The 121,896-nt window shown below is 40.1% G+C and overlaps 4 protein-coding genes across 21 annotated transcripts in view; 1 reads left to right on the top strand and 3 right to left on the bottom strand.

Annotated features, from left to right (window-relative positions):
• Positions 1-419: 419 nt before the first annotated feature.
• Positions 420-67,736, bottom strand: phldb1b (pleckstrin homology-like domain, family B, member 1b). Of its 13 annotated transcripts, none has more exons than XM_086036453.1 (25): positions 67,658-67,736; positions 67,530-67,557; positions 53,020-53,121; positions 51,664-51,787; positions 50,429-50,599; positions 36,910-37,035; positions 27,535-29,000; positions 21,168-21,485; positions 20,387-20,524; positions 19,490-19,627; positions 18,534-18,662; positions 15,971-16,126; positions 15,163-15,273; positions 14,929-15,018; positions 11,665-11,826; positions 10,222-10,362; positions 8,670-8,762; positions 8,460-8,562; positions 6,862-7,195; positions 5,765-5,855; positions 5,278-5,424; positions 4,447-4,666; positions 2,019-2,104; positions 1,845-1,874; positions 420-719 (listed from the first exon to the last, which is right to left on the bottom strand). In XM_086036453.1, the coding sequence occupies exons 1-25, from the start codon at positions 67,681-67,683 to the stop codon at positions 579-581; spliced, it is 4,671 nt and encodes a 1,556-aa protein (XP_085892579.1). In that variant the 5' UTR covers positions 67,684-67,736; the 3' UTR covers positions 420-578. The 13 variants fall into 13 exon arrangements, with proteins under 13 accessions (XP_085892579.1, XP_085892582.1, XP_085892583.1 ...); XM_086036456.1 differs by having other exon boundaries at positions 21,225-21,485; positions 67,658-67,734; XM_086036457.1 differs by lacking the exon at positions 11,665-11,826.
• Positions 67,737-80,813: 13,077 nt separating this feature from the next.
• Positions 80,814-91,169, bottom strand: arcn1b (archain 1b). Its single transcript, XM_086036244.1, has 10 exons — positions 90,947-91,169; positions 89,942-90,205; positions 87,867-88,046; positions 86,237-86,442; positions 85,948-86,109; positions 84,724-84,889; positions 84,258-84,405; positions 83,804-83,912; positions 83,479-83,683; positions 80,814-82,244 (listed from the first exon to the last, which is right to left on the bottom strand). The coding sequence occupies exons 1-10, from the start codon at positions 90,947-90,949 to the stop codon at positions 82,155-82,157; spliced, it is 1,533 nt and encodes a 510-aa protein (XP_085892370.1). The 5' UTR covers positions 90,950-91,169; the 3' UTR covers positions 80,814-82,154.
• A 1,266-nt stretch (positions 91,170-92,435) lies between these two features.
• Positions 92,436-104,969, top strand: LOC147144677 (porphobilinogen deaminase-like). The gene is made up of 14 exons (XM_086036694.1): positions 92,436-92,975; positions 95,341-95,394; positions 96,423-96,495; positions 96,779-96,828; positions 97,988-98,043; positions 98,287-98,364; positions 98,933-99,010; positions 99,099-99,174; positions 99,380-99,493; positions 99,948-99,986; positions 100,077-100,196; positions 101,540-101,593; positions 102,068-102,154; positions 103,011-104,969. The coding sequence occupies exons 1-14, from the start codon at positions 92,952-92,954 to the stop codon at positions 103,182-103,184; spliced, it is 1,077 nt and encodes a 358-aa protein (XP_085892820.1). The 5' UTR covers positions 92,436-92,951; the 3' UTR covers positions 103,185-104,969.
• A 326-nt stretch (positions 104,970-105,295) lies between these two features.
• ubash3bb (ubiquitin associated and SH3 domain containing Bb) overlaps positions 105,296-121,896 on the bottom strand; it is an 18,500-nt gene continuing 1,899 nt past the window's right edge. Inside the window, exons 1-15 of one of the 6 annotated variants that reach the window (XM_086035125.1) lie at positions 117,246-117,333; positions 116,028-116,084; positions 115,868-115,921; positions 114,580-114,766; positions 114,288-114,486; positions 113,384-113,553; positions 112,925-113,133; positions 111,795-111,936; positions 111,192-111,318; positions 110,402-110,521; positions 110,223-110,315; positions 109,992-110,136; positions 108,226-108,332; positions 107,805-107,914; positions 105,296-106,891 (exon numbers count right to left, since the gene is read on the bottom strand). In XM_086035125.1, coding sequence (XP_085891251.1) covers positions 106,754-106,891; positions 107,805-107,914; positions 108,226-108,332; positions 109,992-110,136; positions 110,223-110,315; positions 110,402-110,521; positions 111,192-111,318; positions 111,795-111,936; positions 112,925-113,133; positions 113,384-113,553; positions 114,288-114,486; positions 114,580-114,582 — 1,563 coding nt within the window. In that variant the 5' untranslated portion in view covers positions 114,583-114,766; positions 115,868-115,921; positions 116,028-116,084; positions 117,246-117,333 and the 3' untranslated portion in view covers positions 105,296-106,753. Of the gene's footprint in view, positions 106,892-107,804; positions 107,915-108,225; positions 108,333-109,991; positions 110,137-110,222; positions 110,316-110,401; positions 110,522-111,191; positions 111,319-111,794; positions 111,937-112,924; positions 113,134-113,383; positions 113,554-114,287; positions 114,487-114,579; positions 114,767-115,867; positions 115,922-116,027; positions 116,085-116,813; positions 117,075-117,245; positions 117,334-121,896 lie in introns of those variants that run through there. The other 5 variants (XM_086035124.1, XM_086035123.1, XM_086035121.1 and 2 more) reach the window with 5 other exon arrangements.

The raw sequence follows: 121,896 nt of genomic DNA, 5'->3' as shown, positions 1-121,896 counted from the left end.
TCCATATTGGTCAAATCCGACCGCTGATTGAAGCCCTGAGCTGGAATGACTCCAAATAGTGTACCTGGAAGCAAACATGCACCGTTGTCAATGCCTGTGTGTGATCTGGATGGAGCATGCATACCTTCAAAGCCAACACAGCTTTCTCATGGAGCAGCACATGAGCAAAATAAGGAGGAGGATGCAGAGCTTTGCTTTACAAGTGTACCTTTTCACTGAGCATATGGCAGCTCAAGCAAATACATTGGTTGTTGACATTTGGCAAGATTTCAACAGAGTAAAAAAAAAAAACAAAAAAAAAACAAGAATTGTAATACAAAAAGATATCCATTTGGCAATATAGAAAGGCTTTCTAAAGTCTTTGAAAGGTGTACATTTTGGTTTATATACAGAGGTGTGAGAGTATGTGTGTGCTCCAGGAGCTCCCTTTTTCAATGAGTGGCGGTGAAGACACGGTGACATCATGTGATTTAAAAAAGAAAACAAACAAACAACAAAGCCGCGGACTACGAATGAGGGGGGGGGGGGGGGTGTCTTCAGAGTCCCTGCCGAAAATGAGCTTGTCACCACATGCATTGTCAGTTCAGGAATTGAGTGTACCCCTCGGCCCCTGTGACTATTACGTCCATCCAGATCCTCATGGCCTCTGCCGAGGGCGCCACTATGTAATAGAGGCGGTCGTGGGTCTTCACGCAAAACGTCAAGGCGGGGTTTGGGCTCTAAAGGACACAGACGAATGGAAGAAAAAAAAAAAAAAAAAAACAGACTTTACGTTAAATCCTCTTCACAATATTACAATAATACATACAGTATGAGAATAAAGTTGTAATGCCTCAACTGCAACGTGCTGGCCATTTCACATTTCAAACACATTTCAAGTGAAACGCAGAGAGAAAACAGCTCTGTCTCTGACAAATTCAATCAAATCAAATACCATGCAAATGTCTTGTGCAACTGCTCGCTTTTGTTTGAATAACCTTTGACCCGGCCATAAACAGTCAAGCAGATACATCGGAATGACACAAAAACATACAAAAGCAAAATGCCAACATTGGTCAAACATTAACCCAATAAATGTTGGTGAGAATATGGAAAAAATGAAGATACAAAAATGTATTTTGAGATTAAAAAATACAAAACAAGAGAGCAATACTGTAACTTTTACTTCCAGGTAGGCATTTTAGAATCTGACACATACCTTTTGAGATTATTTGAGCATTATTTGTAAGGAAACGCCACATTTTTAGGTGAGCAAAAATATTGGAACGGATACACTTGTTGTTTTTGGGATTACTCCCATTGGTGGTTAGCGACTCGTCGACATCACGCGCAACATTTTCAACCCGTATCCCACTGAGCAGCAAAGGTTAGCCGGTGTTTACGAACATAGTGAATGTTGATTGTCTCATATTCATCTGATGTCAAACACAAATAATTTCTATATTCTACAGCAAAAACTACCTTTAGAGGGGAGCGTTTATGATAATTATACAGAAAAGAGTAGCGAAAACAAAAATTATAATAGCGCTTTGAATTTTTGGACTGTACTGGACTTTTGTTTAGAAATCAAAGTCAATCAAAACATGTATCCCGCTTCATAAATGTAGGGAAATATCTTGTGCTTCATGTAAATAAATAAGAACTGGTATTCTACATGACATTTAACCGGAGTCCGGGGGAAATGGGGAGGGCCGGGGGAAACAAGCAGGATTAGCAGATCAAACAAAACACACTGGCACGGACTGAAGATTTCAGGTTTCAGTCATTCTCATTCACTGGTAGCTTTCGAACCACAGGGATGAGTGCGATTAGAAAGGTGAACAGGCAGTATGGTGGATACATACACTCGTCAGATTCAAGTTGAAAAAGCTCCTCTAGAAGCGAGAGCAGCCGGCCAAAGCAAATGTGCCAAAATAGAGGAAAAGAAAGCAAAGAACGATGTGTGCAAGACCAAGTTGAATTGAAATAATTACAAAGATAAATGAGGGGATGACATTGGACTTTAGGTAACAGCCTACCTTTGTGGCACTGCGGAGGTGATCGTAATAAACCTCTTCGATGGCCTGGAAGTATATCACGCCCTTCAGCTTGGTCTCATGTTTGTCTAAAGGAGGAAAATGGCATTATGCTTTGATCATAAGCTAAAAAAAAAGAAAAATCACATTTCAGCGGAGTCAGTCGCACTTTATCTTCTCTCATGATACATTACACGTGTTAAAAACAACAAGTCCAACTTTGATGACAAGCATGGTTGCGGTGATGGATAAAAAATGACAAGCACAGCACTTTTGGCCTTCTCTTTTCTAAGCAAAGCTGCTCTCATTGTATGTTGGGATTTGACTGGCTTGTTACGCTACCCTGGTACATCATTGCACTTTGTTTCATCAGCCACTGCAGAACTGCAGTAAGGAACCGGTGGGGAGCTCAACACCCCGTTTCTACCTCCAGGCACAAACACCCCACGAGCCAACTTAAAGGGTAGTCGGTAGAGATGCAGTACTTCATTTCGAGGAATAGTTTAACGCCGCTATTATCTGCTAATGACCTGTTTAGCATTCAAATAGCCTCGCGTTTGCATCTCATTTGATTGAGACCAAAATGCTACGTTGATTAGCTTGATTAGCGCGAATGAACAGCCCCGGCGACGCGGGCGTGTCACTTCTGCTTACTTCTCGTTCGAGGTCGAGAGATACGGGCACCTGACGCATCTCAATCAGCCTCCTCGGAGAGCGCCGCCGCGACGCGCATTTTAACGACAGCGCGAGTAATCTCTGTGCCTCCTCACTTGCAACAAGGTGCGCTTTAAGAGGCTTTAAGCGGAACCTTCAGAGGACTTCAAAGGGCTGAAAGTGAACAAGGGTCCCATAGCTCACGCCGGCACACCAATGACAGCACCGCGCACTGAAGCTCTGGATGGAGCATACATGTTCAGACATCATTCTGGGGGGAAATAGTCTGACATGTACATGTCTGACATACATTGAAACGCTTAATGTACATATTTGAAGGCCTTTTGTGCCCTGTGATGCACAAAACAAAGTCTTCAATTGAAAAGCTACACTATATGCTCTATCATGAGGCTTGTTTTTTTTTTTTTTTTTATGTTGCAGTTGCTGCCTCACTTACAGTTGTATATGCAGTGTGCATTATTATATTTATTCATTTAATCAGACTTTTATTTCTGCAGTTAGATTCAGCACTTGGGGAACATAATTACATAGACTATTGTCATTTCACGAATGTTTGTTTTGGGAAAACATTGGAAATTCCATCTAGAGCAACTGACCACAATATGTCCTCTGGTACAACCACAGTCATGAGTGACTTCTTTTTTTCTTCTTCTTTTAGCACTATGTGACCGAATATAGATAGAAATAGAATATCTGGCACCTTCCTGGGTCACAGACTCACTCAAAAATAATGTCTTATTACGCTGCTAAAAAAAATTAACATACACAGTCAATATTACTTATAAAAACAACAAACTGTATGACAAAGCACGTTAAATGCGGATCTGCATGATAGCTTACCATAGAAAAATGTGTCTGCAATCTATTTGTGGTTATGACCATACGTTAGATAAACTATTTAGATTAAAAATTCACAATAATGCTCAATTTTAATAGTTTTGTAGCGGATATTAACAGGTGGAAATAGCAGCAGCCCCTTATGATATTACGTTTAAAAAAAATAAAAATACATACACACTTGGGCAAAATTGTTGGTTCCTTTCCATTAAGGAAAGAAAAATCCACAGTAGTCACTAAAATTTCTGGCAAATAAGATGACAGTTAAAAGTTAAAATGAACAGAACATAAAAATGTGCGACTGGTCAACAGATTCTAAAGTCTTATTGAGAGTTGAAAGAATTTTTGGGTTGTGATTCCCTCTAAAGGTTTTGCAACAAAATATTAGGTTACTATTTTTGTCCATTTTTTAATTTTACTGTACCAAAAATGAAATATCTGATCAATAGTTAATGTATAGCTACTTTCTTAACAAAAATATTAATCATTTTGTCGGTTCGAAATTATTTTTGTTGTTGTCTTAAACGGGAGGGTAGTCCAAATCTTTTTCGTACAGTTTATCCTGTTTAGTGTCACAGGAGGCTGACATTTGGCAAGTGACAAAACAAAAGCAGCGAGAAGTGTGTGTGCGGGTGTGTGTGTGTGTGTGTGTGTGTGTGTGTGTGTGTGTGCGGGTGATCAACTTGTACTTATTTCTTGGAAAACTTGGTTGTTCACATTGTGTGGTGTTATTGAATGGTTACAGATGAACAAGTACCCATTTTTGAAACTTTGATTAATCTGTATGAATGGTTATTTTAGCCAAACTGGTAAAGAAAGACAAAAAAATAAGATGTGTGAAAGGAATAAATTAAAAGCATTTTGGAGTGGCAAGGAGCGACTCAAACGTACGATGAGTTTTAAAGCGAACGCTTCTTACCGACATAGTACGAGAAGGTCCTTTTGAGGCGGTCAAAGACGAACCAGCGTTTCTTCCACGACTTGATCTTGCCTCCCATCTTGACCAGGTAGCCCTTGCACATCTTCTCAGTCAGGATGATGTGGTAGCAGGTGTCCACGTTGTGGCCTGATGTCTCAATGTGCGCGCAAAGGTCAAACTCCTCCTTCCTAATTGGCAGGTAGCGTGTCATCGGACGGGCCTGGACGAATGGACAACAGAAGGGTTAAAAGTGGTGAACAATGCTTGACGGTAGCTCATCAATTGCTGGGCTTGTGTTTGTAATTAAATAACTACATGATTCATATTTTCATGTTTGCATTACTAGTGTATTAGAAACATTTTATAAAACCCACAACAGAGAAGGGGCAATACAACATATTTGTCCTTACAGGGAGCTATTCATGATATTCATCACAGCTAAAAACAGTCAACTGATAAGAACGATGATGACAAATATTCATTGGTTCTTGAGATCGTTCAATGCAGTCTGATTTGATGGATCGGATGCAGTTTGAGGCAGTTTTTAATTAGTGCTCAATAGATGTTTGAAACGGTGTTGTGTCTGGTTTTAGCCCAAAAAATGTTTTTTATATATTACCTCTGTGGGTTTAAATTAGGGATACTCTTATCTTGCAAACATGCACCAATGCGGAAAAGGTCATATGCTGTTTTTTTAAGTGACCCAATCTCAAGCGGCCGAGACTTCATTGCAGACACCTTCAGAAGCCCATGTCTGTAAAAGTCAGCTATCACTTTGGAGGAGAGGTCATTTCACGCTACACGTCTCCAATTATGTCTCCTTTGACTGACCTGAGAGAAGTTCTTGGCCCTCAACTTCACTTCCTTCTCCACCAGCTGCTGTCGGTGCAGAGTTTCATCCTGCAGTCTTTTCTCTGCTTCTTCCCTCCTTTTCCGCTCTTCCTCCAACAACTGATGGCGAGTGTAGCTCTCCTGTTCCTGAAAGAGAGCAAAATTCATTCAAGATTTTTCACAAGAGCACGTGTTAATCTTTCACCCTGCTGTCTTTGTTCTCGTCACAACACTATATCTGCATACTAGCTGACCATTCGGATGAGAATTGTAACACTGTATAGAAAATCCGTAAGGCACAGAGTGACAAAAATCAACTGATTAAAAAGGCCAATAAAAAAATGAATGAAAGGACTTATTTACAGTGTTCAATCGTTGTCCCTGATTGATCTCGTCACTACAAAAAGTCATCAATCACCCAAATCTGATTCCAAACAATCACATACGTGATTTCATAATGAGGCGCCCCTATTGTAATGACACTTACCCGAAACTCAATAAGTCTGGCTTTCTCCATCTGTGCTTCCTTCAGCATTTTCTCCATCTCTTCCATCTTCAGCGAGTCCATTCCTCCAACACTTGTGGTGGAAACAAAAACACAGCATCGTCTGCATTCAAATTGATTCTCACATATTTATGATTTTACACAGTGACGAGCAACTCTGTTACAGTGTCCTCATCAGGGTGCTTTTTCCCTTTTAAATCAGAGTAAAGGTGGCTGTGTGTGAATATGTTGATGTTTGTGCAGAAGAAATTGCATCTTCACTAGGATCACTTTGATTTTACAGTGATGCAACATGGGGTTGGAAATATGCACATTTTAATAACAGCACATGCTGTAGTGAAACATTTAACATGAACCTTTGGAATGTGATGAACTGAATTAATTCATGCATACTTTTCTTCCTATCGTGTATGAGACGATCGATGTGTCAGAAACTGGATTAGAATAAAGGCTGATACTGACTGAGCAGAAACACACAGGTTTTTCCTCTCTTGATCTTGTCCCTTGGTCTCCAGTGTGCACTTTTAATTAGTGCACGAATGCCATTAAAATTGTGTAAAATATTTTACCAATAGAGTTTTGTCTCTTGTGAGCTACAACAAAGCTGCCAACAGTGGCTTCAGCGGAGAGCTTCCTGCGGTGAACACTTTTGTAACTCAGCACACAACCTGGTTCCAACAGATGGTCCCCAAATTAAAACGTGCAGAGAAAGTCTTTAACTGGTGGGGAGCAGTCTGGGAAACGGCGCCTGTGGGTGCTTTTGTTTGTGTGCCTGACTGAAGTCGTCGTAAAATGGCTAAATGGGATTATTCCCAATCTTAGGCCCGTCTCTCGTTATTAAGAAATGAGTTGCTATAGCACTGCCCGCGAGTGAGTTATACTGTATATTGATGGCATTCACGGTTCACTACTCAAATCCACCTATTTGCAGATATTTTGTCTTTTATTTACTGAAAACCTGGCCCACTTGCCGTTTTGTGCGCGTTCTGACCTTTCATGCCTTAATTAAATCAAGAAATACTTCTATTTTGGATGACCATAACCAAGCAGTGATGTGTGGGTCAAGTTGTCATGGCTACCTGGTGAAATGCTCTGGCGAGCAGGCGGAGTTGTTGCCTGTGGACACGCTGGTGTCCATACTGTCAGAGCTCTCCAGGCTCAGCGTGTCGTAGGGCTGCTCTCCGGCTGACGCTGGATGGTGGTGTAGGATGGAGTGCTGGACCAGGGGCGGGGGGCCTGCAGACTTGTGACTCAATGTGGGACTGTAGGTCACGACCGGCGAGTAGGAGGGCGCGGAGGTGATGAGGTGAGGCTGCAAGCCATGGAGCGCCTCCCACTGGCACTGAGCCTCTGCTGCCGCTCTCTGCTTGAGCTCGGCCAGACGACGTCGCTGCTCCTCAATTACTTGCTGACCTGAAAAATGGGACATCTAAATCGCGTGCTTTTTGTTGCTGTCGAGCAGTGTTAATATACAACGATTAGCATAACAGTCAAGAAGTCAGCAGGCGCCCACGAAAGGTCAAAGGCGGCTGACTACGTTGAATTAGTTCAATACTGGCAAAATACAAGCAGCAGAAACACCAGACCAGACTAGAACCACTGCTATAAATCATGCAGCACACACCACATCTGTCTAAATTCCATCAGGTGTGATCACATATTTGATATCATGTTGCTGTGTATTCATTGTTAGACACATCTGAAATCAAGAGGCATTTTGGCCCATAACCCCAAAATATTCTAAACATGCATGATTTATCCCTCACCAAAGAAAGGCAGGGCAGTCAAGAGAGAAGATGCAAAAAAATACATCTTTGGGAGTTAATGACACACCAGGCATGGAAGAGATTGAAGGTCAGAGGCATAAATTAACACCCACCAACAGACTCGGTATGGTTAACATTGCCGGATAAGACTGTAAACGTAACAACCATGGTAGTTTTGAGGTCACACTGTTTCAAAGGCTACCTGCTGCTCTTCCCTCTATGGGTGGCTGACTGGAGGCCTGAGGTTCTAAAGTCCGCAGACAAGACAGACAGATGTCAAGAATCTGTTCATGCTGCTCTACAGTGCATACAAAATGTCTACACACCCATGTTCAAAATTCCTTTTTTTGTGATGTTTTGTGATGAAAATGAGACCAACAAAATATTTCAAAGTTTTTCCACCATTAATGTGACTTATGATGATCTGTGAAACTCTTGATTTTTTGTTTTAGTCTTAGAGAGGGAAGTAAAAATGAACAACAGAAAACACAGACCATAAGGCAAAGCCAGTAAACATTGGCAAGACATCACGAATGCCATCACCTACACTTGTGTCTGCAGAGATCGAGCCAAATGTCAATGTGCTGTAGTGACAATCAAGTATTTTATTAGGATACATTTTGATGTCATCTTGACATTCATTTATTTTCATCAAAGCTAAACTAAGGGACTGTTGATTTTGCATATCCTCCTGTGATTTATAAACAGCCTAGACATAACTTGAAGTTGTTCATTGCTAAATATTGCAATAAAATATTGTTGTGCAATGTTTCACAGACGCACTTATAAAAAAAAACAAAAAAAAAATGTCTTGATCCATAAGTGTCCAAGGAAACAAGCGACTAGAGATTCACAGCGTTTTTCTTGTAAGGTATCGTCAGATTATTGCAGTCTGTACAGCACATCTTTACCTTTCTGCTGCAGAGCGAGCTGTCTCTTGGTCTCGATGCTCTGCAGGGTGGCAGCCAAGTTCCTGGGTAAGCTGTTACAGCTTTTAGGGGTTAGAAGAGGGCTCTAAAAAGAGGGAGCAATAGGTATGTTCAGAAGATTCTTTAGCATGAGGGAGAATTGGGGAATCACTGATGAAGATTTCCCTCCATAAAGAAAAAAAAGGAGTCTACCTTGGAGCTGGTGTTGCGGCCCAATGTTGCTGCTCCCTGCTGCGGAGTCGATCCGGACTGTCCTGGATCACTGTCAAGCTTGGAGCGGAACACCTGAAGATCGGGCACAAAACAGGGTGAAGAGCTGCCGTTTGGCAAGTTGAATCCACTGTAATGCATTGGGAATCAAGTGTGATGGTCGCTCCACCAGGGAGGAGATGTTTGCACCTGCTGCGAAATTGCTGTGAGATGTTAAATAAAACAGTGCCGGCACTTTCAATCAGTGGTGCGTTTCAGGATCAAAGACGCCCGCTGACATTAGTCTGTGATTTAACAAATGGAACTTTGATGCTGCAATCACATATTGCTAAAGTGAACAGTAGAAGCTGAAGAAGAGGAAAGCCTTGATCGAACCTGACGTTTTACTTAAGCTGGTGAAAGCAGCAAAAAGCAAAAGCTTTTGATTATCACATGAGAGGGAATTTTCATGCTTTTTGCTTGCTTTTTATTTTCATGAGTGGGTGGAATGCAGCATTACTTAGCATTTGACACTAAGGGCTCTATCTGTGCGGACATCTGCAGCGGGGTGCAAATGTTGGCAGATACGGATTTCCGCGCAAGCGCCAGACTTGCTGTTTGCCGATTTGGCAAGCTGGCTGTCGTGGCGCAACAAGGAAGTGTCCTGAGAGCGCCTAGCAGAAAGCCACTTTGGTGCAGAAAGTCGATTGAAATGGAAACACCTGCTCGGGCCACATCTAAATACTGGCACAAGGTAGACCACTGGTTAGGGCTGGAACGAAAAACAATTCAAATCCGAAAATCGGTTTGGACTTGAACGATGTGAGTTTAAAATATATCAAGATACATATCGAATCATCGCTTATTGGAGAGACGTAATGCATTTACAGTACCGTCAAGTTCATTCATATGTATGTAAAATGAGAAAGTCAATGCATCATAACCTCTCAAATTGAGCCATACCATGTTGGATCGAATTGTAATCCCACTGAATCGAACTGAATCTAATCGTTCCACTTTAAAACCGAACCGTCCTTGAATCGCGTCGTGTCGCATGTATTGAGATACTATTTTTATCGTATCATCTTTTATTGCCGAGATGCACACCTCAACCGCTGGTCTAATGTGATTTTGGTGAATTCGATTGGGATAAATACTGAAGCTCTCCGGACATATTTAAGTAGCCAGCTATTAGCATCAGCTCATTCTGTATAATTGCTCACATTGTCTGTTGCCACATCATGGCTAGAGCAGTGACAATGCTCCACTCACACACGGAACGCAGAGAAGAGCCACTATGATTGCCAGCGACTAAAGTTTGCTGTAAATATTTCCACTGCGTTGCACACCAACCACCGTCCACAAAAATTTCGCCCCTGGCGAACAGTTTCTCCGCCCACCAAGCCAAATTCATCCCGTTCAACGAAAATAGGGCCTTATGTCTTTTACTAAGGGATTAAATTGCAAGGGAAAGCTGCCGGGTCAACCTTGCAGTGGCACCATAACTTCTGCAGGAAAGACACGATCAAAGGAAAAGAGAAAGAAGACCCTCTACCTGCAGCGCGGGCCTGCGGCCTGACAGCGACTTGGCTGGCAGAGGGTGAGACCAGAGCTGGCTGGAACCCGCCAACAGCTCCTGGTACCACTGTTCTAAATCTAGTTTGGGCAGTGGAGGCCTGATGCCCTCAGAATGGTACTGCAGAGCCCACCGAGCATCAGCAGCAGCAGCAGCAGCAGCAGAGACAAGGAGGTGAGGCATGCAAAAGACAGGCAAAATGAAGAGAAAACAATGCAGAGATTAGAAAGCATTTAAACCGCGAGAAGTAAAGATGAAGCATTTTACTTATACTTTGAAATGTGTTTCTTGAAGAAGGGAGGTCAACCCAAACATTTTCTTTACAATATGCTTTTTGCGCTCCGACTAATCTAAACACAGAATTATGATTACAATTGTGTTTGTGAAATATGAGTTTAGAAGCAAAATCCACCCATTTTAATCCATCTCAGGGGGCGGCCATTTTGTCACTTGCTTTCAACTGAAAATGACATCACAGTTTCTTAGGGCTCAGGTAACAACCAATCACGGCTCACCTGTTTTGTGAAGGTGACAAAATGGCCGCCCCCTGAGATTGATAAAAAAAGGTGGATTTTGCCCCTTCACTTGTAGTCCACAAACACAATATTAATTAGAATATCAAGTTTAGACTAGTGAGGCTGCATAGAACATATTATTGTAACGGAAATTTTGGGCTTGACTTCCGCTTTAATTATCTCTAGCACATTGTTCCTATCAACTGCAGAATGCTTGATACCCTCCATCTATATCCCTGTTTTACATTTCTGTATATTAATTCTACGTGTCTACTGCAATGGCCCAGTTTCTCACATGTTCTCACATTAACATGACATCTTGTTCTGTTTTACCTAATCTTTCCTTTAGTCTATCTCCCCTACAGTTTGAATTAAGAAGTGACATCCCTCCATGAGCAAAATTACAAATCACTGCAGACACACTCACTTGTTGGAATGACGGATTTTCTTACAATGTTCAGCAGAAGACTTTGTTTCTAAAGCCCCCCAAAAATACACAAAGTTGAGGATGTTGAACCATATTTGGTAACTTAAGCTGAAATCAAAATGGACTCTTCCTGCTTGTTAGTTCTCCCAACTAATTATCAAAGTAAGATAACAAAAACAAGAAAAAATCATATATTATTGTGATCTTACATTATTACAAATGTTATATTGTTTTTTCTGGGGGGAAAGGTGTGAACGTAAAATGGACTGTACCATTGGCTTGATACAAGCAGTCGCTAACATGCACCAATAATAACCACATTCATGGTTGCACCTTTACTATTCATCAGCGGGAAATGAGAAACTGATACGAGATTAAGAGAACAGACTGACATATCTAACGTGCCAGACACAGAGGATGTAGAGGGAGTTGCGCGTTCAGAGGTTATGTGAGGAGTACAGGGGGAAGGACAGCACACACCTCCACGGGGAAAGACCAGGAGGAGCCGGGAGAAGAGGGGCAGCAGGAGAAGGTTGTATCTACAGCTTCAGACTGCAGGGGATGGCGAAGTGGAGAGGTGGGGGAAGACTCCACCTTAGGCATCCCATACATGTGACTCAACTGGCTCGCTGTCACATACTCCTTCCAGAACACATACATATAAGGACGCACAAGAAGGAAGGCAGAGGAAGAGTAGAAACATCAGCAGAGAAATTTGCGAGGCAGGCCCAGCAGGGGGAGAATGCATGTTTGATATGCAGTGCTTGGACTGTACATTTACGACAGACAAATACAAACAATCCATTTTCTACCAACGCAGTAAAATATTCACGGTGCGACTGCATTAGAGTCTGTTTGCACTCATTTAAAAGTCTCTGGAATTTTCAGATTGAGATTTAGTTCAGCGGGATTAGTTCATTTCTGGGTTGGGACTGTAGAAAATGAAAAACACGCAGAAAGAAGAGCCAACATTTTTGATTTACCAAACCTATTGGTAAATTTACAGGCAGCTATCACTTCATATAGATGTAATGGGGTTTTCAACACTGACTCATTGACCGACTGATAAATTCAGTATCTTGCTCAAGGACATTTCGATACGGTCACAAGGGGATCGAACCTACAATCACTGGGAAGGGAGATGACCACGCTATCATTGGAGCCATGCCTCCCCATAATGAGATGATTATGGCTAGTAATAGTATGAGATTGGTGTCATAGATTACGAAGAATTGAGGAGAACAAGCAAAATATGACTTTATATACGATATGATTTTGTTTATTTATCTATTTGTTTGTTTTTATAACGTTGTTGTTTTGCTGAAGCTAGTCAAAAACAGCACATATTAATCACTGTTATGGTTACCTCATTTTAAACTTCACCAAATGTTTTCATTACATTTGTCACATAGAACAATACAGGCAATGACTGGTGTCTCAAATCTGGCAGTGTAGTTTGATTAGCAGCTGACCAGCAGAGGGAGCAACATCAAATGAAAGTTAAAGAGAAAGTGAAGAACGGTACAAGACAGTGGTAGTGGAGAAACCTATCGCACTAAAGAGACACGGGAAGTAATGGTACCTCACAACCGCAAGCTAAAGCAGCATCTACACTAAATGTACGGTTGTGTAAAGTGGCATGCTGCTTTCAAGGTACGCGCTACCGTTAAATCTTAAAGGCATCAGCCATCTTGTACTCCTGAACACCAGCCACAAGACGGATGAGAAGCTACAGTATGAGTGCTGCTTATGTTAAGTATATAAACAGTATATAAACACATACACACACACAAAGCTTTTCAAAATCAGGCCCATATTAGGTCACTTGTCCAGGAACACATTGTGACAAATGACAAATCAGCAGGCTAACACACATGTAGGGATGTGACACATCATTCATGTGGATAAAGTGTATTGAAAAAAACTGTGAATACGTCCTTACGTGTATGACAAGTGAGCAGTGTGAGATTATATTGGGCATAATGTTGCAATGATACTTGTGTCACTTTCATAATACTCTGCCAGGTCCAGGGCTAAACAAAGTTAAGAGAGTCTTAGTTTCCAAGAGTTACTGTAGAAATGAACAGGTTTCCACTGACATAAAGTTATTTAACCCGAACAGATGCAGTGGGTAGCTGCTAGCTTCTTAAGCCACGTTGTCAGAAGGCAACTTCCTGCAAAAGACGATGCTTGTGAATCATTGTTAAGAAGTTTAAAATGAGTCGAGTTTCCTGTCCGGGGTTAGAGCAGGAGACTGTCCCGTTAGGACAAAAAAGGCAGACCACATGCTGGACTGTCTGTCTCTGCTATGTATAATCAGAAAGTATCCTTTCCATTAAAAAATGTGAAGAAAACTCAAGAGACAAAAGTATAAAGATTGGACTGCGCAGTAATGGAAACATGTGGATGCGGTCATGAGACCAACTCCTGGTTTCAGTGTGATCAAGCAAAGAAGAGGCGAGGCTGATCTTGTTATGACGTTATGTGTGGGGGAAAAAAAAAATCACGGCTATAGCAGATGCCATTATTATTTAAACTGAGGTTTCCATCACGTGATCTTTTTGGGCACAGTGTTGGAATTCATGGCACTAATACAGTAATGAAACATATGCTATTTACACATAAATTAATTAGCATACATTTACTTGGACCCCCTATTTAACTCTTTGGTAGGTGTTGTAAAAGGCATTTAGCAGCAGTAAGACCCTCCCACCATTTTATAGGATATAATGGGGAAAGCTATCCAACTATTGCATTGCTGGAAATTAATGGAATTACTCTACATGCTGAGGCACTGCACACGTTTATCGAAAAAAACTGAAATGTGTGCCACAATTAAAGGGGAAGTCAACCCAAACATATTTTTCTGATTCTGATTAATATTGCGTTTGTGGAATACGAGCTAAGCAGCAAAATCTAGCCATCTCAGGGGGCGGCCATTTGGTCACTTCTGTCGACTGAAAATGACATCACAGTTGCTCAGGGCTCAGATAACGACCAATCATGGCTCAGCTTCAGACAACGGGTGAGCTGTGATTGGTCGTTACCTGAGCCCTGCGCAACTGTGATGTCATTTTCAGTCGACGGACGTGACAAAATGGCCACCCCCGGTGATGGCTAAACATCGGATGGATTAAACTCTTATTCCACAAACGAAATATTTATCAGAATGCCTTGTTTCAACTCTCGGGCCTGCTAGAACAGATTCTTGGAAAAAATATGGTCGGGTTGACTTCAACTTTGAAGCTGAAGGCAATAAAGTGTGTGTTTTTATCAAACAGGCAGGGAAGTTGTTGTTTTCATTATTTATGTTCGGCTTCAAACCAAATAGACACAATGGGAGTGGTACTGCGAACAGGACATTAATGGTGCACAGAGTAACGAGAAGAGCGGAAGCGTCACGCAGGGATAGTTACACTGGTTAACTGTGTTGAGCTGCTGGGGTGCAACGGGCAGAGAGGGGAGGGGTGTATATGCAACTCCTTTTTAGACAGTTAAGTTAAAGGCAAAAGTCATGACATTTTTTTAAGATGCAACGAGAAATAAAATTGGCAATGAAGTATAAAAGATGAGCAACCTCTTCAAAAAAAATCTACAAGCAATGAAAAGTTAAGACTGCACTGAAAGCGCACTAACAAACCGCACAAATGCTAGAGTCAGTCATTAGTCACCAAAGCAAGGCTGCCTTGTGTTTATGGGCATGAGTGTATCTTTTCACTGGATAACAACAGTATTAAATCTTACTTCTCTCATGGCTGTAGGGGACTTTGGAAAGCTCTTTCCTCCAGTTAAACTGTGGTACCTCTGTTCCAAAGCAGACAGCCTCTCCTTCTCCTGTATCACAAAGACAACTCTTATAAATCTATACTTCAATACATTCTACCTGTGTGTAAAATGCATTCACATCTGTATTTCTGCCAGATCTGTAGAATCCCTTCATTAGTATGAGCACAATTAGCAAACAATTGAATTGTGAACCTTTTGGAGCATTTGCAGCGTGACGGTCCTGTCTTTGGCTAGACGCTCACATTCCTGAGATGCTTGGAGGCCCAACTGGTTGGCCTGGTTCTCCAAAGCAGCCACTTTCTCCTGAATAAGCACAAATAATGTCATTTTAAGCCAAGTGAGGGCACAGTATGCAATTCTATGAAGCTCTGGTGGGAATGAAAAAAAAACGTCCTAACCAGATGTATGAGAAAAATGCTCATTTAAATATGCATAAAATACATGCATACAATGCAAAATACATGTTGGTAATATATTTAATTTTTGATAATACCTGTATGTTTTCACAAAAGATCCCCTACCCTAACGTAACAACAAAGGGTTTTAAGCAAACAACAAAATAACCCCATACTGTTGTTTTTTTTCCCCATACAAAGGGCTCTCTTCCATAAAACATTAAGACTCAAGGACGGCACAAAACTGCTGAACAAGAAACCAACGGAAAGTGCCAGTTGCCCATCCCTGATTTAAAGTATTACAATAATAATGCTTGATGGTATTGGAACTCACTAACTTCAATGTGCACATAGTCTAAATTTAAGATGTGAGGCAACTGGTAAACTATTATGTCCCTTTTTCATCAATGATTTTGGGCTAATCTAGAGGAAAGGACATTGATGTTTGCAGTACCCAGTGAAAAAACTAGCAAATTAATCCACCTCGGGAAATTTATCAGAAATGAAGGAGACACAATTTGTGACTAATTACACAAAGTGTTCACTGTTTCAATGAAGCAGTGTCCCTCCGCGATAAAGGAACGGCTGTTGTAGGGCTTCCATACCTTCCTCTTGGCCACAGTGCTGTGGTACTCGGCTCTCTCCTGCAGCAACTGCTGGCTCATTGTCTCCCTTTCCTCCTCCAAGCTGCTTTCCCTCTCAAGTTGTTGAAACTCCAAATCCTCAAACTTCTTGGTTCCTGCTTCCAGAGCTTCTCCATCCTAACAAATGGCCACGTGACAACTTGGGTTAATTCACCACCAAGCCAACTTAAAGTCATTTTAAGACAGCTTGGGTGCCAAGTGCAAAACAAAACACTTTGACTTTTACATCTGGGTGGCATGTATTAAAGAGTTAGAATTAAACTAATATTGGATAGCTATTAAAATCAATTGATATTTTGCACGAGGGAAGCCTATTAATCCATCTATTTTCACTGCCACTTGTCCCCGTCAGGGTCATACGTAGATGAGCTGGAGGCTAACCTGGCTAACTTTGGACAAGAGATGGGGTACACCATTTAGTACATCTACCTTTACTCTCTTTGTACCCTCTCTGTACTGTAGTAGGTATCTGTACTTTTAATGCCTACAACTGCAGAAATATTTCTATTTTGCAGACAGAGTCTAGAAATTGCAGCCGTGGACCTGCTGGACAATATTGCAGAGCATTAAAGTGTCAAGAGTCAGTAAACAAAATGTCACTGGCACAATATTTGTTATCATTGTAGCAAAGGGAAACACCAATGAACTTTTACTTTTGAACCAATAGTCATTTAAATAACGGGATGACGGTGAGGTAAGACACAGAACGTCTTTAGTCTTGGTCCATGTTAAAGGATTAGTGTGCGGTTAACATACGTGAGCCAGCCATGACAAATTGCTGAAAAAACGCAGATCAGAACCACACATGCAGTGCAGAGCGCGAACATGCACATGAGGCAGATTTTCCCAGGGGTGACCAGGAACCATTTGTGGGATTCCGTGTCGGCTTGCAGAAACATGTTTGTGTGGCATCGAAGGGGAAACATGTTCATCTTTGTGAAGGCCACTACAAGGACTTCTCATGAAGACAGTTGTCCATTGTTTGCAGCCAGACTCTGTCACTATGCTACAGTGCATGTTACAATACTAGATCAGTCAAAGCAGGCATTACGCCATCTCACAGGACCATGAGCATGTCATGTCATCCTAATTTATTTTTAGGCCCGCATTTCTTCAGCACCGGTGCAGCACAACAAGGGCGTCAGCAGTTGAGGTGACTTTGAGGTCAACGCAGAAGAGCGTGGCATTTTCAAAAGGATATGTCAAAGTTGGCGGGTGGGTTACTTTGTCAACTTTGCTTCAAAGTTCAGCATTCAGACTACAAAGCCAAAGAATTCTCTCAGATTTTAACCTTTCATGTTAATTTGTTTTCCAATTCCTTTTTAAGGGTGTAAGCATTTCTTTTGAAATTAAAAAGTATATATAATGAAGTCCGAACTGAGCAGGACTGACCTGGAAACTTTACATATGCAAACATAACCATGTCAACCATGTTAAGGTAATGCAGAATTTGGTTTGTTTGCATTTTAATAGATAACTGTACTGTTAGCAGTTGTGATCCAAAAATACATTTTGGGGAGGTATTTTAAAATTTTTTCATGACTTCAGATTATTGACCCCTTTGAGGCAATTTGCTCCGAATCTGTGATCAGAAACTCTGACAGCAAGGCGTGTTCCGGAGTTAAGCATTTTCAATTTTCAACAATTGCATGGTTAAAAAGAACTAATTTACACTACAGTTAAAGAAATCGAGACAGTTGGATATATACATGCACGGACATAAATTATGCAGAGAAGCCGCGAAAAAAGCATAAATCAAAGCACTCAAAATTCTCAAATTATAGAAAGTGTTTTGACCAAAATTGACCAATTTCAGAGAGAAGATGCCAGCGAATTAATTTTTTTAAAGTGTTTTCAGAGGCTTTTTGGTACCTCAGCATTTTTTTAATGTAGTGAGTAGAGGTGAGCATCTTTCCAATAAAAGACAATTCGATACGTATCTCGGTGCATTGGGTGCGATACGATTTTCACGACGGTGCGATTTTAAAGTGGAACGATTCGATTCGGTTTGATACAGTGGGATTACGATTCAATTTTATGTTATGGCTCAGTTCGACAAGGTATGATGCAATGACTTTTTTTTGTTTACATACATATAAATGAACTTGTCAGTATTGTAAATATGGCATTTACTTCAAAGATATATCTCTTGAATAAAACACGATTCAATATGTATCTCGATATATTTCAAAATGTAACGATTCGATTCGATGCACTTGCATCTTTTAAATCCAACCCGATTTTGCGATTGAAATTGTTTTTTGTTAAACCTCTAGTAGCGAGCATAAACTGTGTAACACCACTTTGTATTACGCATGGTTGGGTTATGATGATTAGTATTTGTGTAACTAAGCTCCGCTTTATATGGGAGGCAATGCCATGGACGGACTTGGGCTTTCAAAATCAGTGTTTCGGATAGAGTCCATGATTCCACTAGCGGTTTTGGGAGTGATGGCTTGCATCCAGCAGGGGGCTGCTGACTGAACTGCCTTGCTTGAGTATTTCTGCTCTGCTGACGACCCACCCTTTTGAACTGTTCCTGTAACTGTTCGCGCAGGGACTCGGGACAGTTATGCAGCTGGTTCTTCAGCTCAGCATGGCCCTCCTGGAGTCTCCGCAGGGCCCGGCGCTCAGCCTCAACATTAGCCCTCTCCTAGAAAGACAGTGCACACACCCACACAGAGTATGGACGGTGGGAGACGGGTTGGTGGAGGGATGGAGAGAGAGGGTGAGGAAAATGAGAGAGAAAGGGGACGGAAAGGGAGAGGGAGAGAGAGAGAGACACACTGCTCAAATTTCACGCCATGCAAATAAAAAGCTTAGTATGCTAGCAGCAAACCAACTGTTCTTGAGGTATCGGTTTCATTCTGAAAGTAAGTTCTACGGATTAAAATTCTTGCTAAAGATGACTTGGACATAAACAAGGAAACGGGAATTTGAGAATAATAAAAACACTGGTTTTCACCCCAAAAAATTGTAATCTTCCAACCGTTGGGAAGATGTGGGCAGAAGATGTTGTTTTTCTGTAAGCTTCTAGAAAACCCTCCTGAACCCCATTTGCAGCACAGGTGTGCAACAGAATAAAGGAGCCACCAAAGGTTAGGCCTACAAGGTCTGTTTCATGCAGGTTGTAGAAATAAAACAATGAAACACACATCAGGCAGGCAGAAAGTGAATTTAAATAAGCAGGGAAGAAATTAGAGGGTGTTAAAAGATGTCAATAAGGCAGCAGAGTTCAAATCAGAGAAACTGACCACTGCCTCGAGGTTATGCAAGCAAATTTTGACAATCCCTTAAAAGCCTTGAACATCTTACAGTTACAATGTCTCGTACTGTGAGATTCTTGCAACATCTTATACAAAGATGTCAACAGTATTGAGCCAACAGGAACTGCAGATTTATGTGATGTGAGAAATGCACAGTGTGTCTGTTTTCTCTTTCCTACAAGCAGAACAATCCTCTCTCTGAAATGATCCGTACCTTGTCTTTCTCTCGCTGGATGGCAACTTCCAGCTCATCGAGCTTGCGCTGCAGCTGACTGATGATGTCTGTCTCCGCCTCGATCTGGTCGAGTTCTGCCTGTCTCTCTCCTTGCAGCAAGGCACGCTCCATCTCAGCCTAGAGGAGTGGAAAAAAAATCACATCAAGTAATGAAGTTTGATTTTTTTTTTCCAAACATGCAAACGAATTACACATTATGTATGAACAAGTAAAAGAATAACAGTACAATAGCATAGACAGAAAATCGCATTGTAACTTTACTTACATGTCCAAAAAGGGGTCTGAAGAAATACAATGTATTTAATTCCACTCATTCTCCATAAATATTAATCATACAATAAAATAATAAAAATAATTAATAGTCATCTACCGCTCCATTTTATATTGCTCTTATCTTATTTATGTATTGTACTGTCTATATGTTATACATATAAAGCATACCAAGTATTTTTAAATAAATAAATAAATAAAGTAAGTTGAACTAAATAATTTGGGGTCCAACACTGAACAGGGGTGTGTAGACTTTGACTACAACATACACAAAATGGATAAAGGTTTTGAGAGACACCTCTTATCAAAAGAACAATCAATCAGAGTTTGGCCATCTAGTCTTGTAAAAATAATAAATAATATTCATCCTACCGAGACATTTTTGCACAATTCTTTGCTTAGTGAGAAAAATGTATCGTCACAAATTAGAAGAAGCTTTGAGGACATCAATGGTAAGCACAGCTACGTATTTCCTTTTACGTTTAGTTCCCTTACGTATTAATAGTCATGTGTCCAATGCCTTTGTCCATATTGTGTCTCATCTCTTTACACATGCGATTTCGAGGTCAATAGCATCATTTCTTAGTAGTGCTAGCTTCACGCTACCTCTTGTTTGGACTCTTGGTATTGTTGCTCCACCTCCGTCAGCCGAGTTTTGAGTTCATCAAGCCGCGAAAGAACACGTACCCTCTCCTCTTCCAGGTAACCCAGCTCCATTCCATCTGAACTGGCCACATCGTCATGCTGCAGGGAAATGAGGCAATGTCTGATTATGCTTAGGTTAAAGCGACAACAAACTTGCAGTGCAAATTGTGGAAACCAGTTAAAAAAATGGATTTGAATTGAGTATATACTACGGATGGAGCCCACATGAATATAAACATGCATGGCTTTAGTTTCCTATGCCCATGTACTTAGTAAACCCTGCTATAGAGGGAAATAATTAAACACAACAAATGTGTTTATGAATAGAAAGAGTTGGTGAACACAACATGGATTTTAGAGAAGCGGCTAGTTTTAAGCTGTGCTGTGAAACAGCTGTTGTGATCATGAGTACACTAAATAAAGTGCTGCAAGGATATATCTTGATAGGATCTATGAATCCAGGCAGTTAGCACACAAGCTGAGGATCTATTAGCTTTGTGGCGTATCCTGCGATTGAACAGTGTCTATGATGGAACATAACCAACACACGATACCACCACAGTTGCATTAGTCCTCAGTCTGCGTGAAGTAGAAACCCCAATAAAGAATCAGATTAGCCTTTTGCTGGCATCCAGCAAAAGATACCAATCGTGAGCTTCAGTAAAGCCAGGTATCATTTTTGCACATGCTGGGTCGTCCTGCGGCATGCCGGCCTATACGTGAACGAAAAATTCCGTCTGACCTGCTTGTCTCCATTGAGCACGTCTGTTGCTGCGCATGGAGCCGGAGATGTCCTCACCTCCTGATGAGTGCTCTCTGTGCTACTACACTCCTCCTTCAGGTTCTCCTCATCGCTCTCCCGCTGTCTCTGTGCCAGATGCAACGAGGCCGAAGTCGACGTTCCCCCAAGGACGCTCTCGACGGATGCGCCCTGCACTGAGCCGTTTGAAAACCCCCCGGGGAAGCTTGTTTTCCCAAAGCTGAGTGGGTCCGGGCTGGTGCTCTCTCCTTTGTTGTACTCGGCACAGAGATTTAGGATTGTCTCCAGTCGCTGTCTCTCCTGGGGTCAAGGGAGAACACCACATTATTTATATCCAAGTTATTTCATTGATTATACGATTGGCAATAGAACCTCTGTAGTTAAACACCCGTCAGGTGAGAATTGGACCATCCCAAAAAAAATCAATGGGAAAACATGTGAGATTAAACTACCATCATGCAAGATGTCAGCATGTCACATGAGATGAGACCTTAGTTTAAGTCACAAGAAGGCAGTTCAGAAAGCATGAATGGTTACATCATGTGCGCACATAAGTGTGTTCTACCTTATTCGGTCAATTATACTAATAGTCAATGGGCAGAGTGTCCTCAAAAATTTGAAATTATTTCACAGGCCAATAACTTTGGCAAATTGCTATCCATCCTCATTTATTTTACTTAGGGTTTTTTTTCCCTTCCTTTAAATCCACATCAGCCACTGCTTCAATGTCATGTTTTCATTGTTAGGTGCCACTGTCTTGCTTGATAATTAATATTTGATATCTGTACTTGGTTTCATTCGGATTGAGCCAACAAACCATTGGACACCAACACCACCCACATGTGGAATTGTGTAATAGTAAAATGACAAAACAAAGATAAGTGAAACGATTTTAGTCAGTATACATGTATTTTTTTTTTAATCATTTTTTTATCAATGCAGTTCAACGGAATTCTCTCAAGGCAATCTTTATGGAATTGCTTTATGTTTAGGCTTGGAGTTCTTTTCTGGTCAATATGCGGAACACTGCAACACTTCATACTTTTCCAGCCAGATTTGTAATAATAACTCATTTAAAATCCGTCCTGACCACAGGACAAAATAAAGGTTAAACACTATATAGATCGTGTTCTCGGTTTTGTTTTCATTTTACATCACTCCCAGCCAAAGTGGAGCGTGAGGTCCAATTGAATCTAATGACATATCATTAATTTCTGTTATTAGAGAGAATTAATTGCACACTTCAGCTGAAGATGAATACCTTCCCTGATGCTTCCTTACTCTCTCGCAGACTACACAAGAGTTTTCCCACTGAGAAAATAGCTCCATCTGAACCTATAATCTTGGATGAGTAAACTTTGTTCTGAGTGGATGGGAGGAAAATACCCCTTTGTGCTGTAAATTGTTGCATTCGAGCAAGAAGAGCCAAGCAGCTAACATTTACTGGCAAGTCAACAGCTCTTGAGTCCTCCCACTCAACATCTGCTCGCAAACAGATTAGACCCCTCAGAGCTGAAACCTCGCTTTTTTTGTGTGCGTGTGTACATGTGTGTGTGCGCGCGTGTGTGTGTGTGGAGACACTTCATCAAGCCTGCGCATACATTGTCTTGACTAGCAGAATATCTTGAGGGTGTAGTAACAAAACATGCAGGATATGAGGATCAGGCCGATTTCTATCACATTTAAAATAGACCAGGGCAAAACATAATTGAAGTTGCCGCATCAAATTTGACACACTTGTTTGATAGCTGACTTATTCGAATCCCACATTTGCTGCGCTTTCTCTAATAAGAATGTGCTCAAATGCCATTTGTTTTTTTGGGGGGACCAGATTGTATTGTTCTATAAATGCAAACATTTTGCAAACCTGGCAATTGTTGATACTTTCATAATAAACATCAAATGACAAATGAAACCCATTGTTCCTGTCCATGCGGTGAAAAGAATAGTCAACTGAGTAATTTCTTAAAAGTTATGTCACAATGATTTTTTTGGAGCATGGTGGGAGCGAGCATATCAATAACACTTTGCTTTGTGTCAAAATCTACATTTACAGCGGAGGAGCCATAAATACTGTATTAATGATCCATTCAAATTAATCTAATTGCATCCTTTTGAAATCACAGTTTATCATGAAAATGTAAATCACTAAACAATTGATATTCACAGGAAACAAAAGCCAATCAATTCCTTAATGAACTAAATTAAACCTGTAATTGTATCTGCTTCATTTTTCATTGACATAAAACCTTCATGGTTTGGGTACTATTTCATGATAGTGTCAATAAAATTAAACTTGAGCGGCAAGATCTTTTCCAAACTGTTGTGCCTTGCGATCATTACAAGTCTTTGTTTAACCGTGCCAAATGTATTGAGAGAGGCAATCCTGGTATAAAGTGTCTTAATGCATACGAAGCCCTATCAGAAATGTATGGCAACTACAAGTGAACCTCTCAAATATGAAGAAAATGCATTAAGCTGTCTATAAACAGATCATAAAATAGGATACTTTAGCAGTAACAGCAGGGAACAAGCGAGTTCTCTTAATATCCTAGAATAAAAAAAGTGAAGCAGGACAAGCTAGCTTCTATTTTTATACACAAACTTACCTTAGTTTGCCATGAATGCTTTATTTTAGCGTGATGTGCATCTATCTATCTATCTATCTATCTATCTATGATGACTTGACAGTTTTATTTGTGTGCCAAAGAAGAAGACATGACAGGACGGTTAAGTGGCAAGGACCTTGTTGATTGATCAAAAACTAACTTTAATCTTAACTCAATTTTGGTATTATGTTTTACAAATTTACACTGTCATGGAGACATTTGTTGTGGAGAAAAAGAGTCAGAATTAGAAAGAAAACACTGTCTAATGCGCTATAATAAAAGTTTATAAGATTTCTTTGTGTTTTTTTTTTTTTACTTTACAAGGCCACTTTTATCTGAAATGCTTTCAATATAAATTGGCTATAAACCATTTGTAATTCAAGAAACAGGCAATATTCTTTGCACTGTGATAAAATATAACTGTTGTATCATCTTTGCAATAATTTTAGAATATGCATTAAAAAAAATACAAAATGTTTTGGTCAATGAGGAATTCTTTTAAATATTCACTCTTGTTAAGTTTTCATGTACAGTCGCTGCTGCAGTGCTGCAACTGGCGAGTGTGTGAACAGGAAGCCAACCCCCTCTAGTGAAGAGACTCCCAAACAGCAGCTTACATGGTGACTCCCAATACTTCTGCAGCCATTCCAAACACAAGAATGAAACTTGAATAAATATGACTACTGTATGTGCAAATGTATTGGAAAATAAGTGACTTATTATGAGCCAAACTGTACAATAAATGTTAAATAACGCCTACAAAAGTGAAAATAACTCTTAATACGCTTTTGTTTTCAACAAGAAAAGTCTACACAGGACGTTTTTGAAAAAGGCTCACCGCCACCACCAATGAATTTTATTTTCAGGGAGAGGTTTCACACAGAGGCTATAGATATATTTATCTGCCAGGGGTGGCAGGTTCAGTGTGCAACATGAGCTATTTATATGTGGTTGTGTTCAGGAATGGGCTGCGATGCATTTTGCTGATATATTTGGTTTGCTAATCTTAATGGACGCCATGCCATCATTTGTGACATCCTACTGGACTGGGAAACTGACAATAGACTGGAACTGGAAGCAAAGAGATGAGTGGAGTCACACAAGTTCAAGATGGTTGTGCAAGATAAAGGTTGGAATTATTTTTAGACCCACCACAATCTTTTTTTTTTTTTTTTTTTCCCAAATTAATCTATGAGCTATTCCCTTTTTTATTTTATTTTTTTACCCCACAGTGTTTAGTAACAACAGATGTCCTCCTCAACAGCGCCCTTGCTCAACCGTCACAAATATCCCATAAAATATTAGGTCATCTGTGGTGCCCAAACAGAAGGTGAGTTCACATGAGTGTGAGACTTTATGCCGCAGCCTCGCCGTCTAAGCCAACAGTCTCTGCCAGGTCAGGGTGTCAGTCAGACGGTCATGTGGTGAACACAGGAGCAAACAGGACAGTCTGGATCTGGTGGTGGACTTAATCTCAGATAGTCTATTATCAGAGAGGGATTACCTACAGGTCGAAAAGGAAAACACCTATTTAATGTTGTTTCTCTTTTCCTTTGCTGTTATCCATCATAACTCCTCAAATGTTCAAGAATATGGCTGCCATTCTCTGTTTTAATTAACTTAATTACACGTGAGGGCCAAAATATTAGTTCTGTAATACTGCTCTCGGGTTGGAGATTAGTTATATATTAGTCAGTAGTAACAACTAATCATGGCTGAGCTTCAGAAAACAGGTAAGCCGTGATTGGTTGTTACCTGAGCAACTGTGATGTCATTTTCAGTTGACAGCAAGTGACAAAATTGCCGCCCCTTGAGATAAAAACGGGTAGATTTTACTACTTAATTCATATTCCACAAATGCAATACAAATCAGAATACCGTGTTTACTAGTGGCGCTGCATACAACATACTATTGTAAAGAAAAAAAAATCATGTTGATTTCCTCTTTTTAGCCATGCAGGTCCAAGTACACACGGCTCATAACCTAAACTTGTAACCTTCCAAGCGTTTGTATGATCGCAAGGCCTCACCATTGTAGTTCTCCCCTGGCACTTGATAGGGATCTGTAATATTCAACATGTCCAGCTTTGCACATGTACGTCATTATGTCCTTTTCATCAAAGTGAGATGTGAATTAACTTTGAAAGAATGTTAACAGATAAACGCTCATTTTATCACTGCTCTCCACTGTAAATCCTTCGCCTGCCGCCGTGACTATCCTGCCAACATGCTGGCGTAAATACACGCAGGGATCAGTCACGTGACGTCAGGAGCTCTATATCCCTTGGTGCCACTCATACTCAGTATTGTTGGCCTTTTCATAATTTATTAAGGACTTCTTAAATAAGTTAAAGTTGATTAAGTAAAACCTGAATGCAATTCAAGATACATTAAGTGCATCCTTTTAAGCAGAGCCCCCTGCAGTCCTGCTGCCTCTGAGCTGTGTACTCACCATGACTTCCCAATAACAATAACTCCTTTTTTCTTCAGTAAACCTTTCTGAAACACTCATCTTGATGTTTTTTCTAATCGGTTGTGTAGGGAGTCGCGAGCCTGAGTGAAATGACTAAAATGCATATGCTTTGGGGCGAGAAAATCTCTCTTGACAGTGAATCAACTGTGGCTAATTACAGGCCCCGCAGCTCCATGCCCTGCTTTCCCAAAGAGCTGCGAGTGTCTGCGTTAGAACAATACATTAACAAAACATGCTGTTGAGAAATCTTGACTCTTTATCTCAAGCAGCCATTGCTGGTCCTGTTATCCATCTATACATGACATGTACAGTACTTAACTTTTTGCACATATCTATTCTCAATATTTTTGCTTTGATTGGTCCTGGGGTAAAGTAATGGCACTTTTCCTGGTGCTGGTGCATAAAACAAGATCAATGAGGGGATGTCTGAATGAGTTTCGTGTGCGGGAAAAAAAAACAGACTGAGCCCTAGCCTCAACCTGAGCAAACACATTTGTCACATTCTTCAGGATGAATATACTCTAATTCTTGCAAAAACAGCTCAAAATGATGTAAAAAGTATTCTAATTAAAGTGGGATAAATTTCAAAGAGAGGTGGAAAGTGTATTTCCTTCAATGTTATCAACCCTTGCTGACTTCAAGCGAAAGGCAGACAACATCCTAGTCTAGTTGGGAACTAGTAATCTAGTTGCCGGTCAATTTTTCCCAAAACAACCTTTCACACTCACATTCACACCGCCACTGAGTGGGATCTGCACCCACAATGCCTGCACGAAGATCAGCCGAGTGAAAAGCTATACCATCAGGGATTATACACAATCACGTTCGCACAAATAATAACATTCAATTGTTGCTGTTGGTTTTTAATCAGTAGCAGACAAGTTCAAGATGCCTACTATCCCTGCCTCCCCCTTTGCAAAGCTTAGGAAACAACAATGTGGTTACTATGGGAACATCTTGCCGCCCTGAAGCCCGAGGCTGCATGTCAGCAGCAGTTTGGATAGCCAACAGCCAAGTGGCAGACATTACTAAACTTCTGACTCATCCTCTTTGTAAACCCAACAGATGTTACCTGCAAAATTTACACTCTCCTTCGCAAGGAGATCAGACACGACGTCCAAACTGACTGAAAACAAATGCTTAATTTAATTAGGCAACTATGGTTTAACGGGTGAAGAAGAGCATAATTCCCAAGCACTGATAATATATGCTCTTGTTGAGTATGTCAGAATTACAGAAATTTCCTGAAAATATGATTTGCACTCACCAGTCTCTCCATTTCCTGCTCTCGAAGTCGCTCCTCCCTCTGTCGGCGATGGTATTCCAACAGCTCATCTTCATTGTCACTGATTTCAGAGATGCTGTTTTTCCTCTCCCTCATCCCTGGTCGCCCTGTTGATATCTTCCTGTTGCTTCTGGGACTGGACATGGGCGATGAGCCAGGCAGAGAACCAAGACTATATGCAGATGAAAGCGAATTGCCAAAGGTGGCCTTTCGAATTCCTGTGCCACTTTCCATCATCATAGATGTGGGTGAGGGACTACGGGCTCGTATTCCCCAGCCGCCAGTCAAATCCACAGTTGTAGTTCCAGTCTTGCGATGAAGCCTGGGACTCTCTGTGACTAGCGTGCCCAGACCTGAGGTGCTATCGGGTGTCTTTAAGGTTGTACTTGGTACCGTTCCTGGAAGTGCCCCTGGGAGTACTGGTACGCCTCTACGAGCAATGGAGGGACTTAGAGGTGGAAGTTCTCTCATATTACCTCCTCCACCATTCAGTTCTATGTTTCGCCTAACCGTGCGAGGGCTTCCTGGAGGCTGCTGGCACGGTGAGCCTTGAATGATATGTACAACAGGATCGAGGGGAGGCTGAAAGGTCTTAGTAGGTTGGGAAAGTTGCCTGGATGGGCTTGAGTTGATGGTACGATCGGCTAAGGTTGTCTGCTCTCTAAAAGGGCTAGAAGGCCTTTCATGAAGCACTGTGGTTGTCTTGGTCCTCATACTAGTGGCCACGGAAGGACACGTTGGGAATTTGGGATTGAAACCAGGGCTACTTGGCACGATATTTCTGCTACTGAGAGATTCGTTCGAAGACAAAAGTGAGGTCTGTCTGGGACTTTCTGACCCATCTTGGCATATTCCTCTGCGGCTGGGCTTAGGGCTTGGAGGCGCCTCCCCTAAGATCTTCCTTTGCAGTCTGGGACTTTCTTGAAGCTTCTGACCTACGACGCCACCATTAAAGTTAGGTAGGTTGGTCCGTGGCTGGGCAATAAATTGCGAATGGCTGGTGAAGTTATAGCTAGAGGAGCGTGCAGGCACTGGTGGCAGAGAAGAAATCTGGTCCTGGGGTGCGCCACCAGGAGATGGGCTAGTAAAGCTACCACTGCTGGCTGCTGAAGGGGACGAGAGAGGAGAAAAGGGTGGGGATGTATTCTCATAGCTGGATCCCATGGACATGGCCCCAGGACTTGTAGGAGGGGACAGCAAATACCTGCCCCCACCATTGACCATGGGTAACCGGGCCGAATGAATAACCGGTTGGCCCCCAGGAGGCTTTTTGTCTTCAGAGGAGCAAGGTTCAGGGTCATCCATGACTAAGGAGTCCATGATGTCCTGCAGGTCCTTTTCAATAGAACTTACAATTGCACTGTGCTCAGACTGGACCCTCTCACCAATTTCTTGGGAAGACTGCGCTGGACTGGCCTGATGATTCCCATTGATTAAGCTCTCCGTGTCTAAAATAGGACAAATGAAAAAAAGATGCCATTAAGCTTCACCATCTAAACAAGACAATGTCTTTTAGAATTTACATCATTATAGCATTTTTATTTTCACACTCTGACCCAATATACCTTTCCAGTATATAGCACTGTAACAGCCATTGCATAGGCATGATGACATTCAACAAATTCTGTACAACCTGATATTGGCTATTAGACTCATACAAGACTGTTTCACATACAGTACATGGCTTGATAGTCTTACTATAGGCACTTTGGCAGGTTGAATTTTATACCTTAGTTTTATATATATACACATTAGGGCTGGGAAAAAATATCGTATCATGATACTTTTTATGCCCGATAAAAGTATTGATCCGTTGATGTATTGCGATACTCTCAATACCTTATGTTATATTTTGCACGTACTTTAACACACTTTTGGAACATTTGAGGTCCTTAAAGTTGAGCTTTGTGAATGGAGTTTTATTTTCCAAAAATTGGATATAGTCAGTCATCTTTATTTCTCTTGTATTAAACAAAACACAAAGTACAGTGTACACGCTAATGTTTCTACCGCAGATTTGCCTCGTTTTCTTGCCACAGGGTTCTGCCACCCACCTGAACCGCAAGGAAGTACTTTGACCTGTTTTACTGAATGCGAAAGTTGGTTGTGCATAACCTCTATTATCCAACCCCCAAAAATGTGGCTAGTGAAAATGCTGAGTGACTAGTACCTATGGGAAACCACGAGCCACGTTAGCTGGTGAGCCAAAAAGTTAATGTCAAGCCCTCTTTATATAGCTTTAATTTCAGTCTTTGGCCTTATAACTTCAATTGCCCTAAGGTTTTCTTTGCACCCAGGTTTCAGTTACGGTTAGTCGAGTGCCGTTGCGTAAACCCTGTCAAAGGTTTTGTTAATCAAGCACATTTATCAAGTTCATGTAAAAAAAACGTTCAAGATCATGCCTAAATGAAAGGTTGAGAGAAGATAGATAATGGATTAGAACTGAGGGGGGAAAAAGGATAGACAAGGAGAGGAAAACACCGACAGCAATATACATTGGACAGGGATCAGGAACAAAAATGCTTGCATAACCTAATTACTGGATCAAACACGACATAGGACACAGACAGTGTAATCTATTCTTGACAGTCTCACTTTAATGTCTACACACAGGGGTTCCCAAAGTTTTTCCTGTGAGGGCCACATAACTTTTTATTCTCTGGTGGTGGGCCGGGGTCAGTTTGTAACAGAAAAGGTGTAACGATAGCAGGTGTGCCTCAAGGTAAACATTTATTGTTTTCCAGAAAGGCACAGATAACCAAATAATAATTTCCGGAATCTTCAAAGAAAAAGTCATGAAATAAATAATAACACTATTATTTAAATAACACTATTTATGAAATAAATAATAACCAAATAACTCTCTCTGGGATTGTCACAGAAAAAAGTCAGGAAATATATAACACTATCATGTGAAATAAAATTACACTATTTATCAAATCAATAAATATCAAATAATAATTTCTGGGTTCTTCACAGACAAAAAATAAAGTTAGGCGCTTGTATTAAATTCTCACTGGGCCTTTTCCTCATTGCAAAGAAACTTTCCAAATATGTCTGTTTATTTTACTCATTTGCTAGCTTGTGCATTTAATTTTAGCATTACGTGACAGAAGAGTCAGTCGTAGATGGATGTAACGGAGGAAATCCGGTCATAAATAAATTGGAAGTACTGTCCTTTTTTTTTTTCTTTCATCTGTGCAGCCCGCCGCGGCCCGGTCCAAAGTGGCCTGCGGCTCGGTATCGGTCTGCGACGAAGAGGTTGGGGACCCCTGCATTATCTGAATCGCTTCCTTCAATATAATTACTATATACTCAAACGAATTATTACCAATAACTCTTCATTTCAAGTCAAAGGGAAAAAGGAGCGCATTGAAATTAATGTAAACATTTAAATAAGAGAAGAAGAGCAAGGTGAATCCATTGAATGAAGTGCATACATTCCAGGCAGTGCAGCGGCTACACACTGTGCGCCACCTACATTGAATTGACTCGAGTGCCTGCCTTGGTTGCTGTATATTTCTAAATTCATGGTGGTAGTAGTTGCACTTTAAAAGGGAAGTCAACTCAATAAAATTATTTACAATATGTTCTATGTTCTATCCCCACTAGTCTAAACATGGCATGATGATTACGTGGCAAAATGGCAGCTCACTGAGATGGATAAGAATGAGTGGATATTGCTGCTTATTCATATTCCACAAACACGTTATTAAAGCAGAATACAGTGTTTAGATGATTGGGGCTGCATAAAACATATTATTGTAATAAATAAACAAATTCATTTCAGTTGACTTTCCATTTAAATAGCATAAAAAATAAAAGGATTCTGTGGTTGAGTAAGAACATTTGAAATAGTCAATTTTTTTTGTAAAAATATTTCATTCTAAAGGGTAATAACAACATGAGGTAGTGTGACATTTCTGGAGACATGAGAAATCATAAGGATAAGGTAGAAATGCATAACAAATGATAAATTCCGTTTCACGATTGTGTCAGACACACAGTATCGCAGAAAGAAATATTGTTCTAAAATATAGAAGCTCCACAAATAATGCATTAGCTTGTTCTGGCACCGCAGGGAAGGGAGTAGCTTCCTGTGTGCTACCCTTATCTTTTCTTTAAGATCAATTACAGTCATCACAGTTGAATCGAAGCAGGTTGTATTACAGTGTTTAAATGATGATTATGTATGCACGTGTTACAATAACACATTTATACTCAGACCCCTGCATGGACGCTATGTCACGTCGTCGTTAGCACACAGCAAGGGGTGCAGAAGCAGAAAAAGAGAGACTCGGGAGGGGGACAAAATAAAAGCAGCCCTTCGCTAGGGGGAAGCTCGTGAAGTGATGTCATGGTCGTGGGAGCTGAAGGGCAGCATTCCTAACTGTAACTTCATTAGGGAATCTGGCAATTACGCACTAAGTGACCAATATACCCGCACTGTACTCACACTACGAATGCTAGATTCACTTCGTTAATGTGAAGATCGCAAGATATCGGCTTCGGTTTTGCTGTGAGGAGAAAAAAAACTGTAAAAAACGTCTGAAGTGATACGTCTTTTTTTCGGGAGAAGACTACTCACGTGACTGAATTAAAGCTGGTCAGCCTTTCGCGCTGTCCATTTGCACTTTGACAAACTGACGGGTACATCCTCCGGGTGCCAGTGGCAGACCAGCTGTGACTCAGCCCGGAGGACGCGCACACTGACGAAGGCTGTAGTTTACCGGTACTTGGGTTTTTTTTGTTTTTTTTTAAGTGATCGAGGGTGCTGCCATAGTCACCGGTGATGGTTGTGGCGCCACTAGCTGTCAAGTTAGGAAAGTGAAGTCGTATTCCGGTCCAAACATTCTCCCATATATTTAACCGAATCTCATTTCCACATGAAAAACACACTATGGAATAATCTACCCTCTCAGCAGGTACTAACGCGAAAACTATTAAATGGCTGTAGTGTTACGCATGATCGGAATTATCGAGAATTATACTATTAATGCGTTCATTTTATTCTTTTATATTGAAGGTTTACCTTCCTCGTTTCCGGCTCTGCAGACGTGGACTTAACTGTACACGTTATGCAGTCTGTTTTGTTGTTGTCTATATACAGTATTGTGTTTGACAGTTATTGACCCCATCTTCTTCATTCGTCCGTTTCTGTTTTTAAGGCCATGAAAATATTATTTAATTCACCCACAATTATAATTCTATTTATTCTTTAAGTAAAATTAACACAAATAACTGCCCTCCCACTCCAAACGCTCTCCATTTACAGGTATATAAAACAGGCAAAGAGAAATTCATGCCATCGGTGTAAAATAAATAAATAAATAATTCATTATTAAAAATAAATTATACAACTTAATATTTGTTTTTCATGAACTTAGTTTGAACATTAATAATGCATAATACATTAATAAAGTTGAGTTGAGTATTCATTTTCAAATGAAATACGGGGGTCAGGCCAACAGTAAATATGGCAGTAGCTCATCTTTCTTTCTTGTGCCGCAGGATCTAAGTATTGTTCATTGTGTGTGTACCGTCGTAAGCCAAGAACCTCCTGTACAGTACAGTACTACTTTTGTACAAGAACATATTAGACATGTTCTTGTGGTGTGAATTATATTGTAGAAAATGAGAACTGAAAACAGTATAAAGTACTGTACATACAGTTTTACATTTCTTTTTAAATCAGATACGCCAAATTAACAAAATTAAGAGCACGAAGATGACAAGAATTACACTGTGTGCTATGACTTGTGCCTGAACTGCAAAGTTGGAGATCACAGACCTTATTGATCCAATGTGGTGGAATATTAGAGTAAATGTGGATACAGGGATGGAAAATGTTTTTTTTTTCCTGGTATGGAACTAAAAATGAGGATTGCAAAACATTTGTATCAATTTCAATTTTATTGGCTGGCAGTTCTTTTTTATTTCCTTCTGAAGAATTCATTAGGAGAGGACAACAATGCAATGTCGTGGTGGCATGCTGAAAGTGAAACCATAACTGTCTGATTGAATTTCCCTTTGAAACCAGTAAGATTTACAGTAGTTATTCTATATTATTCTATCATCCAGCAGTCCATTTTCTACACGTCCTCATTAGGGTCACAACAGGTTACTGGAGTTTATCCCTGCTGACTTCAGGCAAGATGCAGGTTACATACACGTGCAAGCATGGCAAAAACACACAAACAGAGATTTGAACCGGCGTCTCTTGGCTGTCAGACAAATGTGCTATTACACCATGCAATTGAGCCATATCATATTCAAAAACGCTGTTTTAAAAAGCAATTGATTAAAGAATGATTTCCTAAAAAGCGAGGAAACTCAAAATCGAAAAGCAATAAGTGCGCAGGCTAGATGGCAGACAGCAGAATAGAAGTGGAGGTTTATAAATAGTTTTTTGTAAAAAGATATGGTAACACCAGCCTAGATTATAAACACATAGCCGCAAAGCCACCTGCTAGCCTGACACAGAGGAACAGGAAATGTCCATTAAGAACGACAAAACTGGTGCAGCTCATTGGGTGAGAAAGGTGACGTGGCACAGCTTTGTCAATCAAAACAAGCTAAGTGTTACCATAATTACAGAGTGTATTAGTGCAGAAAATGAATGGGGTGAAGTTTAATCTTATATAATGCATGGATTTCACAGGTGAGTTCACTGGGTATCACATCACTTATCACATTGTTATGGCATTCAAACTAAGAATTATACAGTACTTTCCAATTGGATTAGATTCTCTCACTGAAGAGAAAAAAATGCCCTTGCAAACCCACGAAGTGCAATTGGAACACTTTCTTTTATTTTTTTGTAAATTTTTCAACAAAGTGGGACATACTACAGAGGCCTGGGGAGACCTTGAATGTGTCTACTGCATTGTGATTGTTGTTCCTTTTTTAACAAAAGTGAAGACCACAGCCAGTTTCCTGTTTTCCCAGTAATGAATCACTCAGCCCAAAAATATGTGAAAACGTCTGCATACACAGCAGAGTTTTATTTTAAAAGAACAACTTTCCAGCGACAAAATACTTTCCTAAGGGCTACAGGAGATTCTTGTCTGGAACCAAAAAGAAAGCCTGATCACAATCCTGAACACACACTGCCCGCTTCTTTACAGGATTTCGCAAAATAGTTTGCTGCACCAATCCATTTGAGAAATTGATTTAAGGGTATTACTGGTAACACAAACACACATGTTAGTATTAACATCCTTATAACTTTAAATTAAATATATTGTGCAACGCATTGCACCCTGTGCAGTATGCTTACTGCAACATGCTGGCCAAGTGTTGCCGTGTTCTACAATATGTTCATTAGTGTCACCAAAAAAAAAACATCAAGAAAGTATGCTCTGTATGTGCCCTGTGATGTGTGATATTGATTATTTTTATTTCATTTGGTAATTCGATTTCATTCTAATTGGACTACAAGGCTCCAAAATAGGAACTGAATCATAATTTGTTTGTGCATTTTCTTCACTGTCAAATGTTTTTAAATAATAAAGAATGTTTTTAAATAATAAAGGGACAGAAATTCAACAAATGTTTTTAAAATCAGATTATGTAGACATTTGTAACATTGGATATTACTGTATTAGAATGTAAGTACATCTTTTTCACAACCCCTATGTACTGGCAAACAATGTGACTTTGCTTGTACTCATGTATACTGATTTTTGATGATTTATTTTGTACCAAAAAAAACAAATTATTTTATATATATTTGTTGTCTTTGTCTTGGGAACACAACATTATAATTCAGCCTATGTAAAAAAATCAAACATCCATGGGGACTCTCTAAAAGACTTGTCTGGTGCACTTGGGATTCTTTAATTTACTTTACTTATAAAGGAGCGGTTAAGATGAATCACAATAGTTAAGGAATTAATCTTTACCCTTCAAACCAAACTCATCCAAATGTGCCAGTGCAGTCACACAACCAATCTATTCATTCCCCCAAGTCTACTGTCTGATAACAATCAAGTTAAAATAGTTTTCTGGGCTTGCCCTTCTCTAATAGTTGTGGCCAACATATTCGTAAACAGATGTAATTTCCGTAATTTATTTATAAACAGACAGAAGATATGCTAGGATTATCCTGGGAGTGGTACGCTATGCCTTCATCTCGATGCAACCTAGGAATGTATAATTAAGGAAAAATGGTGCTTCTCTAAACAACGGAAGGCTTTCATTACTGGATCAGGAAGTCCACACCAAGCACCCTGCACGTGTGCTATACTTACACCACAGTGGCAACCACTGTCAAATGAAGGGACATAACAAGACGCTGAGACAAGGCCCCGATAGCGGAGATAGCTAAGAAAAGATTTGCTTCAAGTGACGTGGTTACCAGCTGGAGCGCTCTGAATGCAAACACGCAAGTAGCTGAAAAGTTTGCCTGGAGATGCAGAGGAATGAGAGGCACATAAAACAAGCGTGGTGTAACCTCTGGCACCAGGTCGGAGCTGAGCGCCTTTCTAGCGTCAGAGTTTGACAGCTACTGCCTTTTCAAGGACAACATTAACAAGCGGTAACAGAACTACAGGCAGCCACAAATGAAAACATTTTCAAACGTTTCGCCACAATAATGAAAATGACTTTGTTTAAATTTTACAGGCGCTCTCCGCCGACCGCCTTTTTGAACTTCCAGTTAAAAAGGCTCCATATAAAATGGAACACTAAAATGAGGACAAAATAATCTTTTGAAATTTATACAAGCCCATTATTGTTAGCCTGAGCAGCAGACCCCCTTGTGCTGCCGTGTAACCAACAACCTATTAAAAAGGAAACTAGAGGCTAGAGGTTTACTGCTAGACAAACAGTCACCTGTAAAACTTTTAACTACCATCCTCCTCAACTGTTGGTCTTTGCAACAAACTAGCCTATTCAAGAATAGGCCGTTCAGTTTACATGTGTGAAGAAACGGTGTTCATCTCTACAAACCAAAGCTAAATTGCGTGAATGTTCAGGAGCGAAAGACTCTTTGAGGCCTCATGATTGATGAAACAAAGAACCAATGTGTTTCTAATCACAAACAGTCCCATGCAAATGGAAGGAAGACGCTGCACAGCTTGTCACCAGCCTTGTACACTCTGGACAGGGTAGACATACTGACAACATAGCACGGCTTGAACGGAAGTATGTACCCAGAACCTCTGTGAGGCAGACGTGCTAACCCACTACTGTGCTGCCATGTAATATCATGTATGAGAGCTGTACACATCCTGACCAAAGTTGAATGATTTCTTCCTTGGTCAATGCTATACCCTTACACAGAATGCCAGTCGATCATCCAAATGGCCATTGAGTCATGGTAATAGGGAGAAATTTGTAATTGGCATATCATACCTGCATATTGTCTGTAGTCCCCTGTGGAGACGCTGCCTCCCGGAGGCATCATGCTCTTCATCCTTAAGGCTTCTTCGGGGTGGTTGAAGCGAAAAAAGGCTGACTGACCAAAACACAGCATACAGCCTGTAAAAGAGCGCACATGTCATTGGAATTCACTTAATTTAAGTCCACAAAGACATTGAACGTTAAGAAATCAAGGCAAAATATGCTAAATATGTACAGTATATTATACACACACAATAACTAATTACTTATAGTTAAAAATTACTTCTTCCAAAGAGTAACTGCTCAGTATATGACATATTTTTGACACATTTTTTTCCAGAATATGTTCTATGCAGACCCACTAATCTAAACACAGCATTCTGATTAATATTATGTTTGTGGAATATGAGTTAAACAACAAAATGCACCCACTTTTAGCCATCTCTGGGGGCTGCCATTTTGTCACTTCTGTTGACTGAAAATGACATCACAGTTGCTCAGGGCTCAGATAACGACCAATCGTGGTTCACCTGTTTTCTTAAGCTGAGCTTTGATTGGTCGTTTTCTGTCGACACAAGTGACTAAATGGCCGCCCCTGGAGAAAAATGGGTGGATTTTGTTGCTTAACTCATATTCCACAAGCGCAATATTAATCAGAATGCTGTGTTTCAACTAGTGGACCTGCATATTATAAAAAAATATGTTTGGGTTGACTTCCCCTTTAAATTAGCTGAATGAAGAATAAAAACTATATATTTTAGAACATTACGTATTTATTCAAACTCAACAGATTGCAACATGCCAAATGCATAGAAATGAATAAAGTATAAAAAATAAATGCAGAAAATAATATTCACACACTGCATTTAACTGCAAAAGTAAGACACACGTAGGAAGGAACATTTAAATGTAGAAAGATATAATGGAAAATCTGGCCACACTTAAACACCATTATTCCCACAAAACATAAAAACAGATAGGCAGAGATTCAATTAGCACTCTGTAAAAGTGAGGACTAAATTCATTTTGATTTGATTGGGGAGAAGCTGTTTTTATCAAAGAAAGGACAGAAGGCAGTCGATACTCAGATGACTGCATCATGTCTGTTATTTTCAAAACTCTTCTGAAAGAACAGAAGCTGCCTAAGGCATATACGCTGAATTTTTAATTCCTATTTAAAAAAATAAAAAAAACTGAAACAGAAACATCCTCTGACTGCTCCCTAACAAAATCCCGCTGGTTTACAAAGCTGAAGCTATCTGATGCCCCTCACCACAACAAACCTCTCCTACAGCTAATTCACCCAATTAGAAAGATAAGATGCAATTTCAGAAGTACTTTAGTTTCAGTAAATGTAAGTAGCCTTGAGGTAATTTTGGGTTAGGAGGCAATGGCAGTCTCTATAACTGCCCTACTATCACCGTTATGATTGTCAATGTTTTTTATAGACCTTTCACTGTTTTCTGATTTCTGACAATGAATATACACCGAGGGACTAGGAAGGGTACCCAAGCTGCAGACGGATGACAAATAACTTCTTAAATACTATTGCATTCTCCAAGTTGTCAAAATCATTGCACAGATGCATACCATGTCCACTATCGACACATATCACGATTAAAAGCAAGTACTTCTACGGTACAGTATTGCTAATAACAGCGTTTATGTGTCAACCTCATCAGGCCTGCCTAAAACTACATTGGCCAACTCGTGCCTATTCATCCCCATGGCTACACAATCTATGTTTGAAATGTCAGACATGACGCACATGACTAATTCAGTCCAATCATGGTCCACAATCACCACGAGATAAGCTTGTTTATTGCTTTCTCAATATAGCTCCATTACGCTGCAATGATTGCGAGGTGAAAGGACTTCCGGTTGCAGCAAAGGTGGGATCCATGTCAACAGATGGGGAAAAGAGACTCTCCGTCACACTTGAGCCGCACGTTACACTGGACATTTTTGAAATGTCATTTCTTTTCTCTGGCTTTTTGGTTCATATTTGACAGATCATGTTTTTTAGAATTGTACTACTACATAAAAACAAGAAGACAGAACAACATAATAATATGTGATTATAATAGCAATCAAATGTAGTATCTACTTTGAATTTTGTGTGCAAAAAACACTATTGGAACTGTGAATCCCAAAAGGTTGGAGAGAATCATCATGATCCAGCAGTGGGTAGCAATCTTAGCGAGGTGGAATTGCTTCTGCGAAAATGTAAAAGAAAAAAAAAAAAAATAGGATGATAGCTAATGGTGTTCTATATCGCTGGCGTCGGGCCAAAACCTCATACGTTTTTTTTTTTTTGCCAACAATCTATACTGTTGGTCAGTCCACATGCATGGGTGCTACTTTTACATATTATTGACCAATCTAAAGTGTTGAAAATGGCTTGCTCTCTTTCACAATGCAATGCTAGTTGAAACTTGCCATTTTTGGGCTCTCCTGAAAAGTGACTATTTTGCAGGTACAAGGTTTTGGCTCGATGCCAGTGATATTTTACACATCAACTGTGTATTGTGGTGTACATGAAAAATGTCCCATTGTGAAAGATGGACATATTCAGGTGGCCTCAGGTAGTACTTATAAACTTAGATGTTGACAACAGGACACCTCATTATGTACACGTATACTAAGAGATCAAATAAGTTTTATCCAAAACTGTCATTATTCTGAGTGGCAAAATACTCAACCCAACTTCTAGTATGACGAGTGCAATTCCTCATGATTGTAAAGCACAATTGCAACATTAAAGATATGTTCATATATTTTCTACACTTAATACACCACACGCTTGGAGTTATTTAACTCATATACAAGTCATGCTACACCCATTATGCAGGTTTAAAGGTGTTTTAAAAAAAAATCGGACAAAAGAAGAGTGTGTTGAGTTCAGCTCCCAACGCTAACAATAAGCTCAATTATTGGCAGTCTCCGGCTGCCAATTAACGCTCGTCAATACTGCTGTTAGGAAGCAGACGAACATCCATCATCATGTCATCATGGATTCTCCCTCAGTGATGGGGAGCATCACATAACTGATCTGACTATAATGAGATGGTGTCTAGTGAGTTGCGAACCATGTAGCACACTCAAGGGAGGGACATCAATCATCGAGAGTTCTTCATTATAGAGCACTCAAACAAATGTCGACAGTGAAAGTGCGGTGGTTCATTTTGAAGACACTGACCATTTAATGGCGGCGCTCGATGGAAAGATGAACAGGAAACAGACGAATTAATCAAGTCGTTTTTTCACATTTGCGAACATAAAAATACTTCTAATCGAAGGATATGAGGCAGGAATCTGTTTCAAGGTTATGGCAGCCGTTAAGATGATAAAAACAGCGTCTGTTCAGCCGTCGGATGGCAGAATGCACACAAACTGTGGGTGGTTCACTCCTTATCTTCAGCACAGACAAAAGTCAGACATGCCATTGGCAGACCAAGCAGCTCGTGAACCTTAACCCTCACCTCACCTCAAAATACACACCTACTTTTAATTTTATGGCTGAAAGGAATTTGTGTCAAAGATGTCCGGACGGAGGTAAACTTTACCACCCAGAGACATAAAATTGCTTTGAAATATTTCTTAAGATTTGGAAATGGATCGACTGAATAAATTCGGAGAAGGTCAAATGAAATCTGTTCTGGTCTGCCTTGGATTTATTTTAGTCCAAAACCATTTTTCCATTAGAAATAACAAATATATGTCGTAAATTTAAGGGGCTGTATGGTATTTTGACTTCATATGAAAAAATACAGTGAAAAAAATCTGAAGATTATATGGAAAATAGAGTATGTATAGGACGGAGTTCCAAATGTTTTTTCCTGTTTTTTCTTGGTTGGCTTTTGACACATTCCAATTGAAAATACTGTATGTCATTCAGCCAATATTTATGACATTTGGGCCTTACTATTAAAAGATCAGACTATGGCCACTGTAAAATCTTTATTAATGGTTCAGGCAATGTTTTAGCATTGTCATACAAGTATAAAAATAGGTTAACGTCTAGTATAAGACAAACACAAGAGGCCACCACTTAAATATAAATGACAAAGGTGTAATTAGATGCCAATGTAATAATCATTCTACGGTATATTCTTCTCTTGTGTTTTCTTAACACACTGTCAAGGCTGGTATGTCATTTGGAATAAGTGTGGCAAAAAAAAAAAGGCATAAAATCCCAAGTAAATAGCTAAATACACATGCACACTTAAAGCGTTTGTGTTGTCAGGCAGTTTGTGAATGTCTCAGGCTTAGTCCTCTCAAAAGCTGAGCTCAGCAAAACGAGCTGTGGTACAAAATGAAATCTGTCTAATCAACAAATTCTCTCCCAGCACTTTCCAACAGGAAATTTGACACACTGCCATTTTAATAATTACACTGCATAAAGTAATATCACATTGGACATGCACTGTTGGGATTGGCATCACAGAGTGGAGGATGACTGGAGATGTGCGTGCCATGCAATAAGATCCTACCCAGTAATTAAATGAGTTGCCTGACCAGTGTGGTGGAGAGCAATGTCGTCCTCAGCACTCATGAGCAAATGATTCATCTAATCTCCCCAGCCTTCATTGCAGCGAGTGCATGCTGGATAACTTTGAGGAGCATCTTTCAACACCACGACGTTCCACAGACTCTGTTCATGTGAACCAACCAAAGCAAAATTCTTCCATCAAATAAGTCAGAGGTTTCCACTTGGCAGATCTCAAGGACTAAGCACACATGTAGAGCAAAATTGTTGCAGCAAGGGTCGATCCTCCCACAAGGACAGTACAACCCCACTCTAATAAAACAGCAGGACCATCTAAGTGTATTACAGAACACACAAGGTTGATTGAGTCAAGGTGAATACCCATTACCCATATATAGAACACGGCAGCCAGCAAAATAAAAATGTGCTCTGTTTGCCTTTGAGGGACGCTTCAGATGGGAATTTAAGAGGACGTTCTTTAACGAAAATAATGATTGGTGATTAATTATGTACCCAAACACCAAATGTCGTTAGAATTTGTTGAAAAACTACAGAAAGATTGTGGCCAAAATACATCGTGTTTTGTGTAGAACGTTTGGGCCATGTCTGTCATCTTTGTGGACTGAGTTGTATTGCTACCCACTTTGTGGTTTGTTTTACCATATGCACACAGTCATTGTCAGTCAATTGACTGTCAATCAAAATTTTTAATCACGCATTCTGTAACAGCTACCAAACAATCACTATGAAACATTTTGCTGTTTGTCTATTGGTAATAACAAACACAATTTAAAAGATGTTGGTTCTGTATGATTAATTGACTGTATGTGTAGTATTTCACTTCAGTCCAACCTTTTTCTTATAGTTCAGCACTACCCGTGTAAAGAAACCATTTCGGATTTTCAAATAGGACATGTGATTCCATTATACTTCTTTCTCTATTGATTATGCAAAAGTGGTGATTGAAAGAAATAATACCATTGTATTTGGATTAATAATTGACCAATTACGATAATAGAATGGATTCAACACTGCTAATAAAAAAAACTAAACCATTAACTGAAAGTCAAAGCTGACAAGATTAATAGGAGGAAGTATTCCTTTGGGGCCACAAAGGCATATGAGCGTTTAGGCCACCTTATGCCAAGAGCTCTACGTGGCATTAAAAGAAGCAGCGGGAATGTGTCTCTGGACCACAGTTTCCATCATTTCTCAAATAACGTCTCTGTGCTCCAACCACTGGACCAATCTTTCCAGCACGTCGGCTTAGCCTCTAGAATATTTGCTTGAAAGATTAGATGTGAGGAAGCAGAGGTGGTTAGCAATGGAGAGCTTCAGATTCTAGTACAATGAGCTCACGGCTAAGTCAGGAGGTTCGTCGCAGTGTTATATGCGTATGCAATATTACATAAAGATGTTGTTACATTAAACCATGCAGGTCATTGCAGACTATAGGGCTTTGTAAGATGTCTCTGTGCCTTGTGGTCAGGCCATGACTGCGGTCACAAGTTATTCCCTCTGCACCATGCTGCCTGTCACATGCTGTAAAAAATTTTCATCCGAGGCCAGCGCGCTCCCTTTCTGTAAGCGATCCTTTTTGTAAGCATCTTCTACGGCAGTCACCTCATGTGGATTGTCCAAGTCCTGCTAATGCTAAACTGGCCACGGTCATGTACAAGATGCATTCTGTATGTCACCTAACCATGCAGGGCTTTGTTAAAAAGGTCTAAAGGGAATGTGGGTTGAGTCAATGTTTCATCCATTAAGTGCAGTGATGAGCTAACTGGGACTGGAGCAGCATCTGCGGTGATCCAGACTCTGCATTTTGTCATAATGACTCTCCACGTACCGGTTGATCTACATTCCCATTTTCACTTATAGTCACGCAAGCTGTGGGTCATGACCAAAAAACATGATCATGGATACTAGCGGTTGAACTGGGTGACCCAACATATTCAAATATGGTTGCGGTATGTAGTAGGTGAATTTAAAAATTCCTGGTTTACTACAATGAAGTCTTTAAACCGCCAGCATGGGATGTCGCTCAAGTGGCAGAGAAGTTGCACAATGGGGAGGCCATAACTTTGGTTGACAGTTGGAACACTTCGGTTATGGAGGCTAGACAAAGGTCAAGAAGTCAAGCCCCCCAGTTAATCAATGGGTGTTTTTCAACAAGCCGGGGGCCATCCAACACATGCTCAAATACCAGAAGAAGACGGCAGTGCAAAGGGCGGGTTGGTGTTTGACTCTCTATTCATGAGAGTAGAAGTTCGAATAAAACACATTAAAGCGAGAAAAGAAAGAAAGTTATTGGCGGTGGTTACATGTTTGAATCCCATTTCCAAATTTCACAGTAGTACCAGACCACCTTACCATTCTGTTAAACTAGTTCATATAACAACGATATGGTGTGTAAAATGGTACGGCGCAACTCCTTTTTAAAAAATGTGCATGTTTTTTTTTTGTTAATAGAAAATTGGATATCTGAACCAATACTGTACCACTTGGTGGCTTTTGTGCACGGCGGGAGGACTGCACTTAGCTAATGAATGACAGCATCTTGTGAACAACACTTACATCATAGTGACCAGAATTGTCTAGTTGACACCTCGCAATCACTCGGTCAGTGGTCTGAACAGATGTCCCCTGATCACCCCCCCCCCCCCCACAAAGCTCCCGCTTCCTTTTGTCACAACTAAAGCCAATCCCCCGATGGTAAACATGCACCTGAAGGTAAATGGATGCAGTTCCATTCATAGAAACCATGACAACAGTCCATCAATTTTATTTCTACAAGTGGGCTGGGGTGATTCAGCAGCACAGTTTACCTTGATGTATTTACCCCATGTGGGTCACAAGATCATTTCATAACATGTTCAGCTAAAAGTGCACTTACGATCTCAAAATCCATTTGATGATCTGCCGCTAAATCAATCAGTTAGTTTCACAAATTTCTCCAATTAGACAATTCAAGAAATTGTAATAATTTTCAGTATTTATGTTCGAATACACCTTAAATGCCACTTTTTCGACCACATTGCTCCAGTTTAGCTTGGATTAAAAAAAATTAAAAAAAAACACTTCACAGCTTCCATAAAGTATGAACCTCAAAAAAGGCTTTCAGAAGCCACAATCATTAAAAGTGAAGCTTGTTTCTACTTCTGTCACAAGGCCTGGTTGGGTCACAGTGGCAACCAGGAATAGCAATGTAACAGTAGACAGAGACAGTGAGGTCTGCTTATGTCAGTAGGTGGTGGTGGGGAGGTGTCTGCAAAACTGGACCTGTGCGTGCTGACTGTCTATAAACAGAACTTGCATACATGTGGGGGTAATGTTTGAGCTGGTGTAAATGGTGCATTTACACAGACCAAGTTTTTTTTTTCAAACTTGTTTTGGACTGGAGGGAAATTGAAATGTGTCTGTGAGTGCAATTGCTGAGTTGAAACTAAATGTGGACATTACTGTTTCATACATCGCAACAAAAGCATAACATGGCTATTCAACAAGTGCAGTATCGGGGATGCGATGGGAAAAGTATGAACAAGCATCTGTAATTAGTAATTCAGACCAAATTGATACATGCACTGTTGTTTGATTGGGTTTTATCGATGAAGAAACACAACACTAGTACAGGCACCGGAAGAAGAAGAATTAAAGACAAATCAATATTATGAACACACAGATGGGCTTCTATTACATGACATCAATCAAGTAAAAAGGAAGCTTGTTATCTAGTAAGAATTTTGATTACAATACAACTAGATATCCACAATGTATCCCACCAGGCAACTTGCAATTTTTCAGTATAGTGCACCATATTACATAGCTTTAGTCATCAAAACTTTAAGGCCAGCAACAGTTTCAGTTGATTTGTTGGATTTTCTTTCTGTCTTCATACATACACAGTTAGGCCTACAGTCAAAGCCTGTACACTCGTGGTTCGGTAATCATGATTTCACCCATATGCTGATTTTTTTTTTTCAGCACGTAGACCCCAGAAAGGGGTTTTCCGCCTGTCCTGCCTACTCATGATTTTCCATGACACGGTAAAAGATTGGCAAGAACAGTTCTGAAGTTACAGTTCAGGCCTGTTGCTTTCAAAGCTTGGCGAGGAATTTAGTTTTGTGTCTTATTTTTGTAACACATTATCGGAAGTACAGAAGTGGAGAGTGGGAGGCAGAGACTTGACTACACAAAGTAAGCAAAGCAGACACTAGTGAGAGATGTGTGGTTTGCCATAAGCTCTTTAATGTACTGCACAGTAGGCTACTGCATTTTTAAGAGTACATGCATTCTGATTAATATTGCATTTCTGGACTATGAGTTAAGAATCAAAATCCACCCATTTTTGTTTGATATGAGTGAGATTTGAATGAAGGACCAGGCTGTGAACAGGCTTCCAAAGTGCAGTGAGTCACTATTTCTGTTCAAATATCATTCAGCGGGGCGGGGGGCTAGTGAAAGTTTAGTAGGACTCGCCGACGGACGGCCGTTTAAAATTAGAGGCAGACCGGCCTATGGACGGGCACTATTTTTTTCCCCATGGAAAAAAAGCCGAATGATGGATGAAGGAAGGGTATCCACGCTGCAAACGGATGACTCTCAATTTTTAGTAAAGTGTCCAGCTCTGGATTTTACTGCTTAACTCATATTCCACAAACGCAATATTAATCAGAATGTCGTGTTTAGATTAGTGGAGCTGCATAGAACATACTCTTGTCAAGAAAATTTAGGGGTTGACTTCCGCTTTAAGTATCATAGTTTGTGGTATATTTGTGGTATATGCTATTAATATAGGCAATTATGGGGTAACTTTATCCACACAAATTGGGGTGCGTTCAAAAATTCACTCTGAAATCCTAACACCACCTCAGAGTGGAAGGCAGAGTGTGCACCCCTTTCTATGACTTTATGGCAGCACTCGTGAGTTGTTGTTGTGGCTAGCGAGACTACTGTAAACATTAGCTACAGTGGCTCCGCTAAACAACCACCAACTTCAGAAAAGAGTTCACAACTTAGCAACTTGAGTTGTAGCCACGGTACAGTAATGATGAATGAAAATCCCCCGTCAACCCACCACCCTCACATCTTACTTGTCCAGTTTGTATCCGTCCTGATTGACGCTCTGGCTACTTCTGTGTCTTTAATCAGAGTGGCCGAAGTGTACTCCAGCAAACCTATTTTGTGGCACTCTGAATAACAAAATGGAACATTTCAACTGTAAATGTATTTTGAGTCACTAATGTAGAAGTGGTAGGTTTACATGATTTCGGTGCAGTGAGGGTGGTTTCAGTCCCCAAACAGTGACTGTAAATTTGAAAGTGAATGGTTGTCTGTCTCTGTATGTGCCCTACAACTAGTGACCTGAGAACCCTGAACACGATAAGTGGTTTAAAAAATTGGATAGATGGATGGATGGATGGATGGATGGATGGATTTGGACAATGATACAATATTTATGACTGCCTTCATACAACAACACAATGGATTTAAAAAAAAAATAAAAGAAAGTGAAAGAACGTGTGCTTTTAAGCGTGCAGTTATATTTTTGGACCAAACTGAACACTGACAAAACTGGTACAATTCTTGAATGGGTTCCTGTTTAGGAGCGTCGGAATGAAAATTGTAATTGCGCTAACTTTCGTCTGAAACTGTCAGGGAGATATTAATTTTACAGCAGGTTTTAAAATATGAAAGTTTCAATTTCAAAAGTGTAGTTTTCATAGCTGTATCCATACTATACAGAGACAAATTACTGGAAGTACAGCATTCTCCAAATCAACAACATACAGATTTCTGACACTGCATCGGAGAAATATAGACTACAGCAAACGAAACAACTCCACTTACGTACTTTAGGTCCAATGGCTGTAAGCGTTCTCTCTCTCCGCTGTGTTCATTACCTCTGCAAATTTTCAATAAAAAAAAAAGCACGTGTCTTCTGATTTAGTGCGAATAATTTACGCAACAACAGCAGTGTTTATGGGCTTTGTCCTCACGTCCTTTTGTTATGATAATCCCACTAAAAAAAAAACTATTGACCAATATGCTGCAGATATCGGAGCAGATCCCAACCGCAGCTGTTTTCCTGTTCACTTGTTACGCGCCGAGTTTACCCACTGGTGCTTGCGTGGGCACAACACACCGTCAGTTTGACACGCTTCAAAGTTCCTATCTTCTTTTAGTCCAATGGGCAGGAAAACGTTTTCTCATCCAAGAGGAGCTCCTGTGACTAAGTGCCAGCTTTCAGCACTCCCTGAGTCCGCACAGACTCGAGAGAGCCGCCGGGTTGTCAGGGGAGGAGCAGAGGGAGGAGCAAGAGGAGGATACCGGTGGGCGGGAGACGAGAGGACGGGTGGGGGGGGGGGTGGGGGTCGGAGGGGGGGCACCACAAGAGGAGACCCCACAAGAGGAGACTGTCTCCTCTTGAAAAAAAAGCATAGCAACCTACTTTTCAGTTATACTGTATTTTGTTTCATCATTAATATTTGTACGACCATAAACGAAATGCATGTACCAAATTGCTTTTCAGTTTCACTCGGGAAATGTATGAACGAGATGTAAAATCAACATGAGTGATGTCAACACTGATTTAGTTATTGTTGTAAACCACTTGGTGTATGCAACACAGCACTGTCCTTAATTTGTTAAATGAAAGGTAGGATATTTATAAGTTATTTGAACTTCAACCTACTTTTTGGAGTATCAATTGTAACCTTATTTTGAAGTTTGTCTAGTCTGTTTTAGACATGACACCTGATTGAAATGATCAGGATCATTATCAGGCTTCTGCAAAGTTTGCTTATGAGATGATCATTTGGATCAGGAGTGTTGAACAAGGGAGACCTCTAAAACACGCTGGATAGGTGCTCTCGAGAACCGGACTTGAGCACCCCTGATTTAAATGAATACAACGCACATACTAAATTGCGCTACTCATCCCACAAATGCCTGTCCCTTACAAATGGGGTATCATAAGGGAAATAAAAAATGCTTTTTAACTGTACAAATCCAACTGGACAAGAAGCAAAGCAAATCAATTCAGCAAACACATATTTCCAAACGTTTTGTTCTGTTTATTAGTTGTATTTGTTGTTAACATATAAATACAACATTGTTTACCCAGTAAAGTATTACATTGACATTATCATTTAAAATGGGCATTCGGCAGTATGCCTCAAAATTAACAGTACACACATACAGTACACAGATCACATAATACTAATAATACGTGCCTTGTCAAAAAATAGATACTGTAATATTTGTTCTCCAGTCAGTTTTGGCCTTTCTTAGTAAATCACCAGCCAACACTGGGAGAAGATGAAGAAGAATTAGGTACTGAATTTTGGCTCTCTTACTGGGTAGTAGCCCTGTAACATGAACATGTATAATATTTTCATTCCTTATCACTGTAGTAGTTCATCCATTGTAAACTTGCCCTCTTGAGTATAGCACCCAGTTTCAGTGCATTGGAAGAATGTCCCAGATTCCAGAGACCGATCTGATGTCTCTATATTATTAGCAATGTGTTGGACCGTGATGTGTTGGTTATAATGATGCATAAATGTTCATATGCAAAGTAAAGAAGAAAATAAAAACTTCCAATAGTGTGAGATTTGGCCAGAAAAAAGAATTGCTCTTTACACCTTCACTGAAGCCAAAAGCCAGAAATGCTTTGTGTGAGTGTTTTACACTAAGTACTCATCACAATATTGAGTAACCAATAATCGTCAATGTCTGATTTTACATCCTGTGCTGCATGACGCAACCATACCAATAACATAAAATACTGTACCTCCTGACACTCCTTCCCCCATAGCACAAGTTTTGATTCGGGCAGTGTCAGTGAGCCTAAACACTTCTGTAGAAGCAGTAGAAGTAGCATTTTTTTCCTCACTTTGTCAGGGACCAGGGTGAAAGTTACGCTGATCGCTGAATTGTTCTTTTAGCCACATCTCGCTAGTGACTAAATATCAGTTGAAAAAGGAGAAAATACAATAATGACAAGAAAGCTTTTGTGAGGGGGAATATTTGTACAGGATCACGGGCAAATCCACACCCTGCAAAGAGAGTGAGTAATGAGTGACTACTTGCGTTTGAAATGCACTGAGCTCTGATGTCAGTGTCTAAAAATGTTTCACGTCTAAGGTGAAACTATGTTTGCCTTTCTCTCTTATTCGTGAAAACATTAGTATGCTGACACCGACAAAGGCCGTCACCTAAACGTTGATTAACTGTAAAATCTATACAAATTTTAAAAATGTACTGTACTGTAAGTCAGTAGTTAGTCTACTACTGCTGGTCATGTTATACTCTTTACTTTTTTCTGCCTCTATTAGCTGCACTTTTTTTTTAACAAGACCGTCAGAAGTAGGGATGGACCGATTATCGGCCGGGCCGATTACTGGCTCCGATATTTGGCTTTTTGACGAATATCGGCATCAGCCTTTTTTAAAACTCTGCTGGCCGATAATAAATCAATTTAAAACTGTGAAAATCAAAACAAAGACATGTGAAAGTTTAACATTTCTGTCATTTTGAAATTTTCATTTACCATAGAAAATTACATGGAGCTATTGTTTAAGTTTTCATGTATTCTTTTTAAGACATGCTGACAACTCCGGGTGCTCCCTGAACTTTTTGTTAGAACTTTATAACATAGATGTATATTGTCAGAAAACTATTGAAATAACAATTTTTAAAAAATCAACATTATGCTAAACTGAAAAAGTGTTCAATAAACATGCTTAAAGACATTGCAACAAAGTTAAGAGTAAATTTTCCTTAGATTTGGATGCCAATATTTTCCCTTTTACCAAAAATGAATATCGGCTCCGAATCTCGGTTATCGGCCTCCTTGACTACTAATGATCGCTATCGGCCCTGAAGTCTAGTCAGAAGCTCGCAAATTTGCAGGTCACATTCAAACCCTCCTTCCAACATTGGTGCCTTACATACAGGGCAGTGATCCAGGAAAAAAGTCATGCAAAACCTGACTAGATGGCCGGCTTCGTAGCACCTTACGTTAGAGTGGAATCTTACCTTGTGACAAGCGGATCGGTTGTGTCACTTGGAGTCCATCAACAGCACACAGGTTCCCGCAGGGGTGTAACATGATGACCCCTGACCTATTTTCTATGTAGCAATGTTGAGCTTCCACCCCGGGGCCTTGGATGTTGATGTCCATGGGACCATGACCTACAGTTGTGCGGCCTGTGGGGAAGAAGGCAGCATTGAGTGAAGGTTGATGTGGAAGAATGTTCCGGTAGCATACCGAATGTGATGAATCTTGACTTTGAATTTTAAGCATGTAACTCAATAGCCAAACTATTTTGTAAAGTATTGACATGCTTGGCCATGTGCATTCGGCTTATTATAGTACCAGCTACAGATACATCACAGTATAACGGCTGCGGATATACCGTATATATGCACTTTGACATGTTTAACAAGGGGGCACTTTTACAATCTTGACAGCTTTGCTACACCTTCCCTATGGCCTCACACCCTCCCACACTCCTCTAGAGCAAATCAAAACAGACAATAACTGTCACTGGAGGTCAGAAATGTCAAGCTACAGTCTGTAAATCTCCTGCAGTACTGTCTGTAATACTGAGAGGACACCGTCTTGGCTCTGATGCCAGTCCTCTTGAGAGGGGTTGGACTCTTTTCCACTCTGGAGTTGCCCATGGAGAGAGGTGCCAAGTAGCTATGGGCATACTTATTGTCACCCATCTTGGTGCCTGTACATTGGGGTTCACCAATGGGGGGGGGGGGGGACAAGCCCTGACTATTGTTTGTGCTTATGCACCAAACAACAGTTCAGAGTACCCACCCTTTTTGGAGTCCCTGGAGTAGGTGTTGGATAGTGCTCCTGCCGGAGACTCAATGCTCACATGCTCACTTTAAGGAGAATGGCTTTTTATTTTGCAGCGAAACCAAAATAGAGAAGAGTAATATTGTAGGGCTTTGGCCTTATGGCCTCATAAAATGTCACTGCTATGTGTCAAGAAACACACCCTGTGTACCAGCCTGAATAGACACAGACACAGACACATAAAAGAAAAACAGGTGCGGACAAAGAGACATACAGCAGAGGTATTATAGTGAAAAGCAGACAAGGCCAAAAGGTTACACATGCAGAAACCTGCCAGCAAACACTGAATGTAAGAAGACAGTGAGGTGAAAACGAGCATGCCACCCCAACGTAAATGACTGGAGTGTTGTGTAAGGGAGGAAATTTACACGATAAAGGCAAGGTAGACCAAAACACTCACCCTCAGGCAGAGGCAGCAGAGTGATGGCAACACTCAGACGTCCACTACCTAGGCTGACTAGATGTGGGCGCTCAGCCTGGAACTTCAGTCCCTTTCCAGTCTCGATCAGATCCAGTGGAGTGCTCTGTTGAGGAAGACCAAACGAGAAAACTCGATAACCTATTCATAATTGTACTTACTAGGTTTTAGTTTAGTTTAAAGGTCATTTTTAAGATGAATGAATTATTTCCCCTTTAAAATTTTTAACGTATACCATATCTCAGTGGTACATCAGCTAGAGCATCATCATTAATATCTAATTTCTGCATACATATACAATGCAATATACGTCCTGTAATTTGATGCAGTAGACACAAAAGGAGCACGCAATTAAATAAAAGCAGCTAGTGACACGGGTTGGGGTTGGGGGAGTGGTGGGACAACAGGAATGCAGTTATTATTGTTCCTTCCACGGAGTGCTGCTGCTCCCATGTGGCACACTTGGCATTATCTTATGAGTACAACTGAATAGTGCGCACTATTCAGTTGGGGTGTCCAACCACTGGACCTCAGCCTCGTACCGTGTGTGTGTGTGAGCAAATAACATTACATTTGCATGATCATATGAACTCAAATCCAATCATATATCATGCCATGTATTATGTTTGTTATACATTGAATTGAGGTTAACACTCTGCTTGGACCCATTCAAAACTCATCATCTAAACAGTTCAAAATCTCTACGCACGATTTTAAAAAGAGATTCATAGGAGCACTATTGTCACCGATGAGTTAATTTTGTCAGAAATGTGTCGTAAAACCTGAGTTCGGGACATTAGTCCTATTCTGAGATCTGATTTCAATGCATGACACTGAAATTTAATCATGACGGACACAACTCCTCCCCCTCTAATCACTTCTAATCACATCTTCTATTAATTAAGTGTATTGTGTCAAATTAAATAAGAAATGACTTAAGTGAGAATTAATTAACTGTCCTATGCGTAATCCTTTCAAGAGGAATCATTAAAGTCTAATCTCCTCTCTGTCAGCCACACTCACTTCACCCATGAAGAAAAACAACACGTGTGAGGAATAGGAAATGACACATTCTGTTTCTGTCTTCAATTAATCACTGACTCTATTGGAAGATTCACGTTTTACAAAATGTCCTTAGCTGCTCTGATTGGCTGGCCATTCGGGGTACCGGTATTAATTCAGTTAGACTAGGAATAGAGAGAATAGAGAGCCCGTGTATGAATGAAGACACATGTGCAATACTGCAATCAAAGAATATTCTTCTTTTTATTACTTTTTTACGCTCTAAACTCACACCTATATTTATCTCTCTGACACATGCCCCAAACACACTCTCACCTTTAACACCTGGCGGGCTTGTGCGCCGCTCTCTGGCGCATTCCTGTTCAGGCGGTCCATGTCCATCGAGATGTCTGCAACTCCCTGACTCGCATGAATATCCTGAGTGAGGAAATGAAAGTTGTCTTTTTCATTAAATGTTTTTTGTCCAGAGAATAATAAGAAAAAAGAAAACTTTTGGAAGGGTGACTCAGGTTGGAAATCACATGTTTTTCACTTATTCCAGAAGTGTAATTTAACTGAGATTGAGAATAAAAATCATGTTCCTTCCTGGACTATCCTTTCCTCTAAAATAAGTTCAAATGGAATAGCATTACCGGTAGGTTTCATTTTTTGGGGGTGAAATGATTACAAAACACTGACTCCACAAATATTGAACTGCGGCCGCTGATAGCACCTTCAACTGCATTTCATTTACACCCGCAGTTTGCTCCCTCTTAACGTGTTATTCACAAGGATATTTTGTTAATGATATAGTAGCACAAACACACCCACAAAATTCGACAGCTGAGTGTGATTTGCACCGGGTTACCACACATGCATTTAGCATATTTTCAGAATGCGAGTTTGGGCTCCTGACCAAAGCAGTGCAAACAGAACTGTCAGAAAACTATTAACAGAGGTCGCCAAAATCCACACGCACATCTCTACACATGCCCACACAAATCTCTGATAATATCAAAATGATTGCCTCTTTATATTGTAGTTTATGGACATAAGCGTTTTCCTCATTGAGCGACATTAAGATGTAGTGAGTGGCAACAAGACAACATTACGTATAGTCATTCACTCATTTAATGTCAATAAAATCCCAAATATTGGTGCGATCGTTTGGAGATTTTCAGAGATTAATGTGGGCATACTTAGAGATGCATGTGAATTTTCATAACGTTTTTTAGAGTAAGCGTTTTAGACTATCCCGATGCGAACCCATTCCGTATGCTGACGTTATTTTCTTCACTCAAACTGGTGTGGCTATCAGCGTTGAAGTTAGTGAATTCGACATTGTTTATCAATGAAGATCATTTGCACAGAGGTGGGCTATTTCTCAACCAAATATATGCATATTGCCTCATCTAAATAGGCGCAAATACCACCGGCGCACTAAGACACATTCTCAGCACAGTTAGTGAAGCATTTCACCCTTTCCACATGCTTTGTGAATTTGACATGATCTGTTTGCTCTGCTTTTACCGGTTAGCAACACACACAAAAAAACCACACAATCCTTTACTGAATCTGGTCCTGATGTGATGAGGGCAGGGAAAAAAATTCGACCAACTCGGTTGTGTCAACCACAAAAATCAGTCGACGCATTTAGTTTTGTTTTTGTTTTGTGTTTTTTGTTGCTGACGGACGCATTCTTCCAGCAGCAAAGCGACACTGGAATAAGATAATCTAGTCTAGTGTTTGTGGTCGCTTTAGAGCAGATATGTCCAAAGTCTAAAGTGATGTGATTATTGTTTGAAATAAAGAGCACGCGAGAATGAGAGCCGCGGCTGGATCTTTTATTCTATTATTTTTAATTCTATTTTTTCTTTTTTTTGCAGTAAGTATAAAAAGAGAACCAAGAATAGTAACTGTACATGTTTTTAAGCTTCCTTCACATGTCCCATTGCTGTTGCTGAAGTGATTCGTACTTCTTGCTTCACCTCTTAAGCTGTGATTCATGCTGACAGGACACACACACACTCACGCTCCATATGGTAGAGAGTATTTAGCTGCATGTTCTTTTGGCCACTAAGGAGGTAACACGTCGACTCATTTAAATCCCCTTGTGCTAGGTCACACATTGGAAAGCAGACATTTTGGCCTGCTATTTTGACTCCAAGCTACTATGAAAACACCCCAAAACTGAAACTACACAAAAATCCCTTTTGCGCCATCACTATATTTCCATAATGTCAGCGTAGAAAAAGTGGCCATTAATAATCCTTTCTAGTACTTGTTAAGTGGTCTGATTCTGTTTAGGACTGATTTTATGTGAGAAAACGTTTGTTTTTGTGATTTGTGGTTGAAACTCAAGTCAAGAAAAGACATGATTCATACAAACAGGGATTGGAAGTACTGTATTTGCGTGCCTAAAATGATATGCAGCAGGGTAGGAAAGAATGTATCTAATATTCTCTGCCCTCGAGATAACGAAACCCTGCTGTAACATCAACATATTTCCTCTCCAGACAGACCCAATATTCTGTTGATTCAGCCTTGACAGTAAATCATAAAACAGGTATAAAGGGTCCCATAAGTCAAACTACTTCATGCAATAATGAACCAGGAAAAAAAGGGAGGTGGGGGGGGGACCATGGAAGTTTCATGTGGTCCTAACACAGTCTTCTAGTCTAAAGGTGATAATTACCTTCTTCCAATTGTCCAGCAAATGCAAAGTCGTCATGGTTGACCTGTTGCTAGCTCAATCCTGTCAGTGTGACCTCGATTCAACTGGATACCTCTAAATAAACTTAGTAGAAATTCAGCTACGCTTCTCCTTTCCCATGAAACAGAGATTGTCTGTTTGTTAATGGAAATGCCTCTTCTTTGTCTCAAACGGTTAGCAGAGCACTACCCTCAAACTCTCAGGAGGTGGACCTGTTGCTGCTTGCTCCACTTTACTAAGACAACGTACATTCCTGGCTGGAAGCTTCAAGACGACAGGAAGAAGGTGACATATGTGCGTGTGTGTGCGTGTGTGTGTGCCTGTGTGGGAGAGAGAGAGAGAGAGAGAGAGAGAGAGAGAGAGAGTGAGGGAGAGAGAGAAAGAGAGAGAGAGAGAGAGAGAGAGAGAGAGAGAGAGAGAGAGAGAGAGCAATCAAAATTGAGAAAGAAAGGTAGTAGGATGCATTCAGAAAATATATGATGGACATGTGAAAGTATGAAAACAGAGGTGTGAAAATAGAAAATAAAATAAGCCAAGCTCTCTAACTACAGGGCAGACAAGATAGTTTCATCCATTGATCCATTTTCTGTAGCGCTTGTCCTCATTTGGGTCCTCATGAGGGTGACATTTAGGCTGTAGCCTATCCAGCTGACATTGGGCAAGAGACGGGGTACACCCTTGGCTGGTCACCGGTCAATTGTAGGGCACCAAAACTGTCATGTCATGTCATCTTCCAAACCGCTTATCCGAAACAGGGTCGCGGGGAGTTGCTGGAGCCTATCCCAGCCGTCAATGGGCGAAGGCAGACTACACCCCGAACTGGTCGCCAGCCAGTCGCAGGGCACACATAGACACTGTCACTGAGCGGGAATCGATCCCACGCTGCCCGCACACAACTCGGGCGTGTGTACCACTACACTATCAGCGGACGGCACCAAAACTGATTTGTTAAAAATAATAAATTTCAGGGGAAGTGAATTAGGGTTGCCATGACAATGACGAAGCCATTAGTCGTTCTTTTTTTTTTTAATTGTCAATAGTAACAGCATTTGCTTTTCACCTATCCACAGTTTTTTTGGAGGGGCTGGGGGGGCTATCCGTCGTTATTCACAAAGAATCCCACCTATTGCAAGTCAGAATTTTCTTTTCATGGCAAAATACTGTCTACACTATGTTTGTAAGGATTTGAAATGCTATGAGCCTTTTCCCAAATGTCAGGGATGATAATTGGTGGTACATATATAGTTTAAACTATTTATTTGGGCAATTAAAACGCAAATACCCCGCTTTTTGCGGAAATACGCTATTCACAGTTGGGCTCGGTCCGTGCGAAGAGCAGGAGTCCACTGTGTAATCCAGTGCAATTAAAATTATGTGGTAAGGTAAAGTAAGGTAAAATGTGATTTGAAAATTTCGGATAAATTATAGCTTTGTTCATTTCGGACTGTTCCTTAGTACTGCGCTATCAAATTGCAAATGGATGCTGAGGAACAAAACATAAAAGTTTCCAAGATGAAATTTCAAAGCAAAGTATTGAATGAGGAATTTAACACTAATAAATAAAACTACACTGACAGTTTCCAGATACCACACGGAAATTTTGGCTCAATCGCGCCCTTTGATGAGAGCAGAAAATGCATCGCTCGCGTACATTCTTGGCAACCGTGACTGCACGCTTCACTATTAATACCATCCTTCAGTACATTTAAAACGCAAGACAGATAAGTATTGTTGTAACACACAGTACAGAGTTTGGGGCTTTTCTGCATTTCCCACAATGCATAACCGGCGGACATATTGGTGGGCAAGCCAAGCCGAATTACTGCGCACCTTTTTGCAGGTGATGCAATTTTGCATCAAGCTACAAAAAGGTCCGCAACCAATCAGCCATTTTTCCTGAGTTGAGTGGGCATTTGGCAAAAAAACAAGTGAGCAGGTACTTGAATTGAGCAGCAAATCTACATCACAATGACACCAAAATCGGATCTGCTCGTTTTGCTTTTATCGCCTGTAGGAAACAATCGATGAAGGATGTCATAGATATTATTTATATTTCTATTAGTCATATTTTACAGACTAATTTTGACCAATGTGATGCACAAAACAGTGGGAAAAAAGCTTTAATAGATCCTTCAAAGTATAATGATAACAATAAAGGATAATATCAATAATAGTGCATAAAAGTGTTTTGTAAAACGGTGGCTTCAATGTCACATAATCATGCAAGATATTAATATTATTAATAAACAAGGCAATCGTCAATTGTGTGCTATGTGGGAGGTTTGTTCCCACCACACCAAAGCTGTTGGCTCCCAGACTGTGGGAGTTGACTTCGACAGCTTGTCTCTCCCTCAGAAACCCTCCATCACTATATTCTTTTTTTTCTCTTTCACTCTCTTCTCTCCCTCACTCCATCTCTGCTCTCATGCCAGCCAAGAAAGCCTCGCATTGTTTGCAGAGTTAGGCCCGTCTCTGCTCTCATGCATGAGAAAACCTTTTTTTAATTTGGATTATGAAAGCGAAGGGAAGGCTCAGCATTTAGCTGGAATGCAGAGGAGAAGAAGAAGGGAGGGAAAGAGGGAGGATGCGCTGCCAAAAATGTGGACGGGCTGATACTGTGGATACAGCTGATACTGACAGGTTTGCCACCAAAACAATTTATGAGTTACAAAAAAGGCTACAGTACAGTCAGTCTACAGTCCCCTTTACAGTCACTATGCGTTATTCATGCTGGTTGTTAGGCAAGCCCCCTCTCTGTCCATTTTGAAAACTCGTTTGAATGCACATTTTTATTCTATTGTATTGTTGCCTTGATGTGCATAAGAATGTTTCTATAGGCAAATGCATCCTGGCGTAACTTCAAAGTGATCTGGGACAACAAATTTTACTTGAACATGCTTTTGGCCAAGCCATCTGTCCTTTGGAGACACTTTTATGTGGTCGTTGAAAGATGGCCTGCAAAATGTCACATTTTGCACTTGCGTTGATGCTTTCACTTCATACTATTTAGCGACTGACATTTAATTGAGTTCATATACAAGAAATTTAGTGGGCTGGTGGTACATCTGGTTGACGCGTCCGCCTCGCAGTCAAGAGGTGATGGGTTAACCCTAAACCTAACCCAGTAAACTGTGACAGATTCAAGCTCACCAAAGACTTTGAACAGGCTAATATGTTGAAAATGAATATATGAAAGACAGCAAATAAATGACCCTTATGACATTCAACAGAAATTGACAGTATTTTTAAAATTTATTTTCTGGCAATATTTTGCTAAAAATATATAAATATAACATCATTTAATGTAACCTATTTAATCTCATTTTGTGCTTCAATAAAATGGACATTGTGCCACACTTTCTGATGTGTGCACCTTGGCCACCTGGTGGCAGTATAACAGAGACCACACATAAACTGTACATGGAGTTGGTCACACCTCAGTAAGCAGCAGAAATGTTACCAGCGTACCAAGAGTATATGCCTGTGTGTATTGTTATATTATCTACGTGTGTTGCGCCACCATTTGTATTTAAATATCAGTTGATTAAAGGGGGAATAACACCATAACACTGATCCTATTGGCGAACCTGTCTATGGCGTTTTTCAGTGTTAGCTTTAAGCTAAAGGGACTTTATTAAGGCAAAGTGTTGCGGTGGCTTGAAATACACAATGAGTAATTATCTTTGTTCTATGTTTAGTTTGACAGTAAGCCTAAAAAAGTCTACTAAGTTACATACATTTATGGAGGTATTTTTTTATCAAATGAGATGTCAAAAAGAATTTCTTTCAACACATTTACAAACTGTTCTAAATGACAAATCTTATAGCTGTGTTGAAAATGTGAAACGCCTGTGAACAAAATAGAAACAAACAAATAAATTACCATTGGAACGGATGATGAGGGACAAGCAGAAGTGCTGTGTCTTTGCCACAAAAATTTGTCATTTGAGACACATTTTTGGTGGCCTCCTGGAACAACACATGAGTCATGTAACTCGGCCGAGTCGGTCCCTCAGCTTCGAAACCCAGCAGTGGAAGATTTCTCTTTGCTGTTTTGACCGAAATTATACATTGTTTTTAGAGAGCAACCGCAAAAACGCAGTAAACATCGGTCAAAGGGTGAATCGACATAACCACACGTGACTCTATGATGTAGGGTAGATAATGGTGTCCATACACTTCTACTAAATAAAGAACATTCACAGTTCTATTTTACACAAAAATTTTAAGTATGTGAGGATTGGGGGTGGATAAACTCATCTACCTCATCGGAAGATCTTTATAACTGATGAAGCATCAGTAGGTAACGTGTTACTCTAATACATGAATATGTATTAGAGACCAGACTCACCAGAAACACGCCAAATTCCCATTTCTCGCTTTTTAAAGATGGAAAACAAAATGTCTCTAATGATTTATTGGTTTTTTTCCAAATATGCTAACCACTTACTTGGCGACATCTGTGAACCACAAGGCAGTGTACCACAAGGGCATTGTGTGTGTGCATGTCTGTTGTTTCATGTCAAATCAAATCAAATCAAGTAAAAAAAAATGTATTCTTGATGTACCAAAGAAATTTCACGGATAAAAGAAGGATTTTCTAAAAGTAATACTGGATTTAGAGTGCTTTAATTTTTCGTGGCAGAACACAAGATGGAGGTTTGGGCAGACAGGAAAGCCATAAATGCTCTCCATTACAGAAGAGAGTACCAAAGCCCAAAAAGAATAAAGCATTTAAGAGTTTTATTAATAGAATTCATAAATGTAGGGAGGGGGGGGGGGCGTACCGATGGAATGCAAGAGGGAAGCGCTTTAAAAGGACGAGGACGGACGGGGTCGGGAGGGCGATCATTTTTATGAATAAGGACGGAGGGACGAGTCCGGAGGGGGGACCCATGGAGGACGGAGGTCGGACCGGCAAAAAAAAAAAAACAGTGCTAGATTAAAAAAAGACAAGACGAGATTTAAATTCATCATGAAACTGAACATGAACTGACTTTAAATTGCAACATGACAAGATTCAAAGTTGTCATCAAGCTGGTGGACGTAGGACACGTCCATGGCAGCATGAAGTCAACCAGTTACATAGCTCGGGTGTGACGCTGGGATACATCCAAACATGAAGTCAAAAGTCTTCATATCACAGTGATGAATAAGTGGGATAATACACTTTTCGGTAAATTGCAGTTTTGCTATTCAACCTCATTCCGAACACGGCACAACTGTATGAAAATGGATGTTGTCATGACAACTTCAAAATCCATCATGATGACATCTTTTTTTCTCGTTGGGTGACACTAATCGTCCATCACACAAATCACCTTATATTAAATATGATTTTTTTTCATTCTAATTGCTGTAGTAGACACCTTTTCTCAATCTGATTGCTCTAGTAGTTGGCAGTGGTACACCATTACTTATTGCAGCTGAAAATGTCACTATATAGGTCATATCATTACGGAATAATAGGAGACATTTCAATGACAGAAACATTACCAAAAATCAAGGTAAGTCTAGACGTCCCATCTCAAGTATTCTCATTTTTCCCCAGATGTGGTTTTTGAGTTTTTCCTTGCCCTCCTGAGGGATAAGATCAGGGGATGCCATTCATATTTTGTCAACTGTGGGCATGTGAAGCCCTTTGAGACTTTCTTGTGATTAAGTGCTATATAAATAAATTTCACTTGACTTGACAAAAATTTTGCAGAAGCTGTATTAAGCAATTAATAAACTATAAACAAGAGCTATTGTTCCCAAACGCTGTCTTATCCATAATAGTTGTGAAGCAAGTGCAGATTTAAAATATTTCTTGTGGAATAACGTCAAATTATCGTTATCAAATTTGTTTTTTTTATAAATATGGAATTTTTTTTTTTTTCAGCCCATAACGCCCACCTCTACTCACACTTGAGTGTGCATCTGCTCCACACACTTGTCTTAGTAACTGCTGCTACTTGTCTTTTTTTTTTCGGGGGGATGGTGCGGGGAAGGGGGCTCTTTGTTATGTCTGGGTAGATTCTTAGTCATCCAGGTCATGGTATTCCACAAGCAACTGGACTCATCTTGCTAAATGAATTAGTTGTATTTTTTCCCATTATCTCAAAAATGGCATTCATGCTATTAGGCTAACATAATATTTATTTATGAATTCAACTTCCTTGTTTGGTAGTCCAGAGAGGGCTGTGTGATCCAAAGGATGGAGTGTGTGACAGAGAGAGGAAGAAGATGACTGTCACTATATGTAGACTTCCTGTGTGGCGAGCACTGCCAGGGACTAATTTCCTGTCAGTGACACAGTTTGAGGTCAGTGTCCGTTTCGGGCCTGTGCTTACAAAACTGGGCTCAACTTTTATTTCATGTATTTAAAAAAAACAGGTTTGCTCCTTTTCAGTGAGGAAGATTACACTTGGTTGGAACTTTAGTAAAAAGAATGATATCAGTATGTCACTTGAACTTAACTGTAGCCTAAATGTTGCGTTCCGAATTTGTTTGCTACTCTCATAGTGAATAATGTCAGACTATAGAGACCCTTCGGGTGGTAGCGCATGTCAAATGGTTCCAAGCACGCATGTTAAATTGTCCTTTCACGCTGACAGTCATTTAGTTCATGAAGTTAATCAGTGTGGCTACATGCACTGAAGAGTGTGAGAACGTGGGGATCACCACTTTGTCAGTTTACCGATTAATGTGTGCATGTAAACATAGTCAGCGTTTCATCCATAGCCCGTAAAACGGAGCAAACACAGATTCATTACATCCATGGGTTGGGTGCCAGTACTAACAGCTTAACACCAGCTGTTATGGCTCAAACACACACTTACACAGCGCATGTATGGCTGCAGATTAGCTGCTGCATAAATCAAATATCTCTTCCAAATGCACCAGTTTGTATAGTCCACTTCTGCCCAATACTCAATTGGGAAGAGTACAAAATATCTATCCTGTCATCTTTGCCACCCAGTGAAACGGTTTCTAGTGGGGATGAGCTGGAAACTACCACGTGTTACAGTTGACCTCTCTCATGTTAATACATGTTATTAGGATGTAAAGAGACGACGAACGAACGAAAGGAAAAGAGCATGATGTGGTGCTATAAAGGGTAAAGCGGTTTCTTGTCATTAAAGCTGTGAAATAACCAGTTAGCTCCTGAGAAACCAATATGGTCTGTCATTAGTGGAGTGTTGTCTCTGAGAAAGAAGAAATTTTGACCTGATTGGCTCAATGAAAGAACAGTTGTTGTTGCTGTCAAAACTGAAATGACTTCATCGGCACTTCAACACAGCCAAACGTCAACTTTGACGTGACACTGAGCTACTGCCATGAGTCAGTCTTTCTTTTTCCACCTCTTCTCTCATGAGGTAGAAGCAGTTGTAAAACATCAGGAAATGTGTCACGCTCACACATTGTTTGTATGCTCACATAGTGTGTTACCATGACAACTAGAGTTGGTGTGTTGTTGTTTCTCCCTTGAACAGGCTTATATGCCAAATTAGTGCTCTTTTATCAAAAATATGCAAACCCCTGTAACCTTTTGCCACTAATCACCAAGTTGCAAGAAAAGCTTGAGATTCCTCTGGAAATACCTGGATTTCTGAAAAAAAAAAAAGGTAATAAAATGTGATCTGATCTTAACCTGAGTCACAATAGGCAAACAATTTTCTTAAAGAGAAAATCAACCCAAACATTTCTTTTTTTCAAGAATATGTTCTATGCAAGCCCACTTAGTCGAAACACGGCATTCTGATTAATATTGCGTTTGTGGAATAAGAGTTAATCTACTGAAAATGACATCATAACTGCTCTTGGCTCAGGCAACGACCAATCACGGCTGATCGGTTTTCTGAAGCTGAGCCGTGATTGGTCATTACCGAGTAGTTGTGATGTCATTTTCAGTCGACAGAAGTGACAAAATGGCCGCCCCCAGAGGTGGCTAAAACACTTTTATTCCACAAACGCAATATTCATCAGAATGCCTTGTTTCAACTAGTGGGCTTGCATTGAATATATTCTTGAGAAAAAATATGTTTTGCTTGACTTCCCTTGAACTCACTTGCTATTGTCCTGCAAGGACTCTCTGAAAACAGCTTTCCCTCATACAAAAAAAATAAATCAGCTTGCTTTTGTTTTCATGTACCCTAATCTCTCTTTACTATCTTTAAAATCATCCTGAGATTAGTTCGCCCCACCCAGTATCCATAATTAGATCTGTAAGAGTCCGTCCAGATTTGTCAGATGCAGGATTGGACATTGTTGGCAGTAAATTATATGAAAGAAGGGAGTGAATGGAGCAGAGGTGGGAGCAAGAGAGAGGCGGGGAAACAATGCTGGGAGGGAGGATGGAGGCAGCGTGGGATATCCTTTTGAGTCATGGAAAGCGATCCAAGGAGCACCCATAGTCACAGACTCCTCTCTGTGTCTTGACATTCAAACACACAGGGGTGGACATTCATAAGCCCCTGGAAACACTTACTCAATACTTCTTTGAGGGAATATCAGGATGGTCACTCACTTGTTCTGTTTTCACCGCTTCCTGCCCCATCGCCTAATAGATAAAAAACACACCTAAACACTTTAGTCATGTCTCGAAATAAAATTGACGTCATACTCCAGCACTGTCACTCCCAATGTCCAACTTGTGGAAGCCCTCAATAACACTTTTTTTTTTCTCATTTAGGTTCCTATACAAGGATGTCGCTTGTTTCAACTTTATCACATTGTACAATAAAAGAATGCTTTTTTTTTTTTTTTTTTTTTTATAGTTATTTACTATGTGTCGGTACGCACTTTGAGGTGCAACAGGGTTAGGCTAAATGACTGGTTACGGCCATTTCTTAAATGACACAGTTGTTTAACACCATATTGTCTGTTGTGTATTTTCATAGACATCTGCTGTGGAGCGTAAATGCCAGCGGCTCCTTTTGTTTTGTTTTGTTTTTTTTTTTTGTTTTTTTTACATTTTTATCAGTGCAAGGGTTACTGCATGTGTTTGCCAATTTGGCAGAGCGGTCTCCGGCAAGATGGGCAGGCCTGCGCAGCAGAAGGCGTGACTTAGAGATGAGACTTCACAATATGGTGGCAGAAAATGATCTAAGCCTTATGTTTAATCTACGTCTAACACTGGTGCAGGGTAGACAGCTGGTCTAACGCCATGTATTTCAATTATATATATTTGAGCAGCGAGCATCAAAGCCTCTGAATAATTATACATTATATATTTTTTTAAAGCATACCACTGCGGCACAACTATGGGGGGGAAAAGGAGCAATCAGGGCCAGGGGGCTGTATCCAAGTGCCCACTTCACGGCGCAGATGTGCTTCCAAAATGTCGAGACTCTAGTACACAACTAGCGTACCACATTTGAAGGGAATGAAAGGAGGTGCTTTCAGTGGCCATGATTGAACCACCTGTGACTACTCCCACAGTGGAGCAGCCCCCACTGTCGCAGATCAATGGCCTGCAAAATTACCAACATTCGGTCTAATTAAGTTGTCTCGTATCCCAAAGGATTTACAACAATCCCAAAAATAGAGTCCTACAGCTTTCTGTATCCAGCTATCTTTCCATTTTCTGTACCGTCCTAATTAGGCATTGCATCAGGTGCGCGCAATTAATTTTGCAAAGGGGCGACAAACGTGAAAAACTGGAACGCTAGCCGAGGGCCAAGCCGACATGCTAACCTCAACTATGTCTATATTATTTTTAATCTTTTTTAGAAAATTCATATTATCATATTATTTCTATAGATATTATATGTATTGTTATAATTAGCAAATACTAATTTTAGAGAAAATTACAAGTGGTCAATAAAATTACATTTTTACGCTTTAAAAATCAGAACATTAATTTTGTGCACCAACTCTCAACTCATATTAGCCATTCCTTGTCAGGACTCCGAATTATATTGATAAGTGGGAAATATAATACTATTGGCAGACAGTGATGTATCATGAAAAAGTGATGACTTACAATACACCCAAAATGTACAGTATATGGAACTGTAAATTTGCATACAGTATTATGAGACTGAATCTTTTTGGCTTTCTTCCCTCTGGGAAATAAGAATGTTGCTAGTATTAGGATCACTGTTGTCATTTTTCTGCTCTCTTTTTAGGAAAAGTAGATGCCAGAATGGTCAGAAAAAATGCTAAACATCGCGAAAATGTTGCTAAGTTGGCAACACTTCACAGCTCTTGCTCACTATACCTCACTTGTCCTAGCGCCCACGTGAGCACGTAAAAAGCACAACTTTCAAAATAAAAGAACTTCATGTTCAGTTTAGTTAGGCAGACGCAATAAGCATTTAAATATGATCTTTCTTAAGTCCTTTTCATAGTGTTGACTTGACTTTGTGTGCGATCAGCAGTATACAGACATTTGATGTTAAAGAAGAGCAAAAGGCAGAATGCTAAAGGAAAATAAGATGTCTCTCTAGAAAATATTTTTAAACGGATGAACAAATCTGCAGTTGAGCATGATATGAGGTGAAATGTCTGGGAATGATTATTTTCCTGTTGGGGTGAAGTGTTTGGCTAAAGACGTTCGGAAGATATTGTGGTAAGAACACTGATAGGATGGAATAAGGGAATAAAAGGATGCAGGTCTGTGTCTGCAAGAAAGTGAACATAAACGTGTTGCTTGCGAGATGAGCTCATTAACAAAACACGCACTGACATGAAGTTGGAAAGTTCAGACACAGGTCAAAACACTTTTTCGTATTCTTATGTGAATGGTTTTTCCGCATTGCAGATATTGCATTAACGTGAAAATTAAAAGATTCCAAAATTGGACATATGTGTTTTTCATGGACCAGCGATGATATAAAGTATATGGTTGTCTTTACATTCAGACATCAGTAACCTTAAAATCTTCCCTCCACCAACAAGGTGCTGGTACCTGACAGCATGTGCTCATTTCCTCCATATATTTATTAGTATTTGGCATGGACGTTACAATCAATGAAAAACGTTGTTTCTGAGTTTTCCACTGAAGGTGTTAACTGTTGTGACCAGCACAAGTGTCCAATGGATTTGGACCCGGCACAAGGGCACAGTGCGTGGCGCTTAATAGAGTGCCAGTGTACTGGCTCAATCATGCTTGGAAAAAAAATGAAGTCACGTAACAAATAATTTATTATCTGCAGTTGGAGAGTGAGTTGCTACAGTCTGGGAACACTGCACAGTCACGTTCCCTGCCAGGAATGTGAAAAATAGGTCCTTGCTCTGCTTGAGTCAGGGGCATATGTAACAAGCAGCACTCTACAAGCCTTCTTACCTCTGCCATATAAAACACTCTGTTGCACTGCTAACTCATTTCATAACAATCGGATGACTGAAATATTGCCTGCTTGATGCTTCCAATGGAAATGTGTCTTGACTGAGGAAGAGCTCAGTTTTCACACAATAGATATTAAAACCAGATGAAAGTAACAAACTAAATTCAGACATCGCTGTCAGAAAGGTTTTGGTGGGGTACCAAAACAACATGTGCTACACACCACTTATTTGCTCCTGTGTTGAGTATCAAGCATTATGGAGGTAATATTGTACAAAGTAAACATTGACCACATAAACCAAGACCATATCACACGGGAGACCAAGTTATAATGCTTGTATGGATGTATGGAAAACGCAAGGGACAAGCATATTTCCAGTGGCAGCTCAACCCCTGTTACTAAACTCTTTCGAAATGATTTCTATATATATGACACACAATATGTTGTCCCTGGCTCCAAGCCATCTTTCCAGCCATTCATTGTCTTCTGCTAACGCATAATCCTGATCGGAAACTAATCATCAAAGGGGGTTTAGCGTTAGCTTTAGGTGATATTTCAATCTACAGTATCTGTGCAGCCTGGTTCCAAATTGCTTGGTGGATGCAGAGCACAGAATTAGACAACTTAAATGATTACTACTGTTTTCTACATTCTGTGATTTTAGAAGTAGATACAAGTACATCATCTCAGACATTACACAAGTTCACAATAGGAAGACTTTTGTGCACATGATTAGCTTCAACTGTTGTGTCTGGACTATTGATAAACTGAGCACACACTTTGCCCTTGAGTAAAGAAACAAGCTAAAGGTCTGTATTCAAAAAAAAAATAATCTTCCTTTATGTGTTAATTAACTTTACCTGATGCAGATAATATGATGGACGGATGCTGGATGAACACACCACCAGATGTTAGTCAAAACTTCTGCTGATGTCACAAAGTTATAAAAATGAACCACAGCCTGAGATCCAAAAAGAAGCGTTCTAACCTTGTGTGTTTCTGCCCTCCCGTCATCGGGTTGACTTATTCACACACTCGTTCACACACATGCTGTCTCGCTGTCAAAACACGCACTGTACTAAAGCCATGTGGTCGTCACATTGCTGACACACACTGTCTAGCTATCACTGTCGCTCTTAGTCTCCTCCCTCTCAATCTCTTGGTTTGCCCTTTCACACACACACACGAACACACGGAGCCTCAACTCGCTCAGTTTTCCTGTCCGGTTCGCCTCGCCCCAAAATGGTTACACAAGGCTTTCATTCATCTGAATAAAGAGGTCCTGTGTTCATTAAAAATAATTTTAAAAAAAGTTATCCTCCAATTGGACTCAGGTCTGAGGTAAGTTCTTATATATATACAAAAAAAAAATCGGTAGGTTACAGTCTGGGAGCAGGTTTCACTGTAGAACACACTTTCAGCTCTTTTTTCTGCTCAGTCATATAAAAAAAAAACTGCTTCAATTCTGAGAGATGGCTCATTATACAACATAGAGGAGAGAACATGTCCAATATTCTAATAGTTTCTCTTGAGTTTGTCCCACAGGCTCTGGAGACTAATTCCAGAAGACCATCTTCTATTCTCTCCTTCACTTGCAGCTATTGTTTACCACTAGCAACAGCCAAAAGCACATGCAGTATTTGTTCCATTTTGACATTTGTCAGGTAGTTGCAGCGTTGCCGTTTGTGAATTATTTAGTCTTACCCTTCATGAAGAATAGACAGAAAGTTTTGATTTGTTCAAGTCTGATACAGTTCCAAAATGCAGTTGTTAGCTGTGTTGCGTATGCGGTGCAATAGTTGTAAAATATTACACCGTACATTTTTATGGCTTCAAAAGTGCATTGAACTACACCATACAATAATCAACTGACTCCTGTCAGGAACAGCATAGCTATATAGTGTACTAACTGGGGGTACTCTAGTCCTTTATTAGCATTTATGGACTGTTCAGTAATCACTATTCATTATATACTTGCAAGGACACACTGAAAAACTAATATGTCATGGGGTTAGATAATAAGAATATATTCGGACAATGAGAACACGGTAGATCAATTCACGAAAGTGTGCATCATAAATGTCTTCAATGGCCTCCTTACTGAATGTGCTGTGTATGACAGGGGTGTCCAAACTTTTTGCAAAGAGGGCCAGATTTGATGAAGTGCAAAAGTGTGGGGGGGCGAGCATTCAGCTTTAAGTTGCTCACATTTTTCACGGCATTTGTTACCAGTCACCTTGTCGTAATTTGCATGTTTCGTCTGGTAGTGACTCTTGATATTGAATTTCTTGAAAACAGCCACAGTCTCTCAGCGAACTCGGCAGACAGTTGTTTTGTATTTGAGTGAAAAGATTTCCACTTGTCCTGGGGGCAACGGCCCTCTTGGTCAACTTTCCTTTTCACACGAAAGGTCATGCAGCAAGGTGTTCACTCCTAGGTGTTCACCTAACACGACTTTGAGAGTACGCTTGGAGCGTATTTCCGATAGCACCAGAGAGTGCAGCCGCAGGTCTGTTGCCATCTGGTGGTGAAATATAAAACTGCTTTTTTTTTTTACATGTGTATCTTGTACTGTGTGCACTACTGCTGTGCCACTCATTATTAATTTTAAGCCAGATGCTGTGGGCCAGTAGAAATTTGAACACGAGCCCCCACATTCTCTTTGGACATGCCTGGTGTACGTGCTAATGAAGCCTAGCATGATTGCAGCTGTGTCACAGTGCTAATTTGAAAATAATATTTTGGGCTATTTTGGTCCGCCCTCGTCAGAATGAACCAAAATAGAATGTGCGCTGGTGTTTCCTCTATTTCCTCCCAACTGCTCATTCGACTCTCCACAATGTGCTAATGTTTGTGGCTGTTACGTGCATCAAAAGCTATGAATTATATGCTTATCTGCTTAACGTTCCTTTCAGAGTGGATGGGATTTAAGTTTAAGCAAACACATCCGTGTTCCACTCAGATGACACAGCTGCAGCAGAAATGACCCTGACTGGCTGTATGAGCATGTAAAACATCCAAAACAATCTGCTAATACAGTGGAACTTTCAAGGTCAAACACAATTCGTTCCACCACGCTGGTTGATCTGCTGTTTGTTCAGAATTGTTTCAACAGGAAATAATAATAACAGTAACATCAGTGAGGGTCAAACTGTCGCTATCATATAACTTTTATTAACACTACAGGCATTATTAGCCATTTAAATTAGTGTCTGTCATACATGTCATATGGTGAAAAGTTAAAAGGGAAGTCAACCCAAATGTTTTCTTGGAATTCCCACCTCTGCTATTTATAAACCTTATGTGAAGGTGCTTTGTTTGTGTTGAATATTTTAACTGCTAAATACAGTCATTTATGTAACATGGGTTCATGAATGTACAGTATAACTGCTAGAAGCATGTCGTCGATGCTTTATGATCCCTTTCCATCCTGTTTGGGGGAGGCATCAGTTATTTGTGGATATTTTTTTTTCTAAATGAACACATATCTTTGACATTCTTCAGAAAGGTGAAGAATGTCCAGTGGCTCTTGCATTTTTCAGGATGAAAAGGTTTGGACACTCCTGGCACAGTGAGATCATTAGGTAGTTCTGGTCTTTAGTTCTTTATGTGGATGGAAGCATGCTAGTGGTGATGTGGCAAGGAGGCACCTCACATTCTTGTTTAAGTAGCCCAAGACCAGAAGTGTATTAATTGACGAGCCTCCAGGTAACTACAAACCATTAGCGGCGGGCGAGGTAAAGCCCTCATTTTATGTGAATACACGTGTTAAGAATTGGCATAAACAGACATCCGAGACAGTCAACACTTTTCATCTTTAATGAAAAACACATTTGGTTGTGCTCCCCCTCTGCACCTCATCAACGGCACCCACGCAACCCATCAAATCCTACCGCCTTCACAGAGACATGCAGCAAGCATTGCATAACCCGAGGGCAGAGCTGAGGGAAGCACTCATTAGGAGCATCAAAGGCCCAAATGTCTACTAACATGATATTTTACGATTAGATTGGAAAATACCATTCAGTGGATAAAAAAAGAGGGTGGCCATCAACTATCAACTGAATCAAGGCTGACCGGAAAAGGGAAGTAAACAACTGGAGGGAAATGGGTCATCATCTGCATTTATTTGTTATGTTTTGGCACTTGATGGGCGTTGGATCAGAGTCCTCACATGTTGGCCCCCCACCTCCCTCACCAAGAAGCCTGTGGGCCATTCAGCAGGACGTGGCAGCTCTATTAAAGAGCCCACACTGTGCCACAAGAGAGATGTTTTATTCAACACTATTATTGAGTGGTGGCGTATTCAAACAATGGCTTCCATGTCAGCCTTTGTGTCACGCTCTGGCATTCCACTGAAAATGAGGCTCCTATTATTTTATTTATGCAGTCAGTTTATTTTCTGGTTCAGGGTAGGATGGTGAGGGTGGTTACTGTTTAGCTGTCAGATGGAAGAACACTGGCGTCATCTAGTGTCTAAAGCTACATCCTGCAGAGAACCATGAGCAGACCTAATGTAAGTCCTCTTCTATTTTTTAAATGTTTTTTTTTAATGTTTTCAGCCGTAGTGGAGTTTCTCACTCAAACCAATGTAACCCTGTTACACATATTATCAGAAAAATACATTACTGTCGCTGTCAGGGCTTGATATTAACACCAGCCAACCTGCCGCCTCCTGCCAATGGCCACTTGGGTGGGTTGAAGTCATTTATTAAGTACATATGTTAATATTAATAATTTGAATGCCTAAAACGTTTATCAATTTTGTCCGTGTTTGGCAATATTGTTTGAGAAGTTTAGTTCACGTGATTGGGCATGTGCATTAACACGGCTCGAAAAGTATTCGACCTCGTCTGATATCTGAGGATAGCAGGTAGGCTACTCAGTATTGTTAGTTAAAGGCTTCTTTGTGCTAGCTCCCGCGTCGGCGCGGGTGACAACTGCCGCATTGCATCACGTGACCGACGCATGTGCTGCACGGAATGTTAGCGACACTCTGGGACACACACCGCGCACTCGTGAGAAATTGTTGCTGCGTACACGACACCGCGCACATTCTCTTTCGTGATCGGCCCGTTATGTCACATGCTGCAATGACATACACTTTTCCCAGACTCGGCTCTTTGAGGGCAATTTGTCACCACGGAGGAGAGGATCCAGCGCGCAGCTCGTTGCTGCTGCGAAGCAAACTAGTTTGGCAGCGGTGTGGGTGTTAGTAGCTGGTGTAGTAATCTTTGAAGTGAATGCGAGCATGATTGGTTGTCTGCGACTGGTGACCTGCCTTTAGCCCAAAGTCAGCTGTGAAAGGTTCCAGCTAAGAATACAGAAAATGGATGAATACTGATAAAATATGAATAGATTTTTTTTTTCCAATTCGTGTTACAAAAGAAAAAAAACCTTTTGTATTTCCCCAAAAAGCTTCACAAACTAATGGTTTGGAAGCAGAAACAGGCAAATGTAGAGATGACACTGTATGAAATGAACTAGAAGTGTATGCTGGCAGGCAGAATGTAGCAGGGCAGCGTGAGAAGAAAAAGCTGCTAGAAAGCAGTTTGATGGAAAGTGTACTTGTTGCTGTTTGAACGGTTACTGAAAGAAAATTCCACACAGGCATACAGAATTCGAGCCTCGGAGGGTGCCGATTTTCTGACATACTTTTCTCTGTACAAATGTCTTTCAAAGACATGTTTTAAGATCCTTTCATTCTTTTTTTAAGCAAATGGTTAAACTACTGATATTTTTTTAAAGGTTTTGACATTACTACATTGCACGTAGTATGGTTCATATCGTACTACTAATCTCTCCTTCTGTAGTTACACTTTTTTTTAATTTGCCAGCACTTCCACCCTTCTTTGGTGGCATCACAAAATGGTACAAAAAGCCAAAGAAAATGCTAAACACACTGAACTGAAGTGTCTTGCACAATGAGATTTTGGGGGCTTACTGTCCTGTACACAAGAAGGACTAAAGTACGTGATGGGTACCCCAGATGCAGATTAACACTGTGTTCCAAATTGTTAGCCATAATTTCGTGTATATATATTTTCACACACACAATCTTGTAATAATTCCGCTTATGTTTTCCTAAAATGTCCAGTATTTTTATTTCTCTTGCAAGGCTCAGGACTCTTCCATTCTTTTTAACAGAAGACCGGGTCATTCCTTTTCCCCATAATGCATTAAAAAAAAAAATACTTCCTTCCTTAAAGTGGAAGTCAACCCAAAGGTATTTTTTCCAGAGTATGTTCTATGCAGGCCCACTAGTTGAAATATGGCATTCTGAATAATATTCTGTTTGTGGAATGTGAGTTAAGCAGTAAAATCCACCCGTTTTTAGCCATCTCTGGGGTCGGCCATTTTGTCACTTCTGTAGACTGAAATTACATCACAGTTGCTCAGGGCTCAAATAACAACCAATCATGGCTCAGTTTGAGAAAACAGGCGAGCTGTGATTGGTCGTTACCTGAGCCCTGAGCAGTTGTGATGTCATTTTCACTCTACAGAAGTGACAAAATGGGCTCTAAAAAGTCTTGGTATTGTGACAACTACTGCATTTAGTATATCTTGCTTTATTTATATGACATTCAGCATTCTGTTGATAGATAAAGCACATATCTTGTATAAACCTTCCTATGGCTTTATGTGGCTGCCAATCATCCCTCATCCTCTCTATGTGACGCACTTACTCGGGAAAAGTGTCACCTCTGAGTACAGGACGGAAGCAGCTGACAACAACAGGTGAAAGTGGGAACGATGTAGAATAACATCAGCGTCAGTTTGCGCTCTGATTTTCAGATTGTATAGCTCACTTTTAACAGAATTGAATGGCCCACAACACAAGAGCTTGATGGCCACGATACTCAGTGCAGTAATAAATCACTCACTCATGTATCCCAGCTGTGACACCCCTGCGGTGGCAATCTATCAAATCTGCCACTACCTCAGATTCTTTACCGAAGCTTTTCTTATGCCAAGTCTCACAAACACTGTACTACAAAGACAATCTCTATTCCACAAATTAATTGCAATATACAAGAGCTAATCCTCCTGGGGTCCATACAAGTGAAAAGCAAAACAATACAAGATGTGTAAGAGGAAGTAAGTATATAGTATTAATTATAAAATACAAATAATAAAACTAAGTTAATATGCGCAACACTAACAAATGCTGATATCATAATGACGAAATCATAATAACAGTACAAGGGAGCATACTGTTGCTATTCGGTGAAAAGTTGTGTGTGTGTGTGGGGGGGGGGTGTGTAAATGCTGAGAGATAATGCCAAAACATAAAAGAAAAACAACAAAAAAAACGGCCAAAATGTGACTTTGGTTTGGCCCAGTCGAGTTTCCCCTTTAAAAATTGTTTGTGAAAATGTAAAAACCACACCATCGGTCAGGAGACGCTAGCAAACAACAACTGTCAGGGTATTCTTTATTTACTTCTTGGCATGTGGCTGCTGGCCAATGGGAAAGGGATCACTTTTATTCAAGGGGAGAATGAGGGCAGCAATAACACAAAGCGCTGCAGCCAAGTGAACACTGTGGAGTCGGGTATGTTTCTTCAAAAGTTACGATCCGTTTTCAGTTTAAGAATGAATAAAAGTTTGAACCAAAAATGATATATAAATACAGTTGGACGGATGGATGGGAGTTAGATGTCATATGTTGGCAAATGCAAAGTAATAAATATTACTTTGACATATATAATAAGCATATAATATATAAGCATATAATGCTTCAGTAATATTTGAACATAGAAGTATAACATACAATAATATTAACAGTGATACGCGGTATATCGATATAATGACGACGTACCCAATATGTACAGTGTATGAAACATCTATTGTTATGCATAATATGTAGCCGTAACAGTTCAATTCAATATTATAACTTAAACACAAAAAAAATAATTAATCAATAAAAATTAAAGCCAACAAAATGACCAATGTTAAACATACAGTATATAACTTGTTCCGAGTCAGAAGCTACGTGAACTCTTGTTCCTGTCCCTGTGCTCTGCTGTAATTATCGCCTTAGTGTCAGTGGCCAGACTAAGCAGTTTTTCCTTTGAACTGCTTTGCCAGCAGGACTGTTAATGAAGCTCCAACAAGCACAAAAGTCAGCTTCGCTCGATCGCATTCTGCGCAGTTTTCCCGAGGTTACTGAAGCTTGTGACTTACACGAGGATTAAGATCTTTCACATGGACCGAGATAGAGGAACAACTCTTCTGATTCATTTTATTTTAGAGCAGTGTGTGTGAAACACATTTGACAAGAAAAAACTCACAGAACGCAACCGAAGCAAAAATGTATATAAAATGTGTCGTAAATGAATAATTTTTGGACTTATGAGTGGAATTGGATCATTTCCCTCGACACACCTGATGTGTTCTCACGGCACACTGCTTGGTAATCACTGTTCTAGAAAAGATGCCTTTGTATTTGTTTCAGCCTCCAGACAGGAATTATTCATTTCCTTTTTGGTTGCACATCACAGTTGTCTAGCAATCATAAGAGTGCTATTGTGACTCCCAGGGGCATGTCAATGCATGAGTATTCCTCAGAAAGTTGCTTCTAATGCAGTTTTGTCAATGTAAACTTCTTGGGTATAAACTATGTATGATATAAGGCGCACAGTGGCCCGCCGGTTAGCACTTCGGCATGCACGGTAGGTTCATTGGACACTGTAAAATTGTCCCTAGGTGTGACTGTGAGTGTGGATGATTGTTTGCTTTCGTGTGCCCTGCGACTGGCTGGCAACGAGTTCAGGGTGTACCCCGCCTACTGGCCGAAAACAGCTGGGATATGCTCCAGCACGCCCGCAACCCTCGTAAGGATAAGCGGTTCGGATGATGGATGGAAGGATGAATGATACAACTTTTTTTGTACACTATCGAAAAAACATGTTCATCTTGACAACCAAAAACACTGTGAACGTTCTCCTACCTTGAATCGCACCTTCTTCAGCATCATGCCCAAGTCCAATTGAGTAGCCGGCAACACAGATGGGACGTTACCAAACTTTCCCCCAAGTCTGACCCCCGCTCAGAAATGGCCTTTGCCCCGAGTCCAAATAGCGTAGTAGTGAATTGTCTAGTTTTAATTCCAGTCAAAACATGCACTCTGACTCAGCGGCCCCTCCAAAAAAGTGTGTTTCTCACAAGCCAAAGACAACAGGGCGGCCCGGCTCACCCCTCTCCCTCTCCCTCCTGTGAGACCCTTTCAAAGCTTATCATCCTGTTCATTCATTCGGAAAACAGACACACCCTCTTTTTATGAGGAGAGCGATGCTACGCCCCTCCTCTATAACAACACCCACAGTCCAAGTATGGGTGCTGGTAAACTCACTTCAACTCCTCCCCCTCACTACCACACACAGACACACACACACACACACACACGCACACGAGGCATGTCCCTGCATTTACCCATCTGTTAGACTGCAGCGTCTCAACGGATGTTCCTCATCTTGGCCGTTTGTTGTCTGCTTACAGTCTGCCCTCACTGATATTATATGCAGAACTACATATGTGACGCAATAGCAGAAACAACAGAAAATGTTTGTTGTGAAAGACATGCTTGTTTGAAGTGTGACTAATGAGACCTCAAACCAAAGTGGTCAAGCCCTGTCTGCAGGTCGCTGCCAATAAAGCAGCTTATGTGTAGTTGTAGTTGGTGCTAATTAACTAATGGGTGCTCAAAACATGCTGGCCTGTTTTTTCGGGGTACTGTGAGAGTAGGGTTATAATAGCTTTGGAATTTTCATTATGAATAGTTGTTATTTCATTTTGAGTTTTATTTTTTTAATGGAGTTTTAATTTTCAGAGCAGGTTTGTTAGTTGATATTAGTTTTTATTAGTTTTAATTTTTTTTAAAAAAAATTCTTCTGTTAGATATTGTGTAGTAAAAACTCAACAAAAATATTGTAAAGACAACCATCCACAAAGCAAATGCAAATATTGTATAACAGTCCACAGATTTTAAAGCACAATAGGCAGTGCATGATATGACTTCTCAAGTTAGATGGATCTAACGCCTTCAATAGATAGGATGGTCTCGCTTTCCAACCATTGTTTGCCAAGTTATTGACTTCTAAAGTAGATTTGTGGCTTAAAGTGGAAGTCAACCCAAACATATCTTTTCAAGAATATGTTCTATGCAGGCCCACTAGTTGAAAGAGGACATTCTGATAAATATTGTGTTTGTGGAATAAGATTTGTTTTTCTTTTTTGGTGGAATAAGAGTTAATCCAACTGCTTTTAGCCATCTCTGGGGTCGGCCATTTTGTCACTTCTGTCGACTGAAAATGACATCACAGATGCTCATGGCTCAGGTAACAACCAATCACGGCTCAGCTTCAGAAAACAGGTGAGCCGGTTTCATCTTGACAAGCAAAAAAAACTGTGAACATTCTCCTTCCTTGAATCAAACCTTCTTCAGCATCATGCCCAGGTCCGATTGAGTAGCCAACAACACCATATGCCATATCACTAGGGTAAAACTAACCTGTCTCACGATGGTCTAATCCCAGCTCACGTTCCCTATTAGTGGGTGAACTATCCAACGCTTGGTGAATTCTGCTTCACAATGATAGGAAGAGCCAAAATCGAAGGATCAAAAAGCGACGTTGCTATGAACGCTTGGCCGCCACAAGCCAGTTACGATTAATGAGATATTTTACTGGCCATATTTATCTGTGTTTGGTGTAGAAACTCAGGCAGTAGAAAAACTTTTTTTTTTTTTTTTAAACGGAATAAATTCTCTACAGTTACATACATAATGTTCGATTTTATTTGAATACTGTACTAATTTTTATTTTTTTAATTAAAGGATGCTCAAGAGCTACCTGGATTCCAAACATTATTTGTATTGCTTATTCTGACTTGCATCACTGGTGTGTTGGCATCGATCTCACCTGAACATGCAAACTCCAGACAGGAAGGCCGGGGCACAGATTTGAATTCACAACCAAGCTATGAGTCCAATGTGCTAAATGGCTAACCACACGTCGAGTGCGCCACCACTACTTGAGGTTGTAAATAATATTTGGAAATTGAGTTTACTACAGCTACAGTGCTCATGAAAACCAATAATTTACACAGGTGCATGTTTTATATTTATTTGAAATGTCATGACTTGGCTGTAGCTATTATTCTAAAGTACACCACTAGATGGCAACAACTTAAAGAACTCGATCAGACCGAGACGCTCTTGACCCTTAATTAGTCCATCATATATATATGCCATTTAAAAATAAATATGTATAAAATTTTAAAAACTAATCTAAAAGTAGGTTGACGAAATTTGAACATGAACTTTTTCTTTAATAAAGACTTTTTCCCCCTGAAAACATCGCATTGGTCTAGCTCAGTGGTTACTTCGACTCAGCTTGTGTTTGCTATCTTTACCACGATATTAACGCAATCCTTAACGGGATCGAACCACGGGCGCCGTCCAGTGTTTTGTTCCCTCTCTTTCATTGTCATTGTAATACTAATAAATCATTATTTTTTTATAAGTCGCCGATTGCTCAATTGTAATTGAATGCTGGTGGAATGAACTCCCACCACAAACGACCCTGCACAGGAAAAGCGCCCTCTACAAATGATAGAACATGCTCTGACTTGCTGTTTGGGGGAAAAAAGACTAATTTGTTGTCAGACAGCATATTATTGGGTAACTGCAACCAATTTTCACTCTGAAAATAAGAAAAAGTCATAATATAACCGTGACTCACCAGCGACTTCTATGGGTGATAATACGTCTCAGTGGAGTTGCACAAGAATGCACCAACGTCACGCAATTCTTTTCCAAACAATATAGCGACGTGTTAGCACGATTACAAAAGGGAGAGAGGAAATGTCTTTGCATTTTTACTTGGTATTTAAGTCTTTACCATTCTTACGTCATGAATAGATTTTCCGTTGAGATTTTGACGTTGCATTTCCCATGACTTTAAAGTGATTTATTTCTATTATTTAAAAACACTTCCATCCATCCATTATCTATACCGCTTATCCTCACAAGGGTTTTAAAAACACTTGATATAATTAAATGTATCTGATTATAATTAAGATGCGTCACCTGCATTGGTGCATTTCCGTGTCATAGTTATATGACACAGGGAAATCAGGCGTTTTGATGCTGGTGTGGCTCAGTAGTTACTTCGTAAGTCCAACTCAAAACGTCTCTGGACTCCTGACGGAGTTCGAACCACGGGCGCTGTCCAGCGTTTTGCTACTTGGTCTTAGCGATTTTACACATTTCACTGTGACGAAACGCTGCATTTGACTAGCAAGTGGGACGCTATTCTAGGGTAGAGTTGAATCCACGCACTAAACTTGTGTATTTTCGATGAACCGATTCAAGAGCAAAACATTTCAATATATTTTATGGTTGAAAAGTATAATTGAAGGCGCCACGGTCCTTCTATGTAAGCCATATCAACATATTGGTGAAATTTAGGAAATCAAATTGATAGATGACTCAACAACGAAGTCCTTTGGTAGGATTCCTGTCGCGCATGCGTAAAGCGTCGTCCATGTACAATATTTTTTCATCTCTATTACGCACTATCTTATCTTTTCAAATCACGTGTGGTCCCTGGGCACAAAGGCAAATTTCCCCATGGAACTAAGGGTTGAGGGTTTTTTTTCGGGACGGATTTGTTTTGTGTGGCTGACTTCCGGTTTAATTCCTGTTTTCTCTTGTTCAGAAAAGTCTTTTGCGATACACCTCCTGCGTTAGCTCGACAGGTGCCTGGCACTATTAGCCAACACTATTTAGGATTGGTACTATTAATAATATATTTAGAAATCATTTTAACTACACGTCAGCTATAATCATTTTGTCTCAGGAAAATCTGTAATTTTCATTTAGAGCATGTTTTGTATTTTGTGGATGGACTATAAGTATTGAACATTTCATGGCTTGGCTTTAGCTGTTTTCTAAACTACACCATGAGAAGGCGACAACTTCAAGAACTCTATCGCATCGAAACACTAAATCCAATAAACAATTCTAATACAGTACAGCATTTATTGCATCTTAGATCCTTCACATTCCCTCGCTACTTTGCGGTTCGGTTGTTGCAGCTCTACTCTATTGCGGGTTCTCATTTGTGACCAGAATTTCATCTATTGCAGTTTTACTGCACTATTTTGCAGGTTTTCTTGCTATTCTTATTCCTTCAGACCAGTCAAGAAATGTAGATTTTTTTTTTTGTGGAAATTTTTTTTTTTTTTAAAAAGACTATCCATGATCAGTAGGAGCACGTTCAGAAATTTACTGACGCCCGTGCACTACATCTCTGAGAGTGTATGTGTTCGGAGAGACAGAGCACGCTCCCCTGCCATTAATTTCGGAACACAGCCGATATTCTAAACCAGCTATATCCAAAGTCAGGCCCATGGGTCAATTGCGGCCCATGTTCAAATTTCCACCGGCCTGCAGAACTCTGGCCTAAAATTAATGTGTGGCCTGTCAGTACTGTTAAAAATACACAGGTACAAAAAAGCTATTAATACTTTACTAGAAGATTGCAGCTTGTGAAGATTAAGTGGATAAATGTGTGGAACAAATGTTCTGCTGAACTGATTAAAAGTGAGCTCATTGTGAGCCTCAACTATGATGTCTTGCTCAGAGTTTTACTTTGCAGTAGTCAAAAACAAACCGCTCCTCGCTGCAGCACGATCTCAGAACAAATATAAATGGAAAAATAGGCTGTCTCCACAACATGGCATTGAGCTGTTCAATTGCAGGGCACACATAAACGAACACTATTCACCCTCACAATCATATAGGGACAATTTAGAGCAGGGGTCTCCAAATTTTATGCAGAGGGCCAGATTTGGTGAGGTGAAAATGTGTGGGGGCCGACCATTCAGCTTCAAGTTGCTTAAAATGTTCCCGGCATTTGTTACCAGTCACCTTGTCGAAGTTTGCATGTTTCGTCTGGTAGTGACTCTTGATATTGAATTCTTGAAAACAGCCAGTCTCATAGCGAACTTTCCACTTATCCTGGAAGCAAAATTATTTTACAGTCTCTATTTTAGAAAAGGGCTAATAATACAGAAAAAATATACCACTGCAATGATAATACTTTTTAACTAATTACAGACATTGACACAACAACCATGTCATTTTCAAGAATACATTTTATTACATTAAAGATTCTGTTTTCCCCTAAATTGTACAATGGAATGTTACGATTCCCCTTCAGAAATTTAGTTAAAAATGCTTGATCAAGTCATTTCCAACATCATCCATACAACCGTTACCAAATTGAAATTTGGGGAGTCCAAGTGAAAAATAAACAGAGACATTCTCATTTCTTAATAATCTTGATTTTAGTCAGAGTTATCAAAACAAAAAACTGACTGATGACTAAATGGTTGATCAAGGGTGTTGGCCCCCAGTTCTTATCTTTGGGGTGCGAAAGGCCCAGTTTCAAGATGCGCTGTAGTTTATTTGCATTTTTGTGGGGTGGCGGGAATGAGTGGTGGGGGTGGTGTTGCATTTAGAGCTTCATTGTTTGTGGCTCTTGTTGAGGGTACATCTCACCATTATTCAATTGCCATAAGTAAAACCCAGTTTACTTTTGAGGTGCTACGACGGCGTTATAAAAATATTAAAGTTGCGATAGTCAAATAAATTCAGTGGTGGGTAGGATCTGCTCTTCCATGTCAAACTTCACTGCCATGTGGTGGAAAACGATGACAAATTATACAGCAAAAAGTAACAAAAAATCTCAATGTTAAAAATAAAAAGGACACATTGCTATAAGATGAAGATGACAGCAGATTTATATCGAGCATTTACTTTTGAGCTGAGGTCCATTCCGTAACCTTTCTAAAATGTCCTGACAAGAAAAAAAAAAGAAAAAAAGTGAGATATCGGAGAGAACAACAATAGTTTGATTGCTTACCATACCGGATACAAAACAAGAACTCTGTAGTTAAGGACAAGAACATTTTGAAGAAGAAAGCAAGAACCTCAATAAGCCCTATCAAACTATTGCAATGCAACATTGAGAGGGAAGAAGTGTGGTTGTGGAGGATGCATGTAAGTAAGTACGTGGGCCAATTCGAGCGAAGGCCGATACCATTGCCTCGTGTTTTCCCCCCAAGCGCTCGTCCCATAGTAGTACTAACAGACTTAAGTGTGATGTGTCCAGTAGCCTGCCCCGCAATCATCCTCGGCCTCCGTTCGGCTCAACGACAGTATCGCTGTAGTTCCGAAATCTCAATTTTTAACACTATAGATGATCCTCTCGCTCTTACAAACATAAATACACCACTGCAGCTCTATTTGCCAGAGGGATGATGGAGTCCTGTTGATGTACACAGTCTGTGTAATAGTATACAGGGTGGGCAGGCAAGGAATTGTCAATCGTTCTCTGGAGCACAGATTTGGACTATTTGTCGTGGGCCGTTTTTTTTATTTTCCACTTTTTTTTTTTTTTAACCCACAGAATATTCTTACAGGATTTCATATTTGTCGACAACAAAGGAGGTCTCTGAAGAGAATCGGACAGAGGCGTCTCCATCTACGTGAGTCACTTTGGCAACCTGATGCACAGAGAAAAACAAAACATGTTCATCATTGGCATGTTTCAGACGGGCAGCAAAGCCTAAAAAACAATTAAATCAGCCAATCAACTGTAAGGCTTTTTAAGACCTAAAATAGCGCAACACGAAAACTACGAGAATGAGTTGATGTTGCAAATCCAGGACAGCTTGTCCTTCCAAATATATATATGGGCCCATTATTCGGAAACATTTATATACCAGTATATCGTCGCACATGTATGGTCAATTACGTCTTTTTAATTTTCACGTTAATGGGACGTCTCTAATGTGGAAACCCCATTAAGGAAATAATACAATAAAATGGTCAAGTGTTTAATAGGCCTGTCATGATAATTACTATATCAACTTATCGTTGGATAAATAAAATAGACTCAAATTTTTTTTTTTCTGGGTTTGATAAATTGTCATTTACATATGCCATGTGCATTGTCGCACTTGCGTTGTTCCCTCTCCTGTCAGTCGAAATGCTCGCCGCTGTGGGAGGCGGGATTTTCTCTCTTACACGCACACGCACAAGAAGACAGGCAGTAGAAAGCGCTTTGACGCAGAGAGAAAGGAGTTCGTTTTCTGGTGGCCGTAGGTAAACTTGAGCAGTATAAACGGAATTATTTCCAAAACTGAATGACACAGGGACTGTGTAGGTCACAACATTTTGGGTCGGATTCAAGCTAGAACAAAGCTTGGTGTGTTGAATTCGTATGAAGAAATTCTCAACATAAACCTCGATCCATACAAGACAAACATCCTATCCAATTTCTTCAACTGGTGACAAAAAAAAAAAAACGTGGCAGGACAAGGAGGGCCTCCATTTCCCGACAGTTTGCAATTATAGCGCCTCATAGAGACAGCGGTGCTCACGTTATGACTAAACAGATGCAGCCTTTAAACAGTGTTGAGAAAGCAGCGTCTCAAGAAATGCTGCAGACCTCTGACAGGCGGTACGAATTGCCCCAAATACATGTACATTTATCAACCGTCCATTACATAGTTTGAGAAAATAGATCGTCCTGAAAAATGTGCTATGGTGACAGGTCTACGTATTAATATGATATTAGAAACCAACGGGTAGGAATAGATAAATTGACTTTCTCCCTTTTGAAGATGTAAACAGTACCAAATGATGTAATCTATTGCTGCTTTATTTGATATTTTTCAGTTGATATGTTCAAATAAAGCAATCAATCAGTCAACAGCTTTCGAGCCAAGTTCGTACCTGGATGTCGCAGTAGTTGCGTTTGGACACAAAGGACACGTTAACGGGAAAGAAGTCATTGGGCTGTCCGCTAATGCTGAACTCCAGGCTGCCCGTCTTGTTGTTGGCATCGATGACGGGTAGGCACCACTCCAGGACGTTTCGCCTGCTGTCGTGTTTGTACTCTCCGTCCAGATCGCCGATGACAGGCGCGCCAACGCCAGACCTGCACGGGGGTAACACACATTGTGATGACACTTATGGATGGCATTATTTTAATGAAAGAGATGGCAAGATCTTATTTTTACTAATGCCAATTATGTCACTATGTGTTTCAGCTACTTACGGCACTGGTATGGTTATGACCACGTCATTGAGTTCCAGGCTTTCTTCCTGCAGCTCGTATTCAATGTTGACGTCGCAGCCGTTGCCGCTCTCTGAAGGCCAGCAGTTTACTGAGGGATAAATGACACATTGCGGATGAAAAGGACAGTTGACAGTCAACTGCTGAGTCCCACTGCCCTCAAAAATGCGCAAAAGTAAAATTGGTTTGCTGCAATTAGCTTGATAGTTCGCTGTTCCACGCCGACACGACTCGCCACGCACCAAACTCAAAAGTACTGTATAAAGAAAAAAAACAATGCGATGACTGCAAACCGCAAATATACATTGATGTACTTTTTGTATGGCTGCCTGCTGTGCCTGATTTGAGCTATGCTCATGCAGCAATCAAAATGCACTTGCGAATGGAGTACGCAACAAACCAAACATTGTCTTATTTGCTGTACATTCGGACTTACTGGTTAAAGGTATGAGCGACTCGTCTGTGGTCTGTAGTCTCCATTTCAGCACGCCAACATCGTTGTTGAGAGGGAAGGACTTCTCAGGGTTCTTCAGGCCAATCACCGAGTCCGAAGTGAACAACTTCTTGTCTACATTGGGATGTGTCTAAGGGGCACATGATGGCACATGTCTGTTGATAGCTGGTCAATATCTATTTGTTCCTAAGTGACGTATCTGGTACGCCGGTATGCGTTGAATGTACGGCGTTGCCGTATAATACAAATGCTTCATCATTTTGAAATTCGAAAGGCTTGAAATAAATATTTTTTTAAAAATCATGTGATGGATATGTCAAACGATATTTGCACAACTTGCACAGTTGTGACTAGTTAATACAAATCGAGTCAAATCGAGTAATGTGAGTACATTACTAGTGACGATGAATTGTCTCAAGTGCGTGCATTTATTTTGCAAAGCACCTACTTGCAGCTGTAATCCTTTGCTGTCATTATTGATGAGAACAAGGCGGATGCGTCCGTTCTTGTCGTCTGTGACTCGGAGCGTCACCATGCCCAGCACCTCCATGTTCTGCAGCCCGCCATCACGACCGCAAGTGAGCGAGATCTTATCTTCAACACGAAGATGTACACTGTTGAGTGCAAAACAAAAAAAATGAATGAATAGCTACTGTTTTTCATGTTTTTTTTTGTTTTTTTTGCAGTAAGTCATTGTTCGTAAATAGTACCAATATCTAAAATACACAAAAAACATTACTTTGCATCGATTCTCTGTGGCAATTCCTACATCGAGTCCTGAATCAAAGCATAACAGACCACAAAAACAAGTAATGCGTACTCCATGGCACAAAGTTGCTATCACTGTTTGAATCGAACGATTGTTGGTTGTAGGGCCAACCATATTCCTGTTTACAATACAATAAAATACAACTTTATTTGTATAGCACATTTCACAACAGCTACAGCTGTTAGATTCTATTGAAAGGCTTGCTTACATTTTTACTGTGTTGGGAACAAAACACATTAACCAATTTGGGCCAGAGAAAAAGCACTTGAGAACGGAAGAATAGTTTGGAAGTGTATCAGAAGATTGAGATTATCACTCACTTGGAGTAACTTTTTTTTTTTTTTCAAGAATATGTTCTATGCAGGCCCACTAGTTGAAACCAGGCAACATGATTAATATGAAATACAAGTTAAGCAGCAAAATCCACCCGTTTTTAGCCATCTCAGGCGGCGGCCATTTTGTCTTCTGTCGACTGAAAATGACATCACAGACCCTCGGGGCTCAGATAACGACCAATCACAGCGAATCTGTTTTCTGAGGCTGAGCTGTGATTGGTTGTTACCTGAGCAGTTGTGATGTCATTTGCAGTCGACAGAAGTGACAAAATGGCCGCCCCGAGAGATGGCTAAAACGGGTGGATTTCTCATATTCCACAAACACGATGTTAATCAGAATGCTGTGTTTCAACTAGTGGGCCTGCATAGAGCATATTCTTAAAAATATACCTGTTTGGGTTGACTTCCGCTTTAACTCTAAGGTGAGGCGGCACAGAAACTGAATTAACTTTATACACCTTAAACCCTGTGGTGTAACATAAAGTGACCGTTCATCTTCGAAACTATTCATTAGAATTTTGTTCAAACTATTATTTATTTTGTTGAATGGATCAAGACGAGTCCCAACCTCTCTACATTCACTGGTGGTGGTAGTGCTTTCGAAACATCTGAGCCTCTCTTCCCAGAGGATGGCATGATAGTTTCGCCCTCTGACTTCAACTTGTCAACAAAGTTGTCCACTTCTTTCCCTTTAGCACCTAGCTTCAGTGCCTTACTTGGTCCACTTGGTCTGGAAAGTGGGAGAAAAAAAAACAATTTGTCAAACAAACATCCCGTGGCCATTTAAAAGAACAATGGCAGGGCGAAAAAAGAACAACTGGTGCATAATCCAAATGTGTATTTCTTATTTTGCATGCCTGACTGGAGCTGGAGTGATCTTGGGCTTTTCTGGCTCGACGATGCTTTCTGTGATGATCGATCCTGAGGAGATGCTGGTCATGCCACCGCTGCCAAAGCCACCAAAAGCTGGTCCCTTCTTGCCAGAACGCTCTGCATCCCTTCTAGCCTGCTGCAACTCCTTGGCCTTTCTCCTCATCTCAGCCTTGGCTTCTCTTTCCTGGGTCTGCGGGTTGACAAAATATGAATCAGAATGTGCCAAATGCATCACATGTAGGCAGGAATTTGACTTGGCAAACAGTGCTTAAAAACATAAAACAATTAAAACTTTTTTGTTTTAAAAAGACTAAATAATTAGACAATAAGTGCACATTGGCTGTAACAAATATGACTATATTTGTTATTGAAAAGGTTTATTCGTAATTAAATCCCCAATAAGTAATTTTGGAGTCATTTGGATTTAAGAGACTATATCCGAGACAAGAAGGGAGGTGAGAGACTATATAATAAACTATCGTGTGCTAAATCATAAATCACTTGGACTAATGGCAACTCTAAAGTTTACTGAGAAATTAGTGATCAGTCTCCAATAGCTAAATTGGAGGGTAATTTGGCAGGGGATTAGCGTTTGCAGACTGGCCTTGGACATACGGAGTACATCTTCATTCTTTGCAGTTTACAAAGCACAAACCGTATTCCAACGTTTTAATTCCAGGCATCTATTTTATTCTTCAATTCTCTTCTTGATTTGCCTCAGTGTTTTGGATATGTGTCCTGTTGCGACACCCATACACTATTGAGCTTCAACTGTTGGGCAGATGGCCTAAAGATCTTCTGAAAATATCTTGAGAAACTTGTGAATTCATGTCCATTGATGATAGAAAGCTGTCTAGGACCTGAAGTAGCAAAGCACGCCCATACCGTGATGTTCCCTCCACCATGCTTCACACTCGGTGACGGATTTAATGTCAACATTTTTCCTCCACATTTGGTGTTGTGTTCCTCTCACACAATTCAACTTTGGTTTCATCTGCCCACAGAACATTTTTGCCAGTACTACTGTGGAAGTTCCAAGTGCTCCTTAGCTAATTTCAAAACATGCAACTGTTTTTTTTTTTTCTTTCCTTTCTTTCTTTAAAAGACAGCAACAGCAATATTGGTATTACGACAGACATCTGGTTTGAGAGAGGAGATTTGAGATTGTTCGTGAAAAGCTTTAAGCCACACCTCTAATCTCATCTCATTGATTGGACTCCGGTTAGCTCATACCTGACACTGACAAGCTCTTGCAGAATCCGTAGCCTAGAGGTTCACTTATTTTTTTTTTCCTCCTGTGCTGTGAATGGATCCATGTTATTTTCAATAAAAATATGAAAACATGCAATTGTTTGTGTAGTATTGGTTTAAGTAGACTGATTATTCTTGTGATTTAGATGATCAGACCACATTGTATGACCAATTTATTCAGAAATTCCAAAGGGTTCGCATACTTTATCCACCAACTGCAGCTGCTGCACGGTGCTTAGTATTTGTCTTTTCCTTGCAATTGTGCACAGAATTGTGCACAGACGGCTGAGTGTTGTGTTGGACCCCTGGAAAATGGAGTCTAAACCCAGCCTGAAAAGGCCCGGGCCCAACTATTGAACTCACCTCTCTGACAGCACGGAAAACCTTTTCCTCATGGGAGTCCATCTCTGTGAAGGTGCGGATTTGAGCCAGGTTGACACTCTCTCTGTAGCCGAGAGCCACAATCTCATCAAAGGCAAAGATCAGGTCAAAACAGTGCTCTGATATTTCGCTCTCCTCCAGCACTCGGCAGTATTCCGGGATCTGGACAGGCATAAAGGGGAATACTTGACGTCAGTGTCTTGCATGAAGGTCAGTGTTTCTTAGCTATTATGATTTGAGTAATATGTGGGGGAGGGGGGTCTGGAATGAAATCCTGATTCATTGGGTCCTGGACAATTGCCATAATAGCTAACAATTACCCTAGCTTCAGGTTATATTGTAACAATATTATTTCTTATTTTTTTCCCCCACCATGCTGTCTCTCGCAGGTCAGTCTTGGTTTGAGAGAGGTGATCAATGGAATCAATGTTCTCAATCACTACATCTTTGCAGATTGTCGTTTTTGTTTTTGTTATTAATTCATTAGCATTGCAGAGGGACTCTAGAACCCGATCAGAAACACTTTTACTACAATGTTTATACTTAAGTTTGTATCGCCAAATACACCGTTACTGTGAAGGGATTCAATTTATATTGCGATATTGAGGATAAGCGGTTGAGAAAAAGGATGGATGGATATAATATATTGAATACATATATCACAAATATGATTTGGTTTCACAATCCAGTCCTGAGTTTTGATTTTAATCAATAACCATAAATTAGCTCAAAATTACAATAGTCGATTTCATATTTTTTTTAATCAATTTCTGAAACATTTTTCAGGCCTCCTCTTTAAGATTGACATCTAAAATTGTATAAAAACATGATGTGATGCACTTAATAAAAGTGAGAAAATTTAACAGTCAAAGTGTGTTGTATAATTTTTATAGAATAACTGAAAATATATCATTCTCATGATATAAAATGGGCTATATCTATATCGCCCAGCTGTAGATGTGAAATTAAGGCTGTATCGCCCAGCCCTGGTGTGTAGATAAGAATGTGTATTTAGTATTACTTAAAACAATTACAGACACCTACTGGTACTACAAGTTTTTTTTTAATCCCTGAGGTGTGGTGTTGATTTGTTCAAGTTGTGGCATACCATCTATCGGTTTGAATACAGCAAATGAAATTCTCACTTACTAAAGAAATGTTTTAAGTAGAATCACTCAAAACATACATGCACAACGAGACAATCCCAAATAGGGTTTCATTGCAATATTGCAACTGCGATTTAAGATGCGATTATTTTTCAAGGTTCGAACAAGCACAAGCAATAAATTAATCTATATTACAATAAAGAACGTCAGATTTATTATACCTGTAAATCTTGCCTCATAGGTTATGCTTTTTGACAAAATAAAATAAATAAACCATAATGTAATATGAAAGTTTATTTCTCTTCAATTATTGTAGAGTAGCTCTGTCGGCCCATTTTGATATTGATGGTGAAAGTGAGCAATATTTTCAAATTTGATTAACGCATTCACTGCTATTGACGAATGTACTTGCCTTTTTACAGTCCAGACATTAAATCCCAGGAATTTATTTATATTTTTTCAACTTTAGGGTAAAAGAAGTTCTGAAAATATCTGGCAGTGAATGAGTTAATATCTGGTGTGCGCATCTTCGTGTCTCATCTTGTATTCGCCAAAACAGCAGGCCCGCAATCTATCAGGTTCATTTTAATGCAAGGCGCAATGTTCAAAACAGATGTGACGTCAAGTCCTTGACTGTTCCTTTCCTCGCACCCACTAGTTGCCATTGAGTGATACGCCAGATCGTTGTTGTCATATATAGTGTTGAAATGAAGAAGAGTTTTTGTTTCCCCCCCCAAATCACAGCCTTCGCAATTTGATTCTAATACAATGTGATGTTGATTTGAATTTGATTAATTGTTGAGCCCTTGTTTAAAGTGGCGTCACACTGACCTTTCAAGATAGCCAGCCATACAGCAGGTGTGAACAGTGAGTACAGTCCAGAACATTTGAAATTGATCAGGGACACACAACACCGCAGCAACGTAATCACACCAACAAGGGAAGGCTTACCACACGAGAGAAGAGTCTGAGTGTTTCAAGGTCCTCAAGGATATTGCTGTTCTTTGTGGTGATGAGGACCATGTACAGCTTTTCCAGCGGCTGGTACACATAACGGACACTGTCCGTTTCCACAAAGGTATGTTGCTTCCCCGTGTTCATCAGTTTTGGAAATGCAGCAAGGAGACCCTCAATTCGTGTCCGCGTCATTTCGACGAACTGCCGCGAAACGATGGCCTTGCCAGCCTTGGTGCACACCGCCGCTGCCAACAGCACCTGGAGATGATGACACAGTATGTCATACTGTATGTAACACACAACACTGTACGCACAGACTGTCAGAACTGATAGATTATAAATCTTAAACTGCAATACAAAATATAAACAATTGGGTGAAATGATAAGAGATGGGACAAGAAACATTCAAATCAAAGAGTATTGAACGAACCAGTTGTTATTTCCTACATTACGAATTGCCTGTTTGGGTGGTTGTACACACGACCAAAATCCACTTTCAACTACAACCAATTGAGGGGGCCGATTTTACACATAAGGTCTTTGATAGCTGAACGGTAAACTAGGAAACCACGATAAATACACATCAACCAATGACACAAGACAATGAAAGTATATGTTGTGGATGATAACAGAACTCGAACCATCTGTGACGTTATCTGGAGAAGGTTTGAGAGTGATTTGCTCACTGACAGCAGTAAACGTTAGCAAAGCTCCTCCTACAGACAGCAGCGAGCTAGTCACGTCAGCACAGCCTGTAACACAACTGTGTTACCCATTCAGCTAGAGCACTCAGTTCTAATGCCTGGAATTAAATTCGCGTCAAAAATGACAGCTCTACGAAAATACCCGTAGTGTCATTCAAAACGTTCGTTGTATAATTTCACTTTCTGAGACCCAACTGTTACCTCGCATTAGCCAGCTACAATGCTTGGCCTGTGTTTTGAAGCTAAGGCCCAACGAAACGTATTTAACTTTCTGGATCTGACGTTTCTTACTCACCATTTTTGCTTCTCTTTCTGAAGATTAACGGCCTTCAGCTTCTTAGTCTTTTTTTGCTTAGGTTCTTTTAATCACTCCGAAGAGGCAAGGTAAGGCGGTAGCGCTCACTTGAGTATGTCTAAATGTTAGCTTGCCTGGCGTCAATATGGCAGCAGTGCAGAGCCACGTCTCCACCGGAAGTACAGCGCTAGACCAGCCCTCAATGCAAACCTGTGACGTGTTGCATTCACGTCCTCGCGTGATTCTTAAAATGACAAACGAGAAACGACCAAGATCATTACATTTCATTTTTTGCTGTGGGAATAACAAATTTCATATTGCCTATTCTAAAAGATGTTAATCTGTTAATTTGTGGACATTCCTGACTTTCTGAGCCCTGTTGAAGTTGCCATTGAGTAAAGTAGACGCTAGTCTAGAGTGTGTGGAGTTGTGTGAGTGATGAGTACAGTTCAGCCCATATTACTGTACACTATCAGAAACACTTACCTACATTCACAACATAAATGTTGTTGAATGAAATTGAATGTACTCATTTCCAACAGTCTATTGCAGGGGTCGGCCACCTTTTACACTCAAAGAGCCATTTTGACCCATTTTTCACGGAAAAGAAAACACTGAGAGCCGCAAACACTTTTTGACATGTAAAATGAAGATGTATGTATGTATGTATGTATGTATGTATGTATGTATGTATGTATGTATGTATGTATGTATGTTTGCAAAATAACTGTCTGAATATTTTTCCTGGTCAATGGGACTTCTGCTTCAGAACCTTTGCGCAGATGCAGTGTGTGCTTTCTGTGAGAATGAAGTAGAGACAATAGACCACTTTTTTTTAATGTGCTCGAACTCAAATGTTTTGGAAGCGTGTGAAAGATTGGACTCGCGGACATTTCGAAGATCCACCCGTATCAAGAGACATTTTAACATTTGGAACTTTTCTTGCACCCAAAGACAAAGAACTGTGTTATAATTTAATTATCTTTCTAGCCATTTTTTTTTCTTCACAAAGAAAGACTTCTTAAATCACCCCCCAACTTTAACAATTTTTTTAATTGAATTTGAGATATATTTAAAATCCCTAAAATGTATCAAGAATGAAAAGTATGACAGCATTTATGACCTATTGTCTACTCTTATCACAAGTGGATAACCCTTTACAAAGTTGGATTTGTGTGTAGTGTGTTCTTTTGTTTTGCATTGAAAATTTGAATTATAAAGAAAAAAACGCAGTAAAAAAACACATTGAAAACAATACCGATGTTAATAAACTTTTTGAAAAAATCACATTCATTGTTGTAAATTTCGTGGAAGAAGGCCGTGCTTTATTGCCTTTAAGGAATTTAGACATATACTTCTATTAAGTATTCTAACAAACGAAAGGATATGAAAACAATGGAGTTTGTTGTTTGATTCAATAAAGTTTGATAGAAAAAAAGAAGCAGCGCGAGGGAAAGACAAGGCGGGCGGAAGACTGAACTGATACATTTGCAGCAACTCGACGTAACAGCGCGAACTAACGCTAACTTTTAAAGTAGAAATAGACGGAGCAATGTTTTGTTGACACGGAAGTCGCTATGTCTTTTTTTTTCTTCTTCTACTAGTACTTCCGGAATTTTTGGTCAATCTCCGCATGTCAAAATAAGAGAAAAGCAAGCGCGACAAAATAATTTGTTCCTCTCGAAAGTGTGATGCATGAACACGCAACTCCTAATCGGATCAATATTTTTAGTGTCCATGAAAACAGTGCATCCGATCTTAATTTTAATCCGAACTCTGATCGTCTTAAAGAAATTGTATCCATGTAAACGTAACCAGTGAGTGAAACATGGAACACGGAAATGACCTTTCGAAATGACGCTTCAATGACGTAGTATTCTTCGGTCAAGAGGAGCAATGTAAAATGAGCGCTGGACTTTTCAAGGATTTATAGACATAACTACCTCTGCGTGCATAAACGCGCCGCACTTTTACGAATATCACCACAGGTAACCGGGCCAGCACCATGACGGAGGAGGCAAACTCTCCGGTAAGTTTTAAATGAATTGCCACGCGCGAACACCTTATTTTTTTAAGTAGAGAGAAATTAGCAAAGCAAAGAATTGCCTTTGTGTTATCAGTATGTTTTTACTGTGTACGTGATCACTAACATTGAATGTTGAAAGTTGAACCACGCGTGAAGCTCAACCATTGCTGGATGGGGGCGGGAAAACAGCATTTTCGTATAAGTTCGGCAGAAAGCGTTCCAATTGGACAATGTTGACGTCTGTCATCCTATACACGCTAAACATTGGACCTTGAAATCGAGAGGCGTGGCCTGACAAACGTTGTTAGAATTTGTGAATATATCGTGTACTTGGCTTGAATAACTCAACTCACAAACTGCAATGCATTTAGGTACATAATAAAATTCACAGCTGGATTTAATTTATACATGAATCGTATAGTTAAAGGGGAAGTCGACCCTAAAATTTTCTTCACAAGAATATATTCTGTGCAGCCCCACTAGTCGAAACACAGCATTCCAATTAATATTGCATTTGTGGAATACGAGTTAAGCAGTAAAATCCACCCAACTTGTATACCTCAGGGGGTATGACGTTAGATTTATGCCACACTTACGTCAGTGTAATGTCAAATACTGCGTACAAAAATGTGTTCCGCATGAATGTAATGTGAAATACCACCTGCAAAAGCATGTTTTGTGTGTTCAAAAATGTGTTTCGCGCGTACATCGTTATTTTGACACTTGCTGTTGGCTGAAAATTATATCACAGTTGCTCAGGCCAATCATGGATCAGCTTCCGAAAACAGGTGAGCCATTACCTGATCCATGAGCAATTCTGATGTCATTTTCAGTCGACAGAGAGTGACAAAAGAGATAAAAACGGTTGGATTTTGCTGTTTAAAGTGGAAGTCAACCCCAAAATGTTCTTTACAATAATATGTTCTATGCAGTCCCACTAGTCTAAACACGACATTATGATAAATATTACATTGTGGAATGTGAGTTAAGAAGCAACATCCACCTGTTTTTAGCCATCTCAGGGAGAGACCATTTTGTCACTTGCTGTCGACTGAAAATTGCATCACAGTGGCTCAGGGCTCAGGTAACAACTAGGGATGTCACAATATTGACAATATCACGATATTAAAATTGCCACGATGTTGTCATCGTCATGTCATGATATTAATAGCAGCAAATCTATGTAAAAGCCTGAGTTGTTTTCCATTGTGCAGTTCCAGAATCCTCTGGTGGTTAGTTTATTAGTGCTAATACATTAGATGTGATGTTTTAACACCACGCTAATCGCCAGATGAAGCCATTCATTAAGACATTTGAGTTCCTCCACAAATTGACCCGATTCACAATATGCGCATGCATTAACAAGTAAATATTAGGTGTTTGTTCATTGTAGGTCATTTATATACGTCGAGGGTATTGTTAACTGTACTATTTGAACTATACTGTATGTATCATTAGGACCACAACTAATTATCATTGTGTAGAGACATTTACATGCAACTGCTCATGTCTATTTTATTTGTATTTGTATTTCGTGTTCTACAGAAAAACCATACACACACCCACACAACCAGATTAAAAAGAAATTAAACAGATTATTGCTCACATGAACAAAACTATGTTCTAACCAATAAAAGGGCCCATAAATCCGTCATATTAGCAAACATTTTTCAACATCTCCGTCGGCCCGCTTCAGCCGAACACAACATTGTGAACTACGTAGACCATGATACTTTGCGCTGCTGAGCCAATAGGAACGCAGTGGCCAAGGCTATTTCTCTGTAAAAGCTGTCATTATGTACAAAAACAGAATATTGTGAGGGTTTTTTTTTTTTAATTTGATCTTTTTTTTTCAATATCATGAGCTTTTATACAGTATTGTGAGCTTTTTATATATCGGCAACCTCTCCACAATGTCGTGATAACTATCGCGAGCTTCACACTACGAACCTTTCTTGTTTTATTGGCAAACATTCAGAAATACAGTAATTGATGCTTTATGTATGGAAAAGCTTCGGACCACACCTTTTACACCGAGGTGCCCCTCCCCGCGTCGTATAACGGACTCAATGGACCGGCCCTTATCTGTCGGCAACAGGGATGTATTGGGGCGGAGGTTCTGTGAATGAGGGCTTGTCTTCTTAAAAAGACTACTGTTCGCTATCTTGAGGCTGTATGACTTCAGCACAGGTCCTTTCTACGACACAGCAGGCAGACACAATAGCTTCTACAGTTTACAAGCCGAGTTATGGAGGAAGGACCGTTCAAGTATATCACGGTGAAGTCAGATTATGGTCTACAGATGAGGTGTGGATGCAACATCAGAGGAGGCGTGTGACTTTTTAAACTTTCTTTCTTATTGTTGTAGAATGGGGATGGAAAAGTCAGCCGTCTCATCCGGATTGGAACCCGCAAGAGTCAGGTACGGTATTGAATGGCTTGGGTTATTTTTGTAACTATGGAAAGCAGTTTGAGTATTTAATCTGTATCCTTGATATCAAGTTTACGATCCATGTACTGGTATCCTCTTTGTCCTTACTCATAAGACAATTCACCATACTAGTGAAATGACTAGGGCAACACATGACTAGTAGAACGACTGTGTTTTACCAATAATATTTTTTCCAATACTTTGGCCTACGAATATGCAATTATGCCTTACTTGTAAACCAGTAACACCAATACGCGGTCTACGCCTGACGAGGAAAAGTTCCATGCACTAGTAGAGTTCTTATCAAAGATTTTGAATTGATGTTCAAACAACTTTAGGCCATTTGAGTGTGTATTTGATCTTTTATGTCCAGTTTACTACCACTAGTAGAATGCAGGTGTCAACTATAGTCCAGTTTGGTCCCACTCGTAACATACAAATGTTGTACTAATATGCCAACGTTGTCCCACTTTGAATATCAAGCATATCACATAAATGCTTAATCAGTTTCCCATATATATTTCAATGAACTTGAGATTTCCGGGGTTTTTTTCAGCCTCTCAGCAGTAAATATTCTCAGATTTCTATAGTCCTTCGTGAAAGCAGACTGATTATGTTCGACTTGAATGAAGGGGCGTCTTCGTAAATACACTCCGAGCACGAACTGGTTCACTCCGACTGTTCGGAAACTTTGAGCGTTGTTCAAATGTGCTGTTCGGTTGTTCAGAGTGCACCAAAAACGTAGTGCCTGTGCGTGCACGAGTGTATGTAGTGAAAATGTGCTTCATACGTTTGCTCATATCACATTGAATTTAGAGAGTCTTTACTATTTCACAATAACTTCAGCCATCGGATTTTTGGGCGTTTGATGTTGGAGATTTTAATGTAATGTTTCATTTTTTGTTTTCCACACTAGGTGGCTGTCACACAATCACCTAAACTGTGCACTGTTTCCATTTCATGCAAGTCTAAAGTGTATGGTGCATTAAAAAGTCATTCAAAGCATTGTGTTCTTATAGTTGGCTCGCATTCAGACGGACAGTGTTGCAGAAAAACTTAAAGAGCTGCACCCTGACATCCTTTTGGAAATTGGTAAGAATCATCACTTGTAATATTTTCTTTCCCTCCATGAAAATTAGTATTTTTATTGCTGTTATTGTTTTGTGAAAAAGCACCTGACTTATGCGCACAGAATGTGTGCTCAGTGCCCATACACTGAGGGTGCGGCTGTGAATGTGAGTGGTTGTCGGGGGGGGGGGGGGTGCTTGGGGTTTTAAGGACCGAGCCCGAGAGCTAATAGAGAAAATCTGCAACTAACTGATGCCTACCATTACCCAATGATAATTTACTCACTTGGACTGTCTTCTATTTCCAGTGGCCATGTCAACAATTGGGGACAAAATTCTTGACACAGCTTTATCGAAGGTAAGGCTTGTCATCAGTGTGAATATTAAAAAGTCCCCAATGTGATCTATTTACAAATGGGAAAACTAAGTTGTGGTATTGTGAACCATTGTAACTGAAGTTAACTGAAGGCAAGTGACCGCAATGTTAACAGTGAAGTATAAAAGATCATACTAGTGGTTTAGAAGTTGACCTCTAAACCACTTGTTTGTACGGTGTATATATATATTTTTTGATACAAATATTTACTGTAATTCTGAATTCACTACTGCACTAGCTTAGGTCAGTGAGAGACTACAGCACAGCATATGAATATGTCATCACGCAGCACAAGAAGGCACTGGTTGAATTCTGAATTGTACAACTTTGGGGACATTCAAATTAGAAGGTTGTAATGTGTAAGGTTTACCAAAGACGCAAAACAAATGAGTTTATGTTGCACCATGAGAATACATCATCACATGGCACAAGAAAGCACATTCTGTTACTGCTTTTTTGGACTGTTTTTGCATATATGTGTTTACTGTATTATGACTTAAAGTGGAAGTCAAGCCAACCCCCAAAATCTTTGCAATAATATGTTGTATGCGCCTCCACTAGTCTAAACGTGGCGTTCTGGTTAATATTCCGTTTGTGGAATATGAGTTAAGCAGCAAAATCCACCTATTTTTAGCCATCTCGGGGGGGCAGCCATTTTGTCACTTCTGCCGACTGAAAATGACATCAGAGTTGCTCAGGTGACGGCCAATCACGGCTCACCTGTTTTCTGAAGCTAAGCCATGGTTGGTCGTTATGTGAATCCTGAGCAACTGTGATGTCATATTCAGTCGACAGCAAGTGGCAAAATGGCTGTCCCCCGAGATGGCTAAAAGCAGGTGGAATTTGACTACTTAACTCATATTTCACAACGCAATGTTAATCAGAATGCCATGTTTAGACTGGTGGGGCTGTAAAGAACATATTCCTGTAAAGAAAATGTTTGTGATGCCTTCCGCTTTAATTCCTGAGTTACGGTATCTTAAGGTAAACTACAGCGCATTCTGACTTTCAGCATGAACAAATTTGGATTACGTCGCTGCTGTACTAAGAACAGAACTCGGTTGTGAACCGAGGACCACTTGCATATATACGGTGACTGAAAGTTACAAAAAATCTAACTATTTTTTTTTCTGCTGTACAGATTGGAGAGAAGAGTTTGTTCACCAAAGAGCTGGAGACTGCTTTGGAGAAGAATATGTGAGTAGTACTGGCCAACTCAACCCTGACAGAAACATGCCGGACGATTGCAGTTGGATGAATGAAGTTTCAAAGCGGCATGGGGATGAATGAGAAACGCTGAAGCTGCAAACCCTTTCATTTCACCCACATCTTGAGATTAAGCAGAAGTCTTCAAAGCGTGCTGAAATTTGTGAATGGTTGTATTATTCCACAAGGAGTCGGCGCTTGTTGACATGACTGCCGTCCCTCTATGTCCCGCAGGGTGGATCTGGTCGTCCATTCGCTGAAGGACCTTCCCACCACGCTGCCGCCAGGATTCACCATCGCAGCTGTGCTCAAGTGAGTCAACACCTATCAGTGTGTGTGTCCTTTTGAGGCTTCAAGTAACCTAACGTATGTTTTGGGGATGTTGGGGCCGGGAGAAAGTCGGAATACTAGAAAACCCACACAAGCGCGGGGAGTAGATTTGACGTTTACATGGTGGGAAACAAGATTCAAACTCTCAATTTCAGCACTGTGTGGCAGACATGCTAATCGTTTTTTAGAGCAGCACGCCACCGCGCAGGCCCACTAGTCTAAACACATTCTGATTGACATTGTGTTTGTGAAATATGAGTTTTGCCGTTTCGTCACTTGCTGTCGACTGAAAATGAAATCACATTATTGGTCGTTAGCAAAGCCCCGCACAACTCTCATGTCATTTTCAGTTGACAGAAGTGACAAAATGGCCGCTCCCTGAGATGGCTAAAAACAGATGAATTTTGCTGCTGAACTCGTATTCCACAAACGCAATGTTAATCAGAATGATGTGTTTAGACTAGTGGGGGTACCATAGAACATTTTATTGTAATGAAAATTTTGGGGTTGACTTACACGTTACATGTTGTTTGCTTTTGGTTTCTTTCAGGAGAGAGAACCCCCATGATGCTGTCGTACTGCATCCAAAACATGCCGGGAAAACGTTGGAGACTCTTCCAGAAAAAAGGTGCACCCCACTCGCTAAACCAGCAGCCAGCGACGTGCGGTGCGGTCACATGCAGAAAAAACAACTTCGTGCTGTGTATTTTTCGCAGTGTGATAGGCACCAGTTCACTACGGCGCGCTGCTCAGCTGAAGAGGAGATTCCCTCACTTGGAGTTTAAAGATATTGTATCCTTTTTCGGGATTTAGTTGAGCATGATTAGATCTACTGGCAAGACTTCAATGGTGTCCACTTACAATTCACCTCAAGTAGAACCACACTCATGAACATGTTGATAGAATAGGACAAATAGCATTCAAAGTGTACCTAATGTAGTGGCCAGGAAGGGGTTGTGTTGTTTTGGCGCTGTCTTTCCTAAGCGTTGCTCTCCAGCGCGGAAACTTGAACACAAGGCTGAAGAAACTGGATGAAAAGGAGGATTTTGCTGCCATCATCCTTGCTGCTGCTGGTCTAAGGAGGATGGGTTGGGAAAACCGAATCAGCCAGGTTCCTATTTTTAAAAAACAAAATTATAAAAAAATAAAAATCATATCTAGTCTAGCTCGAATACAGTACTAGTATAGCGAGTGTTGCCGGGGCACGTTAGTGTTCCATGAGCAAGTATCAAGTGTGCTGTGCAAGATTACCCAGTTTCACTTTGTTGGTTTCAAAATGATTTATTTACAACAAATAATGTGTCTTTGTACAACTATCTATGTCAGCGACGTATAGTGACAGGGAGAACAATCCACAGGCAGAACAAGCTCTTTCACTTGATGGCAGAAGGTTTATAATCAACCCGTGTTCGCGTGTTTCCACTTTTGAGACCTTCTTGATTGGTAGTTGCCCATGAGATTTTTTTTTTTTTTTCTAATGTAAAATATGTGCTGTGGCGCAGTGAAGGTTGGGGAAACGCTGGTCTAATAAGCTGTCATCTAACTTATCGTCTGTCCTCTACTAGATCCTGGAGCCCAACGATTGCATGTATGCTGTTGGACAGGTAGGAACAATGATCGCTTTATTCATGAATTTTGTGGGAAAGCACCAGTTGTGATAGCCGTGTGTCTTTTTTTTTTTTTGTCTTCCTCAGGGTGCTCTGGCCGTGGAGGTTCGAGGCAAAGACACAGACATCCTGGAGATGTTGTGTGTGCTAAACGACACTGACACTGTGCTGCGCTGCATAGCCGAGAGAGCGTTTCTCAGGCACCTGGTACGCATGCACACACACAGCCACAACACGGCACACAGGCTCTTTCCAATGTACAGTGAAACCTCTGTTTTGTGGCGCTGGTGGACGTTCAAGTTGCTCTAAAATATATATATATATATATATATATATATATATATATATATGTATGTACAGGGACAAAGCTCTGCTGTGAATAGCAAAAATCTGTAAGTGATGCCCCCCCCTCCCAAAAGGTTTCGTAATTGCCTATAATTGTCATACGGTGGCAGTGAAGGACTACTTTTGTCTAAATCAGTGATTCTCAAATTGTAGTATGAGTACCACTACCTGGACTCGCTTTACTCCCATAACTTTTTAGGACAATACATTTGAAGTTAATCTTTAAGAACTGTTTGTTTTTAAACTTTTATTGAGGCCCAATTTGTATTTAACTTTTAAGCGCAAATCATTTTGATTGAAGCGTCGTGTTAAACATTCAGTATGCGTTTTCTGCAAAAAAAAGAGGCGAAATGGGCAGGGAAAACCCCCAAAAGAGAAAATAAAATCACAAACTATTTGAAAATATTGAAAAGGAAAAAAAAAAAAATCTGCAGTGCCGAACTGCGAGTATGTGGGGGTCGACTGTAAAACCTCATTCTAGTTTTTGATGAACACTTAGGCCTACTCTGTTACTGTATTTTAATGTTGGTCATGACAGTGGTGATTGGCCCAAATATTTTTTAAGTGGTACATAACAGATTGAGAACCACTGGTCTCAACAGACTGAAAATTGTTTTCCTTGGCACTAAGACGCCACCAGATGGCGTCAAATAACTACTGTTGTAGCTTTGGCCTGGGCACAAAAACAATCAATAGGTGAGTGATACCAGCCAATAACAGAGGATCGATTCAAAAAGAAAAATCAAGGATTGCTAAACCAGCAATGGTTTTAGCAACATTTTAACATTCAAAGCCATATGTGATTAAAATTTCCTGTTGACCAGTGTTAGCTTTGGTATCAATTCGACCCCATTCAATGTTTAACGCATCCAAATGAATGAGTGGCATCTTTTGTTTATTCCCATATTAATGTTAAACTAAAATAACAATAAATTGTTATCGTCCTTTCTTGTGCACATAGCTGTAGATGGCCTCACAAACAAATTAAAAGGGGGGAAAAAAAACGCAAGTAGCCACAGGAAACGCCCTTACGCAGTTAATCCTTCAAATGAAACTCATGTTACCCTTGAACTTTTGTTTGCCTTTTGAGGGATATTTTTATCCAACCTCCGAATTGTGCCAGTGGTGAGGCGTTCCTCTTCAGAGGTTCCGCTGGGTATCGACTTCCTTGTCCAACATGCTCATCATCTAAGTGTCGTTTGTAGGAGGGAGGCTGCAGCGTTCCCGTGGCTGTGCACACAGAGGTGAAAGACTCGCAGGTACTTTGAAAACAATCTAATTGGACAGTGGATATGTCAGTATTGGCAAAGTCTATAAATAATTGTGTATATTGAATTATTAACTCCATCCAAGTGCATCTAAATAAATTGGAATATCATGAAAAAAAAATATTTTCCAAAAATGTTTTTCCCACAGTTATCGCTTGTGAAACTATTCCCAACACAAAGTGAAATTTTTTTTTTTCCTTTTTTAAATTTGGATGATTATAGTTTACAGCTCATGAAAACCCGAAAATCAGCATCTCAGGAAATGTTATTATTACAAAATAAACAAGAACATTGCTACAAATTGGTCTTAAATATTTTCATGCCTTTGATGAATTTGTGGAATAGAAATTTTACTCTTTGAATCACGGTACGGAAATAAATGAACTATTCGATATTTAAAAATGTTGAGCCGTTCCACATTTAGAAAATGCAGGACCTTAATCTTTTGGCCTCGTGTGCCCGCAGCTGTACTTGACGGGTGCCGTGTACAGCCTGGACGGTTCGGACTTTCTGAAGGACACCATGCAGACGAGCATCGCGACTACCCAAAAGGTAACATGGAGGACACAATCATCATACCGACTCGTCTGTTTGACCAAATCAATTTGTTTTAGTGGTAGTATGGAAAGCCATTTGATCATTAGTCCGCATTAGTGAGATAGTTTATTAGAACAACTGCATGCTACTAGCAAGGCAAAATTGCATTAGTTGACATCTGCGCACCACTAGTAGCAATAGTGAAGGGCTCGAGGGTAACTAAAGTAAAGCCATCGTGCGTTCTAGGACACCGCTGCAATAAGTCAAATCCACCATGTAGAAATACACTACTGCAATATTCCCTAAGTATATTTTTACAGCATTTGTTTTTTCGGAGGTTCTTAAAACCACTGCAAAAATATTACAAAACATTTAAAAACATATTGAAATAGATCAAGAGAAATTGATAGGATGAATATATTTTGTATTACACAAACAGTGTGCGTACTGGAGGTGTGACAACTAACTGACTATCAAATTCATCGACAACTAATTCAACAAACCGAGTAACTGTTTTGCTCCATTAACATAAAATTGTTGAAATCCTCTGATTACAGCCTCTTAACAGCAATTATTTTTGTGATTCCTTTACAAAAACAGACTGAATGTTTTTTTTTTTGGTGATTAAACTAAAGAAGATATTTGCAAACATCTGCTTTTACTTTTCGAAAACAATGACCACTGAACCCGCAACTCAATCAGTGTGGTCGTGAATTTTGTGTTATTGCATAATTATTGTTTAGTTGTTTTTTTTTTTTTAAATAACTAAACAATACTAAATAAACAACAATAATTGGTTCATGAACAGAAATTGTGAAAAAGTGGTTTTGTATTCCTAGTTTGAGCACATTGTAACCAAGTGGTGTTCCAGTGGCAGGAGGAGGTGGACGAGCAGGTACAGCGCGTGGGGGTGACGGCCATCAAGATCTGCGGCGGCTCGCAGGACAATGCCGAGCGTCTGGGGGTGGATCTGGCCAACTTGCTCTTGAGCAAAGGAGCCAAGGAGATCCTGACGGTGGCCCGACAGCTCAATGATGCCAGATAATGGCCGCTCCGTCATCACGGCAATCCGGTTAGGTTGTTCGCAGCCTTCGTAGTGTTTTGCAATTGTAGCGCCATAAAACACCGCACAAAGACCTGTTGTCACTAAAAGGCTGTCTTAAATTCATCACTATTTTGGGGTTTCGACTTGCAATGAGAACAGTTTGTAGGTTGGAGCTATTTTTAGTTGAGCTTGAAGTTGTAGTTATGAGTATTGTGAACGTGGTTCTCATCTCACCCACAAGCAATGTTCCCTCTAAGCTGCATGCGTGAGCAATTGCGCACTATACTCTATCACTTCATTTCCACCCCAGTTAAATCTACAAACAGGACACCACACCATTCCCACTTTCCTTCCAGTTTCAGTTCCGAGGTCGCACACTCAGTTGTTTCACTGGAGTTTGAAGCATACATTGACACACATCCACTCACTCGTACTCACCACTGACCAGACGCATGGACAGCTCCATTCAGGAAGTCCAAACATGGGCATAGTTTACGAGTCCCTTAAATCAGGCCATTTCTCCCGTTTCAGAGGTCAGGTGACTAGAAATGTTTGTGTATGTATTAAATGACATGTTTTCCGTTATTTAGGAGTGGACAACATGGGACCATATTTATACAGTTTGTATTGAGACGTAATAATAATTTAAAATAAGAGTAAAAAAAAAAAACTAGGTTGGATTTTATTTGTGTCACAAAATCTGTATTATATGTTCTATTTTGATATATAGGTTGTTTGATTTATTTTTATTTTTTTTTATAAACATACCGACATCACGTAACTTATTATCTCGTTTTGGACACATTTATTATTGGTTTGGCTGCCATGTGCATGTCTGACATCGCTCACCGAGGTCCAATAAATGCTCAGGGAGTTTGTTTGAATGCTCTGACGCATGGAAAATTAGAGGGAACATTGCTTGCATAAATAGTCCAACCTTGATTTATACATATATATATATATATATATATATTTTTTTTTTTTAATGACTATAAATAAAACATTAAAGTTGCTATAGTTTTTACATGCAAGTGCTGAACTCACCTCGCCATAAATATTTATTTTGCATTTACGTGTTAATGCCAGTAATCAGCCTTTGCCAAATGTTTTAAGCCACCTCCAACATCCCGACCCTGACGTACCCTCAACACGCTCCCAAAATTCCCAAAACATCACAACAAAGCCGTTTATAGTCAATGAAGCTAAAGCTGTAAATGACTGAATAACTCCAGGAGAATGTCAATTTCAATACATTGCTATTTTTTTCCCCACACAGCCTGGTAGTGGAAAATAATTTTATTATGTGGTGGGGGAAAAAAAGTTTCAATTTGTAAATATTATACTCACTAGACTATTACACTTTTAAAGTAATGTACCGCAAGGTGCACTAGTTGTGGAACCCCTGTTGTACAGGCCTCAGTGTGTGTCTGGGTTGCCTATTTCTGTTTTCTAGATTATTATTTTTTTAATGAATGCACTGTATGAATAAATACACAGTATCTACTTATACAGCCATTCTGCCTTTAATACACAGTAAGTTTGAAACCGCAATGTATTTTGTTTTACAGTCTTTATCGTGTTTAGTTTTTACCCCTTGAGTTCAAAGTTAGTCCTGTTTTCAGCTTTAAATGTTAAATTTTTACTTGTACAGTTTCAAAGTACTGATTGTTACATTAATAAGCTATTAAGAAACTATTATTTGCCTCAAATGTCTTTCTGTTTTGGTTTACCCTGGTGTGAATGTGGCATCTATTTAAATCATAGAAATAAAGTTGTGTGACACTCTTTTCGTGCCAATGTTCATTTGTTTTCAATCTCAATTCAACTGATCGCAATTGTAAAACTAGAGGCAACACGCCCCAGAGCTTGAATTAAGTATTCTGGTGGGAAATATTGATAGCTGATATGGTCTGTGGACATCCAATCATTAACCTATTGAGAATTGATTTTAAAATCAGGCTGATCCAACTTTGCCGAACTTCCTGGCTCAGTAGTGTGTAAGGTCTCCAATTACTACCAGTAAGCACTCCCTGAGGTAGAGCTTCAGATGAAGAAATATAATTGAATCAGTATCACTCACCCCAAGTCACACACACAAATAACAAGAAGGCCATGCTCAACTTTTTTTTAATTCAAGAATAGAACAAAAAAACTTTTACACAAATTGAACTGTTGAATTTAGAGGTACTCCCTTATACGGTATATGCAAAGAAAACAACCTAATATAGACAAAAGTGTGTCTTTACACTTAATTACACTTAACTTAATCCTGACAAAAAAGCTTCATCAGAAGATCTGAGATATTTCAACTTATACTTACATCTTCAATTACAAATAAATATGTTGTACAAAATTGCTGAAGTTCACAGAATAAATAAAATGAATTTATGTAATACTATATTAGGATTCTTTTTTTTATCACATGGCTCCCAGAGTTTCCTCCACAAATGAATGTAAAAATATTTTTTAGGAACATAAGTTTATTTTTCAAAATGGTGAAATTTCCATAAAATGGAGAGATGTGAGACTTGCCATTTGAGGCCATAATTAATACAACAGTGGAATCTACAAATGAATGTAATTGAAGAAACTAATGTTATAAAAAACAAAAATCAAGCCAAGTACTGGCATGACAATACATTTTTTTTTTCCTGGTTTGATGAAAATATTGCTCATAACCTTGTTCACAAGGATTACACCAAAACTGAGAGCTGCAACTTAAAACAAAAGTGTAGGTAGTGCATCATGGCAAAGCCAGCACGTGTGTACGTCTACTGTGTATTTAAAATAGTGTGTATATTAAAATTCAAATGACCTGAGCAAAACACACACTTCTTACACTGACAAGTACACTGTCAAATATGTGTGAAAGTCAATATTCACAATGTTGAGCCTTTAGTTATCTTCGGAACATTAAACTTTGGTAAATTCAGAGATTTGTGCTGTCGTTCGTGCGTGGATGTCTTTTGGGTGGTGAAAAATGGCCGCCGCGGCCACTTTCCTTTTTGGCACATGCATCAGTTCAAAAACAGTTGTTACCAATAAACTGGCGCGATGCCAATGCAACACGAAACCATTTAATCGAGTTCCACTTTGTCCATAATGTGAAAAGTGGTGTGTGGCTCAGAAAGAGGGCGGAGACAGAGAGAAACTCGAGATTCACTGAGATAAACCTGCTCCCGACCAGGTTAGGTTCATAGCCTCTGTTACCGCAGTAACTGACCTGGAGTTTAAGTTACCTCTCTTAATAAGTTCAACAAAATACATTTACATACATTACATCAAAGGATAATAAATGCAAAAAACTTAGAAGTCAACCGGTGAGTGGATTATGTTGAACTTTGGAGATTCCACTGAAATTTCCTGAGATTTATGATGAACATCTTTGTTCATTAAGTTTGATCCAACTGCGCTTCAGTGACATTTCCTGCACACTGCCAAAACGAAATGTCTACCTTGAGTCATTCACGAAAGCAACGTGCCCCTCACGTAGACAGTACCAGTATTTGGCGCTTCTGCTGCATTCTGCTGGATGGATGCACTTGGTGGAATTGACGATCGTACAAATGTTATTCATGTAAAAGTGTCTCCCTCCAGTCAAAGCTGTGGTTTGGCCCATGAGTGAGTGGCAGGACGGGGGGGTCGACCATCTGCCATTGCCCCGAGTTGCCCTGCTCCTCACAAGAGCAGAAGCCCAGGTAAGGGATCTAAAAAAACAAATATGGAGGACTGACTCAGGAGTCAAACTAAATGCTTCTATTTATATTTAAAAGAGCCAGGATACATACATACACACATACATACATACACACAAACATGCATATATTCTTATCTATTTGTGGAATATTTCTGAAGTGTAAGATTTAAAAAAAAAAAAAAAAAAAAAAGGTAATATGTAATAAAATAAATATAAATAAAATAATTATGATTAATACTGACAAAGATGAAAACAAAGGACATTTTCGCTATGATTATAGTTAATTTTGGTTTGTTTTATCAAAGTAAAATGTACTTTCCGTTAGTTAAAAAGCACTCTCATTTCATTTTATTCTGTTAATGAATTTTTTTTTTTCAATTTGAGTTATTAGTTATTTCGTTTCGTTTCGTTTTCATTAACTAATAACTTTGATTAGAACAGCCCAGAGCTAGACTATTGGCTCCATAAAATCTGACCTATAACCCCAAACCCAAAATTTTTGAAAAAGACTGCTTTAGATTATTCCCTCTTCCAAACACATTATCCTGTCACCACGGTTTGTTACCACCACCAATGCTCTTATGTTTCTTACCGTAATTTGTTGTACAAATGTATAGGTTGCTATTGATCCAAATGACGGATTTCCAATGTCATTTTACTTGCTAAATAGTCTTACCCGACCTTACGGTGATACTGTCTTTAAAATACCTAAATCAAATCTAAATAACTTTAGCGAAATGTAAATCTTGTATTATTATTATTATTATTATTTTGTTTATTTAGCACCTCAATGCCACTTTCTATTTGATTATATCCAAAATAATAACCGTGGGTGAACTTATAGAGAACACAAATGCTAAGAGGCCTCATGAGAAAAAAAAATTGTTTTGGGTCTACAGTACATGAAAAAGAAATCCAATAACCTTTCGAACTCCTTGGATGAAGTCTTTGGCGCTCCGTGGGACGAAACCCTGCAGCTGGCGTGTGCAGGCCTCAAGGGAAGAGGCGTGGGCTACAATCAGCACATTGTTTCCTAAGGAGAGCGGAAACAGGATGCAACAGTGGACAAATGCTTGACACAATACATGTAAATCATAAGAAAGAATAAGCATAGAGTTGCGCTCCACAGCCACACTTATAAGCCATTCTAAAAAAAAAAAATAAAAAAAAAACGTTCAATAACTTAGAGAGACAATGGCACAATGCATTCATCACCGCAACGTCTTTAGCAACTACAGTATGTGTCAGCTGTGCTTACATTAGCCTCTATTTCTTTATTTTATTTATTTTTTCCATTGCAACACATAACAAGTAAACATTCACCCTTCTCTGTCAAATTCTTACCAGTGTTTTTGCAGTCTGACAGGATCTCTTTGGTCACTTGGTGGCTTCGACTCATGTAGCTCTCATATGATTCCGACACCGTAAGCTTGCTAATGGGGATCAGCGGTCTGTACAAAAATAAATACCTGATCATTTTTAAGATGTCCTTGCAATTTGGAAATAGGTCTATTACAGTCGCCGTATTACATTTCTCGGATCAGAATTGAAAAGTACTTGTTGAATCGTCCGATTATTGTGTCACTTGCGCACACCCGAAAAATCTGTTTCTTATTTCTCTGAACAAGCTGCAAATGCTTTGCTGCATCCATGCAAATGCTTACGTAACATACTCTGTTGTTTCTTACATTATCTGTTGCTTATGTCATGTTGATCAAAATGTATGATCACGAATCTTTGTTGAACTGTCTCAAACCCACAACATTTTGGCATTCAGAAGGGTAGTTGCAAATTTCAACATGGTTGAACAAGTTGTCACAATGTCAATCATATTTGCATACATTTCCGTTAGACTTTTTTCCCCGGGCGAATCTTGACTTTTTCTAAATGAGGCAAATGTGTGAAGCAATCGATCAACCAATGTTCAACAAGTTTTCTGAAATGCCGGTACCTCCAAGCAAAGTGAAGATAATTGTCATGTGGATGAGAATTTGTGGCCAAAAGGCAATAGGAAGACTGCGTTCTAATTCCTACGGTGTTGCATGTATAATTTTCCCTAAGGAGATTGTCCCATGTTCACATTTTGCTTTTTAAAAAAAGACATGTTTTAATTTTTGTGTCATGATTTTTTTTTTTAGAATTACTGCACAGCCTGCATAGACTGGGTTAGTGCTCAACATTAAGCCATGTCATTTACTTGACATGCAGGAAACGTTCCAGGGAATGCAGAAAATGAAGCCTGAATTAGAATGTGCGTGCGCGTGCGTGTGTGCGTGCGCATGTGCGTGCGACTGAGAAAAAAACGTCATGGTCGTAAATGTAATAATTTTTTTAAATTATTATTACATGACTACTATTGCATCGACCAATGACAATTATTCTTCGTTGATTCGAACATCATTTGAATGGCAAACTTTGAGGTTAAGATTACAAAGAGTTGAAATAAAAGTGTAGATAGATGAAAATCCAGGTTGCTTGTTTGTGTAGTTTTGATCCAATAAGTCTCTTCAGAGCTAGAAGATCGCCTTTCTTTATGAACAATTGACAAAATAATCCCTGACTATTTAAAGGAGAAGTCAACCCAAACATATATTTTTTTCAAGAATATGTTCTATGCAGGCCCACTAGTTGAAACAAAGATTAATATGAAATATAAATTAAGCAGGAAAATCCACCCGTTTTTAGCCATCTCCGGGGGCGGCCATTTTGTCACGTCTTGTCGACTGAAAATGACATCACAACTACTCAGGGCTCAGGTAATGACCAATCACGGCTCACCTGTTTTCTGAAGCTGAGCTATGATTGGTCTTGACCTGAGCCCAGAGCAGTTGTGATGTCATTTGCACTTGATAGAAGTGACAAAATGGCCGTCGCCCTGAGATGGCTAAAAACGGGTGGATTTTCCTGCTTAAATCATATTCCACAAACACAATATTAATCAGAATGCCTTGTTTTAACTAGTGGGCTTGCATATAAAATATTCTTAAAAAATATATGTTTGGTTTGACTTCAGATGATGTAGAAGGAGATAATTGTCCTATAACTACAAAGTAACATTTTCAGAATGTACAGTAGGTAGGTAAACTAACACTTTTCTCATGAGTCGTCACCTGTATGTCGTGTCCACACTGAAATGTGTTGCAGCCAGGTCAGCAGGAGGTATCCATGCAGGCAGTGAGCTCCCGGAAACCCATTTGGTCCATTCAAAAAGACCCGGCTCCACGCGAATTTTCAGCTTGCCGTCCTGCTGCATACCTGTCGCACAGAAACACATCTGGCCATCTTGGTGCAATTAGGAGGATCTCAAATCCATCCGACTTTTGGGAAAGAATCTTCCGTACCTTTCAGGATGCTCTGTGCAGTCTGAACACATCGCAGAGCGGGTGAGCAGTACACAAAATCTATCACGGTATTACCCTCTAAAAGGGCCTCACCTGGAAAACATTTAACACAAAGCTACAATATCAACACAGTATTGGATAAGTATTTGAAAACGTTTTTTTCCCCCTAAGTGGCATACCTACTAATTGTGCTTGCGTGGATCCAAACACAGTGACGGGTGCGTCCATGTCATAATCCCTTTGTCCTCCCCACAGTGGCAAAGTTAGCGGCATATTCAGATTGGAACGGACATATCTCCCTGCAAAAAAAGTAGTACGACATAAGAATCTTATTTTTTTAAAAGTCTTCATCACGTATATCTTGTGACAAACGGGTGCTCATAGACCTACTGCACAGTGTGTATACCAAATAGTGCAATGGCCATTATTCAAATAAACTGTTGTACTAGATACAATACAATACAATACAATACAACTTTATTTATATAGCGCATTTCATAAAAGCTACAGCTATAACAATGCACTTTACATGAACAAAATAGCAATAATACAACAACAAAGACAGTGAAAGCCTCAATTTTTCACAGACTGGCAACCATTTGGCGACGACGGGGTCGGAGAGATTCGGTGGGAGGGGAGTGGTGGTGTTAAACAGGCATTTATTCCGAATCTGAAACTAATCGCCCGTGTGTGTTTGGGGGCGGCGGGGGCGAGGGGATAATACTTTTTCTCCAATCTATCTGTACGGTACCAAACGTCCCACGGATCTGTGGTTGGGACCAGTGACTTGTTTATTGTATTGGTGGACCGGGTTGGACACCTTCAATGTTGGCACTAAAGTTACTGAGCTGATTAGATATACTGCACATGTACGATTAAAGCGAGCTATGATCTTGGACATGGAATGAATTCAACTCATATATCCAGGTTCTTACATTACAGGTATTAGCATATAAGGATAGTGCTAACCTTTGCTGTCTGAGCAGAGTGACAGCCAGTGTTTTCCAAACACCACGTCCATTCTTTCACCGTGTCGACAAACAAAAAATGACCGCTTGGGCTGTCGAGTGTGATTGCCACTAATCCGCAGGACCTGCTGTAAAAAAAAAAAAAAAAAAAAAAAAAAAAAATTAATAACAATGTTGGAAAATCTGCTGACTGCAATCAGCTAGGTGATTTGTTTGACACTTTAGAGCTCTATATTCATGTCTGGTGCGCAGAGTGGTGTAAATCTGTGTACTGAAGGGCTTGACTAGTTTTGGTATTTTTGCAGACGCACACAATTTGCCACAGTTAGAAATGGGTGTTTTGCGCCGTTGTGAGTATGAACACAGCAGTCTTGCTTTGCAGCCAATCAAAGCGGCTCCACTCATTCCCCTTCATTCCCCCCAATAGGTAGCCGCAGCCCAGGAAGGTGATTTTAAAAATAATTACTATTAAAAAAAATGGAATAATAATGACAGGAAAGGAATCCGTGTTGAGTTTGATTTTACAATTATAACTCATTTAAGATCCAAGAGATCGGTCAAGTCCATCATGTAACGCAGCTGTCTCTCATAAACACAAACCAACCTGCACTGGGTGACAAATAAGACTGACGGTTGGAGTGTCTCCGGGGCTTGTATCAGGGTGTCGGCTGTCCAGCAGTCCATCAAACATCCCCCTCTCCCTACTGGCCTTATCAGAGGACCCACAGCTGAAAAATGAATGGGACCTGTGATGGAGAAGAAGATATTACATGTCACAAAATAGAAGACTATGATTGTTCTTTTACAGAGTTATCGTAATTAAATTAACAAATGATCGCTTATGTTTTATGGATTTTTCCAAAAGTTCCAAAGAGACATTAGAAACAAATGAGACGGTTAAGTACATCATGAATAATCCTGGGAGGAACTGTGTATTTAAAAGTTCTTACACTCAAGGTCAAAATATGACCTGGTGGCACAGGCGTGCCTGAGGATGTGTTCGTTATGTGACCACGCTGAGAACTCAAAACATTTGTTTCTCAAATCAGCTTTCCCCATTGAAAATAATGGAAATGCCATTAATCCGTTCTAGAATCCCTAAGAAAAACAACAAAAAGTTTTGGAAAGTGTTTTTAGAATGCAAGATAGCCCTATACTGTATAATATTGTAATCTACAAAAAATGTAATTACAACATAATTAATTAGAATCTAAAGATATGAACTTTTTTTGCCACTTTTTTTTTGATTCAGTTAAATGTGAATCGTGCTGCTCTTTCATGTGCCTTGGCCATCTGTGGGAAGTATAATACAGGCACAAACGAAGAATAATTTCACCGCTACTACAAATGACTCAGTAAGCAGCAAGCAGCAGTAATATTAGTCATGTTTCGCAAAAGATAAATAATATATTTCAGTTGCGAGTATTTTTGTGTTTGTGTTAGTATTTCAGTTGTGAGCTTAAAGTCTCGCAAAAATCTTGGAAGTCGAGTCACTCGTATCTTGAGGGCGACGCTGTTTTCCAGCTAACACAGTGCTAACAAAATCATGTTGCAAGCAAGCGCTACTATTCAAGTCAGTTTGCCACGGAAATGCTCAGCATGGTACGCCCCCATCAGGGTTGTGTTTCCGCCACATGTCCGTGTAGGTGGAACGGCTATAACAGCATCAGGTATGTAAAATTATGCGACCTCATACTAGTTACCAGTGGAATGAAACCTGCGTGCCCCGCTCACCCATGGATGACCCAGGTGTCGGATTCGTCAGCTAAGCCTACATAGTTTTCGGGCAGCAGGCCTGACAGCCCGCTGGTGAGGGAGGTCCCATTCAGCCAGCCCTCCGTGGCATTACTCTGGTCCATTGGAGACATGAAGACAAAGTCCCCCACGACCAACTCCAGCTCGTCTTCATTCTGTGGCATGTAGGGGTACATGACTCGTAGAGTCTGCAAGTGGGACAATATACAGTTGATACAACCAGTATGACGTAAAAATGATGTTACATCATTTGGGATTTATCCACTGATTGAAGAAAATTATGTAACTTAGGCATTGATAGAGCTACGCTTATTTCAACTTTAAATACATTTTAGTACGCAGTACATTTAATGAGTGGTTAACAGTTGTTCTACATCTGATTTCAGTCAGCAGCTATAGAACAGCAATGACAAGTAATCAATACGACTAAAATGTTACCTCGTGGTTTGCGAAACGAATGTCCCGGGAGTAAAGAACTGCCAGCCAATCACAACCTAGCTTCACCTCAATGCCCTTCGCCAGTTTTTCCAGTGACGCGAGGTGACCGGCGGGGAAGTTGTAGGCCAGTGTTACATGGAGCTGTTTCTTATGAGGCTCCACGTGGACCTCTGGAGAAAAAAAGGAGATCTTTGGTCAACCTAATATGGTAGCACAGCCTAATACGGTGCAGTCTGCACACAGACTAGCCTTACATTAGATGTGTTGCTTTAGGAATGTCAATCTGACACCACACCCTGGACTGACTGCCGGTCAATCACAAACAATCAAGATGATGCATGGCTAAGCTAACTATTCAGCTAAACTTCTATTTCTCACAATCAAGCCAAAAGGAAAACAAATCAGGCCAAACAAAAACACTTGTACACTCATTTACACTCGCCAGCAGTCTGTGTAATACAGAAACAGATTGGAACTCTTAAAAAAAATCTAAAAGACTTTAAATGAGGTTATTAAGACAATAGAAACAGTTTGGTGTTGTACAGCACTGTAGGTAAATTCAACACAATAAGCTATGTGGGAGAAGTATGATTTTGATGACATGCCTAATCTGTCTGTCAACCATGAAGCATATGACTGGAGTGCAATTAGCCCGTATCACAAATTGAGTCTAATCCAATTTGGCACTACACTGCCTGAAATAATGCTCGCTCATTAGTCTCACTTTCGACTGCGTTTTAAGAAAATTACAGTGGCGTACTAAGTGAGTTCTTTAATGGGTCCAAATGGGTCTCCAATTAGTCATTGTCACAGCCGAGAAAGAAAATTGGTCACGGTTATCGCATGATTACCATGTAGGTGACAAGCTATTATAGCATATCCACTTAGTCCTTTTGGTTCATACCAGCTTTCCTTGCTGCCTCTGTGCCAAAGTCGGCCGCAAACTGCTTGAGCACATCAGCCATGTGCTCCTCTACGAAAAGACCAATAAAGTTGGAAGATGTGTACAGGTCCAGGGGCAGCGGGCTGGGAAATCGACCCCGCCACTGCTGTACGGTGGCCTGGAGGGCCTCACATAGAGCCTCGACCTTGTGGTCTGCACACTAAAAAAAACAAACAAACACAAAGAAACACTGAGATTGATAGCTTTAAATTGAAAGTCTTTGAGTTGGAGTTGGATGAGTTCCCTAACTCACCATGAAGAATTGGCACAGTGTGATGTGAGGGAAAATGTTGTGGGCTTTGTTTTTGCCACATTTGACCCGACTCTGTTGCCAGAAATGGGAGAGCTGGCTCTGGAGTGGTCCACTGGGTCGCAGGTAGAGGACAAACTCCCTGGGCAAAGGCTCATCCAGGAATGGGTCGTCCACATGGGAGAACAGCCTGAGGTGAAAGCGATACAGACGAAGGAAATAGTTTGGTGAGCACATAACATTCACAAAGCATTATGCATTATCTTCGCCCAGAGGTTGATGTTTTCAATGACATTTGTTTGTTAGCAAGAAATAATAAGTACAACATTTGAAAGGGGAAATCAACCCCCCAAAATTCTTTACAATAATATGTTCTATGCGCCTGGCATTCTGATTAATATTGTGTTTGTGGAATATGAATTAAGCAGTAAAATCCAGCCTTTTTTGTCCGTGTCAGGGGGCGGCCATTTTGCCACTTTCTGTCAACTGAAAATGACATCACAGTTGCTCAGAGCTCAGGTAACGGCCAATCACGGCTCAGCTTCAGAAAACAGGTGAGCCGTGATTGGTCGTTACCTGAGCCCAGCGCAACTATGATGTCATTTTCAGTTGACAGAAAGTGGCAAAATGGCCGCCCCCGAGACAGTTAGAAACGGGCGGATTTTGCTGTTAACTCATATTCTACAAACGCAATATTAATCAGAATGCTGTGTTTTGACTAGTGGAGGCTTCATAGAACACATTTTGGGAAATATTTTTTGGGGGGTTGCCTTTTCTTTATTGGAATGTTGTTGTGGTGAAGGGCCAAGGAAAATGAAATACATTTTGGCGAGAATCCAAATAAAGATGGTGCTTATTTTTCACATCACAAAATCATCATCACCAATTTAAAAAATATATATCCATAATTTCTCAGTATTGCCTAGTCTCAATGACAAAATCCAGGCATCTGCATAAATTGGATATCAAAGGGGGTAAAAAATAGTGCTGATCCAAATTTTGTCCTTGTTAGAGGACAGCACGAATGAGTCCCATTATAATTATACAGTGTTCTGCTTTCAGCTCATATCCCAGAAAATGGTGAGCAGACAACCCTGCACACAAATGACTGCCTACAAAAACATTTGCTGTCCTATATACTTATTAGTGCTCTACATGCTCGTTTCAGATGAGAGCTCCTGCGGTTTTTGTCCAAGAGAGGGCAGTGTAACACATTACTGTCTTACTGAGTCCTAATATAATTTATGTGTATTTTCCGCCCACATACACTATTTTAATTGCTTACACTCACCAGTCACAAGCTGCTTGAACACTTCGGCCTCCGGTCGACGCTAGAGCTTTCAACCTGCAACATACAAAAGCGTGCAATATTGATAATACTTTAATATCGCCTGTTGATCACTGAACAAAGAAATCGATACATTTCTTTGTATAATATAATTGCCGCTTACAAATAGGTTCACCATTAGTGGTCGTCTCTTAACCTGGAGGTTGTGGCATCAAACTACCTGAATCATAGTAGCAGACAAGTCGTTGAATGCATTTGGGTTAGGCGGGTCTCCAAGTACCCAATTCACAGCGCCGATATTTTGGATCCCCTTGTGTTCCAAATTTAAAGGGAATGAGTAACTAATAAAGTGGCCTTTAATCACCCCCACAGCGGTGCAGACCTCTCTCACGTTCAGACCCGCCAGCCTGCGCTCGTCTGTGAAATTACCAACAGTCTAACCCGCCTCCCCACAGTTATACCGCACCCTTATCCCGCCGTTCATGAAAATAGAGCCCTTAAAATGTTGCTCTAAATGTGCGCCGATTCTTCCTGAAAAGATATGGTTGTTAGTCACTGACTGACAAGAAAGATTACATAAATATCTGCATTTTTGAGAAACGATCTGCGTCATAAGAAGGCTGTTGCCTGTATGAGTCTTGTATGCCTTGTTGACCAAGTGCCCGTCAGAGGAAGTCGCCTCACTTCCCTAAAGGCTCACCCACTGCTGGAAAAACCTGCTCGCTGCTCCAGTGTGTTTTCAATCGTGCGATTCCTGCATTCGGTAATGCAGAAGTCAAATCTTATGTTGCATAAGCAGTTCAGAAAATGGATGAATAGATGGATACAAAGTGTCCAGTCAAACACCCTGAAGTCCGAAAATCATTGAGAAAAAATATGGCTTAAGTTAAGAGTCCTGTTTTGGTAGACAGGCCCCCGTGCCCTCGGCGTAAAAATGGACGCAACTCACCTAGGTGCCAGGGCAAGTTTAGCGTAGCGTGTTTGGAACCTCGATGTGCCTCAATGGGCGTCCCGGCACTCGATGTAAAAACGCTTGCAACTTCATTTTGGTGCCAGGGCAAGTGTTGTTTAACATGTTCGTAAATTTGGCATATGCCCCACTGGGCATATACTGAGTGACGTAAATGCTGCGCGCCCCGGCGCATCTCGCAATTCGGTGATAAGAATACACTACATTGTAGACGACCTAAAAGCAGGTCTGTATTGTGGGGCAGGGGGTGTAACGCAATTATATTGGAGTTGAGCGAGACGCAGGCAGACTCTCTGCGGACGTGGGGTGTGTGGTGGACGCCATTGTATTTCATTCATAAATATGACAACAGCGTGCGACAAGCCCTCTGAATCATTGTAGAAATCAATTCATTGAAGGAATTATAATCACCTTAACCGCGCGGTACAAGTATTGCAGGTGACACACACAGACGCACGGTCGTGGGTGCAAAGCAGGCGGTCTCCAATTGCCCATGTCACATGCGTGAACGATAACATCACCCGCAAGGGCAGATTAAAAAAAATTAGTGCCATGTTCTAACACAATTTTAAATCTCTCTTATCAAACGATTGTTATGAGACAGATAGCGAAATGTTACTCTATTTCGGTACAGTTAGCCACGGTCCTCCTGTTCCAAATCCTTTGGAGGGGTGAGTACGTATGGGGAGGCAGCAGGAGCTGCAGGCTGCTGAAGCCAGCCCCGTTAATGTTTTGGCAAAGCCACGAAAAACCACAGATGGCTCTGTCATCACTGAGCACACCACGGCAAAAGGCCTTGACAGGAGTCAAGAGGCTACCAAGTATCGCGTGCATTACATTACTGTACAGTCACCCATAAATATGTGAGTGAACACTAACACAAAACAGACGCAAGTGCACGAACACACACACACATACACACGCACCCGCACACACACAGACCACACCAAATTGGGCAGGAGATTAAATGCGACATCAAATCTACTTTGGTTCCTGATCCTTTCAACTCTGTCATGCCCTATTTACAAACTCCAATTGGAAACATCCACTGTGTTCACAGATTAGTTCATGTGCAGCAGTAAGTAACCAGTAAGTAACTAGTGACAGAAGGATGTTCATCTTTTCTAGAATGAGGCCAACCAGACACAGCAGTGCTGAAAAAAAAAAAACTTAATACAGCATGGTTTAATGAGGAAATATATTTTTTGCATGCGCTATAGATCAATGATGTGTGCGGTGTGTGTGTGTGTGTTTTATAAGTCAATTCACTATTGAGTTGACCAAACTGAGCAAAAACGGCTGCCTTTTTTGTTTGTTTGTTTGTTTGTAGTGAATTCAGTTGTGATACAGTCATTTTTAGAGGTACATGGCGAAGGCCTGGCAAAGCATTTCTAGCAGTCATTGGCTCCAAATGTTTTACATCCGAGCACATTATCATAATCCTAAATTCTGATTCTATTGAACCATTATGTTGCTTTGTCCAAATACTTTTGAGTCACTGAAAGGAATTGCGGTCTGTGGAAAATGACGGTAAAGCTTAAAGACTAAACTTCAGTCACATATCAATCGTTTTATTTCAAATGCAACGTGGAAGTGTAAAGGCAAAGTCATGACAACTACGTCATAGTTCGAATACGCCGGGACCTAAGTGTAAGCTAAATCAGTGTCTATGGCAGACCACGCAACTTCATCTTCAAATGGAAAATGGCTTTTCCAATACAAATACACCCTCCATAGTCTTGAGTACACAACCCCACAGAGTAGTGACCGATGTTACCAAGCCACAGGACATTTTTTCCTGCTTTTCCATGACCTTGAAATATCAGCAAAACACAGCTTGTGTTGGACTGACTTTATATAAAAATCAGCAAGGAACATCAGAGGAATTGAAATGTCTTTTGTGATGTACAGTTCGTTTCTACCAATAGGAGTCCACAGAAGTCATCAGTGGGGTGAAAAAGTGCTCTTTTTCGTCCATTCCAAATCAACAAAAATGAGTGGACAGCAAGGGATGTGTCAAGAATGTTCCCAAGAAGTAACATTTTAGTGCCAAGGATACAGAAGTACAATTTTTTGTGGGGACGGTGACAATGTTTTTTTTTTCTCGAAGAACTAAAATGTAATGTGTTTTTAATAAACAAAATAGCACTCTATAATACTATACTTTATTAAAAACAAAAAATCAGTAATGATGTACTGTAAGTAAACAGAACGTCAAAAATTGAACAGTTTTTGATACATTTTATGCTTCGATTTAATGGACATTATGCTGCACCGACTGGTGTGCACGTCTTGGCCACTCAGGAGCGGCATAATACCGATAAACGGATGCAATGTACATTGCAAGTTATATTGGCCGATAATAGCCATTTCTTAAAGGGTTATAATAGCATCTATGGCGTTTTGGATTGTGTGCTAGCACTATGCTAAATGGACTTACTGTATATAAGGCAAAGCTATGTAGTTAAATGCACAGCATGTAATTAATGTTTAGTTTGACAAGAACCTTAAAGTCAACCCCAAATATTTCTTACAATAACATCACAGTTGCTCAGGGCTCAGATAACGACCAATCATGACTCAGTTTCAGAGAACACGTGATTGGTCGTTACCTGAGCCCTGAACAACTGGGATGTCATTTTCAGTCAACAGAAGTGACAAAATGGCTGCCCCCTGAGGTGGCTAAAGACAGGTGGATTTTGCTACTGAACTCATATTCCAAAAACACAATATCAATCACAATGCCTTGTTTGGACTAGCGAAGGCGAATATTTCTTGCAAAGAATTTTGGGGGGACTGACTTTCCTGGCAATAAAAGAGCTCGAAAGCCTTTTTTGGAAGAATTGTTCGTCGCCTGCCAAACTCCCGCTTGTTGTGAAGTGAGTTGACTTGAGATTACTCACACCACATAGTGCTCTTATCTCAAATGTTTGCTCAAAAGTCAAAGCAATGGGCACTCTTGTACTCAATATTGACTACATCACAGAATTAATATTGCAAGTGTTGCAAACTATTCTTATAGAAAAATGAAAAACCCCCGTGTCAGGAAAATGACGTTAATTTGTAATGCCAACCACTATCACTAATACTTGAATTTCATGCTCACACAGTAAGACATTTGAGTGCCCCCATAATCTGATAAGGTTGTCTGTTTCCTTGCTTCCGCACAGCGCATCAGATGAACCATGACATGAGCGCCAAGCTTTAGTAACAGCAAAGTACAGTGAAATGCACCACTCTATTCAGACTGCATGCATAATCCTCCCAGTTTCGGGAAGGATACGACTGTTACAGATGCTTGACTAATTGTGCAATAAAGACATGACAACATGAAATTAAATCATACTGCTCTGATTGGTTCTCTTGAAAACAGCAAAAGGCAATTGTGAGGACAGCACAGATGTAAAGCCTCCTTAATAGGCTCAGCATACTGCACTAAAGAAAAAACAAGAGAAACACTAAATAATTCATGACCAACTCCACAGATGGATTCTATTATACACATCTTTTACTGATCAAGCCGTAGTGATACACTGTAATGCATTTGCTATGTTCCCTCTTTTACTGCAACAAAGAACCTCTAAATAAAAAAGTGAAATAGTCAATACTGTCATGTCTACTGCCCTGTTGTATGATGACCCAGTCAAGTTTTTGTTTCTTTTTTTATTTAATTTATTTTATTTATTTATTTATTCATTTATTCATTCGTTTATTCCATTAATTTAGTTACTCGAAATAACGTCACGTAACGTAACACCACATGATTTGTACTGACTGCGTGGAGATATGCCATTATCGCCCTGCGTTAAGTTATTTGGCGAAATGAATTAAATGGCATGCTTTGAAGTTAAGATATTACTTTATAAGTGTTAGAATAATTGTTCATAGGTTATTCCATATTTACTCTTATGAGCATTGTAAGGCATTTATTGGTTGGTTGAAATGCTTCTTCTTCATTGTTTTTAACTTCTTCGTGTTTTGAGGCGGATGCGCGCCGCCTATATTACGCATGCGATCGGGTTTGTGTTCTCATTTTTTTTCTGTCTAACGTTTTATCGAAGGCATTTTCTATTGATATCGAAAACGCGTCATTCGCGATACATATTGATATTGAATTATCAACCAGCCCTACATTAACGTAATTAAAAAAAAATAAAAGTATCCCTAAGACTTCACATTTTGTTCTGTAACATGTAATAGTTGAATTTGAACACCCTTTGTGAGTGTAACGTTGCAATGGAGCATTTCACCCAATCCCGATTCACTTTCAAAGCAAGGCTCCAGCAGATTTCAAATCTCCAAACACTTCATACACTTAAATTCTGTTCAACTCGTAACTCTTCCATCAACCTGAACAACCACACACAAGGTTAAGGATGAGGCGGATCATTTTGCAGTCTTTCTTTTCTTTTCTGCCTGTCTGTCAGAGGTCTAAACAGAGTCACAGGGTGAGTGATTACGAGACAGAATAGACAACTGCTGAAAGGTCATTCCATCACTGTTGTTTGCAGACTCACAGTCATTGTTTCACACCACTGACTCACAATCTTGTGTCCATTCTTCCATGAACTGCCAGGGATAAATCCACTGGGTACTGATTGAGATGTAGGTTCGAAACTTAATGTTGCGGAAAAATACACTCATTGGCAGCCAGGGTTATAATAGTTTTGGATTTTTCACTATACAGCAGTGAGTTGTTAATTTTGTTTTGACTTTTGTTTTCTAAAATTCACTTCGTTTTTATTCGTTTTTAGAGGTTTGTTTTTATTTTTTCGAAAATGTTTCATTTTAGTTTTGCTTTTATGAGATTTAGTATTCGTTTTTTCAATATATGGAGTATTTGTCGAGTGCAAGATTAAAAATAAATCCAAATAAATGTGCACGTCTACTCATTCCCACTTCAGTCTCTGTAAATATCCTGACTGGTGTTTAATGCCTCGCCCATCCTAACCGTGATCAGCAAAGAAGCAGTGTTTATTTATTTATTTTTTAGCAAAGAAGCAGTGTGCGCTCATCCCAGCATAAATCTATTTAGCTCGCTTCACTTCCACATTTCCTCATT

This window comes from Filicampus tigris, chromosome 7 (genome assembly GCF_054856515.1).
Source record: "Filicampus tigris isolate MCC_2025a chromosome 7, RoL_Ftig_1.0, whole genome shotgun sequence".
NCBI lineage: Eukaryota > Metazoa > Chordata > Actinopteri > Syngnathiformes > Syngnathidae > Filicampus > Filicampus tigris.
The sequence above is the reverse complement of the archived record's forward strand: the minus strand, read 5'-3'. Positions and strand labels throughout refer to the sequence as shown.

Excerpts from the sequence above, each read along its gene's own strand:
- phldb1b (XM_086036453.1), bottom strand. The coding sequence starts at position 67,683 with ATGACGGGAGGGCAGAAACACACAAG. Across the intron at positions 7,196-8,459 it reads GCTCGCTCTGCAGCAGAAAG|GTCAGCAAGTAATTGAGGAG; the intron begins GTAAAGATGTGC and ends CCCATTTTTCAG. Across the intron at positions 1,875-2,018 it reads ACCTCCGCAGTGCCACAAAG|AGGAGCTTTTTCAACTTGAA; the intron begins GTAGGCTGTTAC and ends TCTCGCTTCTAG.
- LOC147144677 (XM_086036694.1), top strand. The coding sequence starts at position 92,952 with ATGACGGAGGAGGCAAACTCTCCG. Across the intron at positions 96,496-96,778 it reads TGACATCCTTTTGGAAATTG|TGGCCATGTCAACAATTGGG; the intron begins GTAAGAATCATC and ends TTCTATTTCCAG. Across the intron at positions 99,011-99,098 it reads GAGACTCTTCCAGAAAAAAG|TGTGATAGGCACCAGTTCAC; the intron begins GTGCACCCCACT and ends TATTTTTCGCAG.
- arcn1b (XM_086036244.1), bottom strand. Across the intron at positions 86,110-86,236 it reads ATCACTCCAGCTCCAGTCAG|ACCAAGTGGACCAAGTAAGG; the intron begins GCATGCAAAATA and ends CCCACTTTCCAG. Across the intron at positions 84,406-84,723 it reads GCAAAGGATTACAGCTGCAA|ACACATCCCAATGTAGACAA; the intron begins GTAGGTGCTTTG and ends TGTGCCCCTTAG.